General features: G+C 36.3%; 3 protein-coding genes and 1 long non-coding RNA gene across 8 annotated transcripts in view; 3 read left to right on the forward strand and 1 right to left on the reverse strand.

The window, feature by feature from the left end:
- LOC136225626 (protein PLANT CADMIUM RESISTANCE 10) overlaps nt 1–2,627 on the forward strand; it is a 4,470-nt gene extending 1,843 nt beyond the window's left edge. Inside the window, exons 2-4 of the mRNA XM_066013705.1 lie at nt 1–124; nt 1,121–1,347; nt 2,231–2,627. The exon at nt 1–124 is cut by the window's left edge and continues 106 nt beyond it. Coding sequence (XP_065869777.1) covers nt 1–124; nt 1,121–1,347; nt 2,231–2,401 — 522 coding nt within the window. The 3' untranslated portion in view covers nt 2,402–2,627. The remainder of the gene's footprint in view (nt 125–1,120; nt 1,348–2,230) is intronic.
- Nucleotides 2,628–9,056: 6,429 nt separating this feature from the next.
- On the forward strand, nt 9,057–46,295 carry LOC136225914 (ADP-ribosylation factor GTPase-activating protein AGD4-like). 4 transcript variants are annotated; one of them, XM_066014083.1, is made up of 21 exons: nt 9,060–9,376; nt 9,565–10,582; nt 12,224–12,284; nt 16,134–16,210; nt 19,246–19,346; nt 19,632–19,702; nt 20,264–20,326; nt 24,872–24,916; nt 28,367–28,432; nt 29,673–29,720; nt 29,814–29,909; nt 30,002–30,043; nt 33,393–33,608; nt 34,463–34,594; nt 36,062–36,277; nt 37,252–37,338; nt 37,418–37,687; nt 38,648–38,769; nt 41,383–41,473; nt 42,354–42,793; nt 46,006–46,295. In XM_066014083.1, coding segments are annotated over exons 4-21 (2,220 nt in total). In that variant the 5' UTR covers nt 9,060–9,376; nt 9,565–10,582; nt 12,224–12,284; nt 16,134–16,208; the 3' UTR covers nt 46,118–46,295. The 4 variants fall into 4 exon arrangements, 3 of the variants coding, with proteins under 3 accessions (XP_065870155.1, XP_065870153.1, XP_065870154.1); XM_066014081.1 differs by lacking the exon at nt 12,224–12,284; XM_066014082.1 differs by lacking the exon at nt 12,224–12,284 and having other exon boundaries at nt 9,060–9,365.
- A 3,156-nt stretch (nt 46,296–49,451) lies between these two features.
- LOC136227057 (uncharacterized) lies at nt 49,452–54,572 on the reverse strand. Of its 2 annotated transcripts, XR_010687964.1 has the most exons (5): nt 54,518–54,572; nt 53,660–54,428; nt 52,446–52,787; nt 52,142–52,369; nt 49,452–51,695 (listed from the first exon to the last, which is right to left on the reverse strand). It is a non-coding gene; the product is annotated as an uncharacterized lncRNA (long non-coding RNA). The 2 variants fall into 2 exon arrangements; XR_010687963.1 differs by having other exon boundaries at nt 53,660–54,566.
- Nucleotides 54,573–57,585: 3,013 nt separating this feature from the next.
- On the forward strand, nt 57,586–60,008 carry LOC136225826 (uncharacterized protein At4g06744-like). The gene is made up of 2 exons (XM_066013941.1): nt 57,586–58,356; nt 59,084–60,008. The coding sequence occupies exons 1-2, from the start codon at nt 57,590–57,592 to the stop codon at nt 59,829–59,831; spliced, it is 1,515 nt and encodes a 504-aa protein (XP_065870013.1). The 5' UTR covers nt 57,586–57,589; the 3' UTR covers nt 59,832–60,008.
- The last annotated feature ends 84,171 nt before the right edge of the window (nt 60,009–144,179 follow it).

Raw genomic sequence — 144,179 nt, forward strand, 5'->3', positions numbered from 1 at the left:
TCAGATTTAGAGGCAGAGACTGCTGTTCCTCCTAATGAAGGCCAATTGGCTGCTCGGCAGACAAGTGATGGATTGGCACCATGGTCGTCTGGAATCTGCGCTTGCTGCGATGATATGCAGAGCTGTATGCTACTTTATGCTCTGTGACCTTGATTTATCAGAAGAAAAATAATATGAAGGTGCCTAATGACTAATGAGATGAAAAAATTAATTATTTTCCTCTTTTTTTCTGTCAACTCCAGAAAACTAATTTTAAATTGAAGGTTTTTTAGGGGAGTAGGACTGCAATCAAGCCGAGTCAAGCCGAGCTTTGGCCTGCTCATGCTTGGCTTGTCAGAAAATTGACGAGCTCGTGCTCAAAATCCTGTTCGTGAGCTGCTCATGTTTTTGTTCATGAACTTCGCTCGCGAACAATTCATTAATTATGTTCATTTGAAATTTTTAACACAAAACTACATAGTTTTGAAACCTACAAAACTACATTGTTTTACATTTCTTCATTTATAGAATTACTATTATTAAAAAAATAATTGAACCAAGCTTGCTCATGAACATGTTCATGAACCTTTAATCAAGCCTTATCACGAGCTTTCGGGCCGAATTTCGTTGTGCTCAAGCTCGGCTCGAACCGAACACTGTCAAGCCAAGCGCCGAGCCGCTCATGAGTGGCTCAGCTCATTTACAGCCCTAGAGGGGAGGACGATATTAATTTTGAAGAAGAAAATGATAATGGAGACATTGGAGAGGACGATATTAATTTTGAAGAAGATCTTGATGATGATTATCAGTTTTTTTGAGTTCTTTTTAATTTGACAATGAATGGTTATTAATTTATTAGCATTAATTATGTACTTAGGTTAAGTATATCATATGTCTATGAACTTAATTTGGTGTTTTTGACATTTAATGTTATGTTCTTATGTGGTTTTGTCTTGTTTGCATGGTTATAAGTGTGTTTTTTGGTTCATCATTACTTATGCTTTAACTAGTAATAGAGTATTTAGTGACATTGATACGTAGATTTTGTATATATATATTTTTATTATTTTCTGCACCTCATGTTCATCAAAAGTGCGCCTTTAACAACTATGCTAACTACTACTGTTTTTACCTTGTACAGGTTTAGTGGGTCTCTTTTGCCCTTGCTATTTGTTTGGGAAGAATGCAGAGTTTTTGGGCTCTGGAACCTTGATCGGTTCATGCACGACACATTTTGTTTTGTGGGCGCTTGTCAATACTCTATGTTGTTGCATCACTGATGGCATTTTGTTGGGGTTACCTGGATGCTTTGTTGCATGTTATGCTTGTGGTTATCGCAGGGCGCTCAGAGAAAAATACAATTTGCAGGTATAGCTATTTTTTGTTGAAATCTGATCAATTGTATAATTTTTTTTTTCTGTTTCTTTGCTGCCATGAAGGTTGTGTTTGTCAGCTGGATCCAATTCCAACTATGCTCTGGTCTGAGTAGCAAGTACACTTCATTTGTTGTCACTGATGACAAAAATATGTCCGTTTTTGTCGCTAATTTTGATTTATCACTTCAAATTGAGCTTTGTTTTATGTAATCATAAGGTCGTTGCTACTTAAATTCTGCTAAATCCACGACAAAATGCTTCTTTGGCTAGGGCTGTAAATGAGCTGAGCCGTTCATGAGCAGCTCGTCATTCGGCTCGATAAAAGCTTGATTGTATTCGGCTCGATTTATAAACGACCCGAGCTTGAGCACGACAAAATTCGGCTTGAAAGCTTCCGAGCAGACTCGGTTATAGGTTCATGAACAAGCTCGATTATAATGTTCATGAACACGTTTGTGAGCAAGCTTGGTTCAATTTGTTTTTAATAATAGTATTTCTATAAAAGGGTAAATGTCAAAGGGTATTTTTTTGGTTTATGCTAGCAATTGATATGCTTTAACTAGTAAGATAATATATTTTTTTCTGCACCTTGAGCCTAGGCTGCAGGACCACTTAGTGCGCGTTGCGCTTTTAACAACTATGGCTATACGTTTTATTATTTTTCTTTTCTAATTTATTCCTTTCGAGGGTGTCCCAGACTTGAGACTAATAAATCAACAGTAAAGCTACTTTCTTTCAACTTTTATTATCATTTGACTATAGAAAGTTCGATGGAACAACCTGCCTATGAGCTTAAAACTCCAAGTAGTGACAGCAAAATATTTTCCGGCAAATAAACGGAGGCTAAATCTAATGTCATTGCCATGATTATGCAGGAAGCACCCTGTGGCGACTTCATTACACATTTTTTCTGCCATTTATGTGCTAATTGCCAAGAGTACAGGGAGATTCGTGAAAGGGCGTGTGGATCGATCACGGGGGATCTGAAGTTGCCGGTGGTCACTGCTCCTCGTATCCAGATGATGGAATCAGATGTTGCAGAATAAGACTACAGCAGAACTTCTGGGCAAACCGGTACCTATTTGTTGCTGTACTTTATCTCTCTTTCCGTTTTGCTGATTATGCCTTAATTTTCTGTAGGAAGCTTGAGATATATATTGTGATTCAGTCTTTATGTATCTTAAGATCACATGTATTGTACTAAAATCATGTCTGAATAACGATTAACTAACGTGTCACTGGATATAGTAAATTTGATTCGTTGCTGTTAAATATCGTCAACTGCTGCTGATTTCATAAAGCTTGATGCCTGTGTTGCACGGACACTTCTCTTTAGTATCGTTTCTGCTTTTCGCATCCGTGTCCGTTTCATGTCGGTTTCTGTTTTTGTTTAAAGGCTATTTTATGAGGGTAATGTTATAGAAATAACGTGTCTGTATATGTGCAACATAGCTTGACGGACATAGCAAATAACGTGTCTGTATATGTGCAACATAGCTTGACGGACATAGCAAATTAACTTTATATGACTGATAGAAGAAAAAATAGGGTAAGTGTGCTGAGTGAAGGGTCAAATTTAGAATTGGGATTTGTTCAAAAAATAACAAGGGTGTTTTGAGGATTAATACATATGTCGCACCGAAACTCTTCATCATTGGTTTTTCCATGTTTTGTTTCCGTTTCCATTACCGTTTTTTAGCTATATTTATTTTAGAAATAACGTTTTCCGGTTTTCATTTCCGTTTCAGATCCCATTTCTGTGTAACATAAGTTGCCCGCTATACTTAGTCCAAAACTTCAACTACTCCTGAATTTTCAAAAGTTTCAAATGACCCCTTGTTCTTGTCTAATTGCATTCAATCATCTCTATTCTTGTCCAATTGCATTCAATAACACCTATTCTTGTGTAATTGCATTCAATATCATCTATTATTGTCCAATTACATTTAATAATTCCAAAACTTCAACTGCTTGTAGACTTTCAAAAGTTCTTAATGGTTTGTCTATTTGGCAAGCACTTTGACACGTGGCGGTGCATGTCTTTTATTTTCTGCATCCAACAATTCCATTGAGAAATAAGGGGTATTGAATGCAATTGGATAAGAATAAGGGGTCATATGGAACATTTATAAGTTTACGGGGATTGTTGAAGTTTTGGGCCAAGTATGGGGCTATAGATATAATAGGCCATGTTTTGATGCTTTACCATACTTGTTCCAACCATTAAATAGTAAAATATTGCTTTGAGTATTATCATCAAGGTAGAAGAAACATGTAATGTTTTATATTGGGGTGTTAACAAGCCGAAATGAGACTAGCTTGGGTAGGTTCGGTATTGGCTTAGTAATATCTCAAGTCGAGATTTGACTGAGTTTTGATCGAGATTAGCTTTTTTTTTTTTTTTTACCGAGCTTTGATTGAGTTTTAACTAGATTGATCATGCATGCGTAGAAAAAGTGGTTGTACGGAGAGAAAAAGTTACAGAAATGATTATTTGGAAAATAAAAAACAACTATTTCATAAAAAATATAGTTCTAAATAATTTTAGTTTTTGGACTTTTTCACTTTAAGATTATCATAGGCCATTTTGACTTGGTCAGCGGTGGGAAGTTTAGAGGTCATGATGTCTGGTTTTAAAATTCATGATCATAATGAAAAGCTTAAGGATCATAATGTCTGGTTTTAAAGTTCATGGATCATAATGAAAGTAAAAGTAAAGATGAAGGACTATGAGTATAATTTACCCAAAAAATAACAAGGATGTTCTGTCATGTTGTAAGTAAACCTTCTTCACTAGTATTTTTACGTTTTGTGTCAGTTTTCATATCTCTTACTGTTTCCTAACTTTATATTTTTCTTAGAAATAACGTCTATTGGTGTCCATTATATTGTTTTGGTGTTTTACCACACTTATACTTATTCCAACAGTTAACTAGCAAAAGCGCTTTGTCTTGATGAACTGTTATATTGTTTTGGTGTTTTATCATACTTGTTTCAACCATTAACTAGCAAATAAGGGTGGCAACGGGACGAGATTTTCTTGAAAACTGTGGGGATTGGAACCGGCATAGACGGGGGAGCTTTACCTCGATACCTAAATTTGGGTGGGATGGGAGTTATTATTACCAAACTGTGGGATCTCCGATTTGCGCCCAAGAAAGTTTTGTGGAAATCTCTGAAAATGCCTACAAGAATCCTGCAACTGTAAAATTAAAATTATATATATATATTATAAAACTTATCCCAATTTACTAAATAATATTTTATAACAAAAATAAAATCTTTAAGTTGCCTAGCTAAAAGATAAATTTTCATTGAAGTACTCTATGCTATCCATTTCTTAACATGCACAAAGGGAATACCATAATTACTTATTTTGGAAGGTTTAACATGACAGCTACAAAACGGTCAAATTAACTTTTTCAAATTTTCGGCAACGTATGGTTAAAATTGATCTTACTTGAAATGTTATGGTTAAATTTACATCATTTCATACGTTAAGTCTAAATCTACACTTCTTCAAAAATACTAGGATCAAACTGATTCTTACATCTAATTTTTTATTTTTTGGTTCATTAAGCCTATAATATTTTATTTGGACACATTAAGCCCATAATCATTTATTTTTTGTCTTATTAAGCCCTTACTTGTCAAATTGGATGTTTGTAGTTTTAGTTTGGAGTTCGCCTCAATATCTTTCTCCTTCATTCATAGGGATGATAATACCCCTATCATCTTCATTGAAGATTGTCCATCTTCAGTTTGGGAATCAGTCTGTAATGATGCCGAAAGGCTTTGATTAATGATATTTACCCCTTATAAAAAAAGCCCTTACTTGTCAAATTGGATAGTTGTGAACATCTAATTCGGTTAAAAAGTCGTTATTCATTTCATCTGTGTTTGGAATTATACTTTTTACAGTTTGAATTAAGGTTTTACAATTTTCTATAGCCACATTACGCGAAATTGTGAAAAATACAAATTCCGAATGCATGCGAAAAGAATAACACTCTGTTAACACACTCAGTTAAATCGAGAAATGGTTTGTTTCTCAATGTCTCAATCCTTCGTCCTTCGACTATGTTTATTTGAGGACAAGTAAAGCTTTAAAAGCCGAGGAGGTTGATAGGGGCGTTTTATCTCTATCTTTTAGGACGATTTATGGTTTATTTTTTAGCTAATAATTAAGTTTCATGTTTAAATTCACATACATTTCAATAAAATAATAAAATATGCACTATTACTTGATTTCAGTCATTTTTAAATTCCATGTATTAATAATAAATAAATAAATAAATATTGGTTTCAATGACCGTGTTTTACAGGCTATAGAAACGCGCAAGGAAACAAGAAAGAACCGGGAAAGCTTTCCACACACCATATGAAAAAGGAGAAAGAATAACCCTGCACCGTGTTGGTCCCGTGTAATGTAATAGGATTAGTTCCAGGGGGGGGGGGGGTTAGGAACTAATGTAACTTTTTCGCTTAATTGCTGACTTAATTTAATTCTTTAAACAACTTCACTCAGTTTAGGTCAGCAAGGCTGAGCGCGATGCAAGACAGCTTTAGTCAGAGGCTGACTAGAACTGTTTTACTTGTGAGTTGGGAATTAACACTTAAGGTCAGCTTCCAACTCAGCACTCTGATTACTCAGCGTCGGCTTATACAGATTATATACTGAGTAATTTAAACAAGCAACACATACATATATATATATATATATATATATATATCAAGAGAAGGGTTAGAAATTACTCAGCAGTCTTATCCTGGTTCGGCCTCACCGTCTACGTCCAGTCCCCAGAATCCTTCCGAGCTTTTTCAATCCACTACTGAGCTCTTTAAAGGTAGAGCACAAACCGTTTACAAGCAATTGAATATGCAAGAGTACCGTACTCTATTCGTCTACTCAACCCTACTGAGCGCTATAACCAAACACTAAGATTTTCTCTACCACTGAGTACTAAAACCGAGTACTCAACACCACTCTCTCAATCTTTACAATTGATACAAATTTGTTCTTTCTAGATGAAGAACACTTTAGATGAATACAAATTCGATCTAGACTTTTACACAGAGATAGGATTTGGGTGTAAGTATTTGCTTTTCTTGTTTGTATGTATGCTTTTCTTTTTGTACTTCGGCAAAGGATCCAAGAGATGAACTTGTCCTTATATAGTGAAATCTGATGCTTCAATCATTTGAATTCGGACATATCCGTTGAATTCAAACGGCCTTCTTGCGTCATTCATTGGTCAGCATACAGATTTACAGGCCAATCCTGTCGTCTGAAATTAGCAGGCGTCAGGCTTGTCTTCTTCCGCCAGGTCCGTCTTCTAGCGCCAGTTTCATCTTTTAGCCAAATGCCAGTTGACCCATGCATCTCGAAAAGGTCTCTTTGTGTAATTCCAAAGCTTCTAAATTGGCGCAGATCTCTGTCGAACTTTGTCTTCTAGTTAACGGATCATTGGCACTGTCCTGATGAACACTCAACTTGACTTTATAGACGTTGTCTTCGATCTTTATCTTTGGCGAGGCTAAGTCACGTTCTACTCAGCTTCTTCGGTCAGCGTCGTCCTCAAGCATTTTTTCTGAAGAAGACTTTTCTTCTATTATGCTGAGTTGTGTTCTACTCAGCTTCTGTGGCTCATGCTGACTTCGTTCTGTCTTACTTTTTATTTCTGTTCTCATTTATAATTATACTCAACATTGAACAAACATATTAGTACAATTAAATCAAAGCACTTAAATTTAATTGTCTTAATCATGGGATTAACTTAAATAATTTTATCAAATCAAAATCATGTGGAAAGGTGTTTCAACAAACTCCCTCATTTTGATGTTGGCCAAAATATTTAATTATGGAACTCAGCATTGAGATTCCCCATGATTGATTTACTTTTTATTCTTCTGAAGTTACTCCCCCGTAAGGGTTGCATCTATTGACTTAAATTTACTCTAAACCTTCTAAGATTTAATTAAGACATGCCTTTACTGACTTAGGTCAATTCTAGACCTTCCAAGATCTAATTCAGATGAGCCTAGGTCAGCTTTCAGAAGATGGTCAATTCATGGAACATAGTTATTACTCAGTATATAAGTATCAGAGTTGTGAGCTGAGTATATCTTTCTTGTATATTTCTTATGTTCACAAGATTTAATTTGTTGTTCAATGATTAGTTAAGTATGACAGATCAGCATATAAGCACAATAAGTAAGCATCGCATGTATATAAGTTAGTTTGGATAAAAGATGCTTTCAAATAATATTACTCAGCTTCACTAGAACATGCCATACAAAATAAGTTACAAGCAAAGACTATATAGACTATTGCTATCACTATTTCTTGGGTTTGGTTTGGGCAGTTCGTTGCTGAGTGTGGGTGCTGGGGTCAGCAGAAGTTGAACCAGTCTTCTGCTGAGTGCCGGCAGCTGGCCTAGATGTCTCCCCCGGTTTCTGCTGAGTTCCAGCTTGCCTTGGGCGTTCTTTCTCCCCCGTTTTGCCAGCATCGGGAGTTGGAGTAGGAGGATAAAAAGTCCCCTATTGAACAGCACGAGTCAGTTTTGATGAGTACAATTGGAGTTGACTCGTACTCTCCCGAAGACCTTTGAAGACTTGCATGCCATCAGACATAGTGGAAGCGGGGATCTTAATATTGGCACTGAGCATACTTAGCAGATACTCTTGAGATTTTCCGATCCAAGTTATCGATTCTGTCATCCGGGCATATGATTGATGATACATCCTGAGCAGGGCAGTGTCATATTGTTGACGTTGAGTATTTGTTTGCCAGACCTGCGCAAGGGTGGACTGAGTACATTGCAGAATCTCATTTGTCTTCACGAGGTCAGTGTCCATTTCCTCTTTACTTAGGATCAAATTAACTCTTTTCCCTTTGACTTTTAACACTGTTAGTCAATTTGGTATGTGTTTGCTAACGGAATGAAGTACATGGTACCACTTTGTAAACTTTTAAACCATATAAGTGTTGTTTGAAAATGAGTATAACCACAAGGTTTATTTTTGTACTTTTCCCTAATAAAAATAATTAAAGATTACTAATATGATGATGGAGTATCACGACGAAATATATGGGTTAGGTTTTCAGGTTTTGTTTTTATGATAAACTAAATAATTATATATAATAAAAAGATGGGGTTAGAAGAATAGAAACATGAAGTATATGGAATTTATAGTTTTAATTATTTATAATTATATATTGAATTTATAGTTTTTTATTCATAGTTATTGATACAAATAACATATATTTATTAATTTATATATATATATATATATATATATTATTTATAATTTAATCCAGTTTAATCAGTTTGGGTCAACCGGTTGAACCCATTAACCTCTGAATCCTTTATTCCACCGGTTTGATGTCCGATTTGGTTTTTAAAACATTGGAAAGAGTATTATTGGAAGAGTGTATTTTATTTAGGGAAAAGTACAAAAATAAACCTTGTGGTTTGGCCCATTTTCGAACTGCACCCATGTGGTTTAAAAGTTTGCAAAGTGGTACCATGTACTTCATTCCGTTAGCAAACATAGGCATTTCCGTCTAACGGTGTTAAAAATGATGAGGTGGCAGTCAAAGTTAAAAAGTAAAAGGGACATTTTTGTCATTTTATTTATTTTCAATTTTATTATATTTTTAGATTTTAAAATTTATCCAATCCCTACCCGACACTTCACCTCTCCTCTTTCTCTCAGCTCTCTCCTATCCATCGTCTTCTTCTACCTTGCGTTAAGTTGATAAAACCCTCCACCATCAATATGAAAGCTTTAAGTTTCTGCGATTGGACGCCGGCGGAAATGGGCCGCTTCAAGGTGAAGCGTTTCTAGGAGAGCTAGATTTCGGTAACCCCTGTAACCCCCTGGGGAAATTACATATGGCAGCAGACACATTCCGCCTAGCAGATCGTTCTTGTGCTGGAAGCTCCTACACGGACGTGTTGCTACGCAAGACCCACTGCAATTACGGGGCTTTCACTTCGCCTCAAGGTGCGAGTTATGTAAGAGCACAACTGAATCCATTGAACATTTGTTTATCCTCTACTCCCTTGTTGCTGGTCTCTGGTGCGAATTGGGGAATTATTTTGACATAAATATTGTGCCCACTGCTCCGTTTGTTGTTTTCTTCTCTAACCTTATAAATTGGTTCTATTTGGAATACATTTGAAGGATTTCCATTTCATGGCAGGGATCAGCTTCAACGCCATTTTGTTCAGACGACGCGCCGGCGACATTGAAAGACTCTTCCTTAATGATTTTGCCATTCGATGTCGCCACATCGGGCGAAACTGAGCCGTAGCGGTTATTAAGAGGAGATGGAGAAGATAAACTAGGCTTATCGGATGATTGAGGAGGAGAAAGATGGTTTTGGGTTTTTTCAGTTTCTGCAATTTCTTTTTCTACGCACAAAGCTTGAAGATAGCTTGGGAGAGAGAGTAGTAGTAGAGAGATGAGAGAAAAAGAGGAAATGTGAGGTGTCAGTTTGGTATTGGTTAAATTTTAGTTTTTGAAAAATATAAGAAATTATAAATTATAAAGTAATTGAAAGGACAAAAATACCCCTTAGATCATTTGACTTTGACTGTCACCTCATCTTTTTTTTAACACCGTTAGTCCATTTAGACATTGTTTGCTAACGGAATCAACCTCAAATGACCTAAAGCACCAGATTTATTTTTATACTATTCCCTTTTATTTATCCATATATCATGAATTTTTTAATTCCAATATAGTCCCATCAAAGGTCCCACCTGAAATGAGAAAACATGCATCATTGTATTATTCGTTGTATATCATTTATAAGATTCAAGTTTAAATATTTTTTTTGTTTTTATCTTTTACTTGTCGTGTGAAAGCAAGAATTGATATCTTCGTTTTAACCATGATCTAGAAAGAGCTTCTGCATTTCTCTCCCATGGGTGTTTAGAGCACTTATATTTATTTATTCATTCACTTTTAACTTCTCACCGACGGTAGTGCGGCAGCCTCAAAAATCAAATCGTATGTGCATTTGCTTCACAGTTGCATCATTCGCCAGCCTCCGTCTCAAAATCGACCGTTATTGCGACTCCAGTGTGGAAGTCGATCGGAGTCTGAAGAAAAAGATCGAGTCAGGGCGGACTATTTGTTTAATTTTGCCTTTGGAATAAGAAGGGAAAATGGCCGCATTCATCAATTTACAGGATTCCCCAATGTTCCAGAAGGAGGTAACGCTTAATTGTCTTTTGTTGTTTCTTAGTAAAATCTTGCCAGAAGATATTTGTTATTTGTTGCCACAATTTTCTTTGGGTCCGTCAATTTTGTAAGGGGTGGAATCGTTATTGCATTGAATTCTGAGATCCGACAGATTGTGTCGGAAGCCTCCACCTGATGGGTAGAAAAAGAATGGTTAAATTTCCTCATCTTGAATCTTAAAATGTTAGCCAAGTCTAACAGACTCAACCATGCTATAAGACTGAAGACATGGGAAGGGTGTCAAGTGGTAAAACAAGTTTTACTAGCTTGAGTGAGAACTAATACAGGGGTTGGGTTTCAAAAGAAACTGGGATGTCTATTTTAAGCATCTGTGGACTGGAGAAAGTAGAAATTTAAGAACTAATAGTAGCTTTGCAATTATTGTAGAACAGAAGTATTTTCATTGTGTGTCCTCATTTTGAGTTCCTTTACATTCCTATTAGCTCTAAATTTTTTCAATTTGAGTAAAAGCTTTATAAATCGTTACAAAACTTTATCTAGGATCGTCATTTATAATGAAGCCCTTTGCTTCACATACTCCGTGGATGTGGCTCCTTTGAGTTTTCTTGTAAATGTATCAAGTCACGAATGATGAAAATTTAGCTTTGAATGGGCAATGAAGCTGAAAAAGGATAATATATTTTAGGTAACCCAAAGAGCTATAACATTAGTACTTGCAGACTTGCAGTCATCCTCCTGCAAACATTTTAGAGAGAAGTTACACTCTCATGAGATTGAGAAAGCGTATCCTCTTCCCGTTTAGGGGACTGTATCCCAAGCATTAGAGAACAAGCACATAGAAGAAAGGCTAATTACCCAAAAGATACCAATCTTTGCCATTTTGTCTTACAAATTTTGTTCAAACATTTTATTTTTATCACAATTCACATTGATGTTTAGACTCACTTCAATTTCAGCACAGACAAAATATTTTATTACAAATGTCACTGTACTTTCAGATTTTTCTATTTTTATGTAAACAAAAAATTGCTCCAGTTTTAACATTTGAAAATTAAAAGGGTAAGGAAATTAGCAAAATAGAAAATGATATCATTTAGCTGTAATTTTTTTTTTGAAATAAACTATAAAAAATGCCATTGTGTTTTGGTACTTAGAAGGCGGTGGTGATTTCTCATTTTTATTTATTTTTCCTGTTGTAATTGAGGTGAAATTGAAGGTATCACTTAATTCTCTCATATTTTGAACCTATTTGTTCTAGATATAAAAATGAAATGAAAATGACCCTTCCCTCAACTCTTTCAGGTTGCAAAAATATTCAAATTGAATTTTAAGCTCCCAAAATGCAAAATACAAATAAATAAACAAATATTTGTGATACAATAGTTTGTTTATGCTAAAATTGAAGTGATTCTTGAAGTAGGGTGCTATTTATGATATGTTTTTTTCTTATTTGTGCTAAAAATTAACGAAAACCCATTAAAGTTTGGGAACTTTTTAAACCTAAGGTTGAAAGAGTATCAGCTATCAATTTGATGATATTGGTGTGAGACATTTTTATTAGTATTTCAGCAAATAATATGCGCTTAAGACAAATTATTAGTTCTTCTTCTCCAGATTTTCACATGGATATTTTTGAACTTGATTTTTTCCAGCTACAACTAATGTGTAATAGAAAGAGAAGATAAAAGAGAAAAAAAGAAACCATGGCTGAAGGTGTGATGATCTTTTATTGTTCTAGTTTTGTGATACTTTTTGCTTTTAGGTTTCAATTGCAATATACTTTATTGACGAACTTATACTTGGAACAGCTTTGACTTTCTTTTCTTTTTGTATCTGAAGAATTTAATCATGTTCTCTTCTTGTAAATTTGCATAAGATTATAGGATCCTTTGACCTAAAATTAATTATGGAAGACGCAATTATATAAGGCACTACGATGTCCAGAAACCTAGTCATATTACATAGGCGCATGCTTGAGAAAATTGAGGTGCCAAGGAAATGAAATCTCGTAGATTAGTTTGAAGCAGATTTTAGACATTAACTACAAATCAAAAAAATATGCACCAGATTAATTGATGCCTAACATACAATTCATAAAAGATAAAACAAATTTTATTAAAAAAATTCTAATTATTAGAACGCTCATAGCTTAAGTTTAAAATCCATATAATTTAAAACAAAAGTGAAACCTTTGCCATTCTGGAAATATAATAGACTACCACATGCATATGCATTGAATTCACATATCTATATAGTTTGTTTGACTTTTCCTTTGTCCAATGTGTATCACTCGTGTTCTTCAAATAGGAAAGAAAATCTGCTAGGTTGTTCTCAATCTATTTGTTGTTTACTTTTTTTTTTAAAATTATTTTGGAATTGCTTTTTAGGAGGATTGCACTACTTGATTTCACAGTTTTATATGATGGTTCATGTTAGCCGACCCCGAATCATTTCGGGACTAAGGCTTTGTTGTTATTTCTTTTTAGGAGGATTTATTATTTTCTTTAAGTCAATTCTTTAGCAATTTCTTAGTAATACTGTTCACAAATGCACCCTAATGAGTTAGAATAAGGCTGCTGGGGACATGTATGAGGTACATTAATTGATAGAGAGTATGCTGTTAAGTAAAAAAGGTAAAAGGGGACATGTGGTGTGTGGATTAGTTGTGCCTAAGGTGTGTGGGTGATATGAGGATGGTAGTGTGTATTTAGGTGTGGGGTGAGAGGGCATGGTACCTCTTGTGATATTTGATTATTTGGTGGGCTCTTAGTAGTGTTCTACATTACTATTTCTCTTTTACCTTTATGTTCTTGACTGTTGATTTTTTTTTTTGTTGAGTTTCTCTTAGTTTTCAATAATAATAGCATTCTTTATGTTCCTGCGAGTTGGGTTGCAACCTAAATGCATACTACCCTGCATTGCAACCTAAATACATACTACCCTGCTCATATCACCCACGCACCTTATGCATGACTAATGCCAGCTAAGACCCCACACTACGTGTCCCTTTTTAACCTTTTTTGCCTAACTACATATTCTCTATCATTACTAACAACAACAACAACAACAACAACAAAGCCTTAGTCCCGAAATGATTCGGGGTCGGCTAACATGAACCATCATATATAACCGTGAAATCAAGTCGTGTCAGCGACACAAATTCGCTCCCTCCACTCTGTCCTATCCACTACCATATTTTCCTCAATTCCCAGTAAACTCATATCACTCTCGATCACCCTCCTCCAAGTTTGCTTAGGTCTTCCCCTACCCCTCACCACTACATCCCTTTGCCACTCTTCGGTTCTCCTAACCGGCGCATCAAGCGCTCTACGTCTCACATGGCCAAACCACCTTAGTCGGTTTTCTCTCATTTTATTCTCAATAGATGTGACCCCGACTTTTGTCCTAATTATTTCATTACTCACCCGATCCTTTCTCGTATGACCACACATCCATCTCAACATACGCATCTCCGCCACCGACATCTTATGGATGTGGCAGTGTTTCACTGCCCAACACTCCGTACCATATAACAATGCTGGTCTAATTGCCGTCCGGTAGAATTTTCCCTTCAATCTATTAGGCATGCCGGGGTCACAAAGGAAACCCGTAGCACTCTTCCACTTCGACCAACCAGCTTTAATCCTATGAGCAACATCTCCATCTACTTCTCCATCCGTTTGGATAATAGATCCTAAATACCGGAAGCAATCCAAATATTCTGTCTTACTTCGGCTCAACTTAAAGCCTCTAGATTCTAGAGTTTGTCTCCATAGTTCCAACTTCCTCTCCACTCCTTCTTTCGTCTCATCAACCAACACAATATCATCTGCAAACAGCATGCACCATGGTATACCATCTTGGAGTGAACTTGTTAGTTCATCCATAACGATGGCAAAAAGAAATGGGCTTAGTGCGGAACCTTGATGCACTCCAATCGTAATAGGGAACTCTTCAGTCTTCCCAACACTAGTACGTACACTCGTGCATTCTCTATCATTACTCCGCCTTTCAAAATAGTCCTATCCTCAAGACTGCAGTTAGGAAATCAATTGTTTGCAGAACATGCATTCTGCTTAGCAACAACTTCTAGTCCCATAGTCTTCCATGAAATTAACCATTGGAGCAGCAGTTCTCTTTTTGGCAATGGATAATCTGAAACGTTCAAGTCACAACCCTGCTGAATGATTTGTTCAACCTCCTTACTCTTGCAGTGATCCCGTCCCTCAAGAAACTGAATTATGAGGTCCTTAGAAATGCTTCTTTGTGATTCACTTTGACCCATTACACACAACCTTCATTGGTTTTTAATAAAATTTCGAACAAGTACACTAGTTCTCCTTCACACTCTGCACCTTCTTCAACTTTACCACAAAAAGAATTAATTAAATTTGGAATTAAGAAGTAGAGATTTGGAATTTTCAATAAGTCCACCTTGCACTGAAAATTGGAGATCATAAAACTTGGTGAGCAAATCTAGTCTTTTTTGACAATCAAGTATTTTAGTTTACCTATTAGCCAAAAGAATAAAATAAAATAGAAAAGAATCAAGCCTTTCAATTAAAATCAAATTGTTGGCCCCTACTTTTCTAACTTAATATTGAAATAATTTTTGGATTGGCCTCCACAAAAAATAATCCCTGCAAATCAATCCACACAAAACCTAATATATGTAATCATAAATTTGAGCAACTCACTTTTGTGATGTTTCCTCTGAATCCCTACGCATCTAAAGCTATACCACTTTTGGAACTCAACTGCCATGCAATTCATCACAGAAGCATAGAGACTTAGCTCTCCTTCCTTTTTGACTTTGCCCATCTCTACCACATAAAAATGGCATCATTAGTTCCAATAGTGCTATAATTGAGGTGGGTCACAATCGGTTCTTCTCTTTTGTTGATGTCATCTAACAGCCCCACTTTTTCGTTTCAACATTGGTGTAATGATTGTGCTATTGCCCACCTATGAAACAAAGCCTTTTGCAATTGCTATTTGCCAATTGATTTGTATATGATAACGAATCTTTCGACTTCTAATAAACCTACAGCTTGGTGCATCAAACAAAAGTAGAGATCTAGGGTGACTGCTAGCTAAGATCCCACACCACATGTACGTTTTCACCCTTAATGCCTAACAACATATTCTCTATCATTAATCCTGGAAAGACCTGTAGTTGATGCACTTGATTTTTAGGGTAATGATTTAGTGGTCGCGTATCTAATAATTAGTTTGTATTTAGGAAATAGTGGCCATCAATATGATATCACCTCTTCTCACCTTGCTAGAGGCATTGACCTGTGGTTTATAGGTTTTGCATTCCATGCTTGCCTTTAAGAAGTACATCCTAGAAGTGTTCAAACTTTTTCTACGACCTTAAGCTTGTAAGTTTATCAAATGTAGTGACATCAAGCTTCCAAGTTGTAGGTTCTTTTATTTATGGTTCTTGTTCCGTAATTATTAGTTGATTGATCACATATATATTGTTATTCAACATGATTTAAATATTAGAGGTTGTGATCCTGTCTTCTGATGTCCTGTTATTTTCAATTATTTTGACAGATATGCTCTCTCGAGCAAATAGCTGATGAATTGAGTGATCGCTGCCAAAGACTGTACAAAGGGTGTCACAGATTTATGTAAGTATAGTTATCATTCCTTTAAAAAGCGTTTAACACATGAAATTGCTTTGTTGGACACTACGATGAGTCGATGACTTTGATTTTGTTGTAGTTTGTGAAGAGTTAACCTTCTACTTAAAGCTTATTCCCGAGGGCTTTTAATTATATGTGCTTAATAAAAAAAAATTAAATTAATGAGAAATGGATATAGTAATTGGGCTTGGTCTAGATTTAAAGTGAAAAGAAAGGCTACCTATGAATTTTCAGGTGGCCAAGATGTTTCTGTTTGAAACACAGTTATTTGTTTGATCTTATTATAGGAGTAGGAAAAAATGCAGGTTGAAGGGTTTGCAATAGTGATTTGGCTTCAAATGTAATGCTAGAGGCAATTTTTGGGTATTGCTCTAAGCAACTGTCCACCCTGGCAAGGTCTTTTATGAAAAAAGAACATGGATCTTCTGTTTGTTTATTTTTTTGGTGGGTGTGTTACAAGAAAAGAGAGTAATTGCTTGTGTGTGTGTGTGTGTGGCATCACATACAATTACAAACTCTATATTGATAAGGCGGCCCAGTGCACTACGCATCCCCGCTGAGCGAGGGTCCGGGGAGGGGTCCCACCACAAGGGTGTACTGGGGCAAGCCTTCCCCTGCCAATTTATTTGGCAAGAGGCCGCTCCTAAGACTCGAACCCATGACCTCTTGGTCACACGACAACAACGTTTTTACCGTTGCGCCAAGGCTCGCCCTCTTTGAGCTACTTGATGATATTTGGAGAAAAAAAACAGGAAAAATATATGCTTTGCATTGTTGCAAAAGTGCAAAATCATGGCACTTTCAGATTCAGTGAATAAAATTCTTAAGAAAATATTATATCACATAAGCATTAAACATGCTACTACTGTTTCATTATTAAAGCCAAAATACCAACCTTGTATCGAGTAAAACAAATATTAAATACTCAAAGTACCTAAATGCATAGTTTTAAAAGGCGATCGCCTCTGTCGCCTCAGGCGAGAGGCGACAATGCGATCACCCCACTGCCTTCCATTCTGGAAGGCGGTTGACCTGCAAAAGGCGATTGCCTCACCGACTCAGGCAAGAGGCGGTCTGAGGCGAGAGGCGATGGCCTCTTGCAGGTAAGGCGTTAAATGAGCCCAGTCAGCATTTTCTACGACAACAACAACAACAAAGCCTTAGTCCCGAAATGATTCGGGGTCGGCTAACATGAACCATCATATAAAACCGTGAAATCAAGTCGTGTCAGCGACACAAATTCGCTCCCTCCACTCCGTCCTATCCACTACCATATTTTCCTCAATTCCCAGTAAACTCATATCACTCTCGATCACCCTCCTCCAAGTTTGCTTAGGTCTTCCCCTACCCCTCACCACTACATCCCTTTGCCACCCTTCGGTTCTCCTAACCGGCACATCAAGCGCTCTACGTCTCACATGGCCAAACCACCTTAGTCGGTTTTCTCTCATTTTATTCTCAATAGATGTGACCCCTACTTTTGTCCTAATTATTTCATTACGCACCCAGTCAGCATTTTCTCTTTAAAAACAAAACCTAATTTATATTAGCCCGATAAAAAGCAAATAGACACACAGACACCATTACTTTGAAGGATATTGATGATTGTAATGAGTGGTTGACGGGTAGAATGGAGGGAGAGAATAATAGTGATGATGATGAGCTTGTATTTGAGGATGACGATCTGGGTTGGGTTATGGTTGCTAAAGCTAGTGGAGCGGAAGAAGATGTCTACTGTACTAGGGCAAAAGGCAAAAGTGCTACCCCCACCCCAAGTGCTAATGTCACAAAGACATACCTTAGAGGAAACACCTCCTCTTCCCGGTCAAAAGCCAATCCTCCTCGAGTTGTTAGAAATGAGGTCCATGATGAAGATGATGATGAGTATCAAGTTGAAGATGAAGAAGAAGAAGAATATAAGGATGATGAAGTGGAAGATCTTGACGGGGATATACATCTTGACGAGGAGTTGGATTTGGGGGATGAAGATGTTTGATATTATGTTATTTTGATTTAAGAATTAGCATTTTATTATTAGACTTTAAGTTATTTTGGTTTACAAATTTAGAAATTAAACTATCTTTAAGTACTACTAGTTTTTATTGAGTTAATTTAATTTTATTTGATTTTCTAATTTTTTGTCGCCTCACGTGCGAGAGGCCGTTGCCTCGCCTCAAGGCGATATTTTTCCCTTGTCGCCTTGACTCGCCTTTCGCTTTTTAAAACTATGCCTAAATGCCTCTTATAAATGTTGCAGTCACACGCAAGTTCACCCCTACCTCAGGAATTACTACTCCATATTATAGCATTGTGTATTAAGGTTCTAGCAAAACTTTTTAAGTGTGTTTTCTTTTGTATCTGCTGGAGACAAACTACCACCATTCCCATTGTTGTAGCCTTTTGTGAGTCATATCGTTTGTCTGATTGGGAGCATCAAATTCCAAATACTTACTGAGTACTATTGTTATTGCACTATTTCTATTGAGTAGCTACAGCCATAATCAATTTCGTTATTGATTATTTCCTAATTTGTGTGATTATGTCAAAGTTTTATCATATTTCTTATGTTTGTTGAGAAAAATATGTGAATAAGTAGTTTTAATATATAAAAAAGTAGTGAATTGGTAATAGATTAGGGAAGTATAATCTGTGTAATTTGCAGCGTTCTTTTACATTGTGAAGCAGGCACTAGATTTTGTAGATTTTTTGTCGTTTTGAAAATAGAGAGATTTTGGAGTTACAAACAATAAAACAACTTTTTTCTAATTGTGCTTTCTTCTTGTATTAAGCTTCGTGGGTTTTCTGGATAAATTAGGAATTTTGTATGGTCAATGGTTGATTATTGTTTTGGCTTGATAAGGTGGTGTTTGTGTTGTGTGCTATGTGGCCTCTTTGGTTTGCAATGTTAAGGAGAGAGCTGTTATATTTTCTATGGCTACTAGCTTTATCCAAGACTAATTGAGCCTTGGGTGATTTTCTACAACAACTAAAGTGGTAGAAGTGTTTTTTTCCTCCTACAGGGCATCCCTTGGAGAGGCATCTAGTGCAGATACCAGTTTTGCTGATTCGCTGGAAGCTTTTGGTGGTGGACAAGACGACCCTGTTAGTGTATCTATAGGAGGTTGTATTTCTATTTCACTCTGTTCTTGGTCAAATATCATAAGGAAAACTCTCTAATAATAGTATGATGATATAGGCCATGAGCATCATCAAAAGGAACTACTCTTATATTATTTGCTAGATAAAATTCCTCCCTCCCCCCCCTGAAATAAGTATTTGGGGATATTTGAGTTATAAAAAGACTCAGAGACAAGGATGTGTATAGATGGATGCTTTTGTTTCTTAAACTGTTGAAGTGTGACAGAAAATATGAATGATTTCTTTTATGGTTCTTCATTTAATGTAGGCCCCATAATGACAAAGTTTATTGGTGCATTTCGAGAACTGGCTACGTATAAAGAGTTTCTCCGTTCTCAGGTGGGTTATTTCTTCTAGTGTTACCTTTGCCAAAATTTGCAATCCAAATACTTTGTTTTAGATGTATGTTATTTCACAACCCTTGGTTCCTCTAAAACTCTAGGGTTGTGTTTTATTGATAAGATGGTTTTTGTTATAATACAAAGCAGTACTTTTTTATGCACAACCACACACAAAAGAAAAATAATCAGCCAAATTATGAATGTGTTACATTTCAAATAAAAGAACTTCTTTTTTTTGGGATCAACTTGATGGTCTTTCATAATCAATACGAGTTGGTGAATAGGAAGCATACTTATTTCTCAATGGTGAAGCTCTATGTTGTTGTGTATTTAGCCCATGCTACCTCCTTAGTTAATGATATTGCATGCAAGCGAATGCAATGATTGAATTGAAATAACATATCCTTTTATGATGAAAAATCTGAATGAGGTTTTTAGAAATGCTTTTGAAGTTAAGGATCAATATTTTTTCAATATACCAAAAGAGACCACTATATTTATCTTTCTGTAGTTCATCTGAATTTTTTCATATTTAGCTTGTGACTCTTCTCAATTTCAGGTGGAACATGTATTAATTGATCGACTGGTGCAATTTATGGACGGGGATCTAAAAAATGCTAAGGTGGTTTGTTGTATATCTATACCTTGTTTAATGAAAATAGAAAATTGCTCCCCACAAGATATGTTGAGCTCTACATTCCCTTAGTCGGTTTGGTCAGTCGCCGTTGGATCTAGACTTATTAGAATCCTAGGATGGAGATTAAAATCATCCTAAGGCTTAGATCTAACAAGCCAAGATCTAACATGGACTTACCAAATTCATTTGGTCAGTCATTGACCAGGTGAAAATCACGTCCCCTAGTTGTGCTGTCATAAGCTAAATTAACCATGATATCAACATTTATGTTTTTACATAGTTCCCTAGTAAATCCCTTGTGTCTGCAAAGATTTTTTTTTTTTTTTTACAGCAAGGGTGATTTTATTTATGTTTTGGTGTTACTATCTTAAGTGTTGAGGGAATTGTTCATGGAAAGAGTAAGATATTGGGGGCACAAAGAACATAATGTAATGATGAAGGTAATAGAAGCAAAATTGGAGGTTATATGGCATAAAAAAAAAACCAACTGATATAAAAGTTTAAGGTGATAGGTATGGTCCACTAATAGCTTTTATATTTGTTGTGGAGAAAGTAAAAGTATACTTCTCATTTAGATGCATAGAACTCACATCTATTTATACATATCTAAGGAAACCCATATACTAATAAGGAGACCCCTTCTAACACTCCCATATACAACCTTACACACTCTAACACTCCCATACAACCTTACTGATAGAGAATGGAAATATAAATAGACACACGAAATCACCAAACTCTGGTATTCATTGATGAAATAGTAAAATTGGAATTAAGTCAACATAGTAGAAAAGAAATGATAGTTGATTGAGCTCTCAGTCAATCCCTTCTCTACCAGAATGGTAGAGCCCTACCTCTGCACTAGGCAACCAAACATTAACAATGATAAAATTCTCAATACCCAACTCTCCCTTTCCACACTCACAAAGACCCTCCTCTGGTAACACACTTCTCACTTTACAGCTCAGCAAAACTAACTACTAGTTTGTCCTGACGTGCCTTTCCCTTTTCTGGTAATTGGGAGACCCCATCTATTAATAAGGAGACCCCCTCCTAGCACTCCCATATACAACCTCACACACTCTACCGCTCCCATACAACCTTACACACTCTAACACGCCCCCTCAAGTTGGAGTAACCAGCTTGAACCTTACACACACTAACACTCCCATATACAACCTTACACAATCTAACAATATGTTAACTCTAACTCCTCCTCACGCAAATGCCCACTGGGATTGAGCTGTGTACAACATGTACCCATTCTACCATGTGTTGAAATTTCATTAATAAATGGAAATGGTAGGATTTGAACCCTCTACCACTTGGTCTAAGAGACTTCGGTACTATGTCAAATGCACGAGAGAATGAGAAGAATGTTATATTTTGTATTGGAAAGATACAAGTATTTTTAAAAAGAGTCAAGCTGAACTAGGAAAAATAATGAATTAAATTACTATGATTGTGCTATAATAGTTGTGATTATGCTAATTGCATTATGTAACAACTATTTACATATAATCTGTAACACTCCCCTCCAAGTTGGAGCATAGATATATTTATCATGCGTAGCTTGTCACAAAAATAGTTTACCTAAGCTTCATTTAAGGCTTCCGTGAAACTCTCCACTCCAAGTTGTTTGTCAGTCTTGACCTACACTGTAGAGATTAGATTATGCTCTAACTTCTCACAAACAAAATGAAAATCAATTTCAATATGCTTGGTTCGTTCATGAAACATTGGATTGGAAACTATATGAAATGCTGCATGATTGTCACATCATAACTTAGCCACAGTGGAGATTCTAAACCCAAGATCATATAGGAGGTGATGAATCCACATAGTTTCACAAACAGATTATGCCAATGCTCGATACTTAGATTCTGCATTGGAGTGGGATACACCATGTTGCTTCTTACTTTTCCAAGCGACCAGATTCCATCCACCAAAAACACAATACTTGGTAGTAGATCTCATATCATCTTTAGATCCTGCCGAGTCTGCATTCGAAATACATTCCAGCAGAGTAAATGCATAAGAAAAACATTCATTTTGAGTATGACCATGTTTCCTGTACAGTAATCCTTGTCCAAGTGTTACTCTTAAATAACATAAGACCTGTTTGAGAGTTGTCCAGTGATCAATGGTGTGCGAAGAGATAAGTTGATTAACTAGCAACACTGACAGATGATGTTATATCTGCTCGTGTCACTGTAAGGTAGCTTAGTTTTCCAACTGTCTATATCTTCCAGTATCTTCAAATAAATCTCCATCTGACGTGAGATGCAAATCCAGGGAGAAAAAAGTGTCAGAATAATCTATACTAGGTCTGAGCATAACCTTTTTGCTATAAGACGAACTTGTAAACAAGCCATTGAACCATTAGAGTTGACTTTAACAGCAAACACCCATTTACATCCAACAACTTTCTTTCTAACAGGCAAAATCCCCATATCCCAAGTTACATTAACATCTAAAGTATTCATTGCTATTTTGTCATGGCATTGCGCTAGCCAGGTTGAAATAAGGTCTCCAAGATAGGCTTAGGAACAATTACAGTATCAAGGGATGTAACAAAAGAACATGAAACAAAGGTGGAGATAGGATACCTACAAGTTCGTTTATCTCTGCGAAGTGCAATAGAAAGATTAAAAACATCTGGAATTGTATTAGATGGTGGAATTTTTGGATCTGATGGAGAAACAAAGGTTGGTATTGAATTGGAATCTGGAGTGCTTGACCGGCTTGAATACACTTGACAAATAGGAGGTTTGGATATTTGTATAGGCATATTTTGGGAGCTTTTATGGAGATGGTATACCAACACACTGTTAGTATCTTTTCCTTGTGTTGCGTTGTTTGTTGGTGTGGAGAAGAAAGGGATATATGTTTCATGTAAGTAACATTAGAAGACGCAAGGTACTTATAAGAGAGGGACAAAACCACCTATACCCTTTCTGAAGACGTGACTCGTGAGTAACCAAGAAAGACACATTTCAAAGCTTTAGGGTCGGTTTAATTGCATGTGGACAAACATCCAGACAAAGCAACTACGTTAAAAAATGGTTGCAGAAACAAGAAATAAGGGGTTGTATATGCTTATGAGACTCCGGGTAGGCCCAATCATAGAATAGAACATGTCGACACACGGCACGAGACAGTAGAAATGGTTCTCACTCCTTCAGGTGAAATAAGGTAGCTTGACTGGGAAAAAGGACACTATAAAGGATCTCCCTCTGTAGAACTGAGGAAGGCATTTGATTTATTGAAAGAGCATACCGTTGAGATTGCATCAGCCCAAAAGAGTTTGGGGACATGGGTTTGAAATAGAAATGCTTTCGTTATTTCAAGAAAATGTTGATTTTTGTGTTCGGCCACAAGCCACACCATTTTGAAAGGGTGCATCACACATGAAGATCGAAGTATAACAGTTTGCAGAATGAGAGTTCGAAATGGTTCAGAAAAGTACTCTTTGGCATTATAACTTCGAAGAGAGTGGATTGAAATATTAAATTGAGTTTTAATTTCAACACTGAAAGTAATAAAGTGAGAAAACAATTCAACACAAATTTTCATTAAGCAAAGCCAAATTGTTTGAGAATAATCATCCAGTAGAGTAACAAAATACTTAAAACCAGTTTTAGACACTTCAGGACATGATGTACTAATTCAAAAGGAAAATCAGCCCTTCATTGACTCGTCGGACAGAAGATAAGCTATGGTGTTATGCAAACTGTCAAGACTCGCAATCTAAAGCAGATAAACTCTGAAATTTAGGGATGTTCTAACCGGCAATGCTCTTCAAAAGGATTTGAGACACAAGAAAAGGTAACAGGTTTGATGACGTTTGTATCAAACACATAGAGACCTTTAGATTCCCGTTGTCTACCAATAATCTGCTTTGTCATAAGATCCTGAAGCAAAGAACGATTGGGGAAAAATGAGATAGAATAATTTAAAGATTGAGTTTGCTAATAGATATCCAATTGAAAGCAAAACCAAATTACATTTAAGATAGACGTATAGTGTTAAAACCATTGACAAAGTAAGTTGTTCCATCAACTACGGTGACATTCAGGAAATATTTTGGATTGGGAAGAAAAAACGCTAGAATTGCACTTGTTAGTTTTACAAGGTATATTATCAGTCAAATTGCACTTGTTATTTTCAAGAAAGTATTTTTTTAAGTGAGAAGAGAAAATCATATATATCATATATTTATTAAGTAGAGAAGGCATGGAAATGTAATATGGATGGCGGTAAATAGCATGTTTGATTTTTTCATAACAATTGTCTTTTTTCATTGGCAATACAAAGGTCAAAGAGTGGCAAGTAAAAGTAGTAACCCAAACAAATCATAAACAAAGGAGAATATACTTGCTATAATATATAACATTTATTACAAAGAGAGAAGGCGAAGGGTGAAAAAATTGAAATTAAATTTTGTTATGTTAGGATTTAACACCTTTTGATGTATTCTGTTCGCTATTTTTGGTGCTGACATTATATAGTAATTTTTTTTTTCTGTAGGAATCTCGCAAAAGGTTTGAAAAAGCCGTACATGCTTATGATCAGGTATTGTGGATGAAAAGGGTTTTGTTTTTGTGGAAAATTTAATGGTTTAATGCTGAAATTTATGGTGGCATGGTGTGATAACTATAATTGATGGTTTTATATGCGTAGAGAGCAAGCTAATTGCCAATGGATATTCCTATATAGCTCTTTCGTTTATCTTTTGTTTTCTTCTCTATTAATGGGTAGGGGCTAGAAAAAATTAATAAAGAAAACAAAACTTTATTAGATTGCAGAGCTGCTTTCTTTCCCGTAGATTAATTGAAATGGCTCTCTGTTATTTGCAGTCTTTTTGTTTTAAATATTTCCTTCACATGGTATTGAAGAGTTCCATACTATGTAGATGCATCTTATCCAAGGGGAAGATACTTTTTACTCACCAATACTACAATGTTTTGCTCACTACCTGTATCAGTATGTTATTCTTCTATGTTAGTGTCATTCTACACTATGAAATCACTATTGGAGTAAGCCAATGCATGGAATGTTTGAAAGCAAATTTCGTTGGGTGTATAATTAAACTTATCAATGGCATGGAACTTTCCTTTGGCTAGAATTGCTGGTAGCGTCCTGTATGAATTCCCAAATTATGAACTTCTGTACCGTTCTATATGATGTTAGTGGATCATCTTAAAATTTGTGATAAGTTATGGAAGGTTGGATAGAGGCAAATGTAAGGTTGCCAGAATATAATATTATAGGAAGATCCATATTGGTAATAATTTATGGACTTGATTGTGGAATATCTCATTTCTTTTCTTTTCTTTCCTTAGGTAACTGATGAAAAAATAAGTACTAAATTTGAAATGCTGAATATATAAGTGCTGAAAATATTAAATAGTGTAACTGTTTGATAAATACTAAAAATAAGTACTGAATTTAAAAATATTAGTTGATAATGATTAACTTAAAATTTTAAGTTAAATATTTTGATGTGATTTTTTGACTTAAGTGAAATTTGTAATTGGTGTTATCAAACAAGCTAAAAACGATTAAGCACTTAGTATGAATTTTAAGTGCTGAAACTAGTTATCAAACAGGCCCTTACTGCTTGTGTACTTGCTAAAAGAAGGCCTCAACAAGCCTTTGTCTCCTAATTGGTGTCTCGGCCTTTTCTCTTTATATGTGAGTTAGATAAGGCAATATGAAATAGTTTTTATATTATTTTATGTCCAATTCTTTTCAAACTTTGTTTATTTTAAATGAAGTGATTTTGGGTGTAGAAAGATACCAAAGTTCCATAGATTTTTTCTTGTGTTTTGTGGAGTATCTGGATGGAGTTGAGATTGTTCCTTTAATTTTCCCAGGGGTTAACATGACTATTCTATGAGTTGGGTTTCAAAATATATATTGGGATTATACCTTTCAGATTTTGTTCGCTTGCTCGTATGACAAATGTGTAACCTATCTAGCTTTATATCTTAGTCTTGAAGCTTTTGGGTTTCTTAACAGCATATCCTATCAGTCTTTCGGCTCCTCTAACCTTAGTTTGGTTGCAAATAGTTTGTCCTTAGGGAAAACCATAAAGAGCACTGGCCATAGTTGCCAGTGTCAGGCAAAGAGTCCTTTTTGGCAGGTGTCTGTGATTTTATTGTGCAGGCAAGGACATGCGTACAATCGGCTAGGTCTCGCATATGTTTTAGTTCCTTTTAATAGAAGAGACAAATGAAGCGAAAGACTATTTGTGTTATTTCAATATTTTATTAAGTAATTCTGTCAGGTGTAGTGCATTATAAGAACCATAGCAGTTTAGATGCTTGACTGCATACAAAAAAAGGAAGATGGAAAAAGAAGTCAAAATGATAAGATGGCGTTCTTGTGCATTTCATTCTTGCTAATACTTATATTAGTTTTCTCATTTTGCAAATTGATTATTTTAGTTGCTTTTACTTGAACTTGTTTGTTGTGCGCTCATGTGGCCGTCAAATGAATAATTGGTGCTTCTTTGGTTGATCATTTAGACCCCATATTAGGGTTCAGCACTCAGACCACTCAACTAACCAATTAAGTACAAGCTAATCCAAAGTTTGATCTTAAAGTTGGAAATCTCATATTTTAAGCAGAAGCTGGTGTCTCATTTAAATTAACTATTGGATACTGACCTCTTGTTGCTGATAGCTTATTGAGTGCAACGCTTTGACTTGGGGTTAAGGTGCAATTTAGCACCCTACATGTATTGGGATTGTCAATCTAGCCCTACTGTTAACTTTTCATTAATTGTGTTCCTAAAAAAATTGCCCTTGACCTTCATGCTAATAGTCATGAAATCCCTTTTTATTTTTGCATGTAGAAAACCCTCATTTTCTTTATGATGCACTTTGAAATGATTTGGAATGAAAGTTTTCTTTCCGATAATTTTATTTATGGCTCCAAATAAATGGTAAATGATCTTCGTCATCTTATGTTGTGTACAGTTGAGTATAATATGTGTTCATACCAAATTTTGGATAAGAATATCCCTTGATTGGCGAGTGACATGACCACTAGCTTGCTTAAATGGCAATCTTCTAACAAAAGATGAAGGTCAAGGGCAAGATTGATTTTTAAAGCAAACATTAGGGGTAAGATTAATAAAAATCAATGGTAGTAATTGACAATCTCAATATACGCTGAGGGCTAAACCCCTTTGAGTTTGCATAGAGCATTAGTTCTTATAATATATGCAAATTAAAGTATAAAAACGTTTCTCCCTATTTTTAGAGATATAGAATTTAATCCTCAATTGTAAGTCATAAATTAATATTAGCTCTAAACTCGGGTTAATTACATCCACGGTTCTCCACCTATAAGAAATGGAACAGAGTTGCCATAACTCTTTATTTTGTCACGACAAACCCCTCACTGTTTGACACTATAAAAAATGGAACAGAGTTGTCATAACTTTTTATTTTGTATGACAAACCCCTCGTCATTTGACATTTGTCACACCTGTTACTCTTTTGGCCTGAAACCAAGAAACCCAATGACGGGAAATAAGAAAAAACAAAAATAAATTTCTTTTTTCTTGCATCCCTAATCATCGTGTCAAAAAGGTAGTAACTTGAGACCACGTGGCATCTTTGGCAAATGAGTTTGCTTATTTCAGGTCAAAAGTACAACAGAAGAAAAAAAAAAAAGTCAGTCAAACAGCGAGGTGTTTCTCCCTATAAATATACAGGTTTATTATGATAGTTGGAGGATCATGGGTGTAATTAACCCCTCTAAACTCCAATTCTCTCAATTAAAAAATCCGCCTTTTTTATTTTGAGTCAAGTTTTCGTTGGACAAATGTAGTTGAAGGTTTAAAACTCATATAATAAAGCATAGTTTAAATTAATAAAATGCACAATCACGTGGAATAGTTTATATTTGGTTCTTCAGGTTTGGAAGCTTAACTTTGGTTCTTTTAGTACTTTTATTTCTTGTAATCAATTAAAAGTGTTAAGTTGCTAACCCCTAATATTTCTTTGGCAGTCACGAGAAAAGTTTGTATCTTTGAAGAAAAATACCCGTGGAGATATTATTGAAGAACTAGAAGAGGTATGCATTAAATCTTTTAATATATCCTCTACTAATGAACCATTGCACCGTAGACTGTATTTGTCATGAAAAATGATGAAGTAATTTCCCTTGGTCCTATTTTATATGCAATGACAAGAAGTGGAAGCAGTAAAATAAGCTGCATAGGCAGTGTTAAAACCTGCGAAGAAACATATAATCTATGTTTTCCAGTTTTCTTTTTTGTTTGTGGTTCAAATTTCAGTGCACTTGGTGCTGTCTAGAAGTTCGATTTCTTCACTGAATAATAGTTCTGGGTTAGTTTTGGTGAATTTCATTTTGCTTGCAACTTGGACCAGAAGTCACCTTGGGTATAGCATATTCGCTTGACGCTTAGAAACCATTGTGGTAGGACTTGATGAAACTAATGAGAAGGCCCATATTCATCTATCTAACAATCTAAATGCAGCTATAGCCATTGTTAAAGATATAAAATTACTCTTCGGGTACTTGTCAAACAAGTTTGAGCTTTTAACAAAAGCTTTGAAATTATATCATGGTTGCTTCCATCTGGTTATTTATATTTTTCAGCACTACCTAAGACTACATTTGCCTCTCCTCACTTTAAGCTCAAATGCTCAATAACATTTCGTTTGTGGTGGTGTGCTAGATAGAAATAGAAAAGTGTTTTTTGGGTTCTCGTATACAAGGTTGAGCTTTCATTTGCACTTTATTACCATAACCACTTGACTGGAATGAAGGAATTATATTTTGTTGGCACCTCTTAATTGATGGGTACCACTTTTCATGGAAAGCTAAAAAGGGAAAAGGGGTGTTTTTTTTTTTTGTCATTTTGAGAGCTTGAGGAAAATTGATATTGAAAAGATTAGGGATCTAATGCTAAGTGTTCAATGCATGATGAACATACTAGATATTGGTTAATGCACATATATGCCTTTGGAAAATATTTTGTTTTAAGAAACGAGTTTCCAATTTTTTACAATTACAGAACGGTTACCCGAAAGGTTTCCTTGGAGTTTACAAGAGTTTCAGAAACAGAAAAATTCCTAAATGTGGAAACGCTTCTTCAATATTAAAGTTGCTTGCATCATAGATTGTTATGAATGTTATAGTTTATGCTGCTTGAATAACAATTAAAGAATTTGCAGGTGTATTTTTTTTGGGTCATATTTATATATTGCTGAACAAGCTGTTTTTAGCTTTGATTTGATTGCATTTATATGTTGCTTCTCTTCTCTAAATGTCATTCATTCTTTAACAGGGTTTGCAGAATTCAAAATCAGCTTTTGAGAGAAGCCGCTTTAATCTAGTGCGCTTCTGTGCCATTCCTATATAGCATTTTTCCTAAATGTTCAGTATATTATTTTTCTAATGAAACCCAATTCTTTGTTAAGGAATTCAGGTTAATGCAGTTGTGAATGTTGAAGCAAAAAAGAAGTATGAGTTTTTGGAATCGATAAGTGCTATTATGGATGCTCATCTGAGATTTTTTAAGCTGGTGTTCTTTTTTCATCCATTAGCAACAACTTTATTCTATATGCATTAAGTGCTCTTTTGTGTGGCTGAACAATTTTCTTTGTTTATATTTAGGGGTATGACTTATTTAGCCAAATGGAGCCATTTATTCATCAGGTGAGAATGTGGTTTACCCTTGGTTAGATAATTTTTAGTATCATCTTCTTAGCTTGCAGAAGGGTTTTCTTTAAATCATTTCGTTACCTTGATAAAATAAATGTTATTTCGAAAAGAGAAGGCCAAATTGTGGTCTTAGAACTATGAATTAACAGTAAGTTTAGAAAATGAAAAGTTATTCTGTACGGTATAGACAGAAGTTAATAATACTATTATTGCTTTCCATTTCTGATCTTCTCGTTTGCAGTGATATTGATACATACTGAAGTTGTTGAAATTGTGTAGTAAGCATGACAAAAAAATTGCAGTGGTATTAATGCATATGATTGTTTCTGTTATTGTTTCTTCTAAATATTATGTTAACATATTCTTAACATTTTCTCTCGTCAATTTCTTATATTTTAAAACACCATAATGTGGAATGGAAGACAAATATAGAAAGCCTAGAAAGGTTTTGTTTTGGCCCAAAAGTCGAAACTGAACAATCTGAGCGGATATTTTAGTAATTATTATTTGGTTATTCCATTAGGTCTAGTATTTTAAGGTAATTCAGTTTTTGGTTTTTTGACTCAATGTGCACCAGCGCATCCTTAATTGTTAATTAATGCATACTTTTTTTTTTTGCCACATCACAGGCATTTTGCTGCATTTAAAATCAATTAGGTTCTCTGCACATCCATCTCCCTTTTCTTTTCTTTTTCTCTCTTTTGTAACAGGAATTTGAATCATAAACATATTGATACTGTAGAAGATACGATGACAAATAGAACTAAGATGGTGCAGAGGAAAGAGTTGCGAAGGCTTAGGGCCTGTCTTTTATTGGAAGAATACAGTTGTTTATGGTTTGGATTGTCTAGTTTGTATTAGATTAGGACTGAGTCTTGGACTAGCAGTCCAAGTGAACTTGATTTCCTAGTTAACCTACCTTTGGGTTACAAGAGTTAGACAAGGATTTGTCTCCTTGAGATAGTCGGACACTTGATGTATATATATATATAGAAGATTCATTAATGTTAATATTGTGTCTGTAAATATGGTATCAGAGCCACAAAAGGTTTAAAAACCGAACATCCTAATCTATGGCTTTCTGAGAACAATTTGAAATGGAAATCAAGAAAAAAATTCTGGACGTATTCATCTTTTCGCTATGTCTGTTTGATTCTAAACCCTCTCTCAATCTTCCAATTTATAATTTAATTTTTTCTTCGCATATTTTTCTTCTCCCTCACCATTGTTTTTTTTTTCTCATCCTCAAAGGTTAGTCGAACCCTTTTCTCTTTAGGGTTAGAGAATTCAAAAATCTGCTTAGTTCTCCATCAATCGTTTATGTGATACTGGTCACTAAATTTGTAGATGAATCAATGTAAGATGCGATGCAGAAGTTCATCAATGGTGGTTTACTGTGTCTATTTGTTTAGCTCTTTTTGCTGTTGAAAGTTTTTCATAAAGCAATTACAACTCGTCTTCTCAGTCCGATCGTTCGGTTGTTTTTTTGTTTTTCTTCCTTCATCGTCTGCTCAATTCAGATTATCTGATTTCGTTTGTTCTGTTCAAACCATATCTGTTTAAAATTTTTTCACTCCGAATTTTCTCAATTGTTCTGGTTCCCTCTGATTTGATTTATTATTAATATTTTTTTCCTATCTGTTCATCAGCGTAGCTTTCCTCTCTTTTTATTTATTCTTTCAAAATCCAAAATATGCTTTAGGGTTCTATTGTTTTTTGGTTCCCGTTTTTCTGGTCTCCCTTTTCTCTAAACCTCTTCTTCCATTCTATGTTTCTGCTTCCTTAAGTTTTTCAATTTTCCATTGATTCTAGGGATGGCAGTTTAGTTGATATTTTGAGTCTTTTCTTCTCTTCTCTAATTTTAGGGATGGCGGTTTAGTTGATATTTTGAGTCCTTTCTTCTCTTCTCTAAAGGAAATTGATGTTTCCATCCTCTTCCCAATTCAAACCCTAACTGGAATTTCCAGTTTCGGCTCTTTTTCTTCCGTCCAATTTTTTAGGTTATGCTATGTTTGTCCCGGTGAGGTTATGTTATGCAGATGAAAATGAAGGCAGTTTGCACAAAGTTTGTGCGCGTAGAAATGTTCAAAAATGTCTTCAGTCTGATGATCATAGAATTAGCTGTCTTGCATAGTCCTATCTATGCCAGCAAAAGATTTGCTTGATTGTATGACGGTTGGTCTGAGGACCGTCCATCCGTTTGTTCGAGCTTCGGTAAACTCGTCTTGAATTGTGGGGATAGTATAATGACTCCTATGGGCCAAAGACCTTTTTCTCTTTCTTTAGGCCAATTGCCACTTTCTGGTTCTTTGATACAAGCTGACGGTTCGTCCACTCCCTGTTCAGCTTGAGGAGGAGTATTGGAAGAATACAGTTGTTTACAGTTTGGATTGTGTAGTTTGTATTAGATTAGGACCGAGTCTTGGACTAGCAGTCCAATTGAACTTGATATCCTAGTTAACCTAACTTTGGGTTACAAGAGTTAGACAAGGATTTGTCTCCTTGAGATAGTCAGACACTTGATGTATATATATATATAGAAGATTCATTAATGTTAATATATATTGTCTGTAAAAATTTCCAACATATTATTATAATATCTTTGTGGTGATGTGGCCTCTTACTTGGTGGATGGGAGAAAGGAATGCATTTAGGCCACGCCAATTGAATTTACATTTTGAGTTCATTCATTAACTCCTAGTTGGCTGTTATATTTTGTGGTGCAACTAAGGTTGCTCCTGGATATCTCATTCACATTCACTCAAAAAGTAACAAGTGGGTACTTGGTGCTTGTCTAGCATCTTGAATGTCAAGTTTACAGAACAAATTAGGGATGCATCAATGGACAATGGTTGTATTGGCAAATGAAAAGAGAAACTGAGAAATATGTATGATGATAGAATGCAATTGTGATTAACTAGAAAAGCTGCAGGTAATTGCATTATATTTGTGCAGCAGAGGTTTGCTTTTTCTGTTCTATGATTTAAAAATAGAAAAGGAATTTGGGGGAACTGTAGGCTTAATTGAGGCTGAATATAGAGTTCTATTTTTTTGCAAATTTAAAGATCAAATTTCCAGTGTATATATTCCATTCAGTTAGAATATGCAAATACCACATATCTAGACTTCAAGCATTGTCTGAAGTAGCATTGTTGATTTGAATGATTTACTTGATACACGTTGATTTATTTATTGTCACTGTATATGCGTCCTTTGGGTGATAGATTGACATGGTCACAAGTTCATTGAGAAATCGTATATTTTCTCTGAGTGATTAAATTGGACAAGCTTGGCATGACTTCCAAGGAAACATAATTTATGATGAATATTTTTCCTCAAACAGGTTTTAACTTATGCACAGCAATCAAAAGAACTGGCTAATACCGAACAAGATAAACTTGCAAAACGGATTCAGGAATTCAGAACCCAGGCTGAGTACGAAAGTAATCATGCTTCTAGTGATACAGAGCCTTCAACAAGCGTTGACGGTCTCCGTGTTGTTGGTGTGAGCTCATATAGAAACGTAGAAGCAGTTATGCAGCATACTGCAAATGGGGAAGTAAGTTGTTGGTTTTCTCTTTTCTTTTCTGCCCTCCCTCCCAAGATCGTGTAACCAAATAGAAGGCTCACTGCATGTGATGCCCTTTCTTTCCCTTAATTTGCATCGGGTGTTATGAAATTTCCTCAAGCATGATATGAATTTTGTGATCAATAGTGGGACCATTGTATAAAACTGTTGTTTCAGAAGGCAGTCCCCAAGACTACACTAGTTGTTCTTTAACTATTTTCTCTCTATCTCCCTCTCTCTGTTTTCTCTTGTTTTAAACTTGAAAAACATGTGAAGTCATCCTTGTCCTGATGGTAATTTTAAGCATATTATAATTAAGATTGAGTTGAATATTTGATCTTTGATATGCTTGAAATATGGTTGAGTGGGAAAGGCAACGAGTGATAGGAAATTCTTGGTGCAAGACCATTTGGTTCATGCTGTGTTTTATGCTAATGCTAGATAGTGCTTTGTATATGTATTTCTTCCATCATCCTAAATGCTTTTCTGGCAATATTTTTTTTTATTAGAAGATTGAGAAAAATATTGCAGTCCTCTCTCTCTCCAAAGTTTTCATGATTTACTTCAATTAAAGCTAGTTTCTTAAAACAAATAAATAGCAATCGTAATAATAAAAAAAAAAACATAAGACCCACTCAATCAGTGGGAGCTAGTTTCATGCTTCAATTAGTTTTTCGGAGTTTCATAGCACAATTTGATAGCTGAATGAAAGCGTTTTGTGCAAGTTATGTACTTACACTACAATAGTTGTTAATTCAAGTTATATGACACTTCATCAAACACTTCCATCTTTTCTAGTCAAAGAAAAAATAGTTGTTGAGGTATTTTCTTTGTCCATTTTTTAGGTCACGACTCTCAAACAAGGATATCTATTAAAACGTTCTGCTAGTTCGAGGATGGATTGGAAGAGAAGGTTCTTTGTATTAGACAGTCAAGGGACTTTGTTCTATTACAGGAATAAGGGTAATAGGCCAATGGTACGTGTTCTTTTATCTTAATCAACTATGATCAATCTATTTTAGTTAGAAAATTAGGGATTTAGGCATGCATAATTTTGGAAATCTATTTATTGGGATCAGTACATAAATGCTAAAGATTACAAACTTGCAGCATCATGAAAGACAGACATATATTAGTATTTTAATAGCTGGAATATGTGTTGAGTTACTCCATGTAACTTTCATAGAGTCATTGCCTTTGTGAACTCCATAATTTGTTTGAATTCACCTTCACTAAAAGTTGTTCACCTGCCTTGAACTTCAGTTTTCCTATCTTCCAATTGCTTGTATGTAATTATATAGACCCAAACACAGAGCAAAATAGAGCTTGTATTGATAGTTCTTCTCTGGTAACCATAAAGGAACAAGATTACAGTACTGCAAAACACAAAGGAAAAATGAACGAGACTAAGCTCAACACCTACTAGAGGAGAAATCCGCTCTCCCCAAATAACCATACGGCTAAATTTGTACCTTATCCCTTCATTTTATAAAACTTCACACTGCTTTATATATATATATATATATATTATCCTTTTTTAAGTAGCACCTAGGATGGCGCCTAGCTTGGGCGATTTGATGTCTGATCACCTTAATGGGGCATAGCACTTTTAACAACACTAGCTAATATACTGTATATTATCCAATTTTGTATAATGATCTTCTTGGATGTCTGTGATCCATGCTTCAGAAAATAACAATATTATGAAAATATTGATATGACTCTCTCTGTAAGTAGTTGGCTTTGCTCAGATTAGATATAGTCGATACTAAACCAAGATAAATGGATCATCTCCCAATAGCTATATAATATATGATTTCATCATCTCTTTGATATGTATTTCAATAAGCATACTATTGTGGCATTTTTTGAGTGGCTTGTCATACTAAAGTTTGGTAAAAACAAGAAAGCACGCAAAAATTGGAAAGATGTATGGTACGGGTGTCCAATTGTGATGTTGAATACACAAGAGTTCTTATTAAAAAGATGTGTATGGGTAAAGAAGTTCATCTAGGAGTTTTAAGGCATTCCTTGTATAGAGTTGTACATTATATGCCAGTGCCTGATTAGGATCAGAAGTGATGAGTCATTGGCAAGGGCCCTTACACTGCAACTGTTCAGCGTGGACATGAAAACTGGTCCACTAGACGTAAATGTTTATATTTATGCAGAAGGGCCAGTTAATGAAAAGGTTGATACTTTTGGCTAGAGACTACGAGTAAATAGTTAACTTTTCTTCATTATCATATGGAGCTTGAATACTGTTGCTTTCCTTTATGCATCTGATAATATATTCACATTCTTATATTTGTGCATCTCTCAATTTCCGTAGAAATTGGAATATGCCCTGAGTTGTATAAATTAAGCAATAATAGCAAAAAGTTTAGAATCTGGTTTAGTTTTACCCTTGCTGTAAGTTCATATTATATTTCTGTTCCTATCAGGGCTTTCAACATCGCTCAGTTTCCTCAAGTGAACATAACAGTAGCGTCTTTGCTAGATTTCGTTCAAGGCAAAATAAAGCATCCTCACTTAGTGAGGGAAACCTAGGTTGCCATGTTATTGATCTTCACACTTCAACATTAAAGATTGACTCAGATGACTCAGATCTAAGACTATGCTTCAGAATAATATCTCCTTCGAAATCGTACACATTGCAGGTGATATATTGGTTCTACTCGTTTTTATTTTTTATTTTTAATATTTCAAGGCTTTTTTACTTTGTGGATGATCAACTTGTGTATTCATCTAGGTTGTATGTCTAACGGATGGAAATCTTATGTGCAATGTTGTAAGCTGATGAGGATAATAGGCACTTAATTATGTTGCAACAAAAATTCCGTTGATAACAACATGGAAAAAAATTATTTCGATCCACTCAGGATGCAAAGCATTATAGAGAGTAGAAATGACATAATGATTTTGAGGGTATTGGAGTACTATGAACCAGGGACTACTTGGTAAATGTTATAAAGGGCTAAATAACTCCTTTAGAAACAATTAGGAACATTTTATAGTATATGCTTAATTGATTATATTACATTAGAATAAACTATATGAAATATGAGAGAAGAAATTGACATGTCAGATTCAGAACTATTTTGCTGTTAGACATCCTTTTATGTCCTATCTGTAGTATTGTTAACATATTATGTATTGTTCCAATACCCATATGCATTTGGTGGTCACATCTGTTTTGAGAAGGACTGCTGACCAACAGAAACTACAACCAATTGGCTCAATATCCAGTTTCTGTTGCCTACCATTTCAGTTGTTGGCCGTTGATAGAAGTGGTGCTCACAACCATATTCTTTAGAGGGTCCCTAAACATTGGTGAACATGAATCTTGGTCAAATATATTTGGTTCAATAGTTGTCACTTCAGAATAGCCTCTTCATCTCTGCAATCTCACTTTAGCAACTGGTTTAATAGTTTTAAATATATGCTATATCTTATTCAACTATTGCATCACATTGATATATGCCATAAACAGAGTTGCAGAACTGCAGTATTTATTCAGCAATTTGATATTTTCTTAGATTATTCTCTCTCTCTCTCTCTCTCTCTCCTTTAATTAAGATAGCAAATATTATGTATAAATCATTTGACTCGTCTCTGTTTCCGGTCTTGTCAGGCTGAGAGTGGAGCTGATAGAATGGATTGGGTAAATAAAATTACAGGAGTTATTGCATCACTTTTAAACTTTCATCTTCTACAACAGGTTGTTGTCTGCATTGTTTATACTGAAATTTGATACCTATAGGTTTCACATACGTAAAATATCACACCACCTTTTGCAGCCACTTCCAAGGATGAAACATCTGGAACATGAGAATAGAAGTGGATCTCCATCTGCTGTTCAACGACTACTAAGTCATTTACATTCGGAAGATGACATGAAAGTTACTAGAGCTGATTGTGTTTCTGTAACTCTTAGAAAAATTCCTGGAAATGATCTGTGTGCTGAGTGTAGTGCTCCTGACCCTGATTGGGCATCTCTTAATCTTGGTGTATTGTTGTGTATCGAGTGCTCAGGCGTTCATCGCAATCTTGGCGTCCATATATCAAAGGTGAAACATCAAAATCAATCTTGTAATTTAAAAGTCCATACTTCGTTAATTTGGGTTAACAGTAGTACTATTTATGTTATAACTTGAGAAGCAGTAGGCAGTCTCTTCTAGCATAAAAGACGTGAGAATGAGACAATATTTGAGATCAGGGATCATTAAAAACTTAGAAAAAGAAGACTTCATTTTTATCAATCAACCTTCAAATACGGCAAGCTTACAACTATGTAACAACACCTGTGAAGCCTTCATTCCAAATACCTCTAGGGAAATCATCAATAGTAGAGAAACCTCTTTGAACTGGAAATACTAGTGATAGGAGAAAGACTCCATATTTCGAGATTTTATACGATACTCTCATAGTTCCAAGTGGGCATCCTACTTGGAACTAACAACCAATGGGGATGCTCCATTTGAGGGGATCCCGCAATAAGACAAGTGGGGTCCACCCATTATTTTTAAAATATTATCTTAGAAAACTCAATGAAGTACAGAGGCAGTATGGTACTTTTCAATAACTCTTTACCAGATTTTCTCAATTAATTTCTATTTTCTTAGAAATAAAACTTTGATTCTTATAATGTTTCTTGAGGATTAGGCTTGAGTACCCTATGTAAGTATGCACTCAACACCTTTAAGAACACAAGAATTTCTTATTGTGCTTATGCTTTTGCAAAGTAAAGAGAAGGTAAAAAACCATAGGGCTTTTTCTTTCTATTGTTATTTTTGGTGTAGGCGTTGTGGTAAAGATTTTCCTAACTATAATAAGCTTATTTATCAATTTCAGTTTAGACTATTGCGTAATGTAAGTTCTAAATCAATTTACTGTGTTTTCATTACTGTGGGATCACCACAATGTGAAGTGTAAAAATTACTTCATTTGGGCAATAAAAGATCGAATGAGCCAAAAGCTATTTTACATTTAATATCATTTTTAATAGATAATTTCTGCGAAATCTACAGGTGAGATCATTAACATTAGATGTGAAGGTTTGGGAACCTACAATCTTGAACTTGTTCCATGCTCTTGGTAATGCTTATTGTAACTCTATATGGGAAGCAATACTTTCTGTTGCAAGTGAGAGGTAAGCCTTCTTGAGCTGCGTTCTAAATATTATCTAATTTTTATGTGTATAAAGACAACAAAGTCTGAAATTATGCTCTGTTCTTTATTTGAAGTCAATTTTCGAAAGCTTTCAAAATGAACTGTAAAAATGAAATTAACTTCATCCAAAACTATAATAAAATCTAAGTTAGGTTTTTCTCAATTTGGCAATGTTGCACAAGACAAAATCATAAACACTAGCATGATAGTGTGAAACTATTTGAAGATCATATTTGTCTTACCCGATGCTAATTGATTTAATCACTGAAGTTTGGAGACCATTAATAAATGGCATAAATACTTATTTGGCCCCTGCGGAATACAAATTTTGCCATTTGCCCCCTTTGTTTTGGTATTATTTTGTAAAATTGGCCCCGTGTGGTATTTCCATAGGTGACATTTAAACCATTTTGGATGAAAATTTATCTGATTTGCTAATTATTCTTACATTACACAACTTTTAACACGAGACATGTATACGGGCCAATTGTTTTAATTATTTTTTTCCATATAGACTTTATATGTAGATAAATAAGAAAAAAAAATTAAAGCTTGATTTTATCCACATATTAATTCTATATGGAAAAAAATTAAGACAATTGGCACATGTACATGTCACATGTTAAAAATTGTGTCATGCTAAAAATTTAACAAATCAGATAAATTTTCATCCAAAATGGGTCAAAAATGTCACATATGGGAATACTTCAGGAGCCAAATGTTACCAAATAATACCACATGGGGAAAATGACAAAAATTTGGATACCACAGGGGCCAAATAGGGCTTTATTCCTTAATAAATTTGTATAATTGTGGAAAGCTTTGAATTTTTTGGAGGTTATTAGCTCTATTAAAGGTCTATAAATGTTTCCTAGAAATCTAATTTCAATTAGTATTTGCATAATCTTCATTTTTGTAACAGAGTGAATATAAGAAAATACTATTGTATCTATTCCATTAGAAAGCTAGGGTATTTATAAGAGTCAATCAAAGATGAAATATGTAAATCGCTATGATTAAGCTATCTCTATAATCATGTTATAACAGTTATTATACAACTATTAACAACTAATATTCACATCTGTAACACCCCCTAATGCTGGAGCATAGATATTTATCATGCTTAGCTTGTTACAAATATAAGTAACTTGCCTAAGCTTTAGTAAAGACATCAACTAGTTAGATGAGATGAGAGCAAAAGAAATGATCTGAGAAGCCATAGTAAAGAAGTCAACTAGTTGTTAGATGAGATGAGAGCAAAAGAAGCTATTGGAGACTAGAGGAAGTGACTGTTGAAGAATAAGCTACTGAATTATTTATATTAGCCCAAGACAACGGTGGGGATGACCTTCCAAACATGAACAATCTGCTTCAATGGCAGTAATGATAAAATCCATAAATGAACTTTATCCACAAAGCCGTTCACTAAGGTAAAGGAAGTCTAAACGCAAAGAAATAGCGTGATCTTCTGCAAACAACTTTTTAACACAATAAAAACGTAATACTAAATATCAGAAACGCCAAGTTGAAGACATTGACATATACTTCACGTCTTAACTTAAGTACCTAACTAGTGCTACTAAACTAATAATCATTCATTGTCAATCAAAAAAACACACACACACACACACAAAAAAAAAAACTAATAATCGTCATCAAGATCATTCTTAAGATTAATATCGTCCTCTCCATAGTCTCCATTATCATATTCATCTCCAATCGGCTCGAGTTTCTTCTGTTTTTGCGTGTCGCAATTTCTGTTTGAGTGAAGACTATTCTTTACATGACTCTGCTCTTAATCCCTCTCTAGTCTTTCTATATTTACGTCTGTTGATATTCTTATTTAGATTAAGTTTATTTAAATTAGATTAGTGGTTGAGATTAATCAACCATTTGTTTTACACAAAACAGTAAAAAAAAACCTAATGAAAACAGTATATGTTACTGAGGTGCTCCTTGACTCAGGCTCTGAAGCCCAGGCGACGCGCACAAGGCGTGCCTTTAACAACTATGATCTCCCCTAATGGAGGTTGGAGGTCATGAGGTTAATACTCAATCTCTTCAATATTCATAAAAAAAGATAAAATAAAGGAAGCTAGGTATTCATACAAGAGTCAAGCGAAAGAAAAAGGAAAGGTGATAAATGTAAGTCCCTATGACTAAGCTATCCCTATAAAAATGCTATAACAGTTAATATACAGCTACTAACAACTAATATTCACATCTGTAACAACAATTTGCTGAAGTTGAAGAGGAAACAATCTGCAACGTTTTTTTCCTTTTTTAAGAATTATGAAATGTTTATTCTATATTAGGCTTTAGGCATTGGATTAGGTCAAATGTTGCTCAATGAGAATGGCGTGATTTGGTCAATGGTCTACGCCTAACTCTATTAGGCTTTTAGGCATTAGATTAGGTCAAATGTTGCTCAATGAGAATGGAGTGATTTGGTCAATGGTCTATGCCTAACTCTTTTTTGTTTATCTGCTATTGTCTACAGTATTATCAGATTACTTACAAATTAAATTCTGCAAGTAGTTAATTTGACTATTCTATTACATTACAACTCGTTGAATCTAATTATTCCATACAGAGCAGATGAATTTAGTATTATCTCATCTTCAATTGCAAAACCATGCCCTAAAGATGCTATTTGCCGAAAAGAGAAATATATTCAGGCAAAGGTACTTATTAAAATTCTGATTTTCTCATTAAATGCATGTTAATGTTCATCCATATATAATTGACACTGATTTATTGAATTTGCATCAAAATCCTCAATCATCTAGGACACATTCTGTTTTGATTTGAGCTTGATCAGCTTAGTTGGATTAATTTGATATCTAAATGATTAACTGGGGACCAAATGATGCAACTAAGAACCTTGGTCAAGTTGTGAATATTGGGATCATGACAATACTTTAGGTTTGATTGCTTCCATAGGACTAGGTCCCGCCCATTTTCTGCTTGTGAAGCGTTACTGTTGAAGATCAAGGACATTGGTATCTTAGATTATTGAGTTTGAGGTGATGATTAATAAGAATTTTTAATTGTTTCTTTCATGAGTTCAATGGATGATTTTGGAATTTTGTTAATGTCAGATATTAATATGAATTCGGCATTTAAATATCAGCTTAAGCTTTTAGTTCAATTGGTTCATGACATGGTATGATAGCCTTTTATACCAAGTGATCAAAGGTTCAATTCCTGGCAATCCCATTTGTTGATTTAAAATGGGCCTGTGTTGGCACGTGCAGGTGTGTGTCAGACATTAATATGAATTGGGCCTTTAACCTATTATTTTGTGCTCTGTCAGTCCTTTCAAAGATATGTAGATCTATTTTAATATCTATCAGCTTAGTATAAACATATATGGTTTAAAATCCAGTAATTGCTATACTATGGTTTAATATTTCTCTTATTTAAATCAGAAATATAAAGCTAATATATCATAATAGAGTACCACTTAAATTTATTTGACTTCCTTTATTTCCATGGTTAATGGTTATCATAATAGATGATTATCTTAGTGTGTACTAACTTGTGTTGTTTTATTTATGCTAGTATGTTGAGAAATTGCTAGTCATCCGAGAACCAAGTGAATCTGGCACTTTTTCATACACCTCAAGTATATGGCAAGCAGTCAAGACAAACAATTTGCGAGACGTATATCGCTATATTGTGTTTTCAAATGTGAAGATCATCAATACAACCTTTGATGAAGTTGTTGGAAATGAATTGTGTCACTATGTTGATGCTACAGAAATGAAACAACAGTATGATCCAGCAGACTGTCAGAGAATTGTTGATTCTAAGGATCCAGGGAGTTGTCTTCAAGGTTGTTCATTGTTGCATCTAGCATGCCATAATGGCAACCTTGTGATGGTTGAATTGTTGCTGCAGTTTGGTGCTAATGTAAATTTGCGTGACTTTCATGGACGAACTCCTTTGCACCTTTGCATTTCCAAAGGAGACTATTCATTGGCAAAGTTTCTTCTTGGAAGGTAACGTATAAACACTTCAAAACTTCAAATCATTCTTTGAAATATGCAGGATAAAGACAATTGTTGTTTTTTGGGATAAGGTGCAAACATAAACAGGGGTAGAGACAGGGGGCCCCAACCACCCCTGCCACTGGTGGTTTCGACCACTTGTTTTCGGCAGATTGAGGGTTTAGGGGTGCAAGATGCCCCCAAGTGAGATTGAAAAAAGTTGGCTTAGACAGGGGTAAAATGAGATTGGAAAAAAATGGTTGAGAAATGTGTAGTTGGATTTTATATCGTGCAATTTTTTTTTATATAGGCAGGTGTAAAATTGGGCCCCCCAACGGGGCAGTCCCCTGTATTTGCCACTGAAAATACCCCTAACATTGACAGATTGGAGTAATTTTACTCCTAATGTCTAAAATGACTCAATTTTACTCCTAAAAGTTGGCTGTAATGAGCAATTTTACCCTAACGTTGGCAAGTTGGGTCAATTTCAGACATCATAAAACATTTCACTTTTTTGTGATTTGATAATAGAATTTTAAATTCGATAAAATATTTGGATTTTTTTGTCCAACTCATAAAAAATACAATATAACTTATTAAATTTTTTTAAAAAAATTTCATGTCTATTCATATATAAAGTGTAGATGAATTATTTGAGGAAACTACGTATAAAAACACATTTGAAAATTATTTTACAGTTTGATAACTCTTTTTTCTGCTTTTATCATTTTCTGTTTTTTCTTAGATTTTTATTATTCTGTTTCTGTCACATTTCAGTTATTTTTAAATTATTTCCAATTAAAAAAAAAAACTCAGCAGTTGCAGAGTTTGATGATATAACCATTTTTTTTTTCAAAAACTTGGCATTTAAAGAAATTCTTTTTACACTATTGGTTTGTTGTAAATAGTTAACCAAATCTGACTAACATGTAACTAACCTGAATTATTTCTCAAATTGATCCAAGTTGCCAATATTAAGGGCAAATTTGCTCTTTGATTCAATTGTTAGGTTGCACCATTTTAAAAGTTAAGGGTAAAATTTCCATTCGCTGTCAACATTGAGGGTATTTTTGCACCTTATCCCTTGTTTTTTTCACGGTGGCCCTTCATTTGTCATGCTTGTTCATAATTCAACTTATATCATCATGATCTACCTTTGTACCTGGACAAGATTGCTCTGTGTTATATTGTTGGCCTAATACAACTCAAGCCCCTTGTGCTTGTCCAAAAATTTCAATTGTCCTCTACTTTCAAACGTCTTTTTACCTCTTGAACTTGCTTAAAATGATCTGTTGGCTCTCTGAACTTTCTCAAGTAACCTTTTGGCCTTTTGAACTTGCTTAAAGTGTACGCATTTTAAATTCACCAAAATGTCTCTTTGCTTTGCCACGTGTATTTTAAAGGGTCAACAAGTCATTTTAAGCAAGTTAGGGTTAATATGAAAATTACAAGTGTTAGCCTTCCATCTTATTGTACGCATTTCTGTCCATCCAGTTTATCCGCCTTGAACTCTTCCATGTTCTCATTATGTGATATGTTTTCTGACATTCATGATAAAGCATAATCATAGCAAGCTTTAACCATTCAACTATATTAAAATTGTGTAAGCACATATTGCACACATGGTACTTCCCATCTTTATAGGGTAGATTATACCCATGGTTCTAAACTTTGCTTTTACTTTCATTATGTTCCATGAACTTTAAAATTAAATATTATGGTTTCTTAACTTTACATTTTAACCTTTTTTTTTTATCATTGACTAAGTCAAAATGATCTATGGAGGTCTCAAAATGAAAAAGTCCAAGAATTTAAATTGTTTAGAACTACCATTTCGATTTTCCAAATCACTATTTTTGGAGCTTTCTTTCTCTAAACAATCATTTTCTCTCTCCTAACAAAACAATAGCTGAATAACCTCAAATCCAAAAAGTTTAAAAATTAAAGGTGCTTATTATATCATGTCTATAATATCTACAATGGAAGGTTATATGATATTGGAGTGTTCAGGAATATTCACATGCACCTTAATGAGCAAGTGAATTTGCTCATTCACCGTTAGATATATACTTATTAAATCCAAGCCTCAGGATGCTTTGAATCTCCACCTTAAGATTCTAATAAGCCTAGATCTAATGGTGAATGAGCAATTTCTACATGCTCATTAAGGTGCATGTGATCAAGACTGGTGGAGTGTTTATGTTGATCAACAGTAAAAATGAGTCATTATGTTAGTATAGGAGTTCAGGAGATATAATGTTTGAATTTGAAGTTCATGGATCATAATGCAAGTAAGTGCCAAGTTCAAGGGCCATCGGTGTAATTTACCCCATCTTTATAGCATTGATCTTCTATTGATGTTCACACTCTTTTGAAACCTTTTTTCTTTCCTTCATTCACATGGCTCTATCAGGGTTCTGTCTTACCTTTTAATATCTGATCTTCGTTTCATGATCTACATGGCTGATCTTATTTGAACAAATATTTTGCATCAGGCGTTTTGTTTGCTATTGCTAATATTGGGACTTAAACATCTATTTGTCCTCGGACCTATTCAAAATTGTCATTTGACCCTTGACCTACTTGGCTCCTGACTTATTCCCTATTGGTGAAATTTCACTCAGTTTGTTTGGATCAAGACTTGGTAAAACGGTTATCTCCTTGACAGACACAGTGTTTTGACACATAGACTTGACATGTGGCATATCTTAAAGTTTTTTTTTTTTGTCACATGGATTTTCTTACGTGGAAATAAATCTCTAAACTAAAATCTATAAGTGTATGTGTTGAAACATCGCGATAACGGTTTTGTCAAGTCTTCATCCAAATTAGGTGAATTTTTTACAATTGGAATATGTTAGCGGCATAATATGATCAAATGATAGGTGGTCAAATAGTGCTTTAAGCCTTAATATTGGTTAGAAACTTTTTCTTTTTTTCCCTTTTTTGGGATAAGGTATAAATGACTTCAAAGTTTTTGGGGATGTGTCAATTTCCTTAACATACAAAATAGTATTATTTTGGCATCAACGTTTGTAAATTGGTACCATTTCACAAGCATTGATGCGTCAAGTTCTATTATTCAAAACTAAATTGGTACCATTTTATAAACATTGAGGCTCTTACGGTGTGGTTAAATTGACACTTCTCCAAAAATTTTGAGATAATTTTGGTACATTTTATTTTTTTCTTAGTCTGTCCACTAAAAGTGATTAATTGTGCAGAGGTGCATCCCAATCAGTGAGAGATGGTGGAGGACTAAGTGTTCTGGAAAGGGCAATGGAGAAAGGGGCAATAACAGATGAAGAATTATTCATCATGCTTGCTGAATCTTAATCACCATCCCTCTTACATGACTTCTGATTCATTCCTAAACTTTTTCATTATTTTCATGTTCCACAATATAATTATATAGTTGTATGTAGCTTTATTCATTTATTTGTTTGTTATTATCTTGTTGACAAATAAAAGAAAATTGATCTCTTTTAGGTTGATTGATTTGCAGGAGGCAAAACTCTTCTCTTTTTTTTTTTCTTTTTTTTTTTTTTTGGATTAAAGCATTATTTGGCCCTGACCATTTGGTCACGTTTGGCTCTTGATTTATTCCATTTGGTGAAATTTCACACAATTTATATGAATGCTTAACGGAATCCTTATCTCATTGATAAGTAATGATATTTTGATACTTGAACTTGAAACGTGATATATATTTCTTAAAGTTCAAGTGTCAAAATATCGTTACTTATCAAGAAGATAACGATTCAGTTAAAGTTTGAATATGAATTGGATGAAATTTCACCAATTGGGATAGATCAGGGGCCAAATGTGACCAATTTATAGGTCAGTGGCCAAATAACAAAATTTTGGATAGATCAGAGACCAAACAGTGCTTTTTAAGCCTTGTTTTTTTTAATTACTCGTAATGATAATAGTATTGTTCATTTTTTACCCTTAATTACAATAGCAAAACAAGTTCGAAATAAGCATGTAAGAAGAAAATTTAGCATAATTTTTTTGGAAGTCTGGATTAATTATTGTTGAATTGAGGGTTAAAGTGAGGGGTGAGCAAAAAGTCAAAAACCGATGTTCGAACTGAAATTTTTGTTTGGTTCAGTTATTTTAAGAATCTGATACGTTTGTCAATTTTTTCTTGTTCGGTATTTGGTTAGCGGTTGGGTTATTCCGTAAAAATATTGGTTTAACTGAAAACCGAACTAAATTTATATTTAATGAAAAATATAATTTTATTTATATTATATATTTTTCCTACTGCAATTAAATTGAACAAGAAAGTCCAAAATTTTAGTTTTAAACCTTGTCTATCATATCTACAATGGAAGGTTATATGACAAAATATGTAGGTTGATGTTAGACAAAAATATGTATGGAAGGTTCTTCATTCGACATAGAAAACCCGTGCTTCTAATAATTTTTCCAACTTTAACCATTTTGACTCTTAATGCAATTATTATTATTAATATTATTATTATGCGACAAAAGGAGGGTATATTCCAATTTAAACTAAATATGGCCACACTGTTTGCAACACTCATTCATCAATTTTGTGATATCTCGGGTAACTTTAGGAACAAATATGACACTATATTGTTGGCATGTCCTACATATAGTTTGTCGAAAGGTAGCGCTTGAGAACTATTTTTCATGATTGAATTGTTTTATAACTATACGGTCTGGTTTGGCATTGATCTCGTGATATCATGATATCCCAAGGAACAAACAAAACTTCTTGTTGTTGTTGGTCTTATATCGGGATCTATCCGGCTTAATTCTCAAAGGGTCCGGCTTAATTCTCAAAGGGTCAAAGATTGTTCTTTTGTATTTTTGCCCTATATGACTTGCTTTGGATTTGGAATCGACCTCTTGATATCTTGATATCTCAAAGAACTCCCGAGGCTAGATCCCATCTACAAATAAGGCTTTATTCGGCCAAATTCTCAAAAGGGTACACTAGGTTCTGAGGTCATTTTTTTACTCCGTTTTTCTCTCTAGAGAATCTAGCATGGATCTTGCATCGACCTCATGTGACTTCCTAACGGTTGGTCTCGTCTTAGTGTTTGTTTGACCAAGTTCTTAAAGGATGCCAACTAGGTTTCGCCTTTTTTTACCAATGATTTTATTACATTGTACGATCTAGATAAATAAGAAAAAATAATTTCATATTTATCTAGATATTAAATTTATATGAAAAAAATAAATAAATCAATTGCCACATATATGTCACCTATCAAAAATTGTCATATGGTAAAAAATTTAATAAATCGATTAGCTTTCCATCCAAAATGGATTAAATATCATCTATTGAAATATTGAAATAATTTATAGGGTAAATGCTATTCAATAATATTAAAATTTAAAATTAAAATGAAAAAATGACAAAATTTTGGATGTTACAGAAGAAAATATATATTTAATCCTATTAAAATTAATTTTTATCTCTATATTACATATATTATGCAATATAATATTAGAATAATATATTTATATTAACTTAGAATTTTCAACACCCAATATGATCCAAATTTAACTAGTAAAAATATTATACAATTTCTCAAAAAAAAAAAAAAAAAAAATCAAATTTAAGAAATTGCCTAACATAGTTATCAACTCATCAAAATAACAGAATTAACTAATACTAAGGAATAAAGACATAATTGAGCTTTGTGTATCTAAAATCTTATTAGTTACTCTTGTGATATTATTTTTTTAACATTTGTGTCATAGGGTATTTTTGCAGGTAACATTTAATAGATTTTGAATGAAAATTTAACTGGTTTGTTAATTATTGTTACATAACACAATTTTGATGCGTCATATATACATGACAATTGTTTGAATTTTATATAGATGATTAGTTTTTTTTAGTTCTTTTTTTTTTTAACAATGAATGCTTATTAGTTCAGATTAAGTATATCTCTATGAAATTAACTTGGTGTTTTTGCCATTTAATATTATGTTTTATGTCGTTCTAAATGCGTTTTTGGTATGTCTATATTTTTAATTTCTGCGCTTCATGTTCATCAAGTGCGCACCTAGGCTCCAAGACTTAGTGCGCCTTGCGCCTTTAACGACTATGAACACTATTAGCATTCTATGATGTATTCTATGTAAAGGAGAAGAATCGACTCATATATAAAGAGCCATATAGCTCATGTATAAAACAATGCATGACATTTAACACACACCCCTTACGCCCAAAACCATCTAGAACATGAAGCAAATATCCATAAGTGACTCAACATTGAATACAACTCTCTGGTACCATATCAAGGAACCAATTGACTTAAAAACTTCACTTTTTGGGTCAAATGGTTTCTTGGTATAGTATCAAAATCTCTTAGACCATGTAGTCGAGAGTTCAAATCCTAACAACTCTATTTGTTAATGGAATTTTAGCACATTGTATGATAGGTCTGAGTTGTACACGCTTCAAACCTAAGGGGTATTCGCATGTGGAGGTATGTTAGAGATGATAATAAAAATTCGGGTTTCTTGACACATTGCAGTAAAATTGAACTTGCTATAATTTTTCTATTTCACTTGATATCAGAAAATGCTGATCATCTTAACTTAAGAGACTAAGATATAACACAGATTTTGAACTAAGAAATAACGGAAGTCTGGAGAGATTTCATTAGTATGCAACTTCTCATTGTAGTAAACTCTTTAAATTCCTTTTTTTTTTGTATGTGTGTGAATAAAATACATATTCCCTATGCTGCATGGAAAAATATAACTATGAAACGGTAATGGAAAATGAAACGTGGAAACTCAAATGAAAAAAGTTTTTGTGCAACGTAGCATAACGCATATACCATTTAGCTAAATTTCTTGCAATTCCAAGTATTACATTTAAATGAAGGATTATATTATATGCTTTGTTATTGGTATCTGATTGGAAGCTTTTGCTTCATAACAGGTCACATAAAATTATGGCCGACATTATATGGAGAAAACCCAAATCTGGGATGAAAAAACGAGCTTTTTGGCATCATTCAATGAATCCCAACGTGAGGCTGTATTGGCCTGCATTCATAAACTGCAGTTAAAAAAGCCTTATGTGGAACTCATTTGGGGTCTACCAGGGACGGGAAGGACGAAGACCGTTAGTGTTCTGCTTTATTATAGCCTTTTAAGAATGCGGTATAGGACTTTGACTTGTGCTCCAACCCATGTTGCAATTACAGAAGTAGCCACAAGAGTTCTGAAGTTGGTCAGAGAATCTCATGAAATGAATTCGGGCATGACTGATGCTTTAGTTTATTCAGTTCGAGATATTCTCTTATTTTGGAGTAAGGAAATACTCAAAGTGACTTCAGAATTTAAAGAAATATATTTGGCAAAATTGTTTTATTTCAACAACAGGTTTCTTTGAAGATTGTGTTTCAGACTATCACATTTTCTTGGAAAACGAACTGGTCAAAGAAGAATACCGCAATGATGAAAATGAAAGATTGAAATAAGAAAAATAAATATTTTTTTGAGTTTGCAAAAAAAAGATTCATGTATTCCGCAATTCAACAGAAAAAAGTTACATCTAGAAACATAATATAATCAATGTTGTGTCACTTGATGATGTTAAAGTTTGTTATTTCGTGATGATGTAACCTCTGAAGTATTGGACATCCAGAGTTAGTTCTGGATTCTTCTCAAGGCTTCGTATATCTCCAAAACCTTGAGAAGAATCCAAAACTAACTCTGGATATCCAATGCTCCAGAGGTTACATCATCACGAAATAGCAAACTTTCAAAATCATCAACTAACACGACATTAGCATTATGTTTCTGGATGTAACTTTTTCAGTTGCATTGCATAAGACATGAATCTTTCTCTTGCAAACTCAAGAAAAGATTTATTCTTCCAACTTGAATCTTTCACTTTCATCATTGCGGTATTCTTCATTGATCAATTCAATTTTAAGAAAATGTGATAGTCTGAAACACAATCTTCAAATAAACATGTTGTTGAAATAAAACAATTTTGCCAAATATATTTCTCTAAATTCTAAAGTCACTTTGAGTCTTTCATTATTCCCAAATAAGAGACATCTCCAACTGAATAAACCAAAGTATCAATCATGCCCAAATCCATTTCATGAGATTCTCTAACCAACTTCAGAACTCTTGTGGCTACTTTTGTAATTGCAACATGGGTTGGAGCACAAGTCAAAGTCCTATACCGTCGCATTCTTAAAAAGCAATAATAAAACAAAACACTAACGATCTTCGTCCCTGGTGGACTCCAAATGAGTTCCACATAAAGCATTTTTAACCGCATTTTTAAGAATGCAGCCCAATACAACCTCCCGCTGGGATTCATTCAATGTTGCCAATAAGCTCGTTTTTTCATCACAGATTTGAATCCTCTCGATATAATGTCAGCCATAATTTTCTGTGACCTGTCATGAAACAAAAGCTTCCAATCAGATAGCAGTAACAAAGCATATAATATAATCCTTCACTTAAATTTAATATCTGAAATTTTGGCTAAATGGTATATGCGTTATGCTACGTTCAGGCTCTGATCATAATTTACATAAAACCTTTGAACTTGAGACCTGGACTTGTATCTGCAGCTGATGACAAGTTATAAACTTTCCTTAGCGACCAGGCTCTGTTCAGTTCTATCAATCTCTTTGCTTACCATACAAGTATCTGCATTTTGTTTCCAGCACTGAATATAATTCAACCCCTTTTCAAAGAGTCTTCCTTCACTGCAGGCTTTAAGACACTTCGATAAATTGTCGCCATTAGCATAAACTTCTGCTGCAAACTCGTAACATCCTGCGAGATATAAGCTGGCGACATTAGCATAAACTTCTGCTGCAAACTCGTAACATCCTGCGAGATATAAGCATTCGCCAGCACTTTCCACCGCACTTCAAATAAATTTTTCCTACAAAAGAAATAATTCCAAGAAATGAGTACAGAAATTGTTTGAACCAAGGAACTTTATTCCTCACGATTAGGGTGGTAACTTCAGCAAGGTTGCTTTTGTAACGATTCCATTAGGAACCGCAGACTTCATCCCCTATAGAAGTTCATGGATTGTGTGAACAGAGAGTATTCACTCTCTGCACCTCCTATTTAGCTATGGTATCCCGAATCCTCCTGTGGACCAGCTCAGTTCGCTCATCCATCGGGAAAATGGGTTAATGACGGAAATACTCTAGCACGATTCTAAACTTCTGTTCCATAAGCGAAGTACAGTCGAGAGAAAGACATCTAGAAGTGTTCAAGATTAAAAGATTATCGCGCAATTTAAGAGATTATGAAGACATAAACAAGAAGAATGTTCTGAAATAACTAATAGGCCTCTACTCTTTAGAAAGAATTCTGTACCTGCTCTTTCATATTCTTTCAGCAGGAAAAAACATTCAGCAGCATACTCGTTTTTTCCGAAGGATTCAAAAATTTCAGCAGCTTGCCTACAAGCAATAGAGGCCATTTCGGAATTTGAAGCATTCATTTTATCAGTAGCTGCTTTAAGCCCTACAGCCTTGGCCAATTTTTCTCCATACTCATCTCCAGCTCTTTCGAAACACATTGTTGCCATCTCGTAAGTAAAAGCTGCAGTATCAACACGAGCAATAAGAATAGTGACTAAAGAGGTTCAAGTTTGAAGCACTAAAAGAAGTTAACATACCTTATAACCCTGGGACTCCCATTCTTCTGGAGTGCTAGGAACTTGCATTGCTGTAGCAAGTGAATGATCAAGCTTCCTGACTTGCACAAGTCCCCTCAGGTAGTCAAACATGGGTTTAGAAAATTCTTCTTAATTCTCACAAATCCATAATCTCTGTCTAGTACGAGTAATCGCAACGTATAACTGCTTCAACTCGGAACACAAGATGTTGTGTTTTGATGGATTAGAGCTTGGGAAAGATTGTCCGGCATCAAGCAAACATTGTTCGGTCATGTACTGATACAGAACTCTCCATTTATTTCCCAACAGTGATATGCCAAAAAAATTGTACAAGAAAACATCCTACGAGGAAATACGTCGAAAGATTAAAATAAAACGCAATGCCATGATGTCATTGGCAAAGAAATATTAGAATTTGACAAGAAATGAGAAATACAGAACTTTCCTAGCATAATATTCTGATTGTTGATTATATGAAAACTAATTTGAAATTTGAAAACATGAATACGTAATTAGATAGGGAAATTTTTTGTAATCATGTAATATGTATAATGCTAGTTCCTCTAAGGTCTCATACGGTGATTTATAGCTCTCAGATGGCTTACTTATTGGAGGAATAAATAAGTGTCAAACTGTATAAATAGAGAAATTTTTTAGATCCTTTAAACAAAATGAGCAAGAGCATAGTTATCAAATCGAAATTTGAATAGTGAATCAAAATCCCCATTTTGTGAATCGTGACCCGATTATGATCGATTTAAATTCTTAATATTTATTAAAAAAAAATTAGGATGTTGAACTTAAAAATTATCAAATAATAGTCTATATTGCTGCAGCTTTTTTTCTCATGATTCATGACTCGGACGAGTCAGGCGATTCGGCAGATTCACCAACATTTCGTCTGATTCTTAATCAATTTAGATTCTGTATATAGAGTCGGCTCGAAATGGAGCCGACTCGACTCAAAACATAGGATTAGAATCGCAAATGGACTCGGGCGATTCGGCTTATTGACCACCAATTCATTTTATTCACATCCTATTCTTAGTCAATTTGGATTATGCATATAGACTCGGCTCAAAATGGAGCCGATTCGACTCGAGGAATCACGAATCAGTGGACTCGAACGACTCAGGCTATTCGACTCGACTCAAATCGTACAATTCCAATCGAACAGTGAGCAAGAGCAATAAAAGAAAGGAATGAACACTGACCTCAAACTCTAAGCCCTTGCATTCCACCATGGTCAAGACAAGAGCTTGTTTTCCAACATATTTAGAGATTTCTTTTCTAGCAGAATTATCCCTTGCTAGTATCACCTGTTCAGCTCCAAACTTATTTCCTACGTTCCCATTGTTTTCAAAAATACCAAAATCGGGGCTTCCCCAAAAATGAGACTTGTTTCATAACTTAAAATGTCAACAAATTTAGGGAAGAAACGGTACTGAAGATCGATAACACTTTGAGCTAAATTGAGAACACCGGCATGAGTCCAAAATTTTGGCTTAAATGAAAGATTTTTGATGTGACCTTTTTCCTTCATTTTGTCATTCTCTTCGGTTCTTGATCCCATAATAGAATAATGATTTTATATCTTCGAACCTGAAGTCGATTCCGCGAAATAGTTTGTGCAGTGTCACCAGAAAACACAATGTGTTTGAAAAGTGCAACTTGCCTCATTGTAAGATCTTGGACTTCATCAATGTAGACAAAATCCATTATGTCTCCAACATAGCTTTCATTCTTAAGCTGAGGATGAAGATCAATGACGATTTCAGCAATATCGAAATCACCATTTTCCATCTTCATCTTTTCATAATCTTCAAATGCATCCTATATCATTTCCCTCTCATGACTACTTAAAGTGAAAACCCGACCATTGGCCAATATAACATAATCTTCCCTACCGAGTCTACCATCAAAAGAGTCACTTGGTTGCATTACGGTCCCCCTTTTATTCGAGAAATTATCTCCGTGAAGACCCTGGAAGAGAGCTTTTTAGTCAACTTGGAATTGAAATGTGGCTAGTACACTGAACAAAACTTTTCGAAATTAAATTCCCTCATAAGTACCAATTGTTCCATCAAGTTATCACAGGCAGAAGATTTTCCACTACAGACAAAGCTGTAAACATGTTTGTGATATATTAGCAAACAATTTTTACAAAAAAGGAAGCTAAATGACTAGAAACTTCTTAAGATTGTTTCAAGTATGATAAACAATAAGCATGAAAAATCAAGTTGAACGACAATAAGCACGTATATTATATTAAGAAGAAAGGGTGTTAAAATGAGTTGTTGTATCATAATAAGAATGTAATCTATATATTCCACATGATTGATTATACATGGTAAAATTGCAACAAAAACAAAAAATGTATCCAAAGGATGTGTCTATAATTTGTGTTTTTGTCATAACCAGATTCAGAAGGCAGAGAATATACAACAACAACAACAAAGCCTTAGTCCCGAAATAATTCAGGATCGGCTAAATGAACCATCATATAAAACCGTGAAATCAAGTCGTGTCAGCGACACAAATTCGCTCCCTCCACTCCGTCCTATTCATTACCATATTTTCCTCAATTCCCAGTAAACTCATAAAGGCAGAGAATATAATATTATATTATGAAAAACAATGAGGTATAAATCTGCCTGATTTTGTGACACTACATAATCAGTATATATCGAAGACAATCATCGCACTTTTTCAGTTGAGCAACTTGTTGTTTGACAGCAAAACAAAGTTCAAGACTAACAATAACAAAAAGTTAGCTGCGTCTCCAACTGGTTCATCTTTCAATTGGCATGTGATAAACTTGCTATTTCTTGAACAATTTGATTGTCAAGACAGGTGGCTAACAACTCCAGATGACAAGTTATAAAAAATTTCCAATCCGACTTGGGCCGAAGAATTGTGCCCGTAAATTCCAAACACTGACAGACTATTTCGGGTGATTATTTTCGGAGGGATATGGCGACCAATTTATCCATGGATGATTATATTAGTCATTTTGTTTGGATTGAAGGGAACTCATATATATTAATCTGCAACATAGTCCAACAAATAACTTAGAGCTCATATCAATGAAAAATTGTGCAGCAATCCAGAAATCATGATCAGAGAACTCAAGCAATATAGCTTATAAAAGAAATTTCACATCCAAACACTCCCAGTAATTTCATGCTCAAAACCCCCACATTCGAACACTTCCACAAAATGAAGCAAATTATCGAAAACAGAGTAAAAAGTATAAAAACCTAAAATCAATTAATAGAAAACGTAAACGAAAATGTTGATAATTGAAAAAGACCTGAAGATTATTGGCCTTGATATGGCCCCCAAATGAGCTTCAGAACTTGGGTGCGAGGGATTTCAGAAGCACCGACAACATCAGCCATTTCAGGGGAGACACAGCGAGGCTTCATGATGCCACGTGGTCGGCGCTGTTGCTGCTCCTGAGAGGAAGCGGCGGCGCAGGTGAGGAGGCGCACCATTCGCAGGCCAGAGGGAGGGGAAGCAGCAACCATGGATGAGGAATAAAAAGGGTTTAGAAACGTCACCGTTCGAGGGGTCAAGAAAGCCGACCAGATACCAGAAGAAATCGCCATTGAAGCTAAGTTTTCGCACAGTCAGTCACCGTGGAGGAAGAAGGGAAGATTTAGGGTTTTGTATTATCCTCCTGATATTTGTTTTTGGGTATTTGGAGAGAAGGGAAAGAGATAAAGCGGTGGTTTTTTAGGGTTTTGCCTGTGGAAAATTTCCCAAACCCGCCTATTTTTCCTATATACTCCAATTATTAAGTTTTTTTTTGAAATACTCCAATTATTAAGTTGACCTTGAATAGTTGCCAAACCCAGCGCATATAAGAGTTGGGTTAATGAGCTCTAACCAAGCCCAGGCCACATATAAATGATATATCAGGCCCAAACCATAGAATGTGGACTTAAGTAAGCCGGCCTAGTTAGCTACACGTGCGAACAACTCCAATTAATTATGTCTAGAAAATAGGGAAAATATCATATATCTAGGGCTTAATTGACCCCTAAACCTTTAAAGTGTCACAATAGGCCCCTCAACTTACGTAAAATGTAATAAAATTGATCACTTGGTTGCAAAAAAGTAAGTTAAATGCGGAAAATGTATTTCACGCATCTTAGAATGTTATTACTTAATTTAAAAATAGATTAAAAAGAAAGTTATTACTTGCTCAACTATAAAACTTATCTTCTCTAATATTAGAATCACATACCCCGATTTTGGTCGTTTTACTTTTTTTTAGGAGTCGTGCAATATATCTTCCATATTTAACTTTTTTTTTTTGCAACCGAGTGATCAATTGGTTACATTTTACGCAAGTTCTGAACATTTTATGCAAGTTAAAGGTCTATCGGGACATTTTAACAATTCAGGAAACCAATCAAACTTTTTGGACAAGTTTAAGGAGCAAATGATGTATTAAGCCTATATCTAGAATGACAAGTTTTTATAAAGGGTTAATATGTCATTATCCCCCTAACTTATAAAAAAAAAACCATCGGCGTCTTGAACTTTTAAGTGTCCTAATAGCTCTCAACTTGCTTAAAATATCTCGATAACCCCATCAACTTGCTTAAAATATTTTTCAAAAATATCATTTTTAGAGTTTTTTTTTCTGTAAACATTAACTTTATTTCTCATACAAAAAACACCACCTAAATGACCTCAAATCCAAAAGGTTGAAGAATTAAAATTGTTTAAAATATCATTTAACTCTTGGAAATTTTCATTTTGAGGTCGTTATTGCTTAAAATCTGAAAACGTGGACCCAAATGCAAAATTTTGCATACCACAAAATTGCGTTTGAAAAAAAAAATACCACAAATACCCATCTACAAACCGACGGAAAAGCATCTACTTATAATTAACCCTAAAATATATAGATTTTTTACAAAAAAAAAAAAAAAAAAAACTAAGGAAGCATGTAACCTAACATATTCCAAAATTTCTTTATTTAGACAAGTCATATCAAAATTAAATATCTCGTCCCTCTCATTAATGTGAACTCACCCATTTTTGCTCCTACTCCCATAAATGTTTTCCTATCACTATTCTTTAAATAAACACTTCTCTCTTAACAACTTAATCAAGATCAGATCAAGAAAATGGTTAAAATTTCTTTCAATTTCTTGCTACTTCTTGTTTGCACAATCTTGTTTTCTTTATTCTTAAATTATCACATTCATGTCAAAGATATAGCAATTGGAATATTATCAAAAAGAGTAGCATTAGAAATTATCACACAAACCAAATCACAACTTGCCTCTTCTACCGCAATGCCGCCTTTCGTCTCTTCGCCTCCTCATCCCGTACCCTCTCCTACCCCATCTTCTCCGCCGGTAACCTCTCCTGCCCCGTCTTTTATTCCGGCTCCAACTCCAACCCCGACTCCTACTCCTGCTCCGTCTTCTATTCTGGCTCCAACTCCAGCCCCGACTCCTATTTCTGCTCCTACTCCTGCTCCTGGCCCGTCTGGGGACGAACTTCCTCCGAATATTAAAAATGCTTCTATAGCAATCAAGAATTTCAGTTTGACGATTTCGGGTGACCCTTTCAACAACACGAAATCTTGGACAACTAGCCGAAATGTGTGTGATTACAATGGGTTCGTTTGTGATATAAGGCCGGATACCGGCATTCAGTCGGTAGCTGCATTAGATTTCAATGGTTTCAACTTGAATGGATCTAATCTTCATATTAAAGATCTACTCAAAAGCTTACCCGATTTGGCTATCTTTCATGCAAATTCCAACAACTTCACTGGAGAAGTACCAGAAGAAGTTGGTGTTCAGAACATCAATTTCTTATACGAACTCGACTTGAGTAACAACAAGTTCTCCGGCAAGTTCCCTATGACAGTTCTTAATGCCAGGTAGGGCTATCAATTTCTGATATGGTAAGTAACACAATATATATAAAAATATATATAACTCACTTGACATATAACCTGTTTAACGAGCTTACCATTTTAGGCATAGATCTACCTTTAACGAGTATAATGTCACATATATGTTTTTTTTTTGAAATAAGTAAGCCTTCGTTTAAACGAAACAGAATAGAAGGTTCTATTCAAGAACAGATGTTAGCCAAAACGGCTTTACAATTGAAACATGAGAATTAGCATTGGAACGTGAATGCCTAGCAACTAAGTGGACAACCCCATTCGCTAATCTAGAAGCATAATTAACTGAGAAATCCCGATTATTAACTAGTAAGTGTCTGCAATTTTGTATAACCAAACCAAAATCGGATGATGTCACATATATGTTAATTACAAAAAATGCTTAAAATATTTGCAACTCTTCTCTGTTTCATTATAATTGATGTTTTAAATAAAGAATTCTATTTCAAATTATTTAGAGTTTTACACTTTTCAATAAACATTAAATGTATTTTTTCAATTTTGTCCTCAGATAATACTCCTCGAAAATTTCACGGTACTCCTAGAGTAATGCTCTCTACCAATCAGTCCCAATCATGCTTATTTAGTAGGATTAAAAACGATTTTGATTGGCGGGGAGTATTAGTCCCGAATACTGGGAAATTTCTCATTCCTATACATGACATGGTTCTCCTCATTTTTACACTTCTATTGCCAGTAACTTGACCTTCTTGGACCTCCGATTCAACTCATTTTCCGGCAAAGTCCCCGGAGAAGTCTTCACACTAGATCTGGATGTTCTTTTCCTCAACAACAACAAATTCCACCGGAAACTCCCTGAAAATGTCGGTAACACATCAGCTTTATACCTCACTTTCGCTAACAACTTCTTCACCGGACCGGTCCCGAGAAGTATTGGAAAAGCTCGGAATCTTCTTGAAGTTCTTTTCCTCAACAACAGATTCTCAGGTTGTCTTCCATACGAGATCGGTTTCCTATCGGAATCCACATTATTCGATGTGAGTCGGAATTTCCTGACAGGAACAATCCCTTACTCTTTCGCCTGCTTAGCCAAGATGCAGATCTTGAATCTAGCTCGGAATAGATTTTACGGGACGGTGCCGGAGACGGTGTGCAAACTCCGAAATATGCGGAATTTGTCGTTGTCGCACAACTATTTCACTCAGGTCGGAGCTGAATGTCGGAGGTTGATTCACCGGAAGAGACTTGATGTTAGATTTAACTGTATTTATGGTATGCCGGAGCAGAGATCGGAAGAGGAGTGTGCAGCTTTTTTTTCTAAGAAAAGGAGTTGTTCTAATGAGAAGTTGTCGACTTATATTCCTTGCCGGAAAATTGATTATCTGAGTTCAGTTCAGAATGTTGGTCAGCCGTTAATGGTGGCGCCGCCGCCGCCGCCAAGGTCGTATCACGCTCTTTTTCCGGACAATATGTTGCGATTCTAGGATAGAAATGCCGATTTCTCGACACGTGGAATAATTAAAGTATATATAGTTTATAAGTAATTTTGTTTGGATTATATGCTTAGTAAATGTTTTTCACATTTATTTATTTATGGCATTTATTTGCTTTCCATATAATTTGTATATATATTAAGCCATGTATAAGGTGTGTTTGTTTCAGTTTTCCGGAAAAAAAAAACATTTCACTTTAAATAGCAAGAAATATAACTGTTAATCTAAATAAATAAATTTTATTTATTTATGTAAATAATACTAGCTTACATTTAATTTTAGATAAAAAGTATTATTAGAGCCTGATCTTTTATTTTTTGATTCATTAAGCCATTGATTTTTCATTCGGATACATTAAGCTCCTGGTAATTTATTTTTGGTCTCATTAAGCACTTGATGAACAAAAAGTAATTTTGAACGTAAAATTCGGTTAACAGACTGTTATTTATTGCAAATGCATCCGAAATTTGTATTTTTTTTACTGTTTGAAAGCAGTGTTGGATGTGTAATTTGATTATAGGAAAACTGTAAAAACCTTAATTCAAATTGTAAAAAATATTTTTTTTAATAATTTCAAATACAGATGAAGTTAATAACATATTTTTAACAAGATTAGATGTTCACAATTTGCTAATTTGGTCATCAAGGGGTTAATGAGATAAAAAATAAATGATCAGAGACTTAATGTATCCAAATAAAAGATCAAAGGCTTAACGAACCAAAAAGTGAAAGATCAGGGGTCTAATAATGCTTTTTGCCTTAATTTTACAATAAAGTTTCAATTAAATAAATAACAGAAAAATTAAAAGTATACAAAGAAAAAAATAATAATTTCACCGTCTTGCTGAGACCCACCCCTGGTTCGGTCCACCCAACTTCTCCAAACGCACACCGAACGAAACCAAAAGCTAACCTAACACCCTACTTATACCTATGCCTAACCCCGAGCTATCACAACAAGCATTCCCTCTCCGAAAATCCTTAATCCATTACTGATTGATGACGAAAAGAAAGTTAATTAAACGTTGAGATCACTGCGACTTCGAACCGAACTCCGACAAACGGGGCAATTTTTCTTCTTAAGAAGCCATTGTTTGATGTAAGATGAATGAAAAATATGTTTGCAGCTACTTAAAACTCCACATTTATCTTTACTTTCGAATTCTTCCAAGCAGATTGCACAATCGTTCTCCATGTATTGTTTATTTTTATCAAATCCAACTTCCACCATGCCTTGGATTTCCCGATCGGCTGTCCGGCCATCTGGTGTTGACGGAATATTTGGCTGCCTTGTCGGAGGTGGTGGGGGAAAATTATATTTATAACAAAAATAACAAACTACGAAAATTAAGAAAAATAAAAGCAAAATCTCAAATGTTACAAGGCACTATAATAAAACATTCATATCTTTACGCAGTCTTGATTTGGAATTAAAAATATGAAATATCTTGACTCTAATTAATCAGAGAATAATATGTATATATATATATAGAGAAGGGGAGAGTCCGAATTAGAAATCCTAATTGATATTGGATATAAATCCAAATCCTACTAGGTTAGGTTTTTATTTTCCTATTAGGATATTTGTCTCAGGTTTGTTTCCTATTTGATTCATTAATAAAGACATCACGATAAATAAATCTTAGGTAAATTACACCTATGGCCACTGAACTTTATCCATTTAGCATTATGGCCACTAAACTTTAATTCTTAACAGTATGGTTACTGAACTTTACACTTTTTAACATCATTGGTCACTCAATGCCTCAAAATGACCATTGACGGCCTAAAAATAAAAAAATCCAAAGCGTAATGATATTCTAAGTAACTTTAATTCTTGAAAATTTTCGTTTTGAGGCCATTTAAGTGGTGTTTTGTTAGGAGAGAGAGTGATTTTTTAGAGAGAGAAAGCTCCAAAAAATGTGATTTTGGAAAATAAAAAATATGGTTCCATGGAAAATGTCGTTTTGAATAATTTTAATTCTTGAATATTTTAATTTTGAGGTCGTTAACGGTCACTTTGAGGAGTTAGTTAAAATTGAGTTGCCACCGGTATTAAAAATTGTAAAGTTCAGTAACCATACGATTAAGAATTGAAGTTCAGTGACCACAATGTTAAAATGGGTAAAGTTGAGTAGCCATGGGTGTAATTTACCCAATATATCTTTGTTAAAAAAGATTTACACAACATAAATGGGTAAGTTACACTTATGGCCATTGAACTTTATCCATTTTAATATTGTGACATTGAACTTTACACCTTTTAATATTGGTGGCCACCGGTATTAAAAAATGTAAAATTCAGTAGCTATGCCGTTAAGAATTGAAATTCAATGTCCACAATGTTAAAATGGATAAAATTAAGTGACCAATAGTGTAATTTACCCCAACATAAATATTAAAGTTGAACTTCATTAATACAAATCGTTCATAATTTATAATTTAACACAACATAAATGTTAAAGTTGAAATTAATCCACATAAATATTTTTAATTTAAGATTTAATTTTTATTTTTTTAATCATTAAATCAGTTTTTAATTTTATGTTTTTTCCAATATTATCAGAACCGGACAGGACATCAAACCGGATTGGTGACTGGTCACATGTCACTTTGTGGGATCGGATGGCTCGGATTGGTCGAACGGGTGACGTAATAAATAAATAAATAATATATATATATATATATAATATATATAATTAATTTAAAATTATTTTTATAAATTATATATATCCAAAACAAATTATAAACAACTTTTGGTTTGTTATTTTTTTTTTGTCAACTTGAGACTTAAATATATAACGGATAAATAGAATTTAGAATAACTTGAAATATGTAAACGTATTCTATGACATACGATCTTTTTAACGGTATATTATAAAATCAAAACGGACAAGTGATGGATGAGAAATTGACACTTAAAATGAACCACTTGAAATGTTTTAGAAGAAAAAAATAAACTAAGCATTCTTATCCCACAGAGGAAAGAAATGAGAATGTTAACTAGTTTATATTACTAAAGGAAAGACTCTCTCATGCGGAGCGGGTGCAGTTGTTCCACCATCAGGTTTGGAAAAAGCTCAACAAAACTTGTTGTTGTAGTCCCTTAGCACCGTCCCTAAATCCAGCAGACCTGATCCCGAGATAATAGAGACATCCACATTCAGTTTAAAGCGAGCTGAAGGAAGCCGTAACCAGCGAATCGCACCCCGAGAAGACCCTGCTCCACTTGGAACAACCTGGGCACAAACATTCATCCCTTTGATTGAGAATCCTGCCATCCTTACATGTAAAATATGACAATTGGACACTTTTTCTTCTTAAGAAGCCATTACTTGATGCCGAAATTTTTAATTTTTTTTATATAAAAACACTAAAAAAACCAATTTATCATCCATAAATCACAATAAGCATTCCTTATCCGAAAATCCTTAATCCATTACTGATTGATGATGAAAAGAAAGCCAATTAAACATTGAGATCAGTGCGACTGGGAGCACCCTTAATACTATTTATGCGAACCGAACTCCGACAAACGGGGAAATTTTTCTTCTTAAGAAGCCATTGTTTGATACAAGGTGGTGAATGAAAAATATGTTTGCAATTACTTAAAACTCCACATTTATCTTCACTTTCGAATTCTTCTAAGCAGATTACACTATCATTAGCAATGTACTGTTTATTTGTATCAAATACAACTTCCACCACAACTTGGATTTCCTGATCGGCAGTCCGGCCATCTGGTGTTGATGGAATATTTGGCTGCCTTGTCGGAGTTGGTGGTGGAGAATTATGTTTATAATAAAAATAGCAAAACCCGAATTCCGAGAAATTGGACACTTTTTCTTCTTAAGAAGCCATTATAGTTTGATGCCGAACTTTGTTAATTTCTTTTGGCAAAAAAATAAAATTAAAAACATAATTAAGCCCCTGAATTTTGGCTATTTTAAGGATTAAGCCATTGATAATTTCTTTTTCCACATTAAGCCATCGTGGATTCTATTATGGATTAGGCCTTTTTTAACTTTTTCGTCGAGTTTGGATTGCATACATCGTTAGGGCGATTAGACTTGTAGATATGGACAAACAAAAATAAGAATTCCTTTACTAGGAGAGATAAAAATTAAAAACTAAACGAAATTATAGAAATTAATTTCCAGTATATTCTTCGAAACTCGATTTTCTCTTCTCTCATTTTGCGATTTTCAACATTAGAATCACCAAATCGATTTTTTCATCTCCTACGCTCGATGGAAAAGTTAAAGAAAGACCAAATCCATAACAAAACCAATGATCAAGGACTTAATATGGAAAAATAATTGATCAAATGCATGATCTTTAAAACATGTAAAGTTCAGGAGCTTAATAAGCATTCAAAAATATAAACCAGTAGTACAAATTAATTCAATAATGTTTAAAATTAACTTTTGGACTTTCTTATACAAATTAAAGTATGAAAAATAAATGAATAAGTAAAATTATATTATATTTATTTAAATATATATTTAGTTCGGTTTTCGGTTAAACTAATATTTTTTTCCGGAATAACCGAACCGATAACCGAATATCGAACAAGGAAAATTTGACAACCGAATGGAACCAAATTATTAAAATAACCGAACCAAACAAGAATTTCGGTTCGGTTATCGGTTTGGTCATCGGTTATTGAACTTTTTGCTTACCCCTACAATCGGCTGCAAAAAAAATTAAGTTAAATGATGAAGATGTATTGCACACGCCTTAAAAAAAGTAAAACGGACAAGATCGGGATATGCGGTCCGAATATTAGAGAAATTGTTGGAAAATTTTGAATAAAATTATATATTAATTTACATACCAACAAATACCTCCTTTTATGAACAGTCCGTTATGCACAGTCGTGTTCGTACGTGAATAGTCGTGTCTGTCCGTGTACAGTCGTGTTTGTTCGTGAAAAGACATATCCTTTCAAGTTCTATTTATATAGAATGAATTGTCAAATTTAAAAATGGTTAGAGAAAATATTCTCTGGAATTTTTCCTACTTATCAGTCTGTTCATAATGTCTTGTCTTCTTACTCCGGTGATAACTAGGCTACACATGGTTTGAGTTCGCTTGCGTAATATGTTGTATCCTGGGAGACGATCGTCAATAGCGACGACATCGTCTTAAGGAAACTGCTAATACAGGCCTCAGATTTGTCTATCTCTTTCCTTTTAATTTCCAGTTTTACTGTTTATATATTTTTCTGTGTTCGTTTTGTTTTTTGGTTAATCACATCTAACATTTTTAAGACAAACATAATCGTTTGTCTAACAAAGACAAGTTTTATAGTCGAGCAAGTAATAACTTCTTTTTTAATGTATTTTTGAATTATGTAATAACATTATAAGATGCATTAAGTCCATATTCATTTTTTGGTTTATTAAACGATTGATCTTTCATTCGGATACATTAAGTCCATATTCATTTATTTTTGGTCATATTAAGTCATTGATGACGAAAAAAGTAATTTTGAACATAAAATTCGGGGGTAAATTACACCCATGGCCACTGAACTTTACCCATTTTCACATTATGGCCACTGAACTTCATTTCTTCCCAGTATAGCCACTGAACTTTACACTTTTTACCACCGGTGGCCACTCAATTTTAACTAACTTCTCAAAATGACCGTTAACGATCGTTAACAACCTAAAAATGAAAATATTCAAGAATTAAAGTTGTTCACAACTTACTAATTTGGTCATCAAGGGCTTAATGAGATTAAAAGTAAATGATCAGAGATTTAATGTATCCAAATAAAAGATCAAGAACTTATTAACCACAAAAGTGAAAGATCAGGGGTCTAATAATGCTTTTTGTCTTAATTTTACAATAAAGTTTCAATTAAATAAATAACAGAAAAATTAAAAGTATACAAAGAAAAAAATAATAATTTCACCGTCTCGCTGAGACCTACACCTCGTTCGATCCACCGAGCTTCTCCAAACGCACACCGAACAACACCAAAAGCTAACCCGCTACACCTAACACCCGACTTATACCTATGCCTAACCTCGAGCTATCACAACAAGCATTCCCTCTCCGATAATCCTTAATTCATTACTGATTGATGACGGAAAAAAAAGTTAATTAAACGTTGAGATCACTGCGATTGCGAACCGAACTCCGACAAACTGGGCAATTTTTCTTCTTAAGAAGCCATTCTTTGATGCAAGGCGAATGAAAAATATGTTTGCAGCTACTTAAAACTCCACATTTATCTTTACTTTCAAATTCTTCTAAGCAGATTGCGAAATCGTTATCCATGTACTGTTTATTTTTATCAAATCCAACTTCCACCATGCCTTGGATTTCCCGATCAGCTGTCCGGCCATCCGGTGTTGACGGAATATTTGGCTGCCTTGTCGGAGGTGGTGGGGGAAAATTATATTTATAACAAAAATAACAAACTAAGAAAATTAAGAAAAATAAAAGCAAAATCTCAAATGTTACAACACATGATAATAAAACATTCATATCTTTACGCAGTCTTGTTTTGGAATTAAAAATATGGAATATCTTGACTGTAATTAATCAGGGGTAAATTACACCCATGGCCACTGAACTTTACCCATTTTCACATTATAGCTACTGAACTTCATTTCTTTCCGGTATGGCCATTGAACTTTACACTTTTTAACAATGGTGGCCACTCAATTTTAACTAACTTCTTAAAATGACCGTTAACGATCGTTAAAGATCTCAAAATGAAAATATTCAAGAATTAAAGTTGTTCAGAACAACATTTACCATGAAATCACATTTTTTATTTTCGAAAATCACATCTTTTGGAGTTTTCTCTCTCTAAAACTTCACTCTCTCTCTTCTAACCAAACAACATCCAAATGACCTGAAAACGAAAAATTTCAAGAATTAAAGTTCCTTAAATTTCAGTGGCCATAATGTGAAAATGGGTAAAGTTCAGTAACCATAAATGTAATTTACCCAATTAATCAGAGAATAATATATATATATATATATATATATATAGAAGGGGAGAGTCCGATTTGAAATCCTAATTGATATTGAATTTATATCCAAATCCTAGTAGGTTAGGTTTTTCTTTTTAAATTAATTATACTCATAAATAGATATTTGACTCAGGTTTGTTTCCTATTTGATTCATTAATCTAAGGCTTAATATATTATTTGCACCTGAACTTGTTCAAAAAGCTCAATTGGCCCCTGAACTTTTAAAGTGTTCTGATAGCTCATTCAATTTGCATAAAATGTTCAATTAGCACCTTGAACTTCCATAAAATGTAATCAATTGATCACTCGGTTACAAAAAAAAGTAAGTTAAATGCGGAAGATGTATTGCACGCGTCTTAAAAAAAAAAGTAAAACGAACAAGATCGGGGTATACAATCTGAATATTAGAGAAGACAAGTTTTATAGTTGAGCAAGTAATAACTTCTTTTTTAATGTATTTTTGAATTATGTAATAACATTATAAGATGCGTGGAAACATCTTCCGCATTTAACTTACTTTTTTTTTTGCAGCCGAATGATCAATTGATTATATTTTGTGCAAGTTCAAGGGGTTAACTGAATATTTTATACAAGTTGAGGGGGCTATCGGGACACTTTAAAAGTTTAGGGAGCCAATCAAGTTTTTTGGACAAGTTCACACAAATGATTCTAAAGACATCATGATTGATTAATGAGTAAATTAATTTTACCCTAATTTACACTTTGGTACCTAGAATTCATTTTGTCCAAAAAATATAACTAACGATAACCGAACAATTTGGTATATTTTATCAGTTAGTCAATGCGAGTTTGATGAGTAAATTACACTAATGGTATCTATACTTTATCCTAATTCAAGCTTTGGTACCTAAATTTCATTTTGTCCAAAAAAATACACTTCAAGTAAAGATGACTCGATTACTTAGTATATTTGACCAGTCAAACATCAATTTGACCCTTTTAAATTAAAAATTGAGACCCATCATACATCGTTAGGGCGATTAGACTTGTTGATATGGACAAACAAAAATAAGAATTCCTTGACTAGGAGAGAGAAAAATTAAAAACTAAAACGAAATTATAGAAATTAATTTTCAGTATATTCTTCCAAACTCGGTTTTCTCATCACCCATTTTGTGATTTTCAACATTAGAATCGTCAAATCAATTTCTCATCTCCTACACTCGACGAAAAAGGTAAATAAGGGTCAAATCCATAACAAAAGCAATGATCAATGGCTCAATATGAAAAAATAATTGATCAAGAGTTTGCTTCTTAAAACATATAAAGTTCAGAACTTAATTATGCTTTTTGCTAATTCTTTTCTATATAAAAATACTAAAAAAAATCAATTTATCATCCATAAATCACAATAAACATTCCCTCTCCAAAAAAACCATTGTTTGATGCAAGGTGAATGAAAAATACGTTTGCAGCTACTTAAAACTCCACATTTATCTTTACTTTCGAATTCTTCTAAGCAGATTGCGCAATCGTTATCCATGTACTGTTTATTTGTATCAAATACAACTTCCACCGTGCCTTGGATTTCCCGATCGGCTGTCCGGCTATCTGTTGTTGACGGAATATTTGGCTGCCTTGTCGGAGGTGGTGGGGGAAAATTATATTTACAACAAAAATAACAAACTAAGGAAATTAAGAAAAATAAAAGCAAAATCTCAAATGTTAGGACACATGATAATAAGACATTCATATTTTTACGCAGTCTTGTTTTGGAATTAAAACTATGGAATATCTTGACTCTAATTAATCAGAGAATAATATTAATATAGGGTTAAGGTGCAAAAATACCCCTAACGTTTTCGGACAGTAGCAATTTTACCCTTAACGTCTAAAATGATGCAATTTTACCCCTAACGTTGGAAGCCAATAGCAATTTTACCCCTAACGTTGATAAATTGGGTCAATTTCAGACACTATTATAAAACACGTATATTTTTGTTCACTATTCTGTATCAATTGCATAATAATTCGTTCTAAAAAAAGGATTTCATGTTTTTTATAATTTAATAATAGAATTTGAGATTAATATTTATAAATTTGGTGGGATTTTTGAATTTTTTTTTTGTCTAATCCGTACAAAAAGACAATATATTTTTTATTTTTTTATTTGTTTTCACATACCAACTAATGTTTGTGATTTGTTACTGATAAAATGACACACGTATGAAGTGTAGATAACAAGATTCGTGACCGAGAAGACAGTTTGATGAATTATTTCTCAAATTGACCTAATTTATTAACGTTAGGGGTAAAATTGCTCTTGACTTCCAACGTTAGGGGTAAAATTGCAGCATTTTAGACGTTAGGGGTAAAATTACTCCTGGTCCAAAACGTTAGGGGTATTTTTACACCTTTACCCATTAATATATATAGAGAAAGGGAGAGTCCGAATAGAAATCCTAATTGATATTGAATTTAAATCCAAATCCTACTAGGTTAGGTTTTTCTTTCCTAATAGATATTTGTCGCAGGTTGGTTTTCCTAATAGAATCAATAAAAGGTACAATCCTACGATTTCTACTCTATTGATTTATATTCTCTATGCTTGATACTAAACATAATTTCTGAAAAACATAGAAAACGGAAACGTGTGGAAAACATGTAAATATTAAAAATATAGAGGCATATTTATAAATATTAAAAATATAATAATGCATTAAATAAACAAGATTGAAGAATAAGATGAAGAAAGTTCAAGCTCAATAAGTAATTATCTCTTGAATACAAAGTTTCAATTTTTCTAATCTTAGATTATATAGGAACTGCAAAATAGAAAGTTTGAATTTCTAGAATTTTAATCGAAATAGGTGGGGAACACCGTTTAAAAATTGAGAGACGCGTTTCATATTTTTTGTAATTAGGGAAACGTGCTTGGAAACGTTTCGTATCAGTTTCCGTGAGTTTCTGTTTTCCACATCTACCGAAAACGGGAAAACGCTTGTCATGAAGAGTTTCCGTGCATTATAGACTATAGAGCTGATTCAAAAGCTGATTCAAAAGCACCCACACTAATGCTATAAACTCATAAACTTGAGATTTGGAATATCCATTATTATGTCTACACTCATATTGTTGTGATCTGTTGATTTTCTTCTTCACCACCATTAATTGTGCTGGTATTCTAATGCATCAATTATTGCTTCATTCTACCATTATTTTTGTTGTATATTTCTTCCAGCTCTTATTTTATTGTAAGTTTTCAATGTTTTTTTTTTTTTTTTTTATTAAAATGCTTATAACTTCATTAGATTAAAACACAAGTACAACAAGAAGAGAACAGTAAGAAATCAATTCTTACAGGATCTACAAAGAGACTAAAACGGCTACAGAGAGCAAAAAAAGCCATAAAGGCATAAAAAACACAAAACAACAAAACATATATTTATCGTAAATAGAAATCTGCAGAAAAGTAGATGCAATCCAATCTTCAGTATTTAGGCCATTCCGAACATTCAGATCTGAGTCATTTCTTTTGATGCAACCACGTAGATATATTGATCCACGTATAAGATAAACCGTTTCCGCACTTGCTAAATTCGAAAATGATATAAATGAAAAAATAACAGAGAGCAGATACAATTCAAATGGATGAAGAGATCTGATAAAATATATGGAAACTCACTAAATGTTAAGAAACTTTAATTAATGGCAAACTATTTTCTTACTAAATGTTTGCATATATTTTAACTGCCTATCTGCTCACCACCTGGTTGTAATTGATAAAGTTGCTTCTCTTATGATGCCTTTGTTTGTCTTCAGGGAACCTCTTATGAGAAAATGATCATAATTGTCCTGAATTACGTGGATATAGTTTAATAGCCAAATACACATATTGGAATAGAACACTAGGTGCAGACCACTTCTTTGTCACATGTCATGGTATTGGTGTAAAGGGAACTGATGGTGTTCTGTTTTTTTCGTAATGCCTTGAATCAGTACATCCCGTTTCCTATTCGGAGTAGGATTTGGGTTTCGGATTCCTAGTTGGATTAGGATCATGGGTTCCTAGTTGGATTGGGATCATGGGTTCCTAGTTGGATTGAGATTGGGATCATGGGTTCCTAGTGGGATTAGGTTAGATTGGGTATTATAAATACCCCATTATGTAACCTAATCATAGTAATCTGATTTTTCGCCTCCTAATAATACTATTCTCCTTCTGCCCGTGGACTAGCCAACACAACGTTGGTGAACCACGTAAATCTGTGTTTTCCGATTGTCTATTATTTTATCTTTCATTAATTCCGCACGACAAACTGGTATCAGAGATTTCAGTTTCCGATCGGGGTTTTGTATTCTGGAGAGAAAGATGTCTGCGATGAACGTGAAAATCGAAAAGTTTACTGGGAGAAATAGTTTCAGTCTATGGCATATCAAGATACGGGCTGTGTTAAAACAACAAGGTTTGTGGACACCATTGAAGAAGGCAACGGGAGAAGTCACTGCTGAGATGGCGATTCTGGAAGAAAAGGCACATTCGACAATTATGTTGTGCCTCGCAGATGACGTCATCACTGAGGTCTCAGACGAAGAGACTTCTGCCAGTCTGTGGATGAAGTTAGCGAGCTTATACATGACGAAATCTCTAACGAATAAACTTCTTCTGAAACAACGTCTGTTTGGCCTGCGAATGCAGGAAGGTACGCAACTCAGGGATCATCTAGATCAATTGAACACATTATTACTAGAATTACGTAATATTGATGTGAAAATTGAAGATGAAGATGCTGCTTTGATTCTGTTGGTGTCTTTACCGCTTTCATATGAGAATTTTGTTCAATCATTTATTGTTGGTAAAGATTCTGTGACTCTGGAAGAAGTTAGGTCATCTCTTCATAGCAGGGAGTTGCGCCATAAGGCGAGCAATACATGTGCAGATAATCAGGCCTCTGGACTGTTTGCTAGCGGCAGTAAGGGAAAGGGAAACGGTGGAAAGAAGAACTCTAAGAAGCCGTTCTCAAAGGGTCCCAAGCCAGATGACACGTGTAATTACTGTAAGGAGAAAGGACATTGGAAAACTGATTGTCCAAAGAAGAAGAAGAAATCAGAAAATCAACCAGGTTCTGCTGCTGGAGCAGATGGCGACAGTATCTCTGAAAATGATATTGCTCCAGTTGCTGACGGACACACTCATCACTCTGATGTGTGGGTTCTTGATTCTGGAGCATCTTACCATATTTGTCCAAGGAGAGAGTGGTTTTCAACTTATAAGCAGGTAGATGGAGGTAGCATTTCAATGGCTAATAGTCATGTCTGTAAAGCAGTTGGAATAGGCTCGATCAAGTTGAGGACACATGATGGTAAGTTCTGCACGTTGAACGAAGTCAGGCATGTTCCATTGATGACGAAGAATCTGATATCTCTGAGTCTGTTAGACAACAGGGGTCTCAGCTGGTCAGGAAAAGATGGAGTTCTACATGTCTATAAAGGTTCTGATGTGATTTTGAAATGTGTGAAGCATGGTACTTTGTATTTTCTACAAGGTTCCACTGTTACAGGTTCAGCTAATGCTGCATCATCAGAGATTGACCAGGAGGATATGACAAAGATATGGCATATGAGACTTGGTCATATGGGCGAAAGGGGGATGCAGATTCTATCAAAGGATGATCTTCTTGATGGCCATAAGGTCAAAAGTCTAGAGCTTTGTGAACACTGTGTCTTTGGGAAACTACATCGCAGCAAGTTTCCCAAAGCTATTCACATAACAAAAGACACACTTGATTACATCCACTCTGATTGTGGGGTCCATCTCGAGTTGAGTCTTTGGGAGGTCACAAATATTTTATGTCTCTGATTGATGATTATTCAAGGATGACTTGGGTCATCATGATGAAGCATAAAAGTGAAGCTTTCAAGAATTTCAAGCAATGGAAAGCATTGGTGGAAAACCAAACAGGAAAGAAGATAAAGAGGTTGTGAAGTGATAATGGTCTGGAATTCTGTTCGTCTGAGTTTGATCAGTTCTGTAAGGATGAAGGGATTGCTCGGCATCACACAGTCAGGAATACACCGCAACAGAATGGTGTAGCTGAACGAATGAACCAGACATTACTGGAGAGGGTGAGGTGCATGCTCTCTAATGCTGGGTTAGAAAGAAGATTCTGGGCTAAAGCGGTGAACACAGCATGTTATCTGATTAACCGCGGACCACACACCGGCATACAACTCAAGACGCCTAAAGAAATGTGGTCAGGAAAGGTTGCTGATTACTCAAATTTGAAGGCTTTTGGGTGCACAGTTTACTATCACGTTAATGAGGGTAAGCTAGAACCAAGAGCCAAGAAGGGAGTGTTCGCAGGCTATGGAGATGGAGTTAAAGGCTTCAGGATTTGGTCTCCATCAGAGAAAATGGTCATTTTGAGCAGAAATGTAGTCTTTGACGAAAAATCTGTGCTTAGACCCATTGTGAAGCCTACAACTGCAACAGAAACTGATACCATTGATAAACAGGTGGAGTTTCAAGTCATACAGAGTGAGAGTGGCTTGAAGGAACAAGAGTTAGAAGCAGAAGTAGAGCTACCAGAGTCTACACCATCAGTTTCTCAACCATCTGAAGCTACACATCGTAGCTTAGCTCAAGATCGACCAAGGAGGGTTGGAGTTAGGCCACCTAAGAGGTATGTGGACATGGTGGGCTATGCACTACAGGTTGCTGAAGAGGTGGACACTCGTGAACCATCAACTTACCAGGAAGTTGTTTCAGGCACCGATTCTGACAAATGGCTTGCTGCTATGGGAGATGAGATGGAGTCCCTTCATAAGAATCAAACATGGGATTTAGTCATACCACCTCTAGGGAGAAAGATTATTACTTGCAAGTGGGTTCTCAAGATAAAGGAAGGGATATCACCTACAGAGGGAGTCAAGTATAAGGCTAGAGTTGTTGCTAGAGGTTTCAATAAAAGAGAGGGAGTGGATTATAATGAGATATTCTCACCAGTAGTCAGACACACCTCCATTAGAGTGTTGCTAGCTATAGTTACACATCGGGATTTGGAGCTTGAGCAACTTGATGTAAAGACATCCTTTCTGCATGGAGATTTGGAGGAAGAGATCTACATAACCCAACTAGATGGTTTCCAGATTCCTGGGAAGGAGAATTATGTTTGCAAGTTGAAGAAGTCCTTGTATGGACTTAAGCAGTCTCCCAGGCAGTGGTATAAGAGGTTTGACAGCTACATGATGCAGCTGGGCTACACCAGGAGCCCATATGATTGTTGTGTCTATTACAATAAACTAGAAGATGGGTCTTTTATCTATCTGGTGTTATATGTAGATGACATGTTGATAGCTGCAAGGAAGAAGCACGACATTCAGAAGTTGAAGGGTCTTCTCAGCGCAGAGTTCAAGATGAAGGATTTAGGTGCAGCTCGGAAAATTCTGGGAATAGAGATTTACAGGGACAGAAGCAAAAGGAAACTTTTTCTGTCACAGAATGGCTATATTCAAAAGATCTTGTCAAGATTTGGCATGTCTACCGCAAAGCCCATAAATACTCCTAGTGCTGCAAGTGCACATCTGTCTATTGCTTTTGCACCTAAGTCTGCTGAAGAGAAGGAGTACATGTCTCGAGTTCCCTATGCTAGTGCAGTAGGAAGCTTGATGTATGCAATGGTCTGCACTAGACCTGATCTTGCACAGTTTGTTAGTGTTGTTAGCAAGTTTATGGGTGAACCTGGCAAGGAGCATTGGCAAGCTGTGAAGAGGATCTTTTGGTACCTAAAAGGTACATCTGACGTTGGTCTCATTTATGGAGGTGATACAGAGTGTTTGGTGACATGTTTTTTAGACTCTGATTATGCTGGAGATGTTGACACTAGAAGATCTATGACTGGTTATGTTTTCACTCTTGGCAGTTCAGTTGTCAGTTGGAAAGATACTTTGCAGCCTACAGTGACTTTGTCTACTACAGAAGCAGAGTATATAGCACTGACTGAAGCTGCTAAGGAGGGGATTTGGCTTAAAGGACTGGTTAGTGATCTTGGTTTACATCATGATCAGGCTACAGTGTATTGTGACAGCTTGAGTGCAATCTGTTTAGCCAAGGATCAGGTTCATCATGAGAGGACCAAACATATAGATGTGAGGTATCATTTTCTGAGAAGTGAGAAGAGGGTCAAGGTGAAGAAGGTAGGCACTGCTGACAATCCGGCTGACATGTTTACCAAGCCTGTTCCACAGAGCAAGTTTCAACACTGTTTGGACTTGCTAAACGTCAGAGATTACTAGTTGCCATGTGGGGGAAACTCTGAGGCAGAGGGAGAAGTCTGTTCATCTGGCACTGTCATGGGTGCATCTGTTATGTTTTTAGGAGGATTCAAGTCAAGGTGGAGATTTGTTGTAATGCCTTGAATCAGTATATCCCGTTTCCTATTCGGAGTAGGATTTGGGTTTCGGATTCCTAGTTGGATAGGATCATGGGTTCCTAGTTGGATTGGGATCATGGGTTCCTAGTTGGATTGAGATTGAGATTATGGGTTCCTAATGGGATTAGGTTAGATTGGGTATTATAAATACCCCATTATGTAACCTAATCATAGTAATCTGATTTTTCGCCTCCTAATAATACTATTCTCCTTCTGCCCGTGAACTAGCCAACACAACGTTGGTGAACCACGTAAATCTGTGTTTTTCGATTGTTTATTATTTCATCTTTCATTAATTCCGCACAACAGTTTTCTTTTGTAAAGAATGCAATTTGAGTTGTGTGCTCTCCGAGTTATGATGTTGGATTTATTTCTCCTCATAAGGATGTTGCTCTTCCTCGAGTACTGCACCCATTTGACCTCCCAGTTGGTGGAAATGATGTGGAGAACAGGTAAGGTTGTAACTTCATTACATTTTTTTGTTCAATGGGTGAAGTTATATAATGAAGACGTACACGTTGTGCTACCCACTAGGACCTTTATAAAACCTGTTAACATGCTAGCTCAAATTAGAAGCTTAAGGCCTTGTTTGGATGAAGGTATTTTAAAGTAAGGTAATGTAAGGTAAGGTAAGTGAAGTGTATGAAATAACTTATTGTGTTTGGATTGAAGGTAGGGTAAGTGATGATTTAATAATGTAATTATGTTTGGTTTGATGGTAAAGTAAAGTAAGGTAAGGTAGGTTATATATAAATTTACTTTTATATCCAAACAATGTCTTATTTTAAAATAAAATATAGAGGATAATTTTGGAAAAGAAAAATCTGTCACTCACCTACCCTCCAATTTGTGGTGTAAAGAAAATAAGCCAAATTTCACCTCACCTACCCTCACTTACTATTACATTCAATTACACCTCAAAACAAACAAAATTAGCTACCCTCACTTACCCTCACTTACCCTCACTTACTTTAAGATACCTCCATCCAAACAAGGCCTAAATGAGTTGTATTTTTGGAGTAGTTATTTGAGTATCTACCAATTTTACTGACTTTCAATTATTGTATTATTCCTTCACAACAAGGGCATTGATTTTTAATAGTTTCTTCCCCTAATTTCCTTGCTAAAAAAGGAGCATGATTGGCAGGACATTACTTGATTTTTGGGCTGGTCATAGAAATTCAAGGATTATAGTTAGTTATTTTGGCACGTGTTTGAGAGAATGATACAGAACTTGATATTTCAAAGAACCGAATATTCAACACTTGTTCGTATGGATCACCATCTTCCTTCTCATTACTCGTCATGTTTGGTGAACTCGGGTTTATAATCTTTTCCATATTAGGCATTTCAGCCGGAATCGGATTTAAGGTTTCATTCAACCATTCATCCCAGTCAACATCATCACAATATACCTTTTCATCACCCGTAGCATCAATGGCGCTACTCGGAATATCAAACCCCGATATACAATCAAATTCTTGCGTTTTCGTACTCGATATTACATCATTTTTCAATATAATTTCACAGTGAGGTTTGCTAGGAAATGTCTCAAGTAAACTTCCTGTAATCATATACATTAAAAAGTAACATAGTAAATTTATTCAAAATTGAAGGAAATATATAAGTTAAAAATGAATTAATTTGCTAGATCAGTGGTTGTAACTGGGAAAAAAAAAATTAATTTGTAAAGGAAAGTTTAATAGTAATCAGACTAGGAAATCCAAATGTTTACCAAAATAATAGTGAAAAAAATCAGAATAGGAAATCTAAATTTTTAAGCCCTTGATCATTGATTCTATTATGAATTAGGTTTTTATTTAACTTTTTCGTCGAGTTTGGATTGCATACATCATTAGAACGGTTTGGCTTGTTGACGTGGACAAACAAAAATAAGAATTCTTTGACTAGGAGAGATAAAAATTAAAAACTAAAACTAAATTATAGAAATTAATTTCCAATATATTCTTCCAAACTCCATTTTGTGATTTTTAACATTAGAATCGTCAAATCGATCTTCTCATCTCCTACACTCGACGGACAAGTTAAATAAGAGTCAAATCCATAACAAAAACAATGATAAAGGGCTTGATCCTTAAAACATGTAAAATTCAGAGACTTAATTATTCTTTTTACTATTTCTTTTTTATATAAAAACACTAAAAAGATATCAAATTATCATCCATAAATCATAATAAGCATTCCCTCTCCCAAAATCCTTAATCCATTACTGATTGATGATGAAAAGAAAGAAAGTCAATTATACGTTAAGGTCACTGCGACTGCGAGCACCCTTAATACTATTTGTGCGAACTGAACTCCGACAAACGGGGCAATTTTTCTTCTTAAGAAGCCACTGTTTGATGCAAGCTAAATGAAAATATGTTTGCAGCTACTTAAAACTCCACATTTATCTTTACTTTCGAATTCTTCTAAGCAGATTGCGCAATCGTTATCCATGTACATGTACTGTTTATTTGTATCAAATACAACTTCCACCATGCCTGGGATTTCCCGATCGGCTGTCCGGCTATCTGCTGTTGACGGAATATTTGGCTGCCTTGTCAGAGTTAGTGGGGGAAATTATATTTATAACAAAAATAACAAACTACGAAAATTAAGAAAAATAAAAGCAAAATCTCAAACGTTACAACACATGATAATAAAACATTCATATCTTTACCCAGTCTTGTTTTGGAATTAAGACTATGGAATATCTTGACTCTAATAATCAGAGAATAATATATATAGAAAAGGGGAGAGTCCGAATAGAAATCCTAATTGATATTGAATATAAATCCAAATCCTAGTAGGTTAGGTTTTTCTTTTCCTAATAGGATATTTGTCTCAGGTTTTTCGAAATCATCTTGAAGTTCTTTTCTTGAACAACAGATTCTCAGGTTGTCTTTCATACGAGATCGGTTTCCTATCGGAATCCACATTATTCGATGTGAGGAATAGATGAAGATCCCTTACTCTTTCGCCTGCTTAGCAAAGATGCAGATCTTGAATCTAGCTCGGAATAGATTTTACAGGACCGTGCCGGAGATGGTGTGCAAACTCCGAAATATGCGGAATTTGTCGTTGTCGTACAATTATTTCACTCAGGTCGGAGCTGAATGTCGGAGGTTGATTCACCGGAAGAGACTTGATGTTAGATTTAACTGCATTTATGGTATGCCGGAGCAGAGATCGGAAGAGGAGTGTGCAGCTTTTTTTTCTAAGAAAAGGAGTTGTTCTAATGAGAAGTTGTTGACTGATATTCCTTGCCGGAAAATTGATTATCTGAGTTCAATTCAGAATGTTGATCAGCCGTTAATGGTTGCGCCGCCACCGCCTAGGTGGTATCACGCTCTTTTTCCGGATAATATGTTGCCGTTCTAGGATCGAAATGCCGAATTTCTCATCATCGAGAAATAAGAATTAAAGTATATATGTTTAGGGTAGGACTACCTCTACCCAAGGTCTAGGTAAATCACAGACCTCCTCGATGAGGATTTAAAGTATATATAGTTTATAAGTAATTTTGTTTAGTAAATGTTTTTCACATTTATTTACGGCATTTATTTGTTTTCCATATAATTTATATAGATATTAAACTATATATAAGGTGTGTTTGTTTTAGTTTTTTGAGAAAAACATTTAACGTTTCACTCTAAACAGCAGAAAATATAGCTGTTACTCTAAATAAATAAAGAAATTTTATTTATTTATGTAAATAATACTAGCTTATATTTAATTTTAGGCAAAAAGTATTATTAGATCCATGATCTTTTATGTTTTGGTTCATTAAGCGATTTATCTTTTATTCGTATACATTATGTCACTGGTCATTTATTTTTGGTCTTATTAAGCCATTGATGAACAAAAAATGTAATTTTGAACATAAAATTTAGTTAACAGACTGTTATTCATTACACATGCATTCGAAATTTGTATTTTTTACTATTTGAAAGCAGTGTTGGATGTGTAATGACTATAGGAAAACTGTAAAAACCTTATGATAACATAGAGATATTATCCCGAGGACCGAAAGGGATATTCACCTTGAGAACGCCACGCCGGCTGGCGGATCTCCACGGTCCTGCTCAGAGAGATCCGCTGGCGAACCTATGAGGCGAATCTCCTCATTCACCTGATTCACCACAGTAATGGCTGACCGCCGACTCGGCCATAAAGACCATTAATGAGCTATCAATTAGCTAACCACTAGGTTAAAGATAACCTGTAACCGCCATTAATGGAGCATTAATGGAGACTTTCTAGTTGCTGGAGGTTACGACTTCCTAGCTATATATAGCCTGCATCCCTAGGCTATCAAGGTACACATTCTCACATCCTTTGTCAATTCAGTTTGTTCCCTTGAATCACCTTACTGACTTTGGCATCGGAGCTTCCCCCCGTCGAACCCAACGATGCCCCCACAGGGACGGAAGTTGATCAGAATTTCTCTACTTGTTATCAAATGGTGCGGTGAAGGTGGAATCCTTAATCAAACAAAGGGTTTTCGTTCACATTAAAAAACTATGACAACTGGAGATCAGAATCCCTCTTCAGGGATTGAAACACCATTAGTTACGCCATCTAGTGCTGGCCGCACAGACTCAACTGCTCCTGCAACGCACGTCGAAAGTAGTATGAACCCAGATGCTTTCATCAACATGTGTGCACAAGCAATCAGAGAGCGGTTTGGACCCGAGACAGGGAATCGCCTGCGGTCGTTTATGACCCTCCCCCCGCATTGGAGCATGGCGTCCACATCGGTTGTATCATCTTGGCCCTTGTTAAACTTTGGACCGGGCGCCCAGAGTTCTTCATTTCTCCAAGCTCACAACACGGATTCCATGGTAACTACTACGGCGGCAGTTGGAGAACGACAAATCAATCGGGAGTTATTCCCTGATGGCGCAGAATCAAGTCAAAGGAATGATTCAACCCTTCCGGGCGGATCTACGGGTCCTGGATTAAATCTAGGTGGGTCCAATATCCCGAGGCGCCCACGGACGAATCTCTCCCTTGGCGGATCCGAGGGGCGAACACACAAAAAACATAGAAAGGAGAAAAGTAGGCGGTCTAAGTCACCTTCGCCTCGACGACCGAGATCCTTCCGTCGTGGCAGATCGCCCCCATCTACTGGTCGTAGACGGAGTAAAAGGCCAAGGGAGACACCCCATTTGCGTGGACCACCGCCGCCGCCACCCCCAGGAACTGTTGGACACATCCCGTCGGGAAGCCATGGAGGGGGTAGTGGGCAAGCTCCCTCAGGAGGGGGGGGGGGGGGGGCGGAGGAGGCAATAGCAGAGGAGCATGCAGACGCGGAAGTGGAGGAGGGCGTTCACCATCAGATCCATCATCTGGGTCAAGCTCTTCTTCCTCTCCAAGAAGATCTCCACGAAGGGGTCGCCCAAGGGCGGATCCGGAGAATTTTGATGATAGAGTTAGAGCTCGGGTGCTCCGTATGAATGAGGAAAATGCCAGGCATAGAGTTAGAGCTCGGGTGCTCCGTATGAATGAGGAAAATGCCAGGCATAATCCGTTCGCCAATAGAGATTCGCCTTTCGCAGCTTGGATTGAGGCAGAGGAAACTGATAGAGCTTTTAAAATACCTAATCTCGCTATATACACAGGTGTTGACAATCCGGAAGCTCACGTCAGAAAATACCGAATACCGCTTAAACTCAACCGTGCCACCGAGCCTGTGCTCTGCAAAATGTTTGTCACCACGCTAGGAGGTCCAGCCTATGGGTGGTTTCAGTCTCTACCTCCAGGCTCGATAAACAGTTTTGACCAATTGAGCAGGGAATTTTGTGCTAAATTCGCCGGCTGTATTCCTCCAGTGGTTAAATCAGGGAAGCTTTTTGAGTTAAAGAAGAAGGCGAACGAATCCCTTCGGGAGTACGTAGACACTTTTAACCAATTGTGCATACAAATCGTTGATGTGGATATCTCCGTAGCAGTGGAATGTTTTGTGAGAAACACCACTTGTAAGAGTTTGCAAGAAGATCTAATTCGAAAGAAACCCACCAGCATGGCAGAATTGATGGAGCGTTGTAAAGACTTTATCGATGTGGATGACATTCGCCGAGGATCACTATCATCGCCTAAAAGGGACAAGGGCGAATCTCGCCATCGAGATAGAGACAAAGACAAGCATCAGGATTCTTCCTCTAGAAGCAGGCAAAGAGGTTCTAAGAACAAATCAACGTTTGTCACCTCTTTCACACCTCTCAACGCTTCTAAAAGTGAAGTCCTTATGTGGATAGAGAACAGTCAACACAAACGGAGCATTTCATACCCCGAACCAAAAGGGGGGGAGTACACCAATACTGGTAAAAATCCTAAAAATTATTGTAAATATCACAGGAAAAATGGCCATGACACCGATGCATGTTGGGAGTTAGCTCGGGAAATCGAGCGTCTCATTGAGAGAGGCAAATTGGAACGGTTCATCCAAAATGATGGCAAGAAAGGAGATGGCGATAGATCTAAGGAGGACCCAAAGAAGAAGGGAAAGGGTACCATTAATGTCATAGCAGGCAGACCTGGATATCAACCAATGCTGAAAAAGGCAAGGACCACCGCTCTTGACAGGGCATCGTTAAATCGCCCCTTTGCCGATGTAGGTCCTGAAATCTCTCCCCATGCGGATGCATTGGTCGTCACTATGATGGTGGAAGGCTGGGAGATGAAAAGAGTGATGATTGATACTGGGAGTTCGTGCAATGTCATCACCAGAGCAGCTTTTGCCAAACTCATGATTGATCTAGTCCAAGTAGAGCCAACTGTGGTCGATATCCTAGGAGTGACGGGACACACTATCCAAACAAAAGGCCAAGTCACTCTAGACTACGAGCTTACAGACGATGATCAGGTCTGGAAAGGTGATCTGGAATTTTCTGTCTTGGATGGTCAGCTAGCTTACAATATCATCCTCGGACGGCCCTTTATCTCCGAAGTAGCAGCCCTTATCTCCATACATCACTTAACGCTTTACATCCCCACGGCCAAGGGAGGTGTAATGATTAGAGGTAGCCAAAAGGTGGCACAGGAGACATATTCGGCATCACTAATGATTCGCCCCCAATCTAAAGAAGAGGATGAGGAGGAGCTCGTCACAATGGCCTTGGGCGAGACAGAAATGTACCTTATGGCGGATGAAAAGCAAGTGCGAATGGCTAAAGGGCTCAAGGGCGAAATTAAAGACGCAATCACCAAGGTACTCCGTGAAGCGGAGGATGTCTTCGCATGGAAGGATGAGATTCTCCCCGGGATCAGTCCAGACGTGATCACTCACAAGCTCAACATTGATAAAGATGCAGTTCCTGTAGCTCAGAAGCGGAGAAACCATGGCCTCGAAAGGCAAAAGGTGATAGAAGAAGAGATCACCAAGCTCCAACGGGCGGACGCCATTGAGGAGGTGCTTTATACTCAATGGCTGGCGAACGTCGTTCTGGTAAAGAAGGCGGGCGGATCTTACCGCATGTGTATTGACTTTACGGATCTCAACAAAGCTTGTCCCAAAGACAACTATCCTCTGCCATGTATTGACATACTCGTAGACGGAACCGCCGGTCACGCCATGTACTCCTTTACGGATGTGAAGTCAAGTTATCATCAGATCCCCATGGAGCCCTCAGATAGAATCAAGACCTCGTTCGTAACACATCAAGCCACTTATTTCTTCAAAGTCATGCCCTTTGGGCTTAAGAACGCGGGTGCCACTTATCAGAGGATGATGAACAAGATATTCGCAGATAGTAAAGGTGATAACTATTCGGTCTATGTGGATGACATGATCATTAAAAGCACAACCGTGGAAAAGCATGCAGACGATGTGAGGAAGGTACTGGACGTACTCCGGCGCCACAATATTAAGTTGAACCCGGAGAAGTGTACTTTTGGTGCGACATATGGAAAATTCTTAGGGTTCATGATCAGCGAAAAGGGAGTTAGCCCAAATCCGGACAAAGTGAAAGCTGTCCTGGAAATGCAAGCACCACGGAACATCAGAGAAGTACAACGCCTTAATGGGCGGATTGTAGCCTTGGGCAGGTTTATCTCCTGTTCAGCTCGCAGATGTCAGCCCTTTTACGAGGTCATCAAGAAGCAAAAGGCGTTCGAGTGGAATGAGGATTGTGAAAAGGCCTTCGAAGGAATCAAGCGGTTCCTCACGGAGCCGCCCATGATGAGTCGGCCAATGAAAGGTGAGGACCTTTACATGTATGTATCGGTTACGGATAAAGCTGTGTGCACGGTCATGATACGAGAGGAGGATGGCCAGCAGTTTCCGATTTACTATATGAGCAAGGTCTTGAAAGATGCCGAAACCAGATATTCTAAGCTTGATAAAATGGCGCTGGCTGTTGTCACCACAGCAATCCGCCTTAGGCCATATTTTCAAGCTCATACTGTGGTGGTTCGAACGAATATACCGATGAGAAAGGTGTTGCAGAAGCCGGACACTTCTGGAAGGTTGATGGAATGGGCAATCCGCCTTGGTGAATTCGATGTGAGATATGAAAGCAGGTCATCTTTGAAGAGTCAGGTCTTGGCAGACTTTGTGAATGAATTCACTGAAGAGGGGATTGATCATCCTAAGCCTCCAATGGAAGAGTGGACAATGTACATAAAGTTACGATACGCGGCAAAATTACATAAAGTTACTGTACGCGGCAAAATTGAATTTTCATGCAACTAATAATGCTGCTGAATATGAAGCTTTGGTATTGGGATTGCGCCTACTCAAAGAAATCACTCCCGAGCGGATTGTGATCTATAGTGACTCCAAACTAATGGTCAATCAAGTAATCAAGAATTATGAGGTAAAAGATGATGTTTTGGCCAAATACGTAGCAGAAGTCAAAAAATTGCTAGATCACATTGAGGCTAAAGAAACCAAATGGGAACTGATTCATGTACCCAGGGGGTCCAACACTGAGGCGGATCATTTGGCCAAAATGGCCTCTAGTGAGGAGAACTGGACAGATCCAGACTGTCCCTTCGAAGTTAAAATAGCTCCAGCCTTCGCTTCAGAGGAAGTATCCCTACTCACAACAGTAGAGGATGATTGGAGATCGGCCATACGCCAATATTTGTTGGAAGGAGCTCTACCTGGGGATAAGGAGGAAGCGCGGCGGATCGTCAGAAAAGCGGCTTATTTCTCCATGATCAATGATGACCTTTATAGAAAATCTTTTAGCCATCATTGGTTAAAGTGCATTCTGCCAGAAGACGGACAACAAGTCCTCAAGGAGCTACATGAGGGATCATGTGGGGCCCATGAAGCATCCGCCACCATTTTGAAGAAATCCAGGTTAGCAGGTTTCTATTGGTCCACGGCTGAACTAGATGCACAAAAATTGGTAGAATCTTGCCATAATTGCCAGATTCATGCGAATGAATCACATACTGCCAAACATCTCCAGAGGCCCATTGTAGAGGGACGGCCATTCGCCCTCTGGGGAATAGACATCGTCGGACCATTCCCTCCAACTCGCCGACAGAGGAAGTACGTGGTAGTGGCAGTGGATCATTTCACCAAGTGGGTAGAAGCCGAAGCTGTCTCCTCCATCACTGCAGAATGAATGGTGGAATTCGTCAAGGACAACATCGTGGGAAGATATGGTGTTCCGCATACCATCATCACCGATAATGGAACACAGTTCAACTGTAGCGAATTCAAAAGTTTCTGTGAAGAGTTGGGCATTCTGAACAGATTTGCCTCCGTTTATTATCCCCAGTCCAACGGAATGACCGAAGTCACGAATCAGACGATCGTAAAAGGGATAAAAAAAAGATTGGGAGAGCATGATAAGAAGTGGGCGGATCAGCTGACGAAAGTTTTATGGGCTTATCGCACCACTCCTAGGACGGCCACAGGAGAAACACCATTCGCCCTCTCTCATGGTGTAGAGGCTGTGATCCCGGTCGAAATACAGGTCCCAAGCGATAGAGTGGCCTTTTATTGTGAGGAGGATAACGGCCAAAGGCTAAGGGAAAGTCTGGATCAGGTAGGAGATCGAAGAGACCAAGCCTATGTACGCATGGCGGCGTATAAACAACGGATCACTGCTTACCATGATAAAAATGCCAAGCTTGTGGATCTAAATGTGGGTGATCTTGTGCTTCGAAAGGCCGACAAAATCCAGTCTCGAGAAGGCAAGGGCAAGTTAGGGCTCAACTGGACGGGTCCGTATCAGATAGTGGAAAAGATTGGATTCGCCACATTTAAAATTCAGGACATGGAGGGCAACACATTGCCGCGCACATGGAACCTCCAAAATCTCCGCAAATATTTTGTCAGAAAATGAAGTGTACACACGGTCTTGAGTACTCTTTTTCCTTTAGTAAGCTTTTTCCCATGCGGTTTTTCTTATTAAAGGTTTTAACGAGGCTCACTTGTAAGACCTGCTTGCTGTAATAAAGCATTTCTCCTATCAATAAACATCATTTGTTCCATTATCTGTGTTCTTTTTAAAGTTTATTGCAGAAATATCAATATTCCAGTCTTAAAAAGAAGGGGGGCATCCAACGCTCTCCGCATTAACAAAGTATCGCTATCTCATAGCTACCTTTTCTCCTTAGACATGAGAGAATCAATCTTATGGGCGGATCCATCTCTGAGAGGATCCCAATCTCCGATAGAGTTAAAACGATCCTTGGACGCAAGGTCTCTACACTCTCTTATATATCCTTCCCAAAAAGGATTCATAAGTCCTACGGACGGATCACTTCACCTCAAAGACAGGTAGCAAATTGATCCCCTAGGCAGCTTTACTTCCTTCAATGGAATAAAACAGCTTCTAAACCTTCACAAAGGTCATTGCAGTGGAGTATGGCTGGCCACCTACTCCAAAATAAATCCTAGATGCCTATATATTTACTTACGCAAACGTAATAGTAAAATAAATAGCTGCCATAAAGGATTAAACAAATTGTACTTACAACATTTTTTACAAAATCACAAGTAAACAACTAAGTAATAATGGGAGCATCCTCCTTTACACTATCTTTGCTTACGGCGCTTGCCTGGGAAACCTCCTTCTCCACAGCCTCGGACACGCCAACCAAAGGTACCTCCTTCTCCACGGAAGATGTGGGACCAAGAGGAAGGGCGTTATCAGCGATCGGTTCTTCACCCACCTTGGGGGGCACTTCCTCAAGCTCCACTAACGTGACATTAGTGGAAGGTTTGCTTTCTTCCATGGGCCCCTTCATCCATCTCCGAACATATTCGCGGAGGTATTCCTTAGCGTCTGACATTTTGTCATATTTGGCTACGTCCTCTGGGTCGGGGATGGCGAACTGCGGATCTATAAAATTAATCTCGGGATGCGCCAGGGAAAAGTACGCCATGAGCAGTTCGCCATAATAGAAGGCTTGCTCACCCGCCATATATTCAGCTTCTCCTAGGGCGTCCTCATGGTTCTTGGCGTCTGTCACAATCTTTTCCTTTAGCTTCTCAATTTTCGCGTCTCTAAGGACCAAGGCGGCTGTGGCAGAGGCAAGGTTCACATTAGCAGAAGCGATGTTCGCATTGGCTTCCGCTACCTCTTTCTCCAACTTTTCAATGGTGGCCTTATCCGCCACACCTTGAAGGAGCTCGGCCTCCATAGCACGTATGCGAGTATACATCTGTCAAAAACAAACAGTTTCGTTAAAAGAAAAGAGCAAAGGAACAACTTTTTCTACAAAAATAAATCCTTTCTAGGGGACTCACCATAAGGAGCTCCGTTTTCCCCTTTTGCGCATGAATGGAACCGGGAATTTGGTTCTGATTCCTTTGCACTTCGCCCACCTGACCTAGGGCCTCATCCAAGTCGTTTATGATGGATTCATTCTCAAAAGATCCTTGAGCGCCATATTTAGCGGACCAATATCCGCCCATATCAGGCTTCGCCATCTGCACAAACATTCAAGGGTCAAAACTCAAGTCCAAAACTTGAGGAACAAATAAAAATAAAAGACAACTTACCTGTTCCATCTCCCCTATAGGCATGGCGGACCTTATGGCATCCGCCATAAGCTTAGGACCATCGGTGGCTATAGGTTTCCTCCTTTTTAGTGGCGGCTCAACCACTGTTTCCGCATGACGTTTTCCCGTATCCTTTTGAGGATTCGCCGCTTGATCTTTCCTACGTGCCTCAGCTTCCAGAAACTTCCTACGCTTCTCTGCAATAGCGTGATTGGCCTTAGATAAACCCCTGCCAAAGAAAACATTAAGTAATCAAAGTTCAAGAAGAAATAAAAGTTACCTTGGTCAAATTGCGTAATCTTGGAGTAAATGAATTGCTCCCCCTCTCGGCGAATCAACAGAATATCGCTCATCATGAAGGCTAAAGCGTCTGCGTATGTCCATGCATCCGCCTTGATCTTCTTCATGAGCTCCGCCGCCACTTCATCACTATCGGTCAATATTCGCATATCGCCCGTCATGTGTAAAGGCTTGGGATTCCAAAACGAGGGAAAACCCAGTGATTCGCCCTCTTTTATCTTCACATAGAAGAATTTCTCATCCCAGCAATGGACATTGGACATTTTTTCACTGAACGGCGAATATACTTCGAATTTGGCGAAAGTGAGATAGGATTCGGACTTCCGTTTTGAGGGTTTATGGAAAGCTCTAAAGACACGACCCGTATATACCACTCCTAAATTTGAAGCGAGATAGCAGTCTAAAGCAATATCCAACCAACCGTTGGTGTGCAGTTGGCTGGCCGTAATATCAAAGTAGGAAAGGATGTCCGCCATCATCTTTGGGAGAGGAAGACGGAACCCTCTCTCCACATGACTGCAATATACTGTTAGAAAACCGCTAGGCGGACAGGAGGGTCGTTGATGGGCTGCAGCTAACTGAGTCTCATAATTATTGATCCAAGGGAAGCGATTCGCCAGATCCACTAGATCCGCGACACTCATACGAGACGGAGTGGACTCCGCTCGAGGGTTCTTTTTCCTAGGTGGGATTGAAGAAGAGGCCATTGTCCCCGGAAAACACCTGGACTTAACGGCCGGGGCGGTACCGGAGACAGAAGTAGAAAGAACTGGATTCCTAGTGGAACGAGTTTGGTAGCGATTACACGCCGAGTTACTAAACCCAGCTAAATCGGAGTTAACCGTGTCCTCGGAGGAAGATGAGTTCTCCGATGACGAAGTGGTCCAACTAAAATCAACTACGATTTCAGGGGGAGAAGCCAAATTAAAAAGCTCGGAGGTTGATCTTGAGGACGACGACGAACTCCTAAACATTCAGAGAAAAGTTAAACAGAAGAAGATGAACTTACATGTGAAATCGAAAGCTTGGAACGAAACTCTGAAATTCCCAGGAAAAGCTTCGAGCAGTAAAGAAGAAAGTGAAGATGAAATGAAGAAGAAAGAGAAAGCGAAGGAGGAAGAAGGATGTCTTCTCTTTCCTAGGACAGTGCGTCCGTTACACGTGTCACTCCTCGATTGGCATCGAACAGAGTGCTCATTAATACAGATGTTCATGGCGGCGCGCGGAAGCTCAAAAGCCCTAAAGGACTTTAAAGGACTTTTGGGGGGGCTTCTGATAACATAGAGATATTATCCCGAGGACTGAAAGGGATATTCACCTTGAGAACGCCGCGCCGGCTGGCGGATCTCCACGGTCCTGCTCAGAGAGATCCGCTGGCGAACCTATGAGGCGAATCTCCTCATTCACCTGATTCGCCACAGTAACGGCTGACCGCCGACTCGGCCATAAAGACCATTAATGAGCTATCAATTAGCTAACCGCCAGGTTAAAGATAACCTGTAACCGCCATTAATGGAGCATTAATGGAGACTTTCTAGTTGCTGGAGGTTACGACTTCCTAGCTATATATAACCTGCATCCCTAGGCTATCAAGGTACACATTCTCACATCCTTTGTCAATTCAGTTTGTTCCCTTGAATCACCTTACTGACTTTGGCATCGGAGCTTCCCCCCGTCGAAACCAATGACGCCCCCACAGGGACGGAAGTTGATCAGAATTTCTCTACTTGTTATCACCTTAATTCAAACTGTAATTTTTTTTTAATAATTTCATATACAGATGAAGTTAATAACATATTTTTAACAAAATTAGATGTTCACAACTTACTAATTTGGTCATCAAGGGCTTAATGAGACAAAAAATAAATGATTAGGGGCTTAATGAATCAAAAAGTGAAAGATCAGGGGCCTAATAATGCTTTTTGCCTTAATTTTACAATAAAGTTTCAATTAAATAAATGATAAAAAAATTAAAAGAATACAAAGAAAAAAATAATAATTTCGTACCCCTCGTTTGGTCCACCCGACTTCTCCAAACACACACCGAACGACACCAAAAGCTAACCCACAGCACCTAACACCCTACTTACACCTATACCTAACCCCGAGCTATCGACAAGCATTCCTTCTCGGAAAATCCTTAATCCATTACTGATTGATGATGCAAGCCAATTAAACGTTGAGATCACTGCGACTGCAAGCACCCTTTATACTATTTATGCGAACCGAACTCCGACAAACCGAGCAATTTTTCTTCTTAAGAAGCCATTGTTTGATGCAAGCTGAATGATAAATATATTTGCAGCTACTTAAAATTCCACATTTATCTTTACTTTCGAATTCTTCTAAGCAGATTGCGCAATCGTTATCCATGTACTGTTTATTTGTATCAAATAAAACTTCCACCATGCCTTGGATTTCTCGATCGGCTGTCCGGCCATCTTCCGTTGACGGAATATTTGGTTGCCTTGTCGGAGGTGGTGGGGGAAAATTATATTTATAATAAAAATAACAAACTAAGAAAATTAAGAAAAATAAAAGCAAAATCTCAAATGTTACAACACATGATAATAAAACATTCATATTTTTACGTAGTCTTGTTTCAGAATTAAAACTAGAGACAATTACAAAACTAGCACCTTTTAAGATGTTAGTTTTCTTTTCTAACTCATTTTGAAAAACTAACCAAAACTAACACATTTCATTAACTAAATTCCAACCTTGCCCTCCTCTCTAACCTTCCGCTCCCCGCTCTTTAACATTCGAACTTCCATCTCTCTAACCTAACACCCCGTTATCCATCTCTCTAACTTTCCGGCAATTCATTGCCCGATTCTGTACATTTCATCCGACGAATCTCTGTTACTTCGAGTGGACAGGCGAGAACACGAAGCTTAGACAACGAATCGAATTCAGAAGGAAGGACGAAAAAGAGGGTAAATAACTTGACTTTACATTTGCGATTCTCTCTTGTATTGTATGTACATTTGCTGTGTTTGAGAAGGAATATTTCGTTTCGTTTCGTTTACTTCTTCTGGTGTTAGGGTTTATCTGGGTTCGTCTGGTGTTAGGAAGTCATTCGGTTTGGTCGAAATGCGTCCATAAGTATGTTTTATCGGCAACCTAATTGTAGATAATACATAGATATAGCGAGCCTAATGGCCGATAGAACATAGATACCGACGACCTAATTGCTGATATAACATTCATATCGACTACCTAATGGTCGATAGAACATTCATATCGACGACCTATTCTCGATACAACATAGATACCGACGACCTAATTGTCGATAACTCTCTTATTTTAGCATATGTTAGCTCATTCTAGCTCAACGTTATAATTAGCTTAATTGTATGTTACCTGATGATATATCTGCAATAAATTTCAGCATGATCGTGGAGAAATGAGGAAGAGAGACGAGCATGGCTCTTCTTCGAAGAAGAAAGCCAAGAAGAAATCTAAATATAAATACAAAAAAGCATTTCGAACGGAAAGCGTCATCACAGTTAGGTGTAACCTAGAAGCAGCAAAACATATAAAAGAGCTTTTAACACCAAACCAAGTAAATCTATTTAGGAAGAGTTGCCTGGGGCAGTATTTGGAGATGACCAATACAGTATTTGCAGGAGTCCTCTTTCATACCCTTTTAACAAGGGAGATCATATGTGAAGACCTCAAACCCAGGGAGCTTTGCTTCAAAGTTAGAGGTGTTGAGTTGAGATTTGGGGATTGGGAGTTTGGACTCCTAAGTGGGTTACGGTTTGGAGACATGGAAGCATTTACCGAAAGGTTTAGTGCGCTAAATAAACCAGACAGATTTAGGAAGAAGTTTTTTTCACGCAACCCTACACCAACCTTTAAAGACGTGGACACAATTATGCAGCAAACTGTTTGGAGCAATGAATCTAATCAGGATGCAGTTTCATTTGCCATGTTGTACTTTGTCATTGGCTGTGTGTTGGATAACACTGCTAACAAACAAGCTCTTCCTCGGGTTTTGGAACTTGTTGAATTTCCAACATTGTTTAACGAGTTCCCGTGGGGTGTTTTGGCCTGGGACGTGACCTACAGGTCTCTTGTTAATAGGATGATTGGTGGAAAAGACCGAATTGATCATATGCGTGCTTATAGGGATCATTTGAGGACTAATCGTGTCTCATTCAACCTATATGGTTTTGCACACGTATTTCAGGTATGATGTGTGTATATTCTATATACTAGAAATGATAGTAATAGGCATAAATAATGAATTGGAACTTTATTGCAGGCTTGGTTGTTGGAAGTATGGGATGCCACCCACGGATGGTATGAGACGAAAGGCACTCGCATCCCACGATGGCTACGATGGAAAAAGACCGGTATCGCTAAATTGCCCAAAGTTTTAGACATTTTTCAAGTAAGTTGACCAATCATTGTGCCTATATGTGTCACTATTATGTTATACATCTGATTGACTTGTTTATTTATACATTTGTATTTTTAGTCGGGTAAAGAACCAAATGGCACGAAACTTACAGCTGAAGATAGGGAGAAAGAAAGCTCATAGTATCAACATCTAGTAAACCATGTGGATGGTCTGCCGTGTAATTATGACCAACTGTTTACCGATGTGGAAAAGTGGCAAGAGGAGGAAAAGGGGCAAGAGGAGGAAAAGGTGCAAGAGGTGGAAAAGGGGCAAGAGGATGAAGAGGATGAAGGCATGGAAAAGGAGGGACAGGAGGAATTGGGTACATATGAAGGAGGAGAGGTTGATGTAGAGGATGACAGTGAATCTGGTCTGGAACGACTATTGAGGAGGATGTTTACTGAGCACGAGAAGAAAATGAATGACAAGTTTGCTGAGCAAGAGAAGATAATAACTGAACAGTTTGGTCATCAAGAGAGGAAAATGAATGACCATTTATCTGCCTTTGTAAATAGATTGTCCGTTGTAGAACGTGATGTGCAAAAACTGAAGTCATAACGGGATGTGGAACGTGGGATGTACGAGGGGGAGGTTCATATGTATGATAGTGAGAGGGAGAGTGAGAAGAAAGAGATGGATGAGCATGCAAAGGAGATGGAGGAGAATGAGAAGAAAGAGCATGAGGAGAAGGAGAGGAATAGGGAGAGGGAGGAAAAGGAGAAGAAAGAGCAGGAGGATAGGGAGAAGAAAGAGCAGAAGGAGAAGGAGAATAAAGAGCATGAGGATAGGGAGAAGAAAGAGCAAGAAGAGAGGGAGAAGGAAGAGAAACAACAGAAGGAGAGGGAAATTGTTCATACAACTTCTATTATAATGATTGATGTAAGTTTGCTTTTAATGTTTAACCCGGTGCTTTTAACATAGAATAATGATATAATATGTGTTTCTACTTGGTGTTTTAACAAGATGAGAGCCATGACGGCCATGATGCTGACATAGATCATGGACAGCTTACTCTTCTGGTTAACCAGGTTGTCCAATCATTTTTTACCTACACGTGAAGACAAAGGAGAAATAGAAGATTTGACTATTGAGGTTAAACATGAGGAGGAAGGGAAGGGAAAAAGAGGAGGAAGAGGAGGTGGAAGAGGGGGAGTAAGGGATGTAGGAGGAAGGGATGGAAGAGGAGGAAGAAGAGGGGGAAGAAGAGGGAGAGGAAGGGATGGAAACAGTAAGGAGGAACTTGAAGTGAAAGGGAGACCCAAACGAGAAAAGAAACCTGGGAAAGACATTCAGTCACCATTCACTGATCCTCGGATGGATTATCATTTTGCTGCTGATGATGAGCAGTACTCCGTAGAACAACACGATGGTCGCGATCGTATAAAAGGACACCTCCTACAGGCCTATGATGACTGGAAGAAGAATACGCCCCCTGATCTGTTGAGGCAGTTAGGTGGAACTGAATGGGGACAGACTGTATCGTGGTTTGAAGACGCAGAATTAACTGGAAAGTACATAGATAGCCAAGTAAGATACTGCTCTCTTTGGTGTATATTATTCACTAGGATGCATCGATATATCATCCATATCGACGCATCACTTTGTATGTTTTGTCCTTACTAATATGTGTCTGTGCCTATTTTTGTATGCGTTACAACTTGTAAACGCATTTTTGTGGTTATGGAAAAAACATCCATCAGAGTCAGGATTGGACTGCTATCGATTCAAATTTCTTTGGATTCATGGAGATGGCAAATATGACCAAGAATTATGACAAACCCGGAAAATGGGAACAAGCCAAGTTGTTTGTACAACGAATCAATGAGATGGAAGAGTTTCGAACTCGCCCGTGGTATGAGGTTAAACATGTGCTAATACCTGTCAACTATAAAGGAGAACACTGGTTACTCAGGGTGTTCTACGTGGAAGAAATGAGGATGGAGTTCTATGATAGTCTGGAGTCAAATGCATCCAACGAATCAATAGACAAATGGCTAGAACCCTGGTTTCGTATTATGACAAGAGCAATGGAAGAGGCCGATTATTGGAAGAAAAGTGGGAGGCCTGATAACAGTAATCGATTGATAAAGTGGGAGAGGGCTCGCGGGTGCCCACAACAGCTGCGCAAATCCAATGATTGTGGTGTCTTCCTATGCATATTTGCTCAGTATTATGTTGAAAAAGGGCCATTATGTACGGATTATGGCTTCTCCGGGTCTGATGGACGTTTCTATCGGCTGTGGGTGTGCTTGGAACTCTTCAACCAACGCTTGTTCAACCAGAATGATCTAATTACAAGGCCTAATTTGCTTGGATTGTAAAATTTTGTAAGATGTAAACGTTTGTTGGTAAATTATTAATGTTGATAAACTATTATTGTTGGTAAACTTATATTGTTGTGTTGTTGTTGGGAAACTGGTATAGTCGATATTTAACCCATATCGGCGTGTATGTAGGCCATATTTAACCCATATCGGCATGTATATAGTCGATATTTAACCCCTATCGGTGTGTATATAGGCCATTAACCCATATCGGCGTGTATATAGTCGATATTTAAACCATATCGGCGTGTATATAGGCCATTAACCCATATCGGCGTGTATATAGTCGATATTTAAACCATATCGGCGTGTATATAGGCCATTAACCCATATCAGCGTGTATATAGTCGATATTTAAACCATATCGGCGTGTATATAGTCGATATTTAACGCATATCGAGGTGTATATAGTCGATATTTAACCATATCGGCGTGTTTATAGGCCATATTGTTGCATAAACTCCTGATTCAAAATACATAAATTCTCAATCACAAATTATCATGGCAAAAAATACATAAATCTCAATCACAAATTATCAATACAAACTATGCTAAAGTACACTATTTTCCAGCTGAGTTTTTAGAGCAGCTTGCTTCACTCGATATTGTAGGTGGAAGCCGTGATGGAACTCGTAACATACTAGTACAATTCGCTCGATTATGACCAGTATTCTCGCACCTGGTGCATCTTGTTGGAGTTACCTCCTCGCCCCTCGATGGTATTCGGTTTTGACTTCTTGGACGTCCCACTCTAGGTGCAGCCTTTTTAGGAGGAAGCACTCTCTTAGGAGTCTCACAAACTTTCCATTCAGACTGGTGGCCTAGTGGATGTATGGGCTCAAGGTATGACAATCGTACAGTCTCATTTTTATAGTAACGATGCACCCACGCATATGCATTCTCTAATCGATGCATTGATGCAATCTTACATACGTGTCTGTATGGAAACTGTGACAATTGCCATTTCCTACACGTGCATGTTCCCACGTGCAAATTCACTATTCCACCCTTACCTCATTATCACAGCCATTACTATATTCTTGATCATCCCCGTTGTAGACACCGAGTCGGAGGACCTGTGACGAAAACCTGTAAACAAGACGGTCGAAGCGATTGATTCCGGAAGTTTTAAAACAAAAATATATAATAAGAAAAGAAAAATTAATGTGAGTCGCGGTCGTCAAGTGGACGGCTCGCGAGTGCTCAGCGACGTGGTGCGAGCGCCTAGCGGCAGCCGACGCGTGTCCGACGACAGTTGGACGCGTTCCCGACAGCGCGGGGCGTACGCTCGACGTCCGTTGGGCGTGCATGCCCGGCAGTGCGGAGCGCGCGCTCGACGACCGTGGGGCGCGCACGCCCGACAGCGCGGGCGCACGCCCGACGGCCGCTGGGCGGGTGCGTCCGGCAGCCGCTGGGCGAGCGTCCAGCAACGTTGGGCAGTCGCCCGACGGTTGTCGGGCGAACGCCCAACGTCAGTTGGGCACGCACGCCCAACGCTGGTTGGGCGCGCGCCCAACAATAGTTGGGCGTTCGCCCAACGAAAGTTGGTCGTTCGCCCAACATAAGTTGGGCGTCCGCCCAACGAAAGTTGGGCGTTCGCCCAACATAAGTTGGGCGTTCGCCCAACTAGCTTGGGCGTTCGCCCAACTGACTTTGGGCGACGCCCAATTTTCTTCGGGCGTCGCCCAAAGTTCCGGGGATCCGTTTGCCTATATAAGGCACGGATCCCCATGCATTCAAATGAGGACTTTTTGGGAGGAGCTTCTCACTCTAAACATTTTTAGAGAGAGAAAATCTTTTTTTTGGGAAAAAATATTTTTTTTTCGAAAAATTCCAAATTTCCTAAAAGTTAAAATTTTACCAAAAACACAAAAACACCGGAAAAGCACGATTCGTGGAATCAACCGACTTCAACCGTCAATACCGAACTTGAGGTATTATCCGAGGACTAGACTCGTTTTATTTATTTCGATTATTTTATTTTCTTTATTTATTTTTATGTTATAATTTTATTTATTTAGTTATTCATTTATTTATCACGTTTTATTTAATTCTTCGTATTTATTTATCCCGTGTTAAATAAAAATTCGGTTTTGTTTTAAAATAAAAAACCTCGTTTTAATATCCCAATACGAACCGTGATCCGATTAAAAGGTAGTTCGGGTATTAAAAACGTTGTAATTATAAGTTTTGAAAAGATATTTCCGAATAACGTTTTAAAATAAAAACGTCGTTTTAGGAAACTCCGTTATAAACTATGATCCATTTTTGGTAGTTCGGAGATCCAAAACGATTGAATTAGATTTAATTTAAAGCTTTTGAACGAATCTGGAAAGTTTCGGAGTGCTGCTGTAATTCTACCTTTTCTGTCACTAACAGCAGATTGGCGACGGATTTTCCATCGGTAATCTGCTGGAAACCGAAAATCACCATTTTTACCCTCCTTTCCCCACTTTTTGACATTTCTACTTGTATATATATGTATATTATTGTGTAATATGTTTATAAAAATTATTTTTTTTTAATCCTATAACTATTTATTATGTACTATTTATTTCATGTTGAAATTTAATTCGTTTGGACTTAATGTTATAAAGTAGTATATATGTATATATATAGTTTTTTTTGGCATTTGAATTATATTAGCTATCATAGGGTAAAGCTATTTTGGAAATTAAATGTTATTTTTAGTTTTTATAGTTTCCCTTATTTTTACATAGTTGTAATTAGGATAAAAAGGTATTATATGTATTACTACTTTCCTTATCCTACATTTAATCTATATATATATTATTGCCACTTTTACTATTCTTACATATATGTATAAATATATATATTTATTCTCCATTTGGATTTCCTATAGGTATATATTCTTTAAACATGTTTGGTTGGGTGAAGTTGGATTTAATTTGTTAGTTGTTGTAATTATATTCAAGTAAGGATTAATTGAGTGAAAAAGGGGAAATTAAATTACAAAAAGAGGGTTTAAGTTGTTTGTTTAAATTAAAGCTTTTCTAGACATTCCTAAAGTGTAAATAACGTTTTCTTGACATTTTTAAACCATTTCTTAAAACATCACGTTTTAAAACCTTAATTCGTTCCAACGACGGATTAGGCGAACCTTGTAATTAAAATTGTTTTCATTATAAATAATAGAGTTTTGAATCGTTTTCTTAAACGGTTTGTACAAAATAAATTGACTTGTATGCCTAACCACGTTTTCGGGTTAAAATTCTTTATTCCACGTCTTCAAACGCTCGAGTCGTTCCAACGGCGATTCGAGTAAATGCCATGTAAATTAACGGGGTTTTGAAACGTACCTAAATCGTTCCAACGACGATTAAGGTACGAACCATGTAAATAAACTCGTTTTCGGGGAGTGAGTTTAGTATAGAGTTAACATACGAATCGAGGCATAAGACACACTGTAAATAAATTAATTCTCCCTTCTCCCCCTCTCTCCTTTATAAATTTATGCAAAATGGGTGATTCTTTACCAAAGTGGCTTTCAATAATATATGCTCAAAACGGTTTTCAAAACGAGAAAGAAAAGGTTTCAAATGAATTTTAAACTTAAAGAAATATGCGATTAGTCCGTTATTGCCTAACACGCTGAGTAGGAGGCCGGTGGTTCATAACCGGGCGATGTCGGGGTGCCTAGTAGCCTTTCTCCGAAAAGGAGCTAGCCTTCTCGGCTCGTACCTAAGTTTCCCGAACCCTCACCGGTCTCCCGCAAGGGATCGGTGTTCATTTTCCCATTCGTGGGTGGCGACTCTTCCATACTCCGAGCTCCGGTCCTGCCGAGCAGCTTGATTCCACGATTGGTTGCTTTCGGCGCCAATCACCGCTTACGTCGCCATGAGGTGTCCACCCCCCGGTCCGCCCAGGGAGATTAGGCCGCGGCACCTCGTCTAACACCCGTTCACTACATTCTCATACCCACAATTGTGATCCAATGTAATATCCTCTAGCCCAAGAGGAGATTGGGTATATGGATTCATGCCATGTTTTGCCGGAGCACGAGTCTCAATTGCTATGTTGGGAACACAAGAACTTATTCTGGTTGCCTCTACTTCAGCAACATTTTGTGGCCATAATTCAGCAACAATTGGTCGTCTTCCTTCGGCAACAATTGGTCGTCTTACTTCCGCAACACTTGGTCGCCGTACTTCAGCAACAATTGGTCGCCTTACTTCCGCAACACTTGTTCGAGGAGTCATAGAAACATATAATGGCATCACATCGGGTTTATTCCATCGACAAAACTCAACGAATCCAGCAATATCACCGTCATCCACTATGTCTGCTAATCTTCCAAAAAGTTTATTTGGACCGTATGTTGTACGCATTGCCATTTGTATGTCAAAACAGGTTGCATCAACGTTCAACGAAGCGTGAATTCTATCTCTCAAAGTTTGATAATCAATTGGCGTTGAAAAATGGAGCACCTTTGATTGACCACCAACGTATATCATTGTGTCCATAGGCCCCTCTTTTTTCCATTCTCCATGCCACGAAAGCATACACAGACAAGTATTCGGGGTGGACATATTTCTGCATTATCATAAAAAAAGAAGTAAATTATATATTATTTGTAACTTAACGAAGAAAGCTACCGAAACATATCATGGTATACACATTTCAAACTATAAGATACGTTGATATTTGTCGATACAACAAAAATATCGACACCTATCGACACATATCGACTAACTCCTCCGTCGATATCTGACATATATCTACGATGCATTCTCGTGATAGCTGTCGATATTGATCATATATCGACAGATATCGACGGAAGATCAAAAGACGTTTTTCTAGAATGATCTGTTAATGAGCATTAAATGCAGGTAATGATCACTTTGACTTTCACTCTTCTTCTAATATCACTCTAAGCATTAAATATGAGGCTTGTCTGTTGAGATTCCCCATGAACATTACGGTTCTTTCTCCTATAAATAGATGCTTTGTCTGTTCATAGTTATTGTCCCTTTATTCATTATAGTAAACTCTTAAACACTCTAGTTTATCCAAAAATGGAAGCGCCACCACCACCACCTCCTCTGCCTGAGTTCGAAGCACTAATAGCTTCGTTCAGCGATTCGTTCCGTGAAGGGGACACAGACGAAATTATCCGCTTCATGAGGGGCATGGCGCACACCATGTCTTTCGCTGCAGATGCCATGACTGACCATCTGGAGTCAGTTAAGGAAGAAAACAGCCGGCTCAGGAGGACAATTAGGCGCCTCAAAAGGCAGTTGGAGAAGTCCAAGATGGACTACGCTAACGCCATGTTGGGTCCTGAGTACCTGAATGTTTAGTTTATGTATTATTTGTTTTTAATGTTTATGTACTTTTGTTATTATGTGTTTTGTGTTTGTTTCTCTTTTGTTTATGTGTTTTGTGTTTGTCTCTTATGTTTTATTGTGTTTTTTGTTCGTTTTTTGATGTTTTATGTATTTTTTTTCTTTATTATAATATAAAAATATTGTTCTTATCTATGTTTTATGTGTTTTGTGTTTGAATATTATGATTTATTATGGAAAATCACATTTAACCAAGGTCGATATACGTCGATATTCATCAGCTATCGACGTCGATATGTCTGTCGATATTCATAAGATATCGACGTATATCGACCATTTCGGGAAAAAATCGTTGAGTGAAGTTACAAACCAAATGCATCTTCCTACAATAATGTCACTGTTTTTAGGGATTCGCACGAACAGGAATAACATGAAAAGGCAACAGCAACAATATACATTGGGTTTTAGAGAAACAAAGTGCTACGTCTTAACCATGAATAGGACGAAGCTTTAAATATTGTAAATAAATGAAAAACTTACATGATTGTGTATAAAATCTTGAAGCACAAACTGTGGGTTGGATTGATTGTAGATCGTTGTCTGTAAATTGATTTCTTCTTTAGAGAGAGAGAAGAGCGAGCGCGCGAGAAAAAGAGAAAAATGGGGGGAAAGACAACGTTATGAAAGGTTAGAGAGGAGGGCAAGGTTGTAACTTAGTTAATGAAATGTGTTAGTTTTGGTTAGTTTTTCAAAATGAGTTAGAAAAGAAAACTAACACCTTAAAAGGTGCTAGGTTTGTAATTATCCCTTAAAACTATGGAATATCTTGACTCTAATTAATCAGAGAATAATATTAATATATATAGAGAAGGGGGAGAGTCCGAATAGAAATCCTAATTGATATTGGATATAAATCCAAATCCTAGTAGGTTAGGTTTTTCTTTTTTAATTAATTATAATTTCTCCATTACTATATATTTGTCTCGGATTTGTTTCCAATTTGATTCATTAATCTAAGGCTTAATACATTATTTGCATCTGAACTTGTCGAAAAAGTTTAATTGGTTCTCTGAACTTTTAAAGTGTTCTGATAGCTCCCTCAATTTGCATAAAATGTTCAATTAGCACCTTGAACTTGCGCAAAGTGTAATCAATTGACCACCCGGCTGCAAAAAAAAGTAAGTTAAATGCGGAAGATGTATTGAACGCGTCTTAGAAAAAGTAAAACGAACAAGATCAGGGTATGCGGTCCGAATATTAGAGAAGACAAGTTTTATAGTTGAGCAAGTAATAACTTCTTTTTTAATACATTTTTGAATTATGTAATAACATTATAAGATGTGTGGAAACATCTTCCGTATTTAACTTACTTTTTTGCAACCGAATGATCAATTGAGTTCATTTTACGCAAGTTCAAGTGGCTAACTGAACATTTTATGCAAGTTGAGGGGGCTATCGGGGCACTTTGAAAGTTTAGGGAGACAATCAAGTTTTTTGGAGAAGTTCACACAAATGATTCTAAAGACATCATGATTGATTAATGAGTGAATTAATTTTACCTTAATTTACACTTTGGTACCTAGAATTCATTTTGTCCAAAAAATATAACTAACGATAACCGAACAATCGGTTAGTCAATACAAGTTTGATGAGTAAATTACACTAATGGTATCTAAATTTATCCTAGTTCAAGCTTTGGTACCTAAATTTCATTTTGTCCAAAAAAATACACTTCAAGTAAAGATGACTCGATTACTTAGTATATTTGACCAGTCAAACATGAATTTGACCCTTTTTAAAAAAAAAAATGAGACCCATCATACATCGTTAGGGCGATTAGACTTGTTGACATGGACAAACAAAAATAAGAATTCCTTGACTAGGAGAGATAAAAATCAAATACTAAAACGAAATTATAGAAATTAATTTCCAGTATATTCTTCCAAACTCGATTTTCTCATCTCCCATTTTGTGATTTTCAACATTAGAATGTCAAATCAATCTTCTCATCTCATACACTCGACGGAAAAGTTAAATAAGGATCAAATCCATAACAAAAGCAATGATGAAGGGCTCAATATGGAAAAATAATTGATCAAGAGCTTGATTCTTAAAACATATAAAGTTCAGGAACTTAATTATGTTTTTTTGCTAATTCTTTGCTATATAAAAACACACAAAAAAAATCAATTTATCATCCATAAATCATAATAAACATTCCCTCTCCGAAAATATTTAATCCATTACTGATTGATGATAAAAAGAAAATTAAACGTTGAGATCACTGCGACTGCGAGCACCCTTAATACTATTTATGCGAACCGAACTCCGACAAACGGGGCAATTTTTCTTCTTAAGAAGCCATTGTTTGATACAAGCTGAATGAAAAATATGTTTGCAGCTCCTTAAAACTCCACATTTATCTTTACTTTCGAATTCTTCTAAGCACATTGCACAATCTTTATCCATGTAATGTTTATTTGTATCAAATACAACTTCCACCATGCTTTGGATTTCCGGATCTGCTGTCCGGCCATCTGTTGTTGACGAAATATTTGGCTGCCTTGTCGGAGGTGGTGGGGGAGAATTATATTTATAACAAAAATAACAAACTAAGAAAATTAAGAAAAATAAAAGCAAAATCTCAAATGTTACAACACATGATAATAAAACATTCATATCTTTACACAGTCTTGTTTTGGAATTTTTCTTTTTCGAAATTAAAACTAGGCTTAAAACATTATTTGGCCCCTGACCTATTCAAAATTGTGTCATTTGGCCCCTGACCTATTATTTGGTCACATTTGGCCCTTGATCTATCTCATTTGGTGAAATTTCACCCAATTTGTATGAATACTTAATGGAATCGTTATCTCATTGATAAGCACTTATATTTTGACACTTAAACTTGAAACGTGATATTATTTAAAGTTTTTTTCCACATTAAGTGGAAATAATTAATTAGATTAAAAAAAAAGAAAAAAAAGAAAAAACAAATTCTAAACTAAAATCTATTAAGTTTAAGTGTCAAAATATCGTTATTTACAAATGAGATAATGATTCGGTTAAGTTTGAATCAAAATTGGGTGAAAGTTCACCAATTTGGAATAGATCAGGGGCCAAATGTGACCAAATAATAGGTTAGGGGTCAAATAACAAAATTTTGGATAGATCAGGGGCCAAATAGTGCTTTAATCCTTAAAACTATGGAATATCTTGACTCTAATTAATCAGAGAATAATATATATAGAGAGAAGGGGAGAGTCCGAATAGAAATCCTAATTGATTTTGAATTTAAATCCAAATCCTAGTAGGTTAGGTTTTTCTTTTCCGATTATCATTACTATATTTAGGGTAAATTACATCTATAGCCACTGAACTTTACCCATTTTAACATTATAGCCACTGAATTTCAATTCTTAATTGTATGACCACTGAACTTTATATTTTTTAACATCGGTGGTAACTCAATTTTAACTAACTCTAAAAAATGACCGTTAACAACCTCAAAATGAAAATATTCAAGAATTAAAGTTGTCCAGAACGACATTTACCATAAAACCACATTTTTATTTTCCAAAATCACATTTTGGAGCTTTTTCTCTAAAAATTCATTCTCTCTCTTCACCAAACAACACTTAAATGACTTCAAAATGAAAATTTTCAAGAATTAAAGTTCCTTATAAAATATCATTAACTCTGCGAATTGTTTATTTTGACCGAACATACTATGAATGCTAAAATATATTCGGTTAAAAATCTTAAATAAAATAGATAGAAGGACCAATGAGTGAATATTGACAAAAGATAGAAACCTTATGTTTTTCAAAATAGAGGACTAAACAGTATGTTAGGTAAAAAGGTAAGGACTAATAAATTATTTACCATGTACTTTGTAAATGGTTTTCGCATTTATTTACGGCATTTATTTGCTTTCCATATAATTTGTATATATATTAAGCCATGTATAAGGTTTGTTTGTTTCAGTTTTTCGGAAAAACATTTAGTGTTTCACTCCAAACAGCAAGAAATATAGCTGTAAACTCCAAATAAATAAATTTTATTTATGTAAATAATAGCTTATATTTAATTTTAGAGTAAAATTTCAATTAAATAAATGAAAGAAAAATTAAAAGAATACAAAGAAAAAAATTAATAATTTCGTGTAAGTCTCGGCGAGACCTACACCCGTCTTGTCGAGACCTACCCCTGAAACTTTCAGGATTTCTTTCGGTCCACCCGACTTCTCCAAACACACACCAAACGACATCAACAAGCATTCCCTCTCCGAAAATCTTTAATCAATTATTGATTGATGATGGAAAGAAAGTCAATTAAACGTTGAGATCACTGTGACTGCCAGCACCCTTAATACTATTTATGCGAACCGAACTTCGAGAAACGGGGCAATTTTTCTTCTTAAGAAGCCATTGTTTGATACAAGATGAATGAAAAATATGTTTGCAGCTACTTAAAACTCCACATTTATCTTTACTTTTGAATTCTTCTAAGCAGATTACGCAATTATTAGCAATGTACTGTTTATTTGTATCAAATACAACTTCCACCATGCCTTGGAATTCCCGATCGGCTGTCCAGCCATCTGCTGTTGACGGAATATTTGGCTGCCTTGTCGGAGGTGGTGAATTATGTTTATAATAAAAATAGCAAAAACCGAACTCCCACAATTTGGACACTTTTTCTTCTTAAGAAGCCATTATTGTTTGATGCCGAAATTTGTTAATTTCTTTTGGCAAAAAAAAACATAATTAAGTGCTTGAATTTTGGCTATTTTAAGGATTAAGCCATTGATAATTTATTTTACCACATTAAGCCCTTGATCATTGATTCCATTATGGATTAGGCCTTTATTTAACTTTTTTGTCGAGTTTGGATTGCATACATCGTTAGGGCGATTAGACTTGTTGACATGGACAAACAAAAATAAGAATTCATTGACTAGAAGAGATAAAAATTAAAAACTAAAACGAAATTATAGAAATTAATTTTCAGTATATTCTTCCAAACTTTTTTTGAATGAAGGTTGGGACAAGGACAGAAAAAGAAAGCCAGACATCCCAGCCAGGCTGGCACCCCCAGCCGCTTAAACTGCCCAGCCCATTATATTAAAAAATCGAAAAGAGTACAGAGAAAGGATAAAAAAGAACGGATATGTCCAACCTTACATAGATCGTCAAAAATAAAAGATTGACAAAAAACAGGGGCCGAGTGCCACCAGGTTAATCACGGGGATAAAGCTCCAAATCGTGCCAAAGAGTCAGCCGAGCGGTTTCCTTCCTTGTAAATATGTGTAATTATTACCTCCATATTAGCGCAGTAGTGTAAACATCTCATCCAAGCTTGCTGGATCAGCCATGGGACCTTCGAAGAACGCTGTTTTAACATGCTTACCATAAAAGAGGAGTCCGATTCTATCCATAGTCGGTGCCACCCTTTTTCCCATGCGATTTCAATCGCGAAAATGGCAGCCCGGAGCTCATCAATATGCGCAAAGGATTCACCAATGGGGAAGGTGAAACAGCCCTTCGGGAACCCCCTATGGTTTCGAAAAATTCCTCCTGAACCTGCCGAACCTGGTGAGCCTGATGCGGATCCATTAGTGTTGGCTTTGGTCCATCCCGCCGGCGAGGGAACCCAGCGAACGATAATTATGTTCGGGGCAGGCGGCGGTCGAATGGTTCCGGGGTCAGCAAAATGTCTAGTTTCACGAACCGAGAGCCATAGCCGGGAAGTAGTAATTTGGATTGAAGGGAGTTCATCGTTAAAAATAGCATGGTTCCGAGTTTTCCAAATCAGCCAATGGCAAGTGATGATGGCCACTCTCTAAAGGTTCATCAATTGTCTAGGAATCCTTCGATGTTGCAAATCATTGAAGAAATCGGCGAATGGGCCAGCAGGTGTTATAGTTGAATTGAAGAATTCTCCAATTCCAACCCATAAACCAGTAGCATAGCTGCAATTAACAAAAAGATGGTCAGCTATTTCTAAATAGCACTTACAGAGCTCGCATCGAGAGGCAAGGGAGAAGCCTCTAGCTTGCAGGGTGTTTTGCATTAAGATACGCTGGTGGAGGATTTTCCAGCACGTGATGGTGCAGCTCGGCGGGATAAACGCCTTTTATATAAACTGACCCCAGTCTACTGTCTCGGTTTGTGGCGTGAGTGATTCATATAGCCGTTTTACCGTTAACTGCCCTGTATCCGCTGGTTTCCAAACACAAGTGTCGTTATCATCCAGACCACATTCAATCTGCATAATATTATTTTGTACCTCCGTAGGCAAATGACTAATGTTTCTCCAGCAATTTCTAGTGAGGAACTCCTCCACGCATTCAAATAGGCCAAGCTGTAGCCGTTCTGGAATCCCAATTTGGTTTTCCACCGAAGGGTTAATCCAGGCATCTGTCCAAAAATTAAGACCAAATGTTACCCCGATCCACCATTTGCACTGTTGTTTAATTTTGCCAAAGATCTGTCTACAAGATGTCCAAACCGATGAATTGACAATGCGTGTTTTAGGCTGCCCAGATATGCTTAAAAAATGCCATTGTAGGAGATCGATGACATAGGAGGCTCCCTGCAGTAATTCCCAACAAAATTTCCTAAGTAGAGAGATGTTAAACAATGAGAAATTTTTTAAGCCCAGTCCGCCATAATTTGCGGTTTTGCAACAGGTCGACCAAGGGACGGTGACCAATTTTCGCGTATCCCGACAACCAGTCCATAGGAAATTTCTTGTTGCTTTATTGATACATCTTATCAATGAAGCTGGCCATTTGTAGATTAGAAATGAGTGAATCAATGTACCGGTTAGCGCTGATTTGATTAGCGTCAACCTCCCGGCAAATGATAGGGATTTACCTTTCCAATTACTAAATTTAGCTAAAAAACGATCTGCAATAGGCTTCAACAGACGACTGCGAGGGGCTCTATGAAATAGTGAGACCCCCAAGTACAGAAACGGTAGCCTGCCTGTTCGAATCCCTAAAACTGCAGCGAGCTGAGCCGCCCTATTTGAGAGAATTGCACTTCCAAAATAAACTGAGGATTTATCTCAGCTGACAAGTTGCCCTGAAGCTTGCCCATAGAGACGAAAGAGGTCCCGAATCGCTCGCATATTATGTTTAGTGGCTTTCCCAAAAAGCAGCATGTCATCTGCATATAAAAGATGAGAGGGGAAGGTGATCTGACCCGTGTATGTCATAGGACCAAATTTACCCTCCTGTTCCAGCTTATTTAGCCATCTGCTGAAGAGGTCTTCTATGATCCCAAAAAGAACAGGGGAAAGAGGGTCCCCTTGACGGACTCCCCGTGAGCAACCGAAGAAGCCTTTGGCAGAACCTCCTACCAAAACTGATATCCGCGAAGAGGCCAGGATAGCCAGAATCCAGTTCCTGAACTATGTCGAGAACCCAAAAGCTTCCATAACTGCAATTAGAAATTTCCAATCTAACGTATCAAAGGCTTTTGTGATGTCAATCTTTAAAGCCATGTTTCCCCCGTAACATCTCTTTGCAAGAAGGTTCACCCCCTCAGAAGATGCAGCAATGCAATGGTGAATGCTACGGCCCTGTACAAATCCAAATTGATTTTTGGAAACAATTTTAGCAGCCACCGTTGCTAGCCGCTCAGATAGAATTTTCGAAATTATCTTATAGCTGAAATTTCCCATAACTATTGGTCGGAATTGAGTAATCTGGTTTGCCCCGTCAGATTTTGGAAGTAAAATCATAAGGCTGGAGTTCATACCTGGTAAGATGTAACCACTATCAAAAAAGCTCAGAACCATTTCACAAACGTCATGCCCGATAATGTCCCAGAAGTGTTGGTAAAAAACCCCTCTGTAACTGTCTGGCCCCGGGGCACTGTCTGCCTTTAAACTAAACACAGCAGCCTTAATTTCCTCCCTCAAAGGTCGGCGCAGTAGCATATCATTATCTTCACTAGACACAATATTGGGAATCACTGAATTAATCAGCTCTAGATTCAACTGATTGGCAGTGCTAGAGAAAAGTGAAGAGTAGTATTCGATCGCATGTTCCGTAATGCGTGCCGTATCAGTAGTGGGAACTCCGTCAATGATCAAGGAAGCAAGACCAGTTTGAATTTTTCGAATTTTGGCTACTTTGTGAAAAAAGGTAGAGTTTCTATCACGTGCGGACAACCATTTGCTTCGACTTTTATCACGAAGCAACAGCTCTTGTCGGTAAAGCTGTAGGTCAAGTTCCTCTTGAGCCGCGGTTTCCTGTGAATAGCTGTCAGTAGAAATGCTAGTGGTTGAGATTTCCAGTTGGATTCTCTCTAATTGCAGCCTAGCAGCTAAGATGTTACTCTCCACTCTGTCGAATACAGATTTATTCCATTCCCGTAAAATAGGCCGCAAAGCCTTTAATTTATGGACCAGCAGCTGTGCAGGTGGCAGGGAAATGTGGGAATTTTCCTAGTGTGTGGTGATTACCTCACGTAGAGAAGGGTGATTGCCACTCGACTTTTTCTTGCCAATTCATTGATCAGAGAATGCTGAGAAAAAGTGAAGTTCTAGCACAAAAGTTGATAAGTAACAGTATACAGATATGAACAAGTATAGAAAAGTATAAAGAAATCATATATCAACAAGTATAAACGATATAAACAAAGATATTCACAATGAATGCCTAAACTAACAAATCAACCTTTGGTTCGATATTGCAGAAGAAATAAGTCCCCGACAACGGCGCCAAAAACTTGATTATTGGCGGTTGTCAGGTATTTATAGAATTAATCTACTATTCCCCAGCAACGGCGCCAAAAACTTGATGCGGATTCTGCGAAGAAGCCTCACTAAGGGATAAGTGTACCCCGTCGTTATCAAGTAATAAATTTCTGGTTTAAGTCCAGGTTATCGTCCACAGGATTTATTTCTGCAAGTATCGAGCTACTCGGTTTCAAGATGTTATCTAGGCTTAGGGGGTTTTGAGTTTGTTTTGTTAAATTAATCTACTCCTAGGTTGAATTATACTACTCCTAGCTAAATTATCCGATTCTAGCTAAGTTATTCTATGCCTAATTGAGTTACTCTACCCCTAAGTGAGTTAAACTACTCCTAAGTGATCTTTTACCAATGCAATTAACCGAAGGAACATGAAGGGATACGGTGATAATGAAAATAGATTGTTTAAACAATTGATTTAAAACCTAAGTCACTTGTGTCCAAGGCGATTAACCCGACCTATCCTCCTAAAGTCCCTAGTTCGTGAATCCCTTGTAAGGCCGAAACTAGCTCTAAGGCTCAGTAATTTGGTCTTAATCTTCTATAGGGTCGTCAATCCTATAGGCACTGACTAGGTCAGATTCAGCTCGCAATATGTGCCAACCTAATTTTGGGATTATCGAATGAGTTAAACCAATCAGACAAAGCGTAAGACAAAGGTTAAAGCATTAAAACAATTGAATAAACAAGAACTATAATATATATCAAAGATGGAAACATTGTCACGAAGTTACAATAAACCTAGAATTCATAGCATGTATCAGAGGCTAGACAAAATGTAAAAGAAGAAAAATCCCTTTCAGGGAACCTGTCTACCAATGCAGACGTCTTTCTAGGATTTAAGGATGAAGCTTGAGCAATCCTCGGTGAATGGAGCTTCGGAGGTGTCTTCAATGGAGGTTTGAAGGATATGGAGGAGGTGGAGAGGATTTCTCAAGGTGAAAAGCTAAGAAAATTACAAAAGCAAAAGATATTAATTTACATTGGAAAAACTCTATTTATAGATGTGGCTCGACCCTCTTTTTGACCTATTTTCGTGTCCTTATTGATGTAGGAAGTCGTGGGGTCCATCGTGGCTTCGTGGGGGCGGAATTGGTCTTTTTGACCAATTCTCGCAGGTCTGCTCGCCGAGCAGGGCGAGCTGCTCGGCGAGCAGGGCGAGCAGGGCTACTCGCGACGAGCAGCCCCCTGCTCGCCGAGCAGGCGCCTGGTGGCCTGCTCGGCGAGCAGGCCTCTGGGGGCCTGCTCGGCGAGCAGGCACAGTGCCTGGGCGGTGCCTGGGCAGTGCCTGGGCGGTGCCTGGGCAATGCCTGGGCTACTCATCGAGCAGCGCCCGGGCTGCGTGTCGATGCTCAATTCGCCGAGCGGCTGCCGGGGGTCCTCGAGACACGATTTTTGCCTGAAATTGATCATGTTTTAACCTGGACACGCACATAAACTCCAAACAACATTAGTCCAAGGGCTAAATTGACCCGCCAATCGCTTATTTGAGCAAACGCTTCATTTGGTGCGACTTTTGACGGATCAATTAGCTTCAGAAGATAACGGAATTATAATATGCATGCCATTTTGGCCGTATTTGCCTAAATTGATCATAAAACGAGCCTAAACAACGAAAAGTAAATAAAATGTTTCCAATTTCTAACTAACTCACACAAAAGCATTTAAATGCGAGAATTGCTCGCTTATTAACTGAATAACGCTAAAACCCGTCCTAAAACCGTACCCAAAGATAGGGGTTTTTGACCCCTATCAAACCTCCTCGCACTTAAAACTTTACTTGTCCCCAAGTAAACTAAAAAAACTAAACCCGCAATCACAAGCAAGCTAGAAAACCTCCCGGTTTGACTAGGTGCTTGACACAATTTTGAGCATCTGTAATTACATGCATTCGAAAATACAAAGTAGAGACACGATATCCAAAAGCCGCATTTCAATTATCATAGGTCATATGTTTAAGCAAAAGGACACATGTTCAATTAAACGAGCTTGAGGGGATCGCTAAGTAAAACACCTCACCATAGGTAGTTCACTCAATTCACACAATTTTGGTGGCTAAAGTGTTTACTCTCGGCTTATGTTCTTGCTTAGGATTACGTTGATTTTGCACGTTCATCCGAGTTCCTCTACTATGCTATATGACTCCGATGATATCAAAAATAGCCTCGAATTGGGGTTGTAATGTGGTTAGAGGGTTAAAGGTACAACAAGGGTTAATAGTTCTAGCGCTAGAAAAACAAAGTTCAAATGGCTTTAGCAAATATGAAGTGATTGAGCTTTTTATTCATCCATTATTCTCTTTTTGGGATGTTTTCTTGAGACGTTTTGATTTTAAGAACTGAGGAATGAAGTTCTCCTTTTTGTTCGTCTCTTTTCTTTTCTTTTTCTATTTTTCTCTTTTTTTTTTCTTTTTGGATAGTGATGCTCAATCACTTCTTAGCCTTTTGGCTTGCTACTATGATGCCATAAACAAAGACAAAGCGCTAGAGGAAAACAAAGGCTCGATGTGAGCTTTGCAAAAACTTAGGGTTAAGTAACAAACCAAGTGATTGTTTGCAAAAACTGGGTTAGAACGAAAGAAAAATCTATAAACTACAAAAATATAGGCTCAAAGGGGCTTCCTAGAGTGGATGAAAAAGAGAAAATAAGGTAAAGAAAAGGGTTAATTCTAATGAGGCTGATTTCATCGTCTACCATCTCAAATCATTGCATGTAGGTTCAACACAGTATTAGGTGCAAAATCTGTAATCTTTCCACAAGTCAAAGCATTCACACAAAAATGTCAAGAAAAAGAGCTTCTTGATGTTCGCTCTTGGGCTCAAATTCAACTCACAATTCTTTGGGTTTCAATTTTGTGTTTACTAGTTCTCCCCAAACTCAAGTTTAACATCACATGCCTTCAATTCTTAAGTTATCTACCTAAGTAATGATTTTAGCATTTCTTCAAAAGTAGGGTCTAAATGCAAACTTTAGCTCATGCTTTTACAGATACAAGGATTGTGTCCTACACCTAAACTAGTTGTCATGCAATCTTAGATTCGGTTATCAGCCCTCAAGGACAAATAACGAAGTTTAGATTCGAAGGAGGTTCACGGTTTTAGGTCCTAAACATGCAAAACCTAAATAAAACCCGAAAAACGCAAAACTAAACTAGACACGACGCAACAAAAATTTAAAAATTATACAATTTTTGTAAGTTTGTCTACCCCTCCTCCTCACACTAAAAATATGCAATAAGTTCCAACATTGCATCACAAACCATAAAGTACAAGTGCAAAAAGTTAGGGTGGAGAAGAAAACTTACGGATTTTATCGCAATCGCCAAAAATTTGATGATTTACGGTGCAAATTTTATTTATTTATTATTATTATTATTTTTCAGCTCCGTTCGGGATTTAAAAAAAATCTCGAACAGTTTGCTTATCGCGGCCGAGCAGCGGGCTGGGCGCAGTGCCCAGCGGTGGGCTGGGCCCTGCTCGCCAAGCTGGGCGGCAGTGCCCAGCTCGCCCGAGCTGGAGTGCCCAGCTCGGCGAGCTGGGCCTCCTGGGCCAATTTGTTTTTTTTTTTTTTTTTAAATTTTATTTTAAACCTGAAAACTTAAAAATAAAAAATAAAAAAAAAATAAAATAAAAGAAAATAAAATAAAAGAAAACTAAACAACTAAAAAAAATATATATTTATTTATATTTTTTTTCTTTATTTTATTTTATTATTTTATTTTATTTTATTTTTATTTTATTTTTTTTAAACGAACACTTAAAAAAAACGTAAAAGAAAACTAAAAAGACTAAACTAAAAGATCAATGCATAATCTAAAAAAAATAAACCTGAAAAGTTTTATTAAAACTTGGGTTGCCTCCCAAGAAGCGCTACGTTATAGTCGGTGAGCTCGACATAGAATTCCCGCCTAGGTGTATGCTTCTACTCGCGTTAGGAATTCAAATTCCTGAATAAATAATCCGTACCTACAAAACGGATTAAGAGCCTCTAATAAGTTTAATGAAAGTAGGAGGCCGAATTTAAACATATTATGAAAAAGTTTGGTTTGCTCCCTTTTGGATTCTCTTGGTAGGTCGAAGAGAATGAAAACTTCTGAGCATGAAACAAACCTAAACTTTTCTAATTTTTGAGGAAAAGGTAATTGAGATACACAAGTTTTGATTTGATCTTTTATCTCTACCACATGATTTAGAATTTCAGATTTTGAACCGGGGTTGCTTACCACTTCCGGTTCTTCACTTACCTCAAGTGATGCATGTGATAGTGGACTTGGTTCTACCTTTTTGTCATTCCTCAAGGAGATGGCTTGAGCTGATTCCCTTTGTGGGATTTCTATGTTTTCCTTTATGCATGGGAGAGCATCTCGGGATTGCTTTTGCATCTCTTGGTTTATTTGAGCCAATTGGTTGCTCAAGTCCTTGCAAACCTCCTCGTTGATTGTAAGTCGGGCTGATATTCCTTTCAAAAGGGACAACACCTCATCTCGTGAGCTAGAGGGTTGTGGAGGAACTTGGCTTGCTTGTTCGTAAGGGAACACTCCCAATTCGTTTTCCCTGTGCTCATTAACAAACCTATTTGGAGGCCTCAACATGTTAGGGTTCCCGTAGGACAGATTTGAGTGTTGAGGTCTCCTCCAATCACTACCATAAAAGCTGTAAGAATTGGGGTTAGAATTATACCTTTGTTGATTACCCACAAAACTTACACTTTCATTGGTGTTGAGGCTCAGATTTGCCATCAAGATATCCATTTTCTCATTTAAGTCGGCCATGGAGGGATTGGGAGCCTCATTCTCCAGGGTATGAATGTATTGTCTTGATGGGATAGTAAACTTTTGAGCTTGCCACTCGACTTTTTCTTGCCAATTCATTGATCAGAGAATGCTGAGAAAAAGTGAAGTTCTAGCACAAAAGTTGATAAGTAACAGTATACAGATATGAACAAGTATAGAAAAGTATAAAGAAATCATATATCAACAAGTATAAACGATATAAACAAAGATATTCACAATGAATGCCTAAACTAACAAATCAACCTTTGGTTCGATATTGCAGAAGAAATAAGTCCCCGGCAACGGCGCCAAAAACTTGATTATTGGCGGTTGTCAGGTATTTATAGAATTAATCTACTATTCCCCGGCAACGGCGCCAAAAACTTGATGCGGATTCTGCGAAGAAGCCTCACTAAGGGATAAGTGTACCCCGTCGTTATCAAGTAATAAATTTCTGGTTTAAGTCCAGGTTATCGTCCACAGGATTTATTTCTGCAAGTATCGAGCTACTCGGTTTCAAGATGTTATCTAGGCTTAGGGGGTTTTGAGTTTGTTTTGTTAAATTAATCTACTCCTAGGTTGAATTATACTACTCCTAGCTAAATTATCCGATTCTAGCTAAGTTATTCTATGCCTAATTGAGTTACTCTACCCCTAAGTGAGTTAAACTACTCCTAAGTGATCTTTTACCAATGCAATTAACCGAAGGAACATGAAGGGATACGATGATAATGAAAATAGATTGTTTAAACAATTGATTTAAAACCTAAGTCACTTGTGTCCAAGGCGATTAACCCGACCTATCCTCCTAAAGTCCCTAGTTCGTGATTCCCTTGTAAGGCCGAAACTAGCTCTAAGGCTCAGTAATTTGGGCTTAATCTTCTATAGGGTCGTCAATCCTATAGGCACTGACTAGGTCAGATTCAGCTCGCAATATGTGCCAACCTAATTTTGGGATTATCGAATGAGTTAAACCAATCAGACAAAGCGTAAGACAAAGGTTAAAGCATTAAAACAATTGAATAAACAAGAACTATAATATATATCAAAGATGGAAACATTGTCACGAAGTTACAATAAACCTAGAATTCATAGCATGTATCAGAGGCTAGACAAAATGAAAAAGAAGAAAAATCCCTTTCAGGGAACCTGTCTACCAATGTAGGCGTCTTTCTAGGATTTAAGGATGAAGCTTGAGCAATCCTTGGTGAATGGAGCTTCAGAGGTGTCTTCAATGGAGGTTTGAAGGATATGGAGGAGGTGGAAAGGATTTCTCAAGGTGAAAAGCTAAGAAAATTACAAAAGCAAAAGATATTAATTTACATTGGAAAAACTCTATTTATAGATGTGGCTCGGCCCTCTTTTTGACCTATTTTCGTGTCCTTATTGATGTAGGAAGTCGTGGGGTCCATCGTGGCTTCGTGGGGGCGGAATTGGTCTTTTTGACCAATTCCCGCAGGTCTGCTCGCCGAGCAAGGCGAGCTGCTCGGCGAGCAGGGCTACTCGCGACGAGCAGCCCCCTGGTCGGCGAGCAGGCGCCTGGCGGCCTGCTCGGCGAGCAGGCACAGTGCCTGGGCAGTGCCTGGGCAGTGCCTGGGCAGTGCCTGGGCGGTGCCTGGGCAGTGCCTGGGCGGTGCCTGGGCAATGCCTGGGCTACTCGCCGAGCAGCGCCCGGGCTGCGTGCCGATGCTCAATTCGCCGAGCGGCTGCCGGGGGTCCCCGAGACACGATTTTTGCCTGAAATTGATCATGTTTTAACCTGCACACGCACATAAACTCCAAACAACATTAGTCCAAGGGCTAAATTGACCCGCCAATCGCTTATTTGAGCAAACGCTTCGTTTGGTGCGACTTTTGACGGATCAATTAGCTTCAAAAGACAACGGAATTATAATATGCATGCCATTTTGGCCGTATTTGCCTAAATTGATCATAAAACGAGCCTAAATAACGAAAAGTAAATAAAACGTTTCCAATTTCTAACTAACTCATACAAAAGCATTTAAATGCGAGAATTGCTCGCTTATTAACTAAATAACGCTAAAACCCGTCCTAAAACCGTACCCAAAGATAGGGGTTTTTGACCCCTATCAGATATCAGATTGGACCATATCGATCTCCTACCTGTTCTTGAGGTGCTTCCATACACAAAAGTAAGAGTGCCTGAGGTGCAATGGTGTAGTGAAATATGCTGGTCATGAGTTGCAATGGTGGTAATTTATGAAGCCGAGGCCGCTCTACAGAAAACCCAAAGAGAACTACAGTCATTTCTAACAAAGGGTTGCAGTCCGATAGATAACCAAAAGGAGCAAGGGATACGGTCAAAACATACCATTGGTTCAGCTAGACATAATATATCCGGGCGATGAACTGAGCAAAGCAGTTTGAGTGCCCTCTGGGTACGGGGATTGCTGATTCCCCGACAGTTCCAGTATAATATTATCATAAATAATGCTTAGGAGGCCGGGTTTGCCTCTTAAAGCGAGTTCCAACTGGATTAGGTGTGCTAATTTTCTTTTTTTCTTTTGGACTGTCTTCCATTCTGTGTCAGAGCCCGTTATCATGAGCGGCTGTTCCGCAGGGGCATGTTCATTGGAATGCTGTAAAGCCTGTGCAAGGATCGTCCATCCCTTATTTCTGGGCAAGAGACTGCTTGGAGGCTTATAAAAGCTGTCAGGCATACTGGTCTGTACCGGCTCATCATAATCAGACTATGATCTACTTCCTTCCTCATAATAGTCTCCCCAACGCATACCCGTGGGCTCTGTGCTAGAGGTTACCGAACTGTGAAGAACCATCTGCAGAGATTGTTTTGGAGAGTGTTGTTGTGGTAGTGGAATATCTTATGGATCAGATTGGGGTTTGTCCCGAGTATTTAGTTGCCGAGAGGATGAGCGGAACCTCTGGGGCTTTTTTCCTTCCCGATGCGATGCCCGCGATTCCTGGGCTTTCTCCGGGAAAGAATTCCACTGCCACTGTGCTACAGAGTGACCAATTGAAGAACAAGACGAACATAAAGCTGGCAGATTTTCATATTCCAAAGATACCCATTGCATAAGGGAGTCTGTGTCGACCCGTAACTTAGTCTGGAGGTCTTTTGATAGATCCACATCTACCAAAACCCGAGCATAGTGCCCGAATTCCCCATTGACAGTGTTATTATCAAATTTAATAGGGATGCCAATCACCCTAGCAATACCAGCAACAATTCTTGTATCCCAAAATTCCCATGGTAAATTGTGGAAACGTACCCATACCTGAGCCGAAGTAGATTTGTGTGAATTGGATTGAAGCCCGGTGACCACGGTGTGAATCTCAGAATTCCCGGTTTTAGTGAGATTGCCCCCAGGCTCCAGACAGATTGAATGGCAGCAGCAGATTTCATGATAATATGGTAGAAACCTCTTCCCAAAGAGATTAATTTCCAATCCATCGATAGGTTCCAGAGCTGATTAAGTTTGAGTTTGAGATCCGCATGATGCCATGGACGATTCCTTTTTGCGAGGGTTAACCGGCCGATGACCGAGTGTTGGCATGAGATAACTCGTTCCTCATAGATCGATTGTTGAACGCGAATTGATTTGAAACCCCCTTCTTCAGATATACGGGGATGAGAGTCTTCGGTGACTACCAGTGAAGGAATCGCAGCTTTTAGTGCCGATACAAAGGATGTCCCCGGTGGTACATGATGCTTCGTCGAAGGGGGGGTTCTTCCGGCCGAACAGATGTGCGATTGCAGGATCTGAAAGGGTTGGGTTAGGAGTGGCAAGGTGCTCGAAAGAGGAGCGACTGAAAAGGTGGGCGATAGCAAAGGATGTATCAGAGCTTCCTGCCATGGCGAAGGGAACGGTGTTGAAGGCGGCGGCTAGGTGATCGCAACCGAGCCTTGTTGTCTTTCGGGGATAAAATAAATTGATTAAGACTATAGGTCATAATATTACTTCCTGAAATAAAATATAATGGTGCTTAATATCGCAATGAAATAATATTGTATAATTATATAAAGAAAACGATTAACTTAGAACTCCTTAAATACATAGGTAATTAGTCCATGTTGGACCACTAAGTTATATGTTCCTTTGATACATCAATAATTAATTTCCACTGCCTAACAATTTGGTTAGAATTTGGAGATTCAAAGTCCGCCATATTCTAACTAACCCAAAAGAGTAAGTTATAGCCACAAAATATGGAATTGTTTTTGCTTGCAAAAAATATTTGAATATAACAAATCAAAATTTTAGAAGAAATGAACCATTTGAATATAACAAATCAAAGAGTTAGTAGAAATTAACAATTTGAATATAACAAATCAAAGAGTTAGTAGAATTAACATACCAACTAAATAAATTAAGAGAAATAGTAGTTATGCACTCAAAAAAACGACTACAAAGAATCAGAAAAATTGGGATATTTATATGTTGTTCTGTAACAATCACATTAATCTCCTTTATTGTCATTGAATGTGGGTTTTGATGTTACTTTAGTTATAGTGGATGGTTTCAGTATTAATGAAGTTGTTAGTATCATCAATGTCGGAGGTTTCTCTTTGATAACGGTCTAGAGACCCCTGCATTAATCCTTCACTAATTATCATTAATTCTATATTAATCATTCATAAATCCCATTTTTATAGGAAATAATGGTTTGTCATTATTTCTATTAATTTTCTTTTTATTCCTCATTTTAGAATAATTTGAGTTGTTATCACGAAGCCTCCGAGATATGGTCAAACATTTCAAACATGAATTGGATTTAGAGTTTAAGTATATCTATTATGTAAAGAATCTACCAAAATGCATGAAATGATTTCAATTTATCAACAAAATTTATTGGAAAAATTCAACATAACATAAAAAATATCAAATCAGCACATTTAAATTTTTTATTATGTAGAGATCAAATTAATCTTTAGAAACATAAGGATAGAACTTTAGGTCAATTACATGAATATCATAATTAACTACAAAATTACAACTAAGTCATATCACCAAACTTAATTCTTAATATGTCATTATTCATTATATATTCTGATTTTATATCATAATTTAAAAATTCTAGACTCCAATTCATAAATCATAAACCCTAAAAAATATATTCTATAGACTTCTAATTTATAAATTCGAATCCTTAAAATATATTAAAAGTATTGATTTTACTAGTTTGACATAATCCAAAATTATGGTTGATATAATTGTAAATAGTTTCTAAAAAATGAATTTCTGTGTAATTTTCCCTAGAACTTTTATATTTTCGTACATTAGAAATAAATCTACACTCTTTCAAAACCGACGGCGACAAATTTAAACCTTATTCCAAATAATATCGTCATCATATGTGATATATCAAACGAATAATTTTAGGATATTCCGTGAGTAATACATCTAATGAATTAATTAATGTCACATTTGTACATATTTTTCACTGCATTAATTTTTATTGATCGAATGTATTATTCCAAACGTAGTAAAAAAATCTCTCATATAAAACAGATTTTCTCTAAATCATGCCACCAAAATAAGAATTTTCCTTGTTATTAAACCTTGCAAACGATCTATATCCATCATGATATTAAAGATCCCTCAATTCAATGACGAGGCGGTTTATCTTGTATGAAGAAATTTTGGAAGCAATAAAATAATCAATTACATGGACTAATTTATTTGTCCACTTTCTATAGTTATTGATGTATCTAAACTCTTTGTCTTTTCAATTAAAAAAAACCTGTTTAAGTCGCATTGTTTCTCTTCATCATACGAAGATTCTTTATCCTTTAATCCAACAGGGCGAAATCGATTGCTATCGACAAGATTGTTTCATGGACTTCCATCTACTATCAGATTGAATCCTCCAAATCATTAAATCAATTGCTCTAATTTATCTTCCATTACATCTTCGACATTTTCTAAGTACATCAAACTCCCAATCTAGTTTGTTTGTTTCCACCAACACATCACTGTGTTTCTGTTGACTTCTAACTTCTTAATTGACACTATATTCTTCGGTCTAATATCCAACCGGTGAAGTGAAACTTTTTCCCCTCCCATCTCTGGGAATAGAGACAACAAATTTATACCTCATGGCAACAAGTCTTTCAGTATGGATATATGGTACCCAACTGTGTCAATCTAAAATAATTTTTCAATTTCAAAACCATATGTTAGATTGGAAAATAGGAGGAGTATTACGGGTAAATAACACCCATAGACAGTATTTTGTAAAAATTTAAAGAATAAAAATATCTTTGCAAATGCATAAATCTTACCTACAACGAGTTACCAAGAGATTTGTATATATCAATCCGACTAATATCACCTCCTTTTATGTGGTTCCTAGGAAAACCAAAAGATTTTTATCTCATCTGACTCAAGTAGTGCAACTTTGTTCCTAGGAAGAAAGTTGGGAGGAAGAAAGTTGCACTACTTGAGCCAGATTAGATAGAATTGCTTCTTGGTTTTCCTAGGAACCACACAATGGGAGGTGGCATTAGTCACACTAATAGATACAATCACTAATACTCCTATTATTCTCCAATATAACATATGGTTTTTAAATTGAAAAATTGTTTCAGATTGATACAGTTGTGTACCATCTATCGGTACTGAAAGACTTGTTCCTATGAGGGATAAATATGTTAGGGATAAATATGTTGCCTCTATTCTCAATGATAAGAGGGGAAGAAGTTCCTCTTCATTGGTTAGGTAATAGACTCAAGAATGTGTTGTCCGTTGAGAAGTCAGAAGTCAACAGAAACATAGTGAGGTGTTGATTGGAGCAAACAAACCATAACATTAATTTGATACACTTAGAAAATGTCTAAGATCTAAAGGAAGATAAAATAGACCAATTGGTTCAATCATTTGGAAGATTTAATCTCATAGTAGGTGGAAGTCCATGTAAATATCTTGCAAATAGCAATCGATTTCACCATAATGGTTTAGAGGGTATAAAATCTTCATTTTTACCTTTATATGTATAATAGAGGGGTACCCTAGCTTTTCTTCGGGAAGCAAATAAATTGATTAAGATTATAGGTCATAATTTTTTTTAATAAGAAACTGGGACGATGAGATGTGTTAGCCTGACATCCCAACTAGGTCGGCACCCCAGGCCTCCACAGTCTCCAAACCCTTATATAAATAAATAGAATAAAAATTGTATGTACAGAGGATTAGGAGAAACGAGTGTAAAAAAGGTTCAAACGATCATTAATAATAAAAGAGGAGCAAAATGATGGCGTAGAGGGCCACCACGTGATGCCGGATGAGCTGTATCCGAAACTGGCTAAGGCATCAGCCGCCTGATTGCCTTCTCGAAAGATATGAGATATCAGAATGTTCATGTTCCTGCAGATTTCTAGAGTTCTGACCCAATCTTGTCTGACAGCCCAAGGAACGGCAGTAGAGCACCGCTTTAACAAGTCAACAACAAAAGTGGAGTCCGATTCGATCCACAAATTCTGCCATTCTTTTTCCCATGCCAAATCAATAGCGAAAATTACTGCTTTGAGCTCATCGATGTGGGCATGCACTCTTGCGATAGGAAAGGCAAAACAGCCCTTCGGAAAACCCCTGCAGTTCCTAAAGATGCCACCCGAACTTGCTGGACCAGGAGAGCCTTTCGCAGAGCCGTCAGTGTTTACTTTTATCCATCCGACCGAGGGCGGTGACCAGCGCACAAAAATGAGATTGGGAGCAACAGGTGGTCTGACCGGCTCCGGATTAATCGAGCAAACCTCTTTGATGTAGCGAACAACTAGTGACGGAACCATTTGGATTGAAGGGAGTTGACCATCAAAAATAGCCTTGTTTCTGATATGCCAAAGAAACCATGGTGCCGTGATGATGGCAGTCCGCCAGAGCTTGATCTTTGGTCTCGCCAATTGCTGCTGCAACAAACTCAAATAAAAGGTGAGAAAGGTACCTGAGCAAGAGATCGCCGTTGATAGAAGACGGCTGACCGAATTCCAAACCAACTTCGCATAGGGGTAGTGGATGAATAAGTGATCAAGAGATTCTGCACTGCATTTGCACAGTTCACAACGGCTGGCGAGGTGGAAGCCGCGTTTTTGGAGCGAGGCCTGCACTGAGATTTTGTTGTGCAGAGATAGCCAACATACAAAAGATCGCCTTGGGGGTATGAAATTAGCCCAAATTAGTTTCCCCCATTCAGTAGCAGGAGATTCAGTGAGATATCAGCCCTGAAGACGAAGGCGCCCAGAAGCAGATATCCGATGGGTCGAGACCTCACTTAATCTGCCTTATATCAGACTGTAATTGTTCCGGCAAAAGATGGATGTTCTCCCAATTATCCCCAACAAGAAAATCATCAACACCATCTATATAATTGGCCTGTAGTCTGTATGGAATTCCCAATTGGATGGCAACCGGGGGTTTAATCCATTGGTTAGTCCAGAAATTCAAATTAGAAACCGCACCAATCCACCAAGAAGCTTGAAATCGGATATCAGTGTAAGTTTTTCTACAGGAGCCCCAAATTGCTGAGTTACAGATGTAGTTTCTTGTCTGCCCAGAGCTTGTCAGAAAATGAGACTTTAAAAGATTAACTATAAAATTATTCCCCTGTAGCAAATTCCAGCAAAATTTGGCCAATAAGCTTTGATTAAACCAGGACAAATGCTTAATGCCCAGTCCTCCTGCATCAACACCCTTACAGCAAGTCCTCCACGGGACTGTGATAAGTTTGCGGGAATCTTTGTCCCCGATCCACAAAAAGTTCCTGATTGCTTTGTTGAGGGTGGCCAGAAAGCCCATTGGCCATTTGTAAATCATTAGAGAGTGAATTAAAGCCCCAGTAAGCGAAGCCTTGTTCGATGTAAGCCGTCCTTCCATGGACATAGAGTGTCCTTTCCAGGAACTGAACTTAGCTAAAAAACGATCGGCAAGGGGCAGAAGATACCTTGTTTTGGGAGTACCTCTGAATAAGGGCACGCCAAGATAATTGAAGGGCAAGAGGGCGGTCCGGATGCCAAGGGTGGAGGCCAATCTCATGCGTATGCTACCATTAATGGAGGAGCCGAAATAAACAGCCGATTTTTCCCAGCTGACAGCCTGGCCTGAGAGCTTCTCATATAACTTAAAGAGCCTTCTGATGCTCCTCATGTTTCTCAAAGTCGCCTTACCAAATAAGAGCATATCATCTGCATACAGAAGATGAGAAGGGAAGGCCCTACCAGAACCGTAACTCATACAGTCAAAAACACCTTCATTTTCAAGTTTGGACAGCCATCTCGTGAAAAAATCTTCTGTAATTCCAAACAAAATTGGGGAAAGCGGGTCTCCCTGTCTGACGCCACAGGAACAACCAAAGTAGCCTTTTGGACTACCTCCGAGAAGCACTGATATTTTAGCCGACGACAGAATGTTCAGGATCCAATCTCTAAAAGTCAATGAGAAACCAAAAGCTTCCATTACTGACAGTAGGAAAATCCAGTCAAGAGTATCAAAGGCCTTTTTAATATCAATTTTAAGGGCCATGTTCCCACCAAAACATTTCTTATCAAGCATATTGACCCCCTCGGAGGCAGCAGCAATACATTGGTGAATATTCCTACCTTGAACAAAACCAAATTGATTTACAGACACAATTTTCGCAGCAATAGGTGACAACCTGTCAGCCAGTATCTTAGCTATAATTTTGTAGCTGAAATTACCCATCACGATCGGGCGGAATTGAGAAATAACAGTTGCTTCATTCAGCTTTGGAATAAGAGCCATAAGATTGGAATTCATACCAGGCAGGATGTATCCTGAGTCAAAGAAGCAAATAACCATGTTGCAGACGTCCTGGCCAATTATATCCCAGAACTCATGATAGAAAAGGCCGCCAAACCCGTCAGGGCCCGGAGCGCTATCTCCATTTAGGCTAAAGACGGCTGCCTTAATTTCATCCGGCGTAGGGCGCTTGGTTAGAGAGACATTGTCAGCATCGGAGACAAGATTCGGGATCACTTCGCTCACAGGGCTCAAATCGACTGGACTGTTTTTACCAGTGAACAACGTTGAATAGTACTCAATGACATGATGAGCAATTTCATTCCCATCAAAAGTGCACACACCCTCAATAGTTAGGGCGTCAAGGGTTGATTGAATCTTCTTCAATTTTGCGCAGCGGTGAAAAAAAGAGGAATTACGGCCCCTCGCCTTCAACCATCTAACCCGACTTTGATCCCTGAAGAGGAGTTCCTGTCTGTGAAGTTGCAAGTCAAGTTCCTCCTGCGCCTGACTATGACGGCTGGCTCTATCTGAATTAATTCCTAAATCAGAAATTTCAAACTGGATCGATTCAAGTCTAGATTTAGCCTCCTCAATATTGACTGTAATTCTCCCAAAAGAATTTCTGTTCCAGCTGTTTAAAACAGTCCGCAGCGACTTCAGTTTATGTGTAAGGAGCTGAGCAGGCGGCAATGATAGATGAGAGTTAGACCAGTGCTCAGAAATTACCTTACGGAGCGAGCTGTGAGTTAACCACATCGAGAGAAATCTGAATCTAGCTCTGCTGATGATTCCCGAGGTGCAACTGACAATCAAGGGGCAGTGATCAGATCTGTGACGGGCAAGGGCAGAGCCAGCAATACGGTCCCAAGAGTCCACAAAGTTCTCATTTACCAAAGCTCTGTCTAGGCGGCATTCAACGTGTTCAACACCCTGACGCCCATTGGACCATGTGAATTGATTGCCCATGGTGTTTACCTCCACCAGACCACCATTGTCAATGAAGTTTCTGAACTCTAAAGAAGAGTTCCTAGAGGGGCTTCTCCCGGTTTTCTCGTGGGAGCCTGTAACAGCATTAAAATCACCCAACACCAACCATTTGCTGCCACTGCTAAAATTCAATAAAGAAGACCAAAGATCTCTTCTGGATACAGCCGAGGTGCTACCATAGACAAAGGATAAGAGAAGATCCTTACCTTGAGTAGAGTAGCTGACCGTGATGTGTTGCTCCTGTGAGCTAATTAGCTGGGGCGTCGAGGGGATGCCAATCTTGGCAAACACCCAAATAGAACCGCGACTATTTTGAGCAACAAGTTGGAGATTGAGCGAGGACCAGAGAAAGTGGTGAATATGATCAAATTGAACCATTGGTTCAGCTACACACAGAATGTCCGGATGATTAACATTACTTAAAAGGCGAAGAGCTCGCTGCGTCCGGGGGTTACCAATACCCCTATAATTCCAATACATTATGATCATTGATACCGGAGGGGGATCCTGCTCTGCCTTTTGGCCCGAGTTTCGCTGATTGTTAAAGCCGATGAAGGTTTCTTCTTTTTGACACTTCTTGTCTAAGGAGATTCCTCAGAGCCAGTCGAAATGATCACCCTGTCTTTCCATATTTTTCTGGCCCATTCTAAATCTCCAGAGGTATCCAGCAGGTGTTTAGCAATGGCCTCATGGATCTGTAACTGCCCACTGTTCTCATGATCAATCGTTTCGTCGCTGCTATCCGGGGTCCGTTGCCCCTGCGTTATTGGCTGGATCAGATCTTGATTCCCGGTATCAGATTTGGGTTTGCTGTTCTGCAGCTGCATCTGCCATTGCCCCTGTTCTTCGTAATCAGTTTGAGGCCTGCTGTCGTCATCACTAGTATCGCCCCATTTCCTGGAATTGGCTTCTATGTTCCGTTTTCCAGATCCATGGACAATAATTTGCAGATTCTCCATATTAGAGGCAGAGGCGTGTGTCTCCTTTGACACAACATTACTTGTGGAGGTGAAAGGCTCATCCTTTCTGTGATGTTGAGTCTGTACAGGCTACTTTCCATCCCGTTGTTGGGGCTTTCCATACTGATTCGTACTGTTTTTATGGTATTGCGCAGCTGTATGTCCAATGTTAGCACAGATAGAGCATATAGCAGGCAAGTGTTCATATTCAATATACACCCATTGTTTTCTAACATCCGTGTCAACCCGAATTTTGGATTGTAAGTCTTTTGAAAGATCAACATCAATTAATACTCTAGCATAGTGCCCAAACTCTCCATTAACAGTGTTGTGATCGAACCGAACAGGGATTCCTACAACACGAGCAATACTGGCAAGAATACGGGGGTCCCAAAATTCCCAAGGAAGGTTATAGAGGCGAACCCATACCTGCGCAGAAGATGACTTGTGTAAGTCAGGGTTGAACCCGGGAGACCAAGGAGAAAATCGCATAATTCCGGGCTTGAGCGGAATGGTTCCAAGACTCCATACTGACTGCAAAGCGGATGCGGTGGGCATAATGATATGAAAAAAGCCCTTACCCAGGGATATGAGTTTCCAATCCATGCTTCTCTGCCATATTTGGTTCAGTTTGCTTTTAAGCTCGGGGTGCTTCCATGGACGATCTCCCTTTGATAGGGCCAATCTCCCAATAACTGAGTGTTCAAAGGATTTGATTCGCTCTTCATAAATTGATTGCTAGATTTTGATGGCTTTGAAGCCTCCTTCCTTAGTGATCTGAGGTCTCGCCGGCGCTGGGATTGTGATTGGATTGATGGTATAGGTCATAATATTACTTCCTGAAATAGAATATAATGGTTCTTAATATCGCAATGAAATAACATTGTATAATTATATAAAGAAAACGATTAACTTAGAACTCCTTAAATAACAATTTGGTTAGAATTTGGAGATTCAAAGTCCACCATATTCTAACTAACCCAAAAGAGTAAGTTATAGCCACGAAATATAACAAATCAAAATTTTAGCAGAAATTAACCATTTGAATATAACAAATCAAAGAGTTAGTAGAAATTAACAATTTGAATATAACAAATCAAAGAGTTAGCAGAATTAACATACCAACTAAATAAATTGAGAGAAATAGTAGTTATGCACCCAAAAAAACGACTACAAAGAATCAGAAAAGTTGGGATATTTATATGTTATTCTGTAACAATCGCATTAATCCCCTGATAACTAGGGATGGATTTCCGATCAACTCTCTTCCCTGTGGGGGCGTCGTTGGGTTCGACGGGGGGAAGCTCCGATGCCAAAGTTAGTATGGTAAAAGGAGAATAAACTATATTGACAAAGGTAGGGTTTAAGGAAGAGAGTGAATGTGTACCTCAATAGCTTGGGGTGCAAGCTATTTATAGTCATATGATCGTAACTCCCAGTAAGCAGAAAGTCCCCATTAACAACTCATTAATGGCGGTTACGGATCTCTCTTAACTGTGGCCGTTAGCTCATTAACGGTTCATTAATTGCCTTTATTGGGAATCGGCTCGGGCGGGCGGATCAAGATGCGTAGGCGGATCTCGCATAGGTTTGACTACGGATAGCGTGTGGCGGAATCTAGGAGATCCACCACAGAGATGACTTGCTTGATACGCCACTGCTTCCTCGGCGTTCCCAATACGTGGCCGTTTTGGTAAATATCCACTTTGATCCCATGGATAATATCTTGATGTTATCATCCCCTTTATTGTCCTTAAATGTGGGTTTTGATGTTACTTTAGTTATATTTGATGGATTCAGTATTAATGGAGTTGTTAGTATCATCAATGTCAGAGATTTCTCTTTGATAACGGTCTAGAGACCCTTGCATTAATCCTGCATTAATTATCATTAATTCCATATTAATCATGCATAAATCCCATTTTTATAGGAAATAATGGTTTATCATTATTTCTATTAATTTTCTTTTTATTCTTCATTTTAGAATAATTTGAGTTGTTATCACGAAGCCTCCGAGATATGGTCAAACATTTCAAATATGAATTAAATTTAGAGTTTAAGTATATATATTATGTAAAGAATCTACCAAAATGCATGAAATGATTTCAATTTATCAACAAAATTTATTGGAAAAATTCAACATAAAATAAAAAATATCAGACCAGCACATTTAAATTTTTTATTATGTAGAGATTGTTAAGCCCAAAATATACCTAAAATATCATATATAAATACGTTAAATTTACATTGAAATCGTGCTAATTATATTCATTTGGAATACTTTTACGTCTTTATTTGCTTCTTTGATGCAAGGTATTTAATTATTTGGTTAAATCCAAATAGGAGCTAAAACGGAGCTAAAACGGAGCTAAAACGGAGCTAAAATGGAGCTAAAATGGAGGAAAAACCTAAAAAACGTACCAAGAATGCATATCAGTCAGAAGAACGCTCAAGGAGGACAAGAAGCAGTCGAGAGACGGGGAGAAAAGCCCCTGTCGCGACTGAGATTCTCAAAATCTCAGACGCGACTTTCTAAATCTCAAACACCAAAGTCGAAGTTTTCATCCTTTTCCTACACCCCCTGTCGCGACTGAGATTCTCGGAATCTCATATGAGACAGCGAAGAATTCTGCACAGTTTTCACATGTTTAAATCCAAGAAACGCGTCTGTTCGTTTGGATAAAAGCGACCCTTCACCAATGGACACGACCCGTCATTTACAACCCTTCAACAACTATAAATAAGTGATCCATTTCAGAAATTAAAGTAGTTGGTTAAGTTAGAAAAATTAGAGAAGAAAGTTATTATGTTGAGTTTCTGATTCAGAAAAGAATCAGAAAGTTAGATTACATTTCTGTGTAAACAAACTTGTTGTACACAAGTTGTTATTAGATTAGTTATAAACACAGTATTAGTTTAGTTTCTAAGGTAGATCAGAGACAAGTTTTCATTCTGGTAGTGGACTGACCAGTCTCTATTCCGAAGATCCAACGAGAAGAATTGACGGCTGAAGCATATGAGGTTTGACGCACCTGCGGAGTTTGAGGGAAAGATTGACAACCCGGATCTCAAAGGTTTCGCTGCAATGCTATCCATGTTTCTACTTCTCTGTTAACTTGTGAAGATTCACATTTCATTAATGATATATTTATTTTATTCAATGCATTCTTTCTGTTGTTATTTTGATATTGTTCTGGCAAAATGATTTTCAAAATGATAAATTGGTGTTTTTATTAAAACGTTCTATTCCATCTTATTCCTATAAGAACTTTGTTGAACACTTGACAGATAGTTTTTATGGATGATATGATCGCTGATCGCGGCTTATCAGATATAAAATACTAGTTTGATTAAGGTAGAAATCTGCTCCGATCCAGAGAGATTTCTACGGTTCAAAGCCATTTAATTGAATAAAATTCCTATATTGTTACATGTCCATAATCTTTCCAAAGTTAAAGTTGTTTTCGTTGCTTTATGAAAATAAGTTTTATACCTTCTATTTATTCCAATTACGGAAGTATCTGTCTTGTAATCAAAATCTCAAGACGGAATTGTTCTCTAAACTCGATATAATATTCTTATCTAATCCTAATTTACCCGAACCAATTCAATCAATTAAACGAATTTCTTTTATTAAACCTAAACACGTGAATAAAACTGAATTAAATAAGGTTTTAGTTAAAAAGTGTTCCATGTGGGTTCGATATCTTTTATTATTACAAGCATATACCGTGCACTTGCGGAAATCGCTCAACAAGTTTTTGGCGCCGTTGCCGGGGAACGCCAAAATTTTTAACAAAAAATTATGTTTTTCGTGTTTTATTCCGAACCTTGGTTTATAATATATGTATTTATTTATTTTATAGTTTTTATTATTTATTGAGGATGGTTACTAGGACTAAATCCTCGTTGTTATTTAACGTTTGCAATTAGATGTTTGCAGATAAAAATTCAAGTTTTTTCAAAGATAAACGAGAGATTTGATCATCAATATAAATGCACAGAAGGAGTCTAAAGAAAAGAAATTCAGTATACAGATACATTAGAGAGGAAAGCAAATTTTTGAAATAGGATGTCAGATGTGACATATGACTTTTCCAGAAAAATTTACCTTTTCCCCAACCACTTTTAACTCTTTTCTATAAACCAAACCCTTCATCAAAACATCATATCCCTTTGTTAAGAAATTTATTCAATTCCTACACTAAACCCAAATAATTTCCCTTTTTATCATTTCCTTACAAACACCTACACTTATCTCTCTAAGAAATAGCTAATCAAAGAAAGATATATCAGAAGTAGGATGAAATTATCTTATCCGTCAAGAAGGAATTGTATACTTTTAATATAATTTTGAAAGTTTCAGTTAATGTGCGTAGTTTTTGTTCGTGGCCAGAACCAGAAGTTCAGACATTCAACCGAAATCATTAGATCCTTAAATTGAGAAAACGCTAAAAAGGAAAGCGCTTAAAAAAATGCTAAAAAAAAGAGAAAAAAAAAGGAAAAAAAAAAAAATAATAATTTCAGAGTTTGGGGTACATTTCTACTTTCTTTTATTCCCACTTGAAATTATTCCCAGGTAAGTAAACAGAACCATTATTTAGAACCGGTCTAGGTAATTGACTCTATCCATGATTTTGATTCTCCTTGAGAATTCTTAAGAATTATCACATTTTTAGTTTTTAATATTTCATTTTCTAATTTTTACATTTTATTTTAGTTTAATTTTTATATTCATCTTTAGTTTAGCAATAATGATTAGATTAGAAATAAAAAAATTCATTGAAAGATATTGAAAATATGCTATGTATCTTAAATATTTGTACTTAATGAGACAAGTATCTTTACATTTAAAGACATCTCAATTGAATTTAAAGAAATCTCAATTGAATTAAAATCACACATAATTTAAGTTTCTGGTTGTATAGAGATTTTTAAACAAATCTCTACAGTGATTTTTATTTGAAGTTTTATAAATTTCTGAACTTACTGAGAATTTTTAATCCTCAACTGAGATTTTACAATTCTCTATCGATATTCATGACACGCATAATTTTCAATAAGATATCTTTTGTTCTATGAAAATTAATTTATTTAGTTTTCATACCTTTAATTTTTAGTTTTTCTTATCCTTTGTTCATAACTTTTATTTTTATTTTTATCTTTATTTTTATTTATTTTTATAGTTTTTGTGTACAAATAAGTTTTGTAAAATAAAAATCAAATTTAGTCATGTTTTGAAATCTATTTTCATAAAGTGTTAAGTTTTTTGAGAAAAATATATATCTAGAATTCTCAGTTGAGATTCTGAAAATCTCAATTGAGATTTTTTGTCTTTTGCAATTGAAATAACTGTAAGGGATTACAGTCTTCTTCCTTTAAAAATTTCTGTCAGTTTAATCAAAGAGGTATCACTTTGGCACCTTTTTCTTTTTAACAGACACAATCTTTCACTTATAGGTCTTATATATTCCTATAGGATCAGACTTCTTCCATTTCATTTCATCTTTCTGAATTTCTTTCTCAAATTCTCAAATCCTACAGACATCATTTTCTTCTTTCTCACAGACATGACTAAGTCTTTGAAAAATGTTCAAAAACACACTTCTGCTCAAAGTGGAAAAGTTGATATCTCTGATCGTTATGGTGCATGGTTTCCAATTTATAACCATGACGAAGGGAAACGCTTTCTGCAATTCAGATATGCTCAATTCTTTGGCATGATGTATATGGACGAGTTTCTGAACGAGGAACTCGGGATAAGCGAAGACATAGATCGCTATCTGACTAATTTGGGATGGACCAAATTTGCTTCTATGAAATTTCCTATAATTGGAAATTGGGTTCTAGAATTTTTATCCACTATTTGATTCGTCAATAAGAGATGTGTTCGTCTCAGTTTTTGTCGTGAGGGGCAGGTCTTCACTTTTGGATATCCAGAACTACATAATTGGTTTGGATTTCCACCCTGAGACACAACTCAACACCATCCTGGACGGGATATGCCTTCTAGAGATATATGGAGGATGTTAACAAGATTTTGGCGATTCAATCCACGTCTTGCCTTCAACAAATCCATCAATTGTAATTCCATGCTGTATCTACATAAATTCCTCTGTCATAGCCTTTTTGGTCGAGTCAGTAGCAATGTTGTGAAAGATACTGATCTCTATGTGTTGGGCGACATTTTCCAAGGCAACTCAGTGAACTCCTCGAAGATTCTAATGGAGGGGTTAGTTGCTGCTTCCCGTTCGAAGCATCGGACAATTGGGGTTGGAAATATTATATGTGGGATAATCCTAGGAGCCAAAGGATAAGTTTCTATTCCTTGGACTGATAAGGAACCATTTCCCATAATGACTTACGAGTTTCTGGAAAATGAGGGACTTGTAAAGGGAGAGCTTCGTTCTGGTCCAAAATTTCTTTCTCTTACAGAAAGGGAAATCTTCATTCAAGCGAAGATTGACCAGGCCACTGTTCGTCGTATTCCAATTCATAGGGATACTATTTAAATTTATAATGTTTGATTGTAAATTCTGTACATATGATTGATGTTCATGTATATAGATTTATTTTTTGTGTATATATGTTCAATAAGTAACTCATATACATATGTCATTATGATTAATTAAATGCATTAATTCTTTCATTTATTTCTTTTAATTAAGGAACAACCTTTGGGTTTCCTTCTATTTAATGTTTCAGTTTTGTTTTTGTAGTTTCAGGAATTAAAACTTAGCATTAATGTCACTTAAATACAAGAGGAGTTGAATTGATCATCTTGATTTTGTCAAATCAGTCCAATTTTTACCCAGAAATTCCAAAATCTCAGTTGAGATTCTGAAATCTCAGTTGAGACAGCAACAGAGTAATTTTTCAGCACAAATCCGCCCCCTTGCAAGCTTGCTGTCGCGACTGAGATTTTAAAAATCTCAGTCGCGACTTGCGGCTGCTGTGACGGGATTTGGATGGTTTTTTGCATTTAATCCTATTCCTACTCTAATTCATTACCTATTACCCTGTCCTAATCAATACCTATTACTTACACCTATTTAAATCACCTATTTTTACACCAATCAATCATCTTTTCTCTTCCCAATACCAAGATTCACTCATCTTCCCCAAAAATCTTTACCCTATTCATCTTCTTCTTCCCTAAATCACCACCATTATCTTTTACTCTTCCTTTCATCCTTTCATATTTTCTTCATCTCTTTCACCCAAAATTCACAAACAAAATGCCTAGACAAAAGACCGTTGCTAACAAAGCTAAGGCCACCAAAGTCAATCGATTACGGGTTCAATATGGAGCACCGTTCGATATTGCGACGGAAGCCGAAGGACGCAAATATCGCCGATTTTCTAATAGCCTAATAGAGTTCGTCGACATGCTTTTTCTTGACACCGATACGGTAAACACACTTTCTTTTACCGCACGTATTGATGAATATCTTTCCGTTCTTGGTTGGAAACGATTTTCTAGTATGCGTTTTCCTAGTATTAAATCGCATATTATTGAATTTTTGGTTACTCTAACCTATGATAAGAAGAAAGGAATTATCTCTTTTAGGAATGATGGAGTTCGTTTTGAAGTTGGGTACGCGGCCATGAACCGTTGGTTTGGCTTTCCTACTCGGAATTTTTATTCCAAACCAAAGCCTTTTAATTCACACACGGTTTGGCAATCTTTAACCGGTTTAGCTGTTTTTAATCCAAAGAATACATCTAGTAAATTGCTTAAGGATGATTGCATCTTCTTCTTTCACAAGTTTTTATCATTTTCCTTATTTGGTCGGGTTGAAAGTTCAAAAGTGCAAGTTCGTGATTTGTTTGTGTTGGATAATATTTTTAAGGGTTTGACCATTTATAGTATCGAGATGATATTTACTAATTTAGTTCGAGCTTCCAAGTCCCGCAATAAGCAAGTGCCTATGGGTAATTTAATTACCGGCATTGTTTTGGGTGCTCGGGGTGAATTAGTGGATTATCAAAATATGCCTCATGTTGGTTTACCTTCCTTGGATCTCACGGCACTTCAAAGGGCCAATTTATTGAAGAAAATAGGACCGCCCGCCTTTATCTCTTATGAAGATCGCACAAGACGTGTTTTTGCTACCTTGGGTGGTGAAGCTTCAAGTTCTCAAGGATTAGGTGCCCAAAAGGATGATGAGGAGCATGATGAGGAATATGAAGAGGATGAGGAGGAGAATGTTGATGTTAATGCCAACGAGCAAGCAAATGTGGAACCAAATGTTGAAGAACAAGTTGGATGGCAACGTGTTTTGCAACAAATGAACGAGCATAACCGTCACATGAATTTGCGGTTAGATGAAGTCCTTGCCAACAATACTGAAATGAGTTCGAGGATAAACACGGTGGATGCCAATATCACTACGTTGAGACGTGAGCACAAATCTACTCGTCGCCGGATGCTATCTTCTTCCGACGCCAAGGAGTTGAGACTACGCCTTCTCCACCACCTTCACCTTGATAGGTTTTATCCTTTCCAACTTTCACTCATTTTCGTTATTATTTTTATGTTTTGTTAAGTTTGGTACAATATTTTTAAATTATGTTTGGTACAATTCTCTTTATTATTATGTTTGAATGTTATCGTACCGTATTTTTCAATTCTAATTCGTATGGTTTATTTCGTACTATTTTTCGTGTTTTATCGCTTTTTGCACCAATGAGGACATGGTCCAGATTAAGTGTGAGAGGAGATATTTCATATTCGTTTTAATTTTAAGTACGAATGAATGCCACGAATGAGAATGAATGCTATTTATTTAAAGTATAAATGCATGTTGTTATTAAGTTTAAGTTAAATATAATATGCAACATTTTGCAACATCAAATGCAACATTTGTTTATAAAGTGCAACATTTTTAAAAAATAATGGCAATTTTTCATAAACGTAAAATTTTTTTGTTAAGTATATTTCATATGTTTCAAACAATTTTTCTCAAAATAATGTTAAGCATATTTTAAGGTTATCATTATTGGTAGAAATAATATTTCTATACGGGCAATATTTTTACAAATATTTTTACAAATCTCTGATACGATTTTATAAAAAACGTCTCGAGTAAATGTATATAAGTAAAATTTCTTTAGTTTAAAATCTCTATTTTATATCATGAATTCATGATAAATATAAATCTTATTTTCAATTTTCAATTAGGTTTATAGGCATAAATCAAACTAACAACTTTAGCTTTTTAGCTCGATATGATTTTTCGTCTTACATTAAAAACCAATTGAAGTTTTTAAGGAAACTTTAGCCATAATACATGTTGAATTTCAAGTCAATATAGGATGAATGTGCTATTTTTCTTTTCCCAATTTATATTTTTATAACTCGTGTTAATTAAATCAAGTAGTCGTATTCTTAACTTTTGGCCACGATTGAGACCAACCTTATCACAATCGATGTATGAAAGGGAAGAACATTAAGTACCGTTTACTTTTGGCCACGATTGCGACCACCCTTATCACGGTCGAGGTATGAAAGGAACGTTAAAAAATTAAAGCAAAATTAAACGTGTTTAAAGTTTTAAGTAACGATTGCGTCCACCCATGGCATGATCGGTACCTCTAAAACGAACACGAAAGCAAATGAATTATTATTAAGTCACGGACGAGACCACCCATATCACGGGCGTGACTAAGCAAATATATTAAACCTAAGTCCTTAATAAATCTATATTTGTAATAGTTTAGGTTTGGGAAAGGAAATTTTGTGTTTAGAAATGCCTTGAGACGAAAGATTCGGAAACATGCGTGCTTACACCGTCCCGAATACTTCAATATAAAAATTGAGATACAAGACGAATGATATATCTCTTTTACACTAGCTAGTTTGATACTTTGCGTATAAATTTACCATGAAAAGTTTTCTTTTTGGTTTAACTAATTTAAAGAGGAATATATGGATATATGTTCTATTTATAAAGAGATTGATTAAAGAATAAATTCAGTGAAATTTTGCTCGGGACTAGCAAAAGCTTAAGTGTGGGAGTTTGTTAAGCCCAAAATATACCTAAAATATCTTATATAAATACGTTAAATTTACATTGAAATCGTGCTAATTATATTCATTTGGAATACTTTTACGTCTTTATTTGCTTCTTTGATGCAAGGTACTTAATTATTTGGTTAAATCCAAAACGGAGCTAAAACGGAGCTAAAATGGAGGAAAAACCTAAAAAACGTACCAAGAATGCATATCAGTCAGAAGAACGCTCAAGGAGGACAAGAAGCAGTCGAGAGACGGGGAGAAAAGCCCCTGTCGCGACTGAGATTCTCAAAATCTCAGTCGCGACTTTCTAAATCTCAAACACCAAAGTCGAAGTTTTCAGCCTTTTCCTGCACCCTCTGTCGCGACTGAGATTCTCGGAATCTCATATGAGACAGCGAAGAATTCTGCACAGTTTTCACATGTTTAAATCCAAAAAACGCATCTGTTCGTTTGGATAAAAGCGACCCTTCACCAACGGACACGACCCATCATTTACAACCCTTCAACAACTATAAATAAGTGATCCATTTCAGAAATTAAAGTAGTTGGTTAAGTTAGAAAAATTAGAGAAGAAAGTTATTATGTTGAGTTTCTGATTCAGAAAAGAATCAGAAAGTTAGATTACATTTCTGTGTAAACAAACTTGTTGTACACAAGTTGTTATTAGATTAGTTATAAACACAGTATTAGTTTAGTTTCTAAGGTAGATCAGAGACAAGTTTTCATTCTGGTAGTGGACTGACCAGTCTCTATTCCGAAGATCCAGCGAGAAGAATTGACGGCTGAAGCGTATGAGGTTTGACGCACCTGCGGAGTTTGAGGGAAAGATTGACAACCCGGATCTCAAAGGTTTCGCTGCAATGCTATCCATGTTTCTACTTCTCTGTTAACTTGTGAAGATTCACATTTCATTAATGATATATTTATTTTATTCAATGCATTCTTTCTGTTGTTATTTTGATATTGTTTTGGCAAAATGATTTTAAAAATGATAAATTGGTGTTTTTATTAAAACGTTCTATTCCATCTTATTCATATAAGAACTTTATTGAACACTTGACAGATTTAGTTTTTATGGATGATATGATCGCTGATCGCGGCTTATCAGATATAAAATACTAGTTTGATTAAGGTAGAAATATGCTCCGATCCAGAGAGATTTCTACGGTTCAAAGCCATTTAATTGAATAAAATTCCTATATTGTTACATGTCCATAATCTTTCCAAAGTTAAAGTTGTTTTCTTTCCTTATGAAAATAAGTTTTATACCTTCTATTTATTCCAATTACGGAAGTATCTGTCTTGTAATCAAAATCTCAAGACGGAATTGTTCTCTAAACTCGATATAATATTCTTATCTAATCCTAATTTACCCGAACCAATTCAATCAATTAAACGAATTTCTTTTATTAAACCTAAACACGTGAATAAAACTGAATTAAATAAGGTTTTAGTTAAAAAGCGTTCCCTATGGGTTCGATATCTTTTATTACTACAAGCGTATACCGTGCACTTGCGGAAATCGCTCAACAGAGATCAAATTAATCTTTAGAAACATTAAGGATAGAACTTTGGGTCAATTACATGAATATCATAATTAACTACAAAATTACAACTAAGTCATATCGCCAAACTTAATTCTTAATATGTCATTATTCATTATATATTGTGATTTTATATCATAATTTAAAAATTCTAGACTCCAATTCATAAATCATAAACTCTAAAAAATATATTCTATAGACTTCTAATTTATAAATTCGAATTTCTTAAAATATATTAAAAGTACTGATTTTACTAGTTTGACATAATCCAAAATTATGATTGATATAGTTGTAAATAGTTTCTAAAAAATGAATTTTTGTGTAATTTTCCCTAGAACTTTTATATTTTCGTACATTAGAAATAAATCTACACTCTTTCAAAACCGACGGCGACAAATTTAAACCTTATCCCAAATAATATCGTCATCATATGTGATATATCAAACGAATAATTTTAGGATATTCCGTGAGTAATACATCTAATGAATTAATTAATGTCACATTTGTACATATTTTTCGCTGCACTAATTTTTATTGATCGAATCTATTATTCCAAACGTAGTAAAAAAAACCTCTCATATAAAATAGATTTTCTCTAAATCATGCCACCAAAACAAGAATTTTCCTTGTTATTAAACCTTGCAGACGATCTATATCCATCATGATATTAATGATCCCTCAATTTAATGACGAGCCGGTTTATCTTGTATGAAGAAATTTTGGAAGCAATAAAATAATCAATTGCATGGACTAATTTATTTGTCCACTTTCTATAGTTATTGATGTATCTAAACTCTTTGTCTTTTCAATTAAAAAAAAACCTGTTTAAGTCGCATTGTTTCTCTTCATAATACGAAGATTCTTTATCCTTTAAATCAGCAGGGCAAAATCGATTGCTATCGACAAGATTGTTTCATGGACTTCCATCTACTATCAGATTGAATCATCCAAAACATTAAATCAATTGCTCTAAGTATATCAAACTCCCAATCTGGTTTGTTTGTTTCCACCAACACATCACTTTGTTTCTGTTGACTTCTGGCTTCTCAATTGACACTATATTCTTCGGTCTAATATCCAACCGGTGAAGAGAAACTTTTCCCCCTCCTATCTCTCGGAATAGAGACAACAAATTTATACCTCATGGCAACAAGTCTTTCAGTATGGATATATGGTACCCAACTGTGTCAATCTAAAATAATTTTTCAATTTCAAAACCATATGTTAGATTGGAAAATAGGAGGAGTATTACGGGTAAATAACACCCATAGACAGTACTTTGCAAAAATTTAAAGAATAAAAATATCTTTGCAAATTCATAAATCTTACCTACAATGAGTTACCAAGAGATTTGTATCTATCAATCCGACTAATGTCACCTCCTTTTATGTGGTTCCTAGGAAAACCAAAAGATCTTTATCTCATCTGACTCAAGTAGTGCAACTTTGTTCCTAGGAAGAAAGTTGCACTACTTGAGCCAGATTAGATAGAATTGCTTCTTGGTTTTCCTAGGAACCATTGTGTGGTGGCATTAGTCACACTAATAGATACAATCACTAATACTCCTCTTATTCTCCAATATAACATATGGTTTTTAAATTGAAAAATTGTTTCAGATTGATACAGTTGTGTACCATCTATCAGTACTGAAAGACTTGTTCCTATGAGGGATAAATATGTTGTCTCTATTCTCAATGATAAGAGGGGAAGAAGTTCCTCTTCATTGGTTAGGTAATAGACTCAAGAATGTATTGTCAGTTGAGAAGTCAGAAGTCAACAGAAACATAGTGAGGTGTTGATGGGAGCAAACAAACCATAACATTAATTTGATACACTTAGAAAATGTCTAAGATCTAAAGGAAGATAAAATAGACCAATTGGTTCAATCATTTGGAAGATTTAATCTCATAGTTGGTGGAAGTCCATGTAACTATCTTGAAGATAGCAATCGATTTCACCATGATGGTTTAGAGGGTATAAAATCTTCATTTTTACCTTTATATGTATAATAGAGGGATACCCTAGCTTCGCTTCGGGAAGCAAATAAATTGATTAAGATTATAGGTCATAATATTACTTTCTGAAATAGAATATAATGGTGCTTAATATCGCAATGAAACAACATTGTATAATTATATAAAGAGAACGATTAACTTAGAACTCCTTAAATAACAATTTGGTTAGAATTTGGAGATTCAAAGGCCACCATATTCTAACTAACCCAAAAGAGTAAGTTATAGCCACGAAATATAACAAATCAAAATTTTAGCAGAAATTAACCATTTGAATATAACAAATCAAAGAGTTAGTAGAAATTAACAATTTGAATATAACAAATCAAAGAGTTTACAGAATTAACATACCAACTAAATAAATTAAGAGAAATAATAGTTATGCACCCAAAAATCGACTACAAAGAATCAGAAAAGTTGGGATATTTATATATTATTCTGTAACAATCGCATTAATCCCCTTTATTGTCCTTGAATGTGGGTTTTGATGTTACTTTAGTTATACTGGATGGTTTCAGTATTAATGAAGTTGTTATTATCATCAATGTCGGAGGTTTCTCTTTGATAACGGTCTAGAGCCCCCTGCATTAATCCTGCATTAATTATCATTTATTCCATATTAATCATGCATAAATCCCATTTTTATAGGAAATAATGGTTTATCATTATTTCTATTAATTTTCTTTTTATTCCTCATTTTAGAATAATTTGAGTTGTCACGAAGCCTCCGAGATATGGTCAAACATTTCGAACATGAATTAAATTTAGAGTTTAAATATATCTATTATGTAAAGAATCTACCAAAATGCATGAAATGATTTCAATTTATCAACAAAATTTATTGGAAAAATTCAACATAACATAAAAAATATCAGACCAGCACATTTAAATTTTTTTATTATGTAGAGATCAAATTAATCTTTAGAAACATAAGGATAGAACTTTGGGTCAATTACATGAATATCATAATTAACTACAAAATTACAACCAAGTCATATCACCAAACTTAATTCTTAATATGTCATTATTCATTATATATTGTGATTTTATATCATAATTTAAAAATTCTAGACTCCAATTCATAAATCATAAACTCTAAAAAATATATTCTATAGACTTCTAATTTATAAATTCGAATTTCTTAAAATATATTAAAAGTACTGATTTTACTAGTTTGACATAATCCAAAATTATGATTGATATAGTTGTAAATAGTTTCTAAAAAATGAATTTTTGTGTAATTTTCCCTAGAACTTTTATATTTTCGTACATTAGAAATAAATCTACACTCTTTCAAAACCGACGGCGACAAATTTAAACCTTATCCCAAATAATATCGTCATCATATGTGATATATCAAACGAATAATTTTAGGATATTCCGTGAGTAATACATCTAATGAATTAATTAATGTCACATTTGTACATATTTTTCGCTGCACTAATTTTTATTGATCGAATCTATTATTCCAAACGTAGTAAAAAAAACCTCTCATATAAAATAGATTTTCTCTAAATCATGCCACCAAAACAAGAATTTTCCTTGTTATTAAACCTTGCAGACGATCTATATCCATCATGATATTAATGATCCCTCAATTTAATGACGAGCCGGTTTATCTTGTATGAAGAAATTTTGGAAGCAATAAAATAATCAATTGCATGGACTAATTTATTTGTCCACTTTCTATAGTTATTGATGTATCTAAACTCTTTGTCTTTTCAATTAAAAAAAAACCTGTTTAAGTCGCATTGTTTCTCTTCATAATACGAAGATTCTTTATCCTTTAAATCAGCAGGGCGAAATCGATTGCTATCGACAAGATTGTTTCATGGACTTCCATCTACTATCAGATTGAATCATCCAAAACATTAAATCAATTGCTCTAAGTATATCAAACTCCCAATCTGGTTTGTTTGTTTCCACCAACACATCACTTTGTTTCTGTTGACTTCTGGCTTCTCAATTGACACTATATTCTTCGGTCTAATATCCAACCGGTGAAGAGAAACTTTTCCCCCTCCTATCTCTCGGAATAGAGACAACAAATTTATACCTCATGGCAACAAGTCTTTCAGTATGGATATATGGTACCCAACTGTGTCAATCTAAAATAATTTTTCAATTTCAAAACCATATGTTAGATTGGAAAATAGGAGGAGTATTACGGGTAAATAACACCCATAGACAGTACTTTGCAAAAATTTAAAGAATAAAAATATCTTTGCAAATTCATAAATCTTACCTACAATGAGTTACCAAGAGATTTGTATCTATCAATCCGACTAATGTCACCTCCTTTTATGTGGTTCCTAGGAAAACCAAAAGATCTTTATCTCATCTGACTCAAGTAGTGCAACTTTGTTCCTAGGAAGAAAGTTGCACTACTTGAGCCAGATTAGATAGAATTGCTTCTTGGTTTTCCTAGGAACCATTGTGTGGTGGCATTAGTCACACTAATAGATACAATCACTAATACTCCTCTTATTCTCCAATATAACATATGGTTTTTAAATTGAAAAATTGTTTCAGATTGATACAGTTGTGTACCATCTATCAGTACTGAAAGACTTGTTCCTATGAGGGATAAATATGTTGTCTCTATTCTCAATGATAAGAGGGGAAGAAGTTCCTCTTCATTGGTTAGGTAATAGACTCAAGAATGTATTGTCAGTTGAGAAGTCAGAAGTCAACAGAAACATAGTGAGGTGTTGATGGGAGCAAACAAACCATAACATTAATTTGATACACTTAGAAAATGTCTAAGATCTAAAGGAAGATAAAATAGACCAATTGGTTCAATCATTTGGAAGATTTAATCTCATAGTTGGTGGAAGTCCATGTAACTATCTTGAAGGTAGCAATCGATTTCACCATGATGGTTTAGAGGGTATAAAATCTTCATTTTTACCTTTATATGTATAATAGAGGGATACCCTAGCTTCGCTTCGGGAAGCAAATAAATTGATTAAGATTATAGGTCATAATATTACTTTCTGAAATAGAATATAATGGTGCTTAATATCGCAATGAAACAACATTGTATAATTATATAAAGAGAACGATTAACTTAGAACTCCTTAAATAACAATTTGGTTAGAATTTGGAGATTCAAAGGCCACCATATTCTAACTAACCCAAAAGAGTAAGTTATAGCCACGAAATATAACAAATCAAAATTTTAGCAGAAATTAACCATTTGAATATAACAAATCAAAGAGTTAGTAGAAATTAACAATTTGAATATAACAAATCAAAGAGTTTACAGAATTAACATACCAACTAAATAAATTAAGAGAAATAATAGTTATGCACCCAAAAATCGACTACAAAGAATCAGAAAAGTTGGGATATTTATATATTATTCTGTAACAATCGCATTAATCCCCTTTATTGTCCTTGAATGTGGGTTTTGATGTTACTTTAGTTATACTGGATGGTTTCAGTATTAATGAAGTTGTTATTATCATCAATGTCGGAGGTTTCTCTTTGATAACGGTCTAGAGCCCCCTGCATTAATCCTGCATTAATTATCATTTATTCCATATTAATCATGCATAAATCCCATTTTTATAGGAAATAATGGTTTATCATTATTTCTATTAATTTTCTTTTTATTCCTCATTTTAGAATAATTTGAGTTGTCACGAAGCCTCCGAGATATGGTCAAACATTTCGAACATGAATTAAATTTAGAGTTTAAATATATCTATTATGTAAAGAATCTACCAAAATGCATGAAATGATTTCAATTTATCAACAAAATTTATTGGAAAAATTCAACATAACATAAAAAATATCAGACCAGCACATTTAAATTTTTTTATTATGTAGAGATCAAATTAATCTTTAGAAACATAAGGATAGAACTTTGGGTCAATTACATGAATATCATAATTAACTACAAAATTACAACCAAGTCATATCACCAAACTTAATTCTTAATATGTCATTATTCATTATATATTGTGATTTTATATCATAATTTAAAAATTCTAGACTCCAATTCATAAATCATAAACTCTAAAAAATATATTCTATAGACTTCTAATTTATAAATTCGAATTTCTTAAAATATATTAAAAGTACTGATTTTACTAGTTTGACATAATCCAAAATTATGATTGATATAGTTGTAAATAGTTTCTAAAAAATGAATTTTTGTGTAATTTTCCCTAGAACTTTTATATTTTCGTACATTAGAAATAAATCTACACTCTTTCAAAACCGACGGCGACAAATTTAAACCTTATCCCAAATAATATCGTCATCATATGTGATATATCAAACGAATAATTTTAGGATATTCCGTGAGTAATACATCTAATGAATTAATTAATGTCACATTTGTACATATTTTTTCGCTGCACTAATTTTTATTGATCGAATGTATTATTCCAAACGTAGTAAAAAAAACCTCTCATATAAAACAGATTTTCTCTAAATCATGCCACCAAAACAAGAATTTTCCTTGTTATTAAACCTTGCAGACGATCTATATCCATCATGATATTAAAGATCCCTCAATTTAATAACGAGGCGGTTTATCTTGTATGAAGAAATTTTGGAAGCAATAAAATAATCAATTACATGGACTAATTTATTTGTCCACTTTCTATAGTTATTGATGTATCTAAACTCTTTGTCTTTTCAATTAAAAAAAACCTGTTTAAGTCGCATTGTTTCTCTTCATCATACGAAGATTCTTTATCCTTTAATCCAACAGGGCGAAATCGATTGCTATCGACAAGATTGTTTCATGGACTTCCATCTACTATCAGATTGAATCCTCCAAATCATTAAATCAATTGCTCTAATTTATCTTCCATTACATCTTCGACATTTTCTAAGTACATCAAACTCCCAATCTAGTTTGTTTGTTTCCACCAACACATCACTGTGTTTCTGTTGACTTCTAACTTCTTAATTGACACTATATTCTTCGGTCTAATATCCAACCGGTGAAGTGAAACTTTTTCCCCTCCCATCTCTGGGAATAGAGACAACAAATTTATACCTCATGGCAACAAGTCTTTCAGTATGGATATATGGTACCCAACTGTGTCAATCTAAAATAATTTTTCAATTTCAAAACCATATGTTAGATTGGAAAATAGGAGGAGTATTACGGGTAAATAACACCCATAGACAGTATTTTGTAAAAATTTAAAGAATAAAAATATCTTTGCAAATGCATAAATCTTACCTACAACGAGTTACCAAGAGATTTGTATATATCAATCCGACTAATATCACCTCCTTTTATGTGGTTCCTAGGAAAACCAAAAGATTTTTATCTCATCTGACTCAAGTAGTGCAACTTTGTTCCTAGGAAGAAAGTTGGGAGGAAGAAAGTTGCACTACTTGAGCCAGATTAGATAGAATTGCTTCTTGGTTTTCCTAGGAACCACACACTGGGAGGTGGCATTAGTCACACTAATAGATACAATCACTAATACTCCTATTATTCTCCAATATAACATATGGTTTTTAAATTGAAAAATTGTTTCAGATTGATACAGTTGTGTACCATCTATCGGTACTGAAAGACTTGTTCCTATGAGGGATAAATATGTTAGGGATAAATATGTTGCCTCTATTCTCAATGATAAGAGGGGAAGAAGTTCCTCTTCATTGGTTAGGTAATAGACTCAAGAATGTGTTGTCCGTTGAGAAGTCAGAAGTCAACAGAAACATAGTGAGGTGTTGATTGGAGCAAACAAACCATAACATTAATTTGATACACTTAGAAAATGTCTAAGATCTAAAGGAAGATAAAATAGACCAATTGGTTCAATCATTTGGAAGATTTAATCTCATAGTAGGTGGAAGTCCATG

The sequence above is a fragment of the Euphorbia lathyris genome, chromosome 4, assembly GCF_963576675.1.
Source record: "Euphorbia lathyris chromosome 4, ddEupLath1.1, whole genome shotgun sequence".
Lineage (NCBI taxonomy): Eukaryota > Viridiplantae > Streptophyta > Magnoliopsida > Malpighiales > Euphorbiaceae > Euphorbia > Euphorbia lathyris.

Excerpts from the sequence above, each read along its gene's own strand:
- LOC136225914 (XM_066014081.1), top strand. The coding sequence starts at position 10,535 with ATGGCCGCATTCATCAATTTACAGGATTCCCCAATGTTCCAGAAGGAG. Across the intron at positions 10,583-16,133 it reads CCCCAATGTTCCAGAAGGAG|ATATGCTCTCTCGAGCAAAT; the intron begins GTAACGCTTAAT and ends TTATTTTGACAG. Across the intron at positions 38,770-41,382 it reads CTTTCTGTTGCAAGTGAGAG|AGCAGATGAATTTAGTATTA; the intron begins GTAAGCCTTCTT and ends TATTCCATACAG.
- LOC136225826 (XM_066013941.1), top strand. The coding sequence starts at position 57,590 with ATGGTTAAAATTTCTTTCAATTTCTTGCTACTTCTTGTTTGCACAATC. Across the intron at positions 58,357-59,083 it reads ATGACAGTTCTTAATGCCAG|TAACTTGACCTTCTTGGACC; the intron begins GTAGGGCTATCA and ends TTCTATTGCCAG.